General features: G+C 38.1%; 3 long non-coding RNA genes across 3 annotated transcripts in view; 1 reads left to right on the top strand and 2 right to left on the bottom strand.

The window, feature by feature from the left end:
• The window catches only part of LOC134173327 (uncharacterized), a 16,817-nt gene extending 11,676 nt beyond the window's left edge, over positions 1–5,141 (bottom strand). The window contains exon 1 of the long non-coding RNA XR_009968204.1: positions 4,827–5,141. This is a non-coding gene — a long non-coding RNA (uncharacterized LOC134173327). The remainder of the gene's footprint in view (positions 1–4,826) is intronic.
• Positions 5,142–30,091: 24,950 nt separating this feature from the next.
• LOC134173328 (uncharacterized) lies at positions 30,092–118,639 on the top strand. The gene is made up of 2 exons (XR_009968205.1): positions 30,092–30,127; positions 118,511–118,639. It is a non-coding gene; the product is annotated as an uncharacterized LOC134173328 (long non-coding RNA).
• On the bottom strand, positions 80,644–83,529 carry LOC134173326 (uncharacterized). The gene is made up of 2 exons (XR_009968203.1): positions 81,946–83,529; positions 80,644–80,816 (listed from the first exon to the last, which is right to left on the bottom strand). It is a non-coding gene; the product is annotated as an uncharacterized LOC134173326 (long non-coding RNA).
• Positions 118,640–144,179: the final 25,540 nt, after the last annotated feature.

Below are 144,179 nucleotides of genomic sequence, written 5' to 3'. Positions count from 1 at the left end.
CTTTCCTTCATGAGCTGGAGGGGAAGCTTGAGGCCCTGCACAGTTTGGGCGTGGAACAAGCATTCCTGCTTCCTCTCAGCTTCCCTGACATCTCGCAGCCTATTGACAGCATCCCACAGCTCAGCCAGCTGCTGCAGGAGGACCTCCACCAGGGAGCACGGAGTGCAGCCCTGCCCATTGCGCACCCTCCCCTCACCAGACCAGCGCAGGCACTCTCTACACCCTGAGTTCTGCACTGCACCCTCCCCTCTCGTCGGCTCTGCCTGGGTGCCTACGCTGGCCACCGCCGGGGCAGCCAGAGCAGAGCTCCCGGACCGGGCCCTGATCATACGCCGAGTGCTCACCATCCCGCTCGAACTGCCACGCAAACCGCTCTGTTCACCGCTCTCCTGGTCGCCCGCGCTCCCTGGGGCAGGTTTTTACCCAGTCAGGGCTGGTGCCGCTGCTCCTGGCTCCGCCCCGTGTGAGTCAGCTGCTCGCTGTCGTCAGCTGAGCTGCCGGCTCCTGGGCAGGTCCTGTCGAGGACTTGAGGCTCCCTCGGTGGCTCTTGTCGCTCTGAGTTGAGGCTCCTGGACGCTGATCCCCCCCTCCTCCGGTGTTGAAGGCGTCCTCTCTCGAGCTACTCACCTCAACAATTGAAAAATGTTCAATATCCATTTACATTCATGCTTACTTGTCACTAGAAATATTGGTAATGCACATAAAACCAAATACATTTCATTTTCAAGGCTAAATCTTCAAAACTGAAATGAGTGCAGTAGTTAAATAATTGATGCAAATGTTCATTAATGAGCTTATTTTAGCAGCAGATTTTAGCATATAATGCCTTCTACATACATAAAAAAAAACCCAAACATATTTAATCCTTTGATTTCCTGTAAGAATATTATTATTCTAAACACACTTTATATGAAATACATGCATTATATGTAAAGATATTTTGGATAGTGTGTCTACATATATGTATTTAATTTTTTATACATAAAATTACCTTCATCTACTTTTCACTTGGCACCATATGGCACATTTATGTGCAATACTAATCCCAGTCTGAAGACATATAACAACCCATTTGTCATCACTCTAATGTTTCATAGATGTTTGCAATATCTTGATTATATTTCATTGCTAAATATGATCTTCCTTTTATATATACTTTTAAGTTCCACATGACAGTACAGGTGTTCAGGCCTTGATCTAACACTCAGATCAGTAAATAAAAGCATTTGTTTACCTAAATGAAGCAAGTCCAGTCCTTCAGAGTGCAAACAATTCTTTCCCCAATAAAATCTGCATTTCAACACACAGCGAGTGGATTCTTTATTTCAGAAACCTTTTAAAAAATACTTCTGCTTGGCAATTAAAGCATTCATACACTTCCTTAAGAAATTACTTAATTTAAAAGGAGAAAAATCATTTTCTTAATCTTTGCTTTATATTTTTGTTTGTTAGTTTGGCACTATTTCTGCACTTAATTCCAACGTCAGTAAAAGGAAGGTTTTTGTCACAGAATAAATAATAGATTCCTTCTCTGTCAAACACACAGAGACACAAAAATAACCTGACAAGTTGTTTTCAAAAAGAAACAAGTAACCAAGTTACTCTTTTTTTTTTTTTTTTTCTACTTAGTGAGGAAAGGGAAGAGGAAAGAGAAGACAAACGGGTAAGTATTCTGCCTTATTTCAGAATTCAAAGTGTTTTCAGAGTAGTGATGATGACCAGGAGAGCATCAGCAAGTCAGATTGAATGGGTGGGTGGAAAATTGATAAGGTACAAGAATAAAGCAAATATGCAGGGGCTTTTACTTTCCTCAAATATTTTGCAGTACTCAGCACAAAATGATCTTAAGTAGTAATTCTGATGTAACAGCTGATCAATTTTATAGATACTAAGCATTTTGCCCTGTTGTGATCACTGACATACAGGGACCTTTTATTCCAGATGAGAACTCTGGTTTTGACCACAGAAAGGATTCATAAAAATCTCATGTTTAGGCAGACTCTTACATGTGATGGTCAATTAATCATTCAGACAAGGTAGAAAGTTACTAAGGGTTGGATTAAATATTGTCACAATGTGTGTACAAGGGAAAACAGATACAGAGCATTTGACTGATGATACTCGGCAAAGCTGTCACATATCATGAAACAGAGAGGTGATAATGGCAAAAATGATCATTAATTAAAACACAGAACTGAAAGATGCTTATCTAGGATGCCATTAGCTACAAAAGTGCCTGGGGTGAAGCTGAAGGATATACATACAAAGAGCTGTGTCTGGCTTCTACAGATCCTGTCACTGGTAAGGATTTTGCTTCTGAAAGATAAGGAACTGGCAGAAGAGATAACTCACTGGATGAGGCACTTCTCAATTTGCCTTCTGACTAGGACTACAGCAGAAAATAAATATGGAATGAATACAATGTGTTACAAATTCAGGGATACATCTAAGTGTTTCCCTATAAGAGATTTTTTTCTTTAAATACTCGGAGTAATAAGGGCTTTTACTTCTAAAAGTGAACATCTTACAGAGTATATTACACTCAGGTATTTACGTAATTTTATATATCGAGTTGAATGTTACAGGTCTAGGAAGAAAACAGCCCTCCACCAAAAAAAGGATGAGATCATCACCGATTTTCCCAAGAGGATTTTGAGTTTTATATATACATGAAAGAATTTTTGTGTGTGCATATGTATGTGTAGCTGAGTTACATTTTGAGTACAGCCTAACATTAAGAAACATATTGTTACACACCACATTGCTTTAAATGTAAAAGCACACACACCTGAAACAATCTTAAAATACTCATATTAATCTTGACATACATTCACAGCATTTATCAGTAAGTAAACAAAGCTTTTATACTGGGCAGAAAAGTGCATGACAGCGAAGAAATCACTTATTTAAAGAACTAATTGTTAAAAACCAAAGAAACACTCTATGTTCTTCTGTCCATTCAAAGATGCTTTAGATCTTTGTAACATTGAGCTGACTTTAAGCAGAATGCCAGGTGCTTGATGAATCCAAGTGTGACATGATTATTCAATTACATCTGTATCACTCATACATGTATCAAGTTGCTTCCAGGTCTGCAGAGCCATCCAATACAAAATTTTAACTTTTTTGCATATTTTTTTCATTAAAAAAAATGAGGTATTTGGTCTTCTCATCAGAGATCTAAACTTGTTTTATAATTTATTTACATATCTCAGAGGAAGGAAAAGGTGCACCATAATGATGATATAAGCACTTTCTTTTTTTTCTTGTGATGGCTGGTATAACCTATACACAGCATCTGTGAATAAATGTTAATTTCTAACTTACATAGCTGCACAGGTAGGAGAATAAGTGAAAAAAGAACTTGTTCTACCATGCAGTAGCACTCCTCTTACTCCTCTGCAAACTACCAATAGCTCAACAGCTACATTAATGAACTCCTCAAGACTGCCAGGAGGATTAAGCAGTAGAAAGAACGTTCACGCAGAAATGACATACTCCTGATTTCTTTAGGTTAGAATCTAACTGAATAATATAATTCAAAAACTTACCAAACAACAACAGAGATTGGCCATCATATTTGGAAACTGTTACTCATGCTTTTAAGAACAATTTAAAAAATAGAGGATTAACCCTTTAACAATTTATTTACCTTTTCATTTAAGATTTTTTTACAAACTATTTTTTGTAAAGCTATTTCTTGAGACTTAGTGGCAACTCTAATCTTGCCTTTCAAATGGAAGAACTATAAATGTATAGATACATGAAGGAGATAAAGACCAGCATTTAAAATTTAAAATCCAACAGCAACAACAAAATATTCCCAATCCTCACTCTAAAAAATTATATCCATGAACTATTTTTCTCAAAAAAAAAAAAATACAAAAAAATAAAAAGGACCAAAATGGAATATGTGACTGACTTTGCAAAAGTATTTTTTCTAAAATTGGAAAAATATAAATCCTAGCACAGCTATCACTAAAACAGATGTCAAAAGTGAGGCTGGATCATTGGTTTAGGTGAATGTACAAGCAATTATTTTGTACCTGCCCTCTTCACAAGGAATGCAAGGGGGAACAAAAAAAACCCCATAGCCTGAATCAAATAAAAATCAAAAAACCACAAAGTAATGTGCTAAGTCTCTGAAATGCTGTAGGAACACGAGCACTGAACTGAATTTCTCTAGCAATTCAAATGTCATGCAAAAGCAATGAATACATTTGTGGCGCTGCAGACAAGCTTTTTAATATAACTAATAAACAGGTACAATACAGAAGCACTAGTGTGACACTGCAAAAAACACCTAAAAAATTATATACAGATTTTTTGCCTCTCTCTCCACAAAGCTCATTTCTTTAAACTGCAAATAAGAATCAGTAATGTTTACCCCCCACAAATCTTGGGAGCTTTAGTGCCTGGATCTCCTTTTCCCAGAGTGGTACAGAGCTCTTGTTACACCATTACTCACTGATATGAAGTTGGCCTGTTGGAACAGAGTAGTATTTCTTATCTGTCCTCAATATTGTGTGTATGCATCTGCTGGTCTCTCCTATATATAGTTATTATGGGAATAAGAAATACTGATTTCTGTGCTATCAGTGGAGCTATTATCAATAGCCTACTGAAGAGTTGTGGAACACAAGCTAAAATCCAATTAATTTTTAAAGGAAATTATCAATAGGAATGCTACCAGCTATAGACAATATGTCTCAACATTCTCAGGAAAGTCTGTTTCCTACACCAAAGAGCAGACACACACATGCACACCTCCTAGCCAGAGCAAGGAAGACATATCCATTCCCTGCAGACAGCTGCTGGAGACTTACCAAAGGCACAGGAGAGATTCATTAAGGTAGCTTCTGCCAGAGAAATGCCATGAAATTAATAACTAGTTCATGTCAGCAGCAGTGAAGTAGCATCGGAATAAACACCTGAAGCATTGCCCTCTCTTTTTAAATCAAAACTTTTATAGTAAAAGTGTTCCCAGGCAAGCAGATGTTTCACTGAGGCATCCCAGTAACCAGGGTTCTTTTATGTTTGCTTCCTTATTTGAAAGTTGAAATATCAAGACATAAACTTAAACAAGCCAGCCCAGCTCATCTTCAGAACAGAAGTTCACTTTGGGTACAGACACATCTTCCTTTCAAGGAAAACTGATTATTTTGACCTGGAACTGACACTGTAATCAAAATAATTTAAGAATAAACATGTAAAGATTTTACCAATCTCGTATTCAATTCTGTACTAACAGCCAGTGATGTTAACAATAGGATTATTCAACTCTTAACAGCAAAAAGCAAAATGAAAGTTCAGCTGGTATCTTCCTCCAGATCTATACATGGCACAGTACTTCTTACACGGCTATGCCCTTGGGGTGAGGACTTTTTCTGTGGCTACACAAATTCCAGGACAGCTTGACCCTTGGCTCTGACCCAGATTCCCAGTCACTGCCAGAAACAAGTTGATCAAGGGACTGAGGGGTGTAACACTCCCTGACTACACCTCACTGGTGTGGGCTGATCCTCTGCACTGCAGGAGGAGAGCTCTGAGGGATGTGCCATGGAACCTTGACACCATGAGGACCATGGCAGCTGCTCTGCTACAGGGTGCATAGCCGGTGCTTCACACTCAGATTTACTTGCTTGCGAGGCACAAAGGACCCATCTTAGATTCAAGACGGAGAGAGCAAGATCCAAGCAGCATAACACAACAGACAACTAGAGAAATTTATCTTACCTATTATGCTGGAGCCAAGGGTTCAGCCACCCATCCCACCTGTCACAAACTTTCTACTGCTGCTAATACAAGAAGCAACTGCAACAGCTGTTGCTTCATAATCGTGACTACAGACATTACCAGCAAACCATTATATAGCTACAGGGATGATTAAAACTTGCCATCTTAGCTATAGGGTACATATCTGTCCCCCTCTGGTGCTTTCTGAAATTGAAATATATGATGTCTAGAAAGAAGTGATTCAGAAAAAACACACTCTTTGTGTGATCTTCTGTTTTAAGCTAATAGAGAAACAAAAATTGTGCAATCAATGCCTTTCCTATTTATTTGAGCATTATGGAACTATAATATATTACCAGCCTGCTCTAAACATAAGAAACTTTCTTAGATTCATGTTGGCAGTAAGTGGTCCTTAGAGGATTCAGGTGTTTCCCCTTTCAGACACTCCTTATACTTCTGCTTGTTCTGAACCTTATCAATTTCTTCCTCTTGAGGTAAAAAGCAGTCCAGCTCAGATAGTCTGCAGTTTCTGAGACTGAAGTGGAGGGAGAATGACAGTCTGTCTGTCTCAAAACCTATTTCTGAATTCATTCACAAGCCCTCATTAAAGATGTAAGTGAATTATGAAGGCAGAAAAATCATGAAATAGGAGTCTTTTTCCAAACTGGTCTTGCTATCCTACCACACTTCAAATATTGGATATCCATTGTGACACACTTTCTTCCGCATTTATGAATTTTAATTTCTGTTGCTCAAGGGTAACACTTCAGGAACAGTGAAAGTGGTCATTATATCACATACATATTAGAGACTACCTCTCTTTAAATGCCTCTTAGATGCCTGAATTAATAAGGTCCTTTTCCTGTACTGTGCTGCAATAGTGGCAAATACTTTTTGACTGCGTAAATCTAACATGCAAAAAGTGCTTTCCCAGCTGTCTTCTGAAGTCAGGTTCAGAGAACAGCATGCAGGCTTTTGATATTTCATGTCGGGATGTGCATTCTCCAGAGCTTTCTGTATTGCCGATGGAGAACATGTTCTTTGACAGCCATCAACTTCTAAGGGGGCAGAAAAACTCCTGCCTTCTCCCCAGGGCACCCCACCCCACAATAAATCATAAAGTACTACCATCACCCACAACAGAGTATTATATAATATGTTACTTTTGTCAAATGAGGTACAGATTTAGCCTGGCTACAACCAATTCACGCTGCTTTATATACCTGTGTAATCACTTGGAATGATGCTTCAGAATTCATAACTGCAATTACTACCAGTCTGACCCCCTGCACCTTTTTCTGCCCTCCACTTTGAAGGCAGAAAATACTTAAACACTGAGGATCGGACCTGATTTGTTATTGCCGGCTTCAAAAGATAGGCTGAAGGGTAATGATACTTATCTTTTGCTGAAAACACAAAGCTGGACATCTACCAACACAATGTGCATTACCTACCGACTTAAAGCAATCTAGGGTTTTTTCCTTTACTGCAGAGTAATAACTTTGCCACATGCTAAAGAAGCTAAAATCGAAAAGTTAAAAAAAAAAAAAATCAAACCAGAAAACTTTAAGAAGTTTTTAAGAGGAAAAATGTAACACTATTTCTCCAAAATGGCTTATTATACGATTATATAATATGTTATCTTTTTATAGCAACAAACCATAATGTGTTACTGTGTTACAGCACTGAATATTCTGACTACTGATAGTCTGAGCACTATGTCAACAGGTAAATCCAAACTTCTATACAAGATACTTAGAAAGATGTATGTCCATTTCATTATGCTGCAGCAATGTCTTTGTGGGAGGTCAAGAGCAAAACTGTCAGTCCTTGTCACATAGGTACTCGAAGGACTAATTTGCTTGGATAAAAGGCTGCTGTAAGTTTTCTGAACCACCCTTTTTAAATATAGCCTGGGTTTTGCAGCACTGCAATGTCTGCCACATAGAAATATGTTAAGTGTGCAGAAGCTGCCAGTAATTTTGCTTTCTAAGTGATCAGTCAATACTGGCTGATAAGGTCACATCAGCAACAAGCCCAGTCTTTCAATATTAGCCAATTTTATATTTTACCTTTTCCCAGGTGACTGGCTGTGATGCTAGGTGAAAGGGTGATGGAGAGCTCAAAACATGAGATAAATGAAAGATGCCTGCAAATTTAATTATCAAACAAAGATCCAAGGATAGCTATTATTTAGTGGAAAGACACAATCCCTGCAAAGATATCTGTGGGTTTTCCCATCTTGAGGATGTCTCTAGTGTCCCCCTTTGTTATCTTGACATAACAAGGGGCACACTGGCAAGGGAAGAGAAGATATAGTTTCTAAATTTTCCCCACATATGGGACAAAACTCTCCCTTGCCCCTCAGATGGTTTGCCAATCTGGTCTTTGCTTGAAGCTGCTGCTATGCTCCAGTCATCTCACTCACACACACACAAACCCAGACCTATGTCTCGACCATCAACAAGTTGAATGTGTTTAGCCAAATCAATTTCTTCAATTAGAAGAGCTCCAACATCTTTGCAGCTATGCCATGACTCAGTTTTGAAAGACAGGAGATGAGGGGTGGGGTGGGGGGGGTAGCTGTATGGGGAGAAGGATAAAAAAATAAACCTTTAGAAATGATTGCTAAGTAGTAGTCCTTTCAAGGCAGGTTAGAGTCCTGCATCAGTTAGCATTTTTACACTTACAACACAAAATTTGCTCAAACCTGCATTGTTAGGTCCCTCATATAAATAACTTGGTCATCTGTGGGACATGTATCAAGGTATATTGTTCTTGAAATGCAGATAATACTCTTTTAAGACGTGCTATTCTAAACTGATGCTTTTCAAGTATGGTTGAAAAGACAATACTAACATATTCTTGGTAAGTCTTACTTTAAGATTCCCAGATTTCTTAAGATCTCTAGAAATTTGAATTACATACCAAATATTTTTTTTACTGTGTCTATACAAGCCATTTTTAAGTACCTTTTATTAATATTTTAACAATATCTAATTGCAGCAGTGTTACTCTATGTGCTTTAGATTTTATTCTTTTTCATGTGACAGCAAGCAGCAACCAAAAAAAGTAAATTATGCTTGAATAACACACATACATTGCTATTACTTCTTGTGTTATTCAGATCTCCCAAAACCAGAACTTTTGGCAGCTTTATGGAAAGCCAGTTTTATAATATGTACCAAATATGAGAAATACAGAGATGTATTAAAATTTGACATTGACAGACACCTGGCTGGATTTAAAGGGAAAGTAAGTAGAGTAGCAGTAGAAACTATGTGAACTTAATAGCAGAAAAGTGAGAGTCATGGGATATCTGGGATCAGATCAGACTCTGTCAACCAGAAGATGATATTATACCTTTAAGGCCATCAGGGCTCCCAGTCTGGTAAGGAAACAGAAAATTTAAAACCAGCTCTGTCTAGCGTTAAGGGAGCTTGAAGAGATTTGAGCTGGCAGAAGGATTTGTAAAATTGCATCAGTTTAGATAAAGTTTGACCTGCTTTTCCTTGCTAGTTGAGAAGTAGGGTAATGCAGGAGAACATGCAAATTCTTTTTGGTTTGCATCTCTTTTACAATTACTCTTACGTTGGTTTTCAGCTTGCACATACTTAGTATAGATCAGCATGCCTATATCTGTGTTAACATCAGCCTTACTCATTGTAGCTATGGTTTTGGTTTTCCTTACTGAACCCCGAATAAAATCAAACAATGATCACTCTGAAGTTACCCTATACAAGAAAGTACGCCACTCAGAAATCCTCTTGCAGGTGCTAATATGAAACTGAGGAACAGAAGTTTTTATACTAATGAGGTCACCTCATTTACTTTAATATGGAGCTATTGTTACAGTAGGATAGTTGTATAACATCAATAATTTTAATTGCAGTGGTCCAAGATGCGAACAAAGCATTCACCTTCTTAGGGATTTACATTTCAGGGAGCAGGTAAGTTACACAAGATACAGAAAAAGGAAAGATGCTAGAATTAATAAAAGAGAATACCATTGGATTATAGTCTCCAAATAATTAATTCTACAACTTCAATATTAGAATTCATTATTATACATGACCCCCCAAAATTATCTGTATTTTTTGACCCTCACAGAGATTGAAAAATCCTTCTTTTTGGTCATATATTTGAGAGACTTCTGTAGGATTTTGAGATTTGCATAGATTCCACATAATTTCTCCATGCCAACTAGTTGTTTAAATTGCTACTCTGTTACTGAGGACTTTAAATAGCACTTTTTAGAGATTCGCTTGCAGACAGTTTGCACACGTTGACAGGTTTTTCTCAGATCATCTTGCTGTTACTTTAATGATTCCTTGCTATAAGTAGAGAACTATTTTCTTTAAGTGCTATTCATCTAATTTAATATCAGTAAGTAGCAACTAGCAAGCACAGTGATGACAGTAGATCTCTATTTCACACAGCCTCACCATTGTTCCTTGCTCCTCCTTAGTTTCTCTGCAGATAGCATAATTTGACAAAAAAGAAATGCTGAAAGAGTGTTTCTACTTCTTTCATCTGTCTAAGCAGTGAAGGAACTGCTGAAGAAGTGTCAGAACTTACCCTAGGAGGGTACTGGAGTTATTGGGAAACCTACAGAGTAAAATTGAAAGCAATCCAAATATAAGGGATAGCATTCACTAAGAATGAATTGATTCCCTAAGAATTAATTGAGCCAGGTTGGACAGGGCTTTGAGCAACCTAATCTAGTGGAAGGTGTCCCTGCCCCTGGCAGGGGGTTGAAACTAAATGATCTTTAAAGGTCCCTCCCAACCCAAACAATTCTGTGATTCTATGAATGACACAGCGATTAAAGATAATGTCGGGTATGGTCCTAAAACCAAATAAATACATTCTTGTATTGAAAACAGAGGTAAAGACATTGTTGATAATCAAAGGTAAGATGGCCAGGGGAAATACCAGATAGTGGAACTATGTGCTAAGAGAAGAGCAAAATTTGCAGTTCAAAGTTGATCAAAGAATGAACAGGGAATGTGCTTACAGGAACTTAAAGTAACATTAAAGGCAGAACAATTACATAACAGTAAAATTGTAGCTCTTTTAGCCCTCTAAATTCCTTACAGGAATTGTAAATTAAAAGAACAGTAACAGTGATTTGCACTGCACTGGAGAAAAGCTGCTCAAGTATTCCTCCAAGGCTGAGTCTCAGAGCCAATATTATTGGTTAATGCTAACAGTTTTGTGGGAGAAAAATGGAATAGGTTTGTAAAATGTGTTGATCAGAAGAAATTATCAAAATAAAGTTTAGATGAAACAGTGAATAATTCATGCAAATGATGGGAGCAGTAAAACTGTGATGATATTCAGTCAAAATGCAAGATAATTTATTCATCAGTACAAAACATTTCTAGTTTTAGATATTAATTATTTGAAAGTGACAAAGGAAGACAGACTTGGGTTTCTTTTTCAGACTGATTGACTGAGCTATTAATTCAGATTAGCCATGGAAGAAGCAAATAGAGTCTTATGAGGTGGCAGTTGATATATTTTCATTTTACAAAGTATCATTAATGTCACAGTACAAAAACCCTTGCAAATCAAAACAGTTTAAAAGTGACATTTACCCTGCCCATTGCACTGAGATAATGAAAATAAGTTCTCTGCTTTCTAAGATGCACAGTTGACTGCCACTTTCCAATGAGTAACAAACTCATTAAAACAAAAGATAAGGCAATATATTCCTATGCCTGAAGAAACTCCTTACATCAACCTGAGAACAGAATTGATGCCATTCTGATGAACCTGGACAAAGCTAACCCAATTTGGCTGCTATTATGTGCCTTGTGTTTAGATCTTGAAGACAGAATTCCTAATGAAGAACATCCACCTGCACAGCAATCCATCATCAGCTAACACATCTAATGGACTAGAGCAAATTGCTGATTCAACTGTTGACCTTCTATATCTCAAAAATGATCCTTTGCTGTGCTACTTTCCTACTGCTATCATTGCATAAAGCTCATGATGCATTTATGAATATTGCACAGAGGACTACAAGACTATAAATACAAGTTACCTAATTAGATATTTCTTTATTGTAAGTGTTCCATGTCTGTAAGCACACATTCGTCTTGAAGCCTGTTGCCATTTCAGTGGAAATGTTGCTATCTTCTTTCACCCAAGGCAGCTGGGACCTCTGCATTTTTATTGCACATTCCCTGGTCTCCAGGGCTATAAAATTTGTTACCTCAAAACTAAAAAAACCTAAGACCAGAAGGCAGATAGAATGTGACACCATGGCAAACCAAAACTGTGTTATAATAATCATCACAGTTAACATTTGGCATTTAAGTTAAAGCTTCTTAATAGCTCATATTACAGTACATGTTAATAGCTTTTTGTTTTGTTTTGTTTTCTATTTGCATCAGGACTGCTGAATGACAATTAAAAAGTACCTTTATGGAAAGGACACAACTTTATTGTGGCCTGGCAATACACTTACTCTTTCTACTTATAAAACGGGGGAGTGTGGGGGTGTGGGGTGTGCGGAAACAGTACTTTCTGATTTTGCATAAATGTTTTGAAGCCCTTCTTTCTGCTGTACCATGACAGGAACTTCTGCTGTTCAACATCTACTACGTCACCATGGGGAAGGAAACTACTAACTCAACATTATCACCTGTATTTCCATCACTTTCTATCCTCCCATATGTGCATTTCTCAGCATGTTCTGAGCACTCAATTCTTTTGCCAAATGCTACCAGCCTGCAACAAAACTGTGTCTCAGTTGCCATAACAAAACATGGGATCAAAACAGGAAAACTGGCCAAAGTTGCAGCCATAAGCTTGACTTTCTACAGGCTCTGCACATTTGTTTGGATGCTCTGTCAGAAATTAGCTGCGACAGGCTGGCATGATGACACCTGTGGTACTAGATACCATTTTTGAGAAATCAATAAACAAATCATTCTGTAACAGGAGCAAGAAGCATAAGCACAACTGGGAAAATTCTAACACCTCTTCACCTAATGCTGTGTAACAACAACACACTCTTTCCAAACATGTCTCCTCCTTACCTAATTGTAGCATTAATAGGATATCTGATGGCAACCCAGAATCAGACAAGAGGAAAGGAACTAAGGCAGTACAATTTTGAAAGTATTTCTACTGATTCCCTATCAGGGGTAAGATAGCTAAGGTCAGGTTCCTTTCTGACATAAATCAGTACACTTCAGTGGAGATACAGTTGGGAAGAACTCTTCCTGTTTTAAAATGTAATTAAAAACTGAAAAAAAAACATTCTGGAGAAATCCAGAGAATTTCAGTTTCTATCATCTTTACATTGTCTTCTAAGCATTTCTTGTTATTTACTTTTCTAAGAAATTAAGTTAAATGGCCAACCTTTAAAAAACAAAACCATCACTGTTCTAAATGTAACCTCACAACAAGGACACATGCATATAGAGCTGTATGTTTCTATATAATTTTTCTTTTTTTGACAATGCCTCTTAAAGTTTTGGAAAATACAGAATCATTTACTAGTTAAATCAGTATACTGATTATAAAAGTAGTTTATATACTATTCTGTCTGCACTTTCAAAGTAATCACACTCTTATTTTGCATTTTAGATATCTGAAACATCATGTGTGATATGCAGAGAATTTTCTAAAAATTCTGACCAAAGGGGAAGTAAGGGAGGGAGGAGAGAATGATATTTTTTACCTGATACTTTGGGATCAGCTTTCAACTTACTTAAGAAATTGAGCAGAAATAAAAGGAAACAGTCTCACAAAGCTTTTTTAAAATAAAAATAATAAAAAAAAACCCACAAAAAACCAAAAACCACCCAAAACCAAAGCACAAAATTTTAGTAACACCAACTGTAGGCAAAGAGCAAGCAAACTTTTGCTTGCTTGCTTCTTACTCAGAGATTAACAGTAAATACTCCAATATTAGAACTACCGCAAGTTAGGAGTAGAACTAAGCCTTTAAGCTTCAATTAAAAGTTAGGGCATGATCTTGATCTCCATCATGTCCAAGTAAGCAGATACTGTGATCAGCTTTGTGACTTGGAAGGGACTAAAATGGTGTGCAGGGAAAACACAAAGCCTTTTCTGCAATTATGTCATGCATCATTAGGAAAGAAATTCCCACTTTTAACATGAAAGAAGATGGCACGAGAAGAGCTCTTCCCAAATTATCAGTGGGCCTGTAACTCCACTGCCACAACAGTGTTTTTACTCCTTCCTTCTCTTTCTGGAACATCAAGTAGTACTTAATCTACATCTGCCCCTATTGGGCTGCTTAGCTACCCAGACAGCTGTCTGCAGCCCACAGAAAAGGGTGGCTTTGTTGTTTTGTTGGTTTTTTTTTTTTGTTTTGTTTTGTTTAAATGACCTGGCTTTAATCCTCTTCATCCTATTCCTACAAAAAACAAGGAAATGCCTGCAGCTGAAGTCAAGTCAAACCACTTTACCTGATGACAAGTGGGAAAAAAAGACATGCAGAATGGGGCTGCTTCTCCAGTGCACATTATTGAAATCAGCTACAGCATTTGAAGGGAAGGAAGTCTGCAAGCGAAAAAGATAGACACACATCACAGCTGTTTTTTCACAGTGCTCTAAGGGAGAGAGCTCCTTGATTTCTGGTCACAGGTCCCCTCTGACCTCCTCCTGGATACATTAATGATAAAGGTGATAATGAGGCAATGGATGCATCGTAACCCCTAACATATCCTCTAGATTTAATTCAGGCATTCTTGTCTCTTCCACTTTCTGCCAGTCTTGTTCAAGAGTTATGTTATCTTGGCTTATAACTTTGACCTCTGAAGGCTAGGGGCATGGAGTCAATCAATTCTTCATAATATAGAGCTACCTGAAAGACTCTATTTCATCATGTCATTGTATTAACTTTCTGAAATATTCTCTTTGAATATTGCGAATGTGTTTTAGCCTCAAAAATACTAGAAAAAATGAAGTGAATTCTCACACCCTCTTCCAGTTGCAGTTATGTTTTTCTGTTCCTTATTTTGCAGGGGTTTGGGAGGGTAAGCCAACAAAAAAATCTCATGACACTCAATACTAAAATAGCAGCATGCTCGTACATACAAATGAAAAAATTCTTTTTATTTTATTTTTTTTTTACATCCAAACTGACAAACTAATGTTGTCTTCTGTATTTATCCTCACAGTTAATGTTTTACTTGAAGCCACAGGCAACAGAAGAAAGAAGTGGAAACGGCTCCTAATAATTCATGTTTGCCTATCCCCCTTACAATCTCCTCATTCTGGGTGGCCCTTATTTCCACTGTATGTACAGCTATAGGTATGAATTAGATTGCATATGAAAGTAGGCAATTAAATAGCCAGCCAATTAGATAATCTCCATTACAGGAAAATACCGTTATTTAAAAAGCTTGTTAAGAATACCTCCACACACATACCCCTAGGATAAAACCTCCTGTGAAAGAATAAACAGATACTTAGCCACTAGGGCTGCCAACTTTCACAGGTACACAAATGTATTTCTCAGAGAAAATATGTAGAGACCATTGTGAGGCTTACTCTTAAAGTCACAGAATTCAAAACTGCCTGAAATCTTTCTCCTGGCTACTATGTCTGAATGTAAGAGAGAAAACACCAGGTAGATGTGTATCAGAAGAGAGGAAATCCCTCTCATTCCTTTCCAAAACAAAATACTTAAAACACTAGACAGCTCTTAATAGTCTGTGGAGAATTAAACTTACCTGGTGCAGTAGCAGCTTTCTCAGCTACCTCCTTATCCCCCTTCCTCCCAGTGCACACATCTGCCCTTCCATCTCCTACAGTTACTCTTTTTAAAGATGAAAATTTTCCTCCTAATTAGGAAAACTATGCAGAAGTATTCACTGACCCTATGAAGAGCCTGTTAAGCTTTTCTCAGGGTCAAGCCCAGTCTGCTGCCTGGAAGCATTTCTCATTATATTTGAACTGTTGCTAAATCCAGAAAGTGGAAACACCAAATGACATCATTAATTACTCTGTAAAATAAAAAGCATCTTGCTAATTTATGTAGAACGTGAATATTCTTGCAAATACTCCTGTAAATTTACATTCCCCTAGTAGCATAAACAACTTGACCCAGTTGTTCCAAGTTACCGATAAAATACAGTTGTGTGAAGCTGGGAGAAATCATGCATAAAGAAACCTTCACTACACCATAAACTTTCCAGAGGAAAGAAACGCTTCTGCCTTGTGATTCAAATACAGATTCTATGAACTAAATTTTGACACAAATAATCCTGGGATGAGAAGGTATTTAGAATCTCAACTGCACTTCATAAAGTAAATAGTTGACTGAACCACACCCGTAGGGATATTTTCACAACATTGCTTGGTAAAATCCACAATATCCTTATTTTTCAAACACAAAAGACCAAGATCCATAATGATGATGCTATAAAACTTAAAACACCAACCTAAAATCTTTCCCAGCTACCAGAACAACTACAGTTGGTAATTCCAGTATAGAAATTTCTTTCACTGTCCAGGGGAAGTTCTCACAACTATTTTCAAACATTGTAATTTAATGAATTTTAAGAAGACACATGATTTAACAAATGAAAACACCCCACCCCGCCCCAAGTTTATCATACTGCTGGCAAACTAATTCTTTGGCATGCTGGCTTGCCACCTAACATGTAAGCAATCAGCAGAACTGCTTGGTGGGACAGACATCATGATCTTTGCTCCATATACAAGGAGGAATCTTAAAAAAAGGAGTTAAGGCAAGGCATCATGTCTAGGATTCGGAACAAACATATACACTTATAACAGTTTTCACTGTCAAATAGTATCCTGATGGACATCATCTGCTTTTCAAACTGCATGTCTTGTGTCATCTGTCAACTCTGCAGTGATTTATTGAATACTCTAAGCCTTCTACCTATTTAGGCAACTCAACCCCAAATGACACCAAGCTCACAACCCACCAGCTAAAAGCTGCACCTCTAAGATGCATGCATTTGATCCCATAGCATAGAGGCATTAATTAGAATCTCATCTGCAATAAAAGATTATCATCATATATTTTCCAAAGGATGACAGCATCCCCAAAACCTGAATCTTCACTGCTAAAAAATATTAAGCCTGAAAACTTAAAAGCTCCATTCTCAGTTTTGTTTTTCAGGAAATTAAGTTTTGCTTCACAGTTTAATTGAAGACCTATAGTAAGTCTGCTTTGTAAATCTGGAAAGTTACAAGGAAGAACTGATGTCTTTGAAAACTGTATAGCTCATACCCTATGTAGCAATTCTATCCTATAAACCTGCATCACAATCTCTCATTACAGATAATCTTTTAGTTGCATGCATAGATGATATTGGCTTCCACAGTGCTTTACAAGCTTCACAGTGCTATATACACTACTTTACTTAAAAGAGTACATTAGTTAACACTTGATGAGAGAAGAGCCCCCCTGCAGAAGTCTGCTTAATACAAATATTCTGGTTTCTCCTCAAGCATATTTTCTTAATCAATCATGGCATATATAATCATTACACAGACATGTAAATATGGGCACATCAGCACCCCTATAAATGTTGAGGTATTGCAGCTAAGCTTGACAAAAGTCTAGTGGCAATCAGGAAGAATGACATTCTGCTGAATCTCATGACAACAGGCCACTGAAGAGAGAAGGAACATCCCTCAGTGGGGGGAGTGTTCATTTAGAAAAGCATGGGCTCTGAAGCAGAAGATATCTTTTGGGCTTGGCATCATCCCTCAGCAGAGTCAGAGCCACCCACTTTGCTGTGGTTCAGAGATGTGTGGCATGGCCAGGAGTGCTGCACATGCACTGGTGAGGGAAACCAAGGGGGTGGCACTGCAGGATGGTTGTCCTGTGGTCATGGGCAAACCTATAGCATTTTGGTTAAGAAATTAAGTTTACTGAAGTGAAAGCAGATCAAGAAGCCCAAACCCAAGATGTTATACCACTCTCATTCTAATAATGAAGTCCAGCATCAGGGGATGCTGGAGGTGGGCTGGGACTTACACTGTACAAACAGTGATTTGGTCAGGGCAAGACAATTTCTGTGCTTTACTGAGGCTTCACTGGAGCATCTGTCTGAGAGATCAAGAGTTCAGAAGAGCAATTCATCTCTGCCTAGTTGTCAGTGTGACTGCTTTCACCCACCTCACTCTAAACAGCTGGGCTTACCTTTCTCCTCGTAATGGGACTCTAGCTCTTCCAGCAGCCTCTGCTCACACTAGGGAGTGAGTCACTCCCACCCCCAGACATATTTTGTGCCTATTATTTGTACCCAGCTATCTCCCCAGTACAAAGATTCCCATGCCAAAATAAAGCAACCTGCATTGCAGTTTAAAATATCTGCATATTGCCAACCCTCAATTGTGTCTATATCAAACAGGAAAAAAAAACAACAAACCAACCCAAACACAAAAACAAAAAACAAAACGCAAACACACAACAACCCCCTCCCCAAGGCAAAAAAAAAAAAAAAAGAACCCACAAAAAAGGGGGTGAGGGATATTTCTTTCTGCCTTCCCACCTTATCAGAAGCAGAAATAAGTGATGTTATGCTATAAAGGCAAGAGCTTTTTCTGTGCCTAGTGACTGCTGTTTTCCCCTCGCAGCATATGGTCTTGTTTAGTTTCTTTCTCTCCTCCAAGTGAACTAAGAAACAAGAGGTAGGCCTCTGCCTTTTCACCAAGGGAAAAAGAGAAACATACTTCTAACAAAAAGGTAGACACTTATCTTGGTGCCAAGAAAAAGTGTTCATGCCCCATTAAACAGAAGGTAGAGTCCTGTCTTCTTGGTTCTTTTGTTTGTTGCCTCAGATTGTTAAACAGAGCAAGGGCACTCCTGCTTCCAAGCACCTGCATTTAATTGCAGCTTGTTGCATTCCCCACTGGGAGGCAGGAACAGCTGCAAGGGAACACTGTACTGATGCAAGAACAGAAAATATTCTTTTTCTTCTGAGCAGGAAATGTGCTCTCTTCTACAAAAATCATTAGGAAAAAGAGCTAGTACTGCTTGGTTTTCCTTTGCTTTCTTTCATCTATCTTTGCTCAAACAGGTTAATAAACTGATATTATAAAATAAAAAAAATTGCCAAGACTCTATAAAGAATCTATTTAAAACTCAGTTTTCAAGAAAAATAATGGCTTTGGCTGAGCAACCTGCATGTTTGTTAATTGAAAGATTTTCCACAAAGCTTTGACAGGTCATCGAGATTTAAATTTAAGTGAATATAATTCAATAAAATGAATGCATAAACTACGCTTAGGACTGCTTTCTGAAGAAAAATTAAAAAACAAGGATTTCTCCCCATCCTGCATGGTATTTAATTGCTTATTTATGGAAGGCTATGTAATGAAACTCTGGGAAACCACGTACATTTTTCCCTTCATGACAGCTACATTCAGTCCCTCTTCCTTTCCAGCATTTGTTCCATTTATTTGTTTCCCAAATAGAGTGTTTTAATGACTTGCTCTGCACACAGAGGTTGGGTTTTTTCTTTTCTTGTACTTCTGCTGTTTTTTCTTGGTCCCTCTTAGAAACTACCTAGTACAATGAAGAATGATAAAAACACCTTAATAATTATACCAAGCCCTAAACACACAGATTGGCCAGCACTTCCCTCTTCAAACTTAGGAGATCCCCATCAGCTGACAGAAGAGCAAATATTCATACAATAAGGAGTCCTGATTTGATAGCTCCTCCAGCTTAGGAGAAGGAAATCCAGAAACCATGTCTTCCGGCTTGATGAAAGTCAGCAGAAAGCAAGGCACAGAGCTGCAAGGCCCTACCCATGCTCATCTCACACTGAAAAGCCAAGAGGAGAGCTCCTCCTTGTACATTAATTTCTCAGGGCTTCTTTGCCAAACTAGGTCACCTTTACCAAAATCAAATGGAAACAATACCATACACACATTCATAGTCAAAAATTATTTGAAATGACTATTAATTACAACTGCAATTCTCCATTCTAACATCTGTGAATCTGTCAAAAGCCAGCTAGCTTTAAACCAGCCACCACTAAGTATCTGTTCAGTACATTAAGTACACACCAGAGAGCAGTGACAAGAAGCCCCGATATTAAAAGATAAACTAATTTAAAGAGGCACAAACAAAAACATGTTTAGTTTAGTCACATTCTGCATGACAGATCCCTCAGCATGGTCTTTGCATTTGTAGTATAGGAGGAATCTGGCAATTTTAGACTTTCAGCACAGAACTGAGCAACTTGTGTGCCCTCGTGGTGTGAACTCATTTACACTAATCTCATTGTGGGGAGAGGGGGGAAGTGATTTAGCCTTTGTGACCTTTCTAAGAATTAGAAGACATAATTATTTTGGATCAAATCCTGACCTAAGTTTCCTTCAGCAATTCACTGAAAGTAATTTTTAATAGTGAAATTGCAAGCTGAATTGCGTGGAACTCAGTCCCTTGATCACACAAGTAAACATTCACAAGTTTTCTTTGTTTTAAATTGAATTAAAAATTGTTCAAGTGTTCTATCTTATCATATTGAAAGTACAATAAATTTATCCCCCTGTCTGCTATTATAAGTACAGTTTCACACAGTTTTGCCTTTCACAAGGTGTTCACAAGCCATCATGCAGCGCTTTACTGTAATACTGTTGGTATACCACTGAGTATCCAAGAATACCTTGCGAGGGTGCAGTGAGGTATGTGCTCCTAGGGCACATCTACTTCAGGAACTGGAGGACAAGGCAGAGACATAGCATCTATGTCACACCAAGCTACCTTTGGACAAAAGCTTGCTAGCCATGAGATCACAGCATCATGCCTGATTTTACAAAGGTAGTTAAAACAACGACCATTTCCACTGCCTCTAGGATTACCTCTGCACAGCGCAGTCTTGTAAACGTGCCTACTTGAAAAACTACTGATGTGAAATTCAACTACATGGCATAAATATGCTGCGCCCATGTTTTTTTTTTCAGACTCCAGTGAGTTGACCCTGTGGTCCTGCTTCCCATCCTAAGACACTTTTCAATCTTGTACTTTATAATGAATCTTAAAAAAAAAAAAAAAAAAATCTTGTTTCTTTGCTGAAGCAAAACATAAAATTTCTTACATATGTGCTATATCCATAAGATTGCATGTGACCCAGGGATGTTCATATGGACTACAAAATCACAGAATCACAGAATCCTAAGGGTTGGAAGGGACCTCAGAAGATCATCTAGTCCAACCCTCCTGCAAGAGCAGGGTAACCTAGAGTACATCACACAGGAACTTGTCCAGGCAGGCCTTGAATATCTCCAACGTAGGAGACTCCACAACCCCCCTGGGCAACCTGTTCCAGTGATCTGTCACTCTCACAGTAAAGAAATTTTTCCTCATGTTCACATAGAACCTCCTATGCTCCAGTTTACACCCATTGCCCCTTGTCCTGTCACTGGACATCACTGAGAAAAACCTAGCTCCATCATCCTGACATTCACCCTTTACATATTTGTAAACATTGATGAGGTCACCCCTCAGTTTCCTCTTCCCCAAGCTAAAGAGACCCAGCTCCCTCAGACTCTCCTCATAAGAGAGATGTTCCACTCCCTTAATCATCTTTGTAGCTCTGCGCTGGACTCTTTCAAGCAATTCCCTGTCCTTCTTGAACTGTGGGGCCCAGAACTGGACACAATATTCCAGATGTGGCCTCACCAAGGCAGAGTAGAGGGGGAGCAGAACCTCTCTTGACCTACTAAACACACCCTTTCTAATGCACCCTAGGATGCCATTGGCCTTCTTGGCCACAAGGGCACATTGTTGGCTCATGGTCATCCTCCTATCCACCAGGACCCCCAGGTCCCTTTCCCCTTCACTACTGTCCAGCAGGTCAGCCCCCAGCCTGTACTGGTACATGGGGTTGTTCTTCCCCAGATGCAAGACTCTACACTTGCCCTTGTTGAATTTCATCAAGTTCCTCTCCGCCCAACTCTCCAGCCTGTCCAGGTCTCGCTGAATGGCAACACAGCCCTCTGGTGTGTCAGCTACTCCTCCCAGTTTAGTATCATCAGCAAACTTGCTGAGGGTACATTCAGTTCCCTCATCCAGGTCGTTGATGAAAATATTAAACAGCACTGATCCCAGCACCAACCCCTGTGGGACTCCGCTGGTTACAGACCTCCAGTTAGATTCTGCCCCATTGACCACAACTCTCTGCCTTCTTCCTTCCAACCAGTTCTTGATCCACCTCACTACCTGATCATCAAGCCCACACTTCCTTAGTTACATACACACTTCCATCCTATGAGGATGCTGTAGGAGACAGTATCAAATGCCTTACTGAAATCAAGAAAAAACACATCTACCGCTCTACCATCATCCATCCACCTAGTTACTTGCTCATAGAAGGCTATAAGGTTGGTCAAACATGACTTCCCCTTGGTAAAGCCATGTTGGCTGCTCTTAATGACCCCCTCATCCCTGATATGCCTAGAGATGGTGTCAAGAATAAGTTGTTCCATCACCTTTCCAGGGATGGAGGTAAGGCTGACTGGTCTATAATTACCCAGGTCCTCCTTCTTGCCCTTCTTATAGACCAGCGTGACATTTGCCATCCTCCAATCCTCAGGCACCTCACCTGTTTCCCACGACTTACCAAAGATGATGATACTACAAATGGGTATCACTAGATATCAAGTATTAGATAATAGGAAGGAAAATATACTGGCTATTCTGGATGCCAAGCTCTTAAGCACAGGTTGAGTACCTATCCATACTTCGTTTCTTCCTTTACACCCCAGAGAACTGAGCTCTTTGTATATCTAAAGTTGTTTATGTGTATCTAAACCAAGATTACTAGGAGTTCAGAAAAGGTCACAGAGACTAAATAGGTTGGGTCGAGCTTTTGAAATAAAGTAGATAGTGCTTATTTTCACCTCATTTAGCAAGCAAACAGTTCATAGCACTTCAACTTGACTTTCTGTAACATCATATTTTTTTAGTTGCAGCAGTGAACTGGATGGGTTAAGTAGGTCCCCTTGTTTTTCAATAAGCCCTTCAGACTGAGGGGAAAAGTCTTTTTAAGCCTTCAGCAGAGCAGTGCTTGCAGCAAGGCTGTACCTGAATTAGCTAACCATCTTTAACTCCCATTGGTGGGACCTTTGGGTATGGGAAGAATATAAGATTGTTCCTAGTATACTTTAGAGAAAAAGGTAACAAAATGAAGGACATAGCAAATAAAGCATTTAAATTTATCAATACAACTCAGGAATACATTTTTGTCTTATTTTTACCCACTGCATTTGTCATATAGTTGCATTTGTATTCTGAAAGATTATGTGAGAATATGTCTATGCAACATTGGGTTTGCATGGCAAGTTTGTGTGGGGAGAAGCATGGTTCTCTGAGAAGCTGCTAGAAGAACTTCAGCTCACAGGAAAAGTTTTTCCCAAATTCAAGTACGTTTCACTCATGGCAGTATTTGGCCAGTGATCTCTCCCTGTCCTCATCTCAACTCATGAGCCTTTGGTTATAGATATCTAGATATCTAAGATAATTATCAATAGCAATGCCTAGATCACCTATCCAGAAGATAACCATAATTCAAGCAGACTCCTGTGTGACATTCAGTAATAGTTTTATGTCCTAAAACCAAAGGTTAAAAAACATCTGCCTCATATTCTTGGGGCCCCAGGTTTACTAAACACAGAATGGTTCTAGTTATCAAGGGCAATGGTGTTGTAATTGCAGGAATTTTTCAGGACTTATAGGTTTCAGCCTTTTTGTTAGTAAGTGGATGCTGCTGGTACACCAAATTAAAGGAAAATAGTGGGGAAGAGTTTTCTTACAGTTACAGACCATCACAAGGAAAGCTACTAACTCTTGGGAGCATTTGGTCATTTTGGAAACACACTTCTGCTTCTAAAATGAGTTATACAGTATTTACTGGAGAAAAATTGTGCTACAGATGTTTTTATCCTAATTCAATACTTAAATACTTTAAAAAGCAAAAGCATTCTAAGCCATGGTTCTGCTAACTGAACTGTTTATTTTTTCTCTAAAACAATGCTCTCAGTTTTTTCAAACTCTTTTCATAGAAGAGAATGTTTCAGTGTGTCACATCATTTTCAATATTTAGAGAGATGAGCACGATAACTCAAATAAACCTTCACTGCTCATTTACAGATGTACATTACAATATTTTCCCCTTAGGATTTCCTTCCATTTTGCCTTTCCACATTCTAATATCTCGTTTGGGTTTGGCCTGAAGATACATTCAGCAAAGGATTTTTTTTCCGAGATTGCTACAACAGCAGCAAGCTAACTGAGCTGAGTCAGTTTGGAAATCCAGAAGTTGTTCTGATATCTCCCCATCTTAGGTACATTACTTTATATTCAGGCTCTGTTTTCCATTGTCTAGGCCTCCCTAGTTCCTGAATGAGTTCTTAATTGTGGTTGCCTTCCCTGGGCTTGGTTAACCTAAATACCTTCACTGTTCAACTCTTCATGCCTTGTGATCTATGGTAAATCCAATATTCTTTTCCTTGAACACTAACCCAACTCTGGTTTTCCTGTCATTCACACCTGAAGTTAATTATTACAAGGGTACCTATAGGTAGCATCTTCTGTTTGGTTGGCTTGTTTTAGAGTATTTCTCCTTCAGATTTTTGAAGGATGTCTTCCTGGTGCAATCATTTGAAATTCGTTATTTAGCTATGTAAGTTTCTTCCTATTTCTCATTTTGTTCAGCAATACACCTCCCGAGGCACTATTACTGCTTCCTTAAGTAGACTAAATGACATATCTAAGGAGTTTACTTTTCCTTAGGGCATTTTTTATGAGCTCCCTCATTTTATTAAATCTGTCTTTCTGAAGTTTATTGTCATTCTAACACTTTTGTATATGCAACATTCTCATGATATGGATTCTAATTATATTGTGATTATCATTGTTTTGTAGGTCTGCCAGCACTACAATTTAAACGAATATCTATGTATGTTCTACTTTCATGACTGAAAGAGGTATTCGCATCACCTAGCTCTAGACACCTAAATTCAGACACAATCTCCCTAGGTTCCCTGCATTGTCAATAAAGACAAACCACACATGTTCAGGAGGCAAATCAGGAAAAATACAACTTGCCAATATGCAAATTATACATCCCCTCTGAGGTAAAACGTTCTAGCTTCTGTTTGCCTTACATGGGTCACTACTTCCAGCTTTACGTGGAGTAAAAGAGAGATGATGCTCTGCTTCCTTTGAGTGTGTGTACATCCCACGGAGCCAAAAGGGAGACAGCCAGGTATTCCTCATTCAGCTGGAAGGGAACTAAAATGGCAATCTGTTTTAATAAGATAGTATTAAATAATAATGTTCTAATTTTTAATTAGACTGTCTCTTTAAAAAACATTTTGTCTGAATAACATCTTTATATCTTCATGAAGTCTTCATAATGACAAGATAAAACCTCATGCTGCCTGGGAGTCAAATTACCAAAGTGCTTCTGAAAGGGAACATTATTTTATTAAATGGGGCCTTTTCTCTCCACAATTATCAGAGATAGAAATACCAGGTGATTTGAAACTAAAATGTGTCAAGTAAGTTCAAATAATCTTAAAAATACATATACACACATTTACAGTCATCTTGTTTGTTCATTTTGGAAAGACTCCCTGAGGCTTAAATATTAAAGGGAATTAGCAATTGTGTCAGCTGTAGTTGTCTGAGCTAGATGTCCTATGATAAAACAGTGGTGCAGTTAATGTTCATACAGCTGTGGAACCATAGCTATCCATTACTACACAAAGACAGATGGGTAAGTTTTGACTCATAAAAACTATATGAAAGAAACTAATGGGATACTAATCTCCTGGTACCACATGGACAAAGAGAAAGAATGAATATGATATTTAAGGACTACAAAATTTGTTTCCTCTGCACATGCCTTGCAAAATGTGGTAAATAAGTCACCAGTTTCATCATTGTTTGAGTTTTGTGACCATCACCATGACAGAACGAAAAGAACCATGTCTTGGTACTCTGGGACAACTAAAGCATGTACTTGTCTGAGACACCAAACACCTGTCTGCAGATATAAGCTTCTGGGAAGTGGTATTTCATCAGCTACTCATTGATGACAATTATGTGATATTTACAATTCCAAAACAATGCAGACAGAACTCTCTCTGTATAAAACTTTAACAAGCAGCATGTTTTGTTGGAAGTGTCATAAAACTTTCATCAAAGTTCAAAATATTCCCAAGAAAACAGCTCTGTCTTTGACAAGAAGATCAGAAATTTGCAGTTTAGATCAAACACTGGGAAGAGGAAGAGAAATGTCGTCTGTTATAATTATTAGGATACAATAATTATACTTTTACAAGCTCAGAAAATTTTTAAAAAGCAGCTCAGTAAACATTGTAAAATCCAGTATTAAGATTAGCTTTTATACTTTGCCTTATAAGGAAGCTAAACAAAGAGTAGCTAAAAGCAAAACAATAATAGTAAGAAAGAAAATGTTAATTTTCTTTTGGGTATTGTTATTCAGTGAAGACCATAGTCCCTGGGGGTGGGGGGCAGAATATTTGTTTACTTCGCTGTGGAACAGTACTTTCTTCCAAGTAGGTAAAATTCCGTTACTTCTTTCCCATAAATGATACTATAGATAACCTTGTAGAAGCAGGAGGTCCTGAGTTCACTGGACTTTATAGCAGTTCTTAATTGTTAGCTTGTGAGCAGTTGGCTCTAAACTGAAGTATGCAGCTTCTCTATGCAATGGTTGCATGAATAATTGAATAAATGGCCCTTTGTGACCTTTAGGGCATTAAGAATTAAAATAAATCAAGGCCCAAATAAGAGCTAAGTATTTTCATACAAGAAAAGTCAGGATGTAATTAAAGAAAGAGTAAAAAAGCCAAACAACAGAACACAAGGAAAAAAAATAAATTACAGGTTTAGATACATAATATGGGAACAGACAATACAAAAGCCTATATTATTTAATCAATAAACATATGATTATACATGTTCCTTTCAGTTACTTCACACAGATTAATGATGAGCAGATTCTGAGATTCATGGTGAAATCACAACAGGGCTTTTGGTTTTGCTTCATTTTTCTGTGGGTAGCTGCAGCCGAGGCCATAAGCAGCCTTTGCTGCTCTCTGTCATATATACCTGGCCTTGTTTTCCACACTTCGTGTTGCCTTCCATAGCATATAACAGGGCTCTCGCTTGTTCCTGTCTGTTCCTGAGTCTACGGCTATCATCCCTGACATGCTGTTAAAGTTTTAGCCTGTTCTGCATCAGTTCTCAATTCCTGAATTTTTATATGGTTTGTATTAGCCTGACAATGGATTAAAATAGAAATGACCTTGACAGTTGCCCTCATTTCAGATACACCCCTGCTGCTTCTTTCTCTGGATAGATCAGCTTATCAGAAGTTGTAGTGTGGTGGGCGTCAGTCTCCTCTCCCAAGTAGCAAGCAATAGAACAAGAGGTAATGCCCTCAAGCTGTGCCAGGCCAGGTTTAGACTGGATATTAGGAAAAATTTCTTCACCAAGAGGGTGATCAGGTATTGGAACAGGCTTCCCAGTGAAGTGATGGAATCACCATCCCTGGAAGTGTTCAAAAATGTGTAGATGATGCCCTCAGTTACGTGGTTTAGCGGTGGACTTGGCAGTCCTGGGATAATTGTTGGACTTGATGATCTTAAAGGTCTTTTCCAGCCTACCTGATTCTGTGATTCTATATGCCATGGTTAGCCCAACCTCCTTAACAGCAGATCCCCAGCCCTTTCCTTGAGTATATCCTTCAACCTAAGCCAAGCAGTATTGACAGCACCTCCCTTCCATGTTAAAAGAAAATACAGACCTGCTATTAGGCTTAAATGAACAGCAGTACCTCTAGATTTGGCTCCATTCACCTTTAGTTTTTGGTCACTTTAAACTCCTAACTATCCAGGAATGATTCTTTGGGCAGTCCTTAGTTCTTTAATCTGAGAGACATGAAGGGAGCATTTCATTCTAGTAACACGGTGGTATACAGTACTGTTCATTTGCAAATGTGTCCCTGAAAACTCCTAAATCCCTTCTAAATTCTATTTTTAGGTACCCACCTGTTCAAACCAGGCTGCTTCTGAGCATGTCTGAAAATCAAGGATCTTTGCTGTCAGAAGTGAAAGCATCGATAAGGTTAGATAATTCCAAGAATTACGTGTAGCAGTTAGCAAGATAAATCTTTGAGACCTACCTTCCTAAATATGGGAATGAGGTGGAACTAGGACAGGCTTAAATTCAGTATAAGGGTGGTGAGACAGGTTGACCAGATAAGCTCTGGATGCCCCATTCCTGGCAGTGTTCAAGGCCAGGTATAGGGGAAGGTGTCCCTGCTTATGGAAGGGGGAATGGAACTAGATGGTCTTTAAGGTCCCTTCTAACCCAAACAATTCTATGATTCTATTACTCTATTAATTCATTTTATGCCTCCTCATATGTGCATTGACCAGTGTGTATGGTTTCAAACTCATTAGAGCTTTCTGCTACAAGACATACTGCTCGTCTCATTTATGTCCCAGATATCACAATTTGTACAAGGTGGTGTACTGTGCTGGCTCTGACCTCTGGACCTGAGTATTTTCTCAGTATTTGCTAAATAGGAACTAAAACAGCATCTAAATTTTGGTTTCAGATACCACTCCTGCCCTCCAGTTTGCCTTTATTAGCTGCATCTATCTATTCTAGCAATTCTGAAGAGCCATGCATCACATATTCAAAATTACTTTCCAGCCCAAATGTTTAGGTAGCAAAATAATAAAATGCTGGCTGAGCTGCAGAGTGACCAAAGCATCTCTTCGCTTCCTGCTCAGAATCGGGAAGGCGGAGTTAGAGGTAGGTACAACCACAAGCTCCCCAATTTCACCTCTTGCTCCCACCTTCAGAACGGGAACTGCAGGATGGATGCTTTAAGAGGGGGCAGGGTTTTTCATCTTCAAATCATTGCACTTCATCATTGTTCCAGCCCAAGTGCTGGGAACATTTTTCAGCCACTTGAATGAAAAACTGTCTGGTAAATAGATACAGATATTCCACAGTACACCTTTTGTTAGCCTGCCTCTTCATTCTTCCCTTGCACTTCTCTTCCTCTGTTGGGACTGCATTTTCAAAAGTTCATTCCTTCTCCCTTGTGCGTATGTCACAGGCCTGTTTATTCAGTATGTATTTATGCAGATAATTATGTTCAAAATTACGTAGATAGTTATGGTCTGGGTTAACGGAAACAGGCAAGTAGGGTAAATCATTTCATTATTATATACCTTCACTGCAGAAATTAAAGTAACTGAAGTTTTCTGAATATTGCTGAAGACTTGAAAAACACAAGCAGAACCCAGATAGCAACAGTGCAAGATTTTCAATAAAAATAGTAGGGGTCATTGACTTAAAGACTGCTGTCGAAAACTACTTGTTAAATTAAGAGAGAGAGAAGTGAAAATGGATTAATTTAATTATGCACTTGGGTATATAAAATAAGTCACTGAATGCTCATTACGAAGAAGTGAAGTTATGCCAGTTAAAAGTTTATCTCTCCTTCCAGAGATCTCCGTGCTTTCACACAACAAAGACATTGCCACAGATGTTGGAAATATAGCTGGCCTGTTAATGAAAATAAGGTATTCTTGAGTAAATTACTCAAAGATTAACAGAAAAATCTTGAATAAATTATTCACAGAACATTATTTAATAATCTAGAGAGCTGGTCAAATAATGGAAATATTTATTTCAGATAATTTAGTCAGAGAATAATGTCAAAACCCTTTGGCTAGTCCATTAGGAATGAATAATTTGACAAGTTATTTATTATAGCTCATTTCTGTATTAAAACAAAATCCATCAGGAAGGCAGCTAAGCAGAAAAATACATAATTGACAATAAAGTGTCGTCATCCTGATGATGAAAATCTTTTATCGTGCATACAAACGTGCATGTTTAAGGGTTATTTTGTATGGTGCTTACTTATTGTTGTGGTTTAAACCCAGCTGGTAACACAGAACCGCGAAGCCGCTTACTCACTCCCCCCTTACTTTCTCACCTCCCAGAGAGGATTAGGAGAATCAAAAGAATGTAACTCCCATGGGCTAAGATAAGAACAGTCCAGTAACTAAGGTATAACACAAACCACTACTGCTGCCACCAATAATAATAATGAAAAGGGAAACACCAAGGGAAGAGAATACACCCGCTCACCACAAGCCGACCAATACCCAGCCTGACCTGAGCAGCGATCTAGCCCTTCGGGGTAACTGCCCCCAGTTTACATCCTGGGCATGACGTGCTGTGGTATGGAATACATCCTTGGCTAGTTTGGGACAGGTGTCCTGTCTCTGCCTCCTCCCGGCTTCCCCTTCTCCCCAGCAGAGCATGAGACTCAGAAAGTCCTTGGTCAGAGTAAAAAATACTTAGCAACAACTGAAAACATGGGTGTTATTAGCACTGTTCCCAGGCTGAAAGTTAAAACCACAGCACTGCACCAGCTAGAAGGAGAAAAATGACTGGTGCTGCTGAACCCAGGACAGAAACATGTTAAATATGTTTTTGGGTTCATTTGCTCCTTTCTTCCATATTGCTGGGACCTCAGATAGCACAGTCTCCTTCCCTGGAGACATTCAAAACCCGCCTGGACACATTCCTGTGTAACATTATCTACGTGTTGCTGCTCCGGCAGGGGTATTGGACTAGATGATCTTTTGAGGTCCCTTCCAATCTCTAACATACTGTGATACTGTGATACTGTGATATCCTTGAATATCTCCTGCTTGGTTGCTTGTTGTGTATTATCTGCAAGTTTTAGGTTGAGGCCTTTCATTATGGTTCCTGTGTTTCTTATAATATGTTAAGAAGTGTTTGATAAGCCATAATGAACTTGTGGGCATAGTAAACACTCTCTTGCAGCCAGTTTAACTTGAAAAGAAAATTATATTTAGAAAATGAATACAGATATTTTCCTATTAAAATAATAGCACTCAAGATTTTCTAAAGATCTTTGGTTTATTTCCCACTTGTGACTAAACCACAATGTAGATTAAATCGTGTACGCTGCAGTCACAGCAGTGTGGATATTACTTTATTTGATGTCAAATAGCTAGAACTTTAAGCTTCCTGAAGAAAAAAATACACCTTTGTGTAAGAGATGCGCATAAAACAAACAGATTAATAACAGAAAAGGTGTTGTTGAAAACAGGAAAGGCCAAAGAGCTCTCTAAAAAGTGGGAAAAGTGTTAAGTGCTAGATGCTAGTTCTTGAACTAGGGGCAGAGAGAAACTCATAAAAAAAAACAATTCTAGCTTTACTGGAATGAGAATCTGAGTAAAATGTACTCTAAAAAACAACTTTATGATCAAGAGCACCTATGTGTGAAGTAATGAATGTGGTGAACATTAGAATTTTTGGCTTTGCACAGTTTGCCCTAGATCCTAGGATAACAATTTTGGTAGCAGTAGACTGCAGTACCACAATAGGACTATCACTGATCTTGCTGTGTAGCTTACTTTAGTAATTTGATTAATAGCTGAGCCTTGCAAACTCTCCTGTTCAACCTTTGAGAAAACACAAACTTCTAAAGTTTTGATGGAAGTTTGCCTTGTGGTTTTGTTTTTTTTTTTTTTGTAATCTACCTGCATCAGTGCCCACTTGCTTTTAAATCACATACTCAAAGAAAAGATTCAAAAGTCTCTTGTAATGTTTATGAACACTATTGAGTATTTCTTTGAGTCTCTTTAAGAATCTCTTCAAGAATCTCTTCTGTGCATATTTTTAGACCACGTCATAAGAACACTGTATTCTGTCTTGTCTATGCAATAGTGTCATGAGGAATTATTTCATCTTCATCTAAAAGATAAGTAGTAGTGGTGGATATTTTTATTTAAACATTTTCATTTGGGAGATGAATATTCTTTGAGACGATGTCTGTGACAACATATCAGTTTTGAGTGATAAACTTTTATGATGCAATATTGTGTTAAAATGAAAGCCACTGACTACTTTCCTTTTCTCACAAAAGTGAGAAATGGTCTTGGCATGAAGCTAGACTGGTGGAGACCCAAGTCCAATTATCCATATCTAAATACCTTCCTCAGGTTTCCCAACTCCCAGACAAATATATCAGCTTTTTGCTGTTCTGGAATAGTGGTGTTGCTTTGCTCCCTTTTGCTTTGTTTCCATTTTCTTCTAAAAATATGTTGGGTTGTTTTACTGATGCATTGAGAGGAATAGAGGGAAACAACAGTCACTGGTATGAAGATGGAAAGCATGCTTATTTGTACATCTGTAGTTAAGTGTGTAGAAGTGTAACAATACATACAGACACCTGTAGTAAATGGAAAAATACCTTCTTTTGTTTTCACACAGCTTTTAGGTCTTTATTGGAGAATGAAATAAAAAAAGAAAAATGGAGAAGTAGCAGTAACAATAACAAAAAGCTAAAACCTCAAATAGTTCCTCTTCTATAATCCTCGAAGAGCTTCAAACTGAATTTATTTGGTAGCCTTAGTTCACTTTTAAATTCTAAAACAGTAAAGACTTTACTAAAAGGCACTATGATTCATTTTGTGTTAATATATCTGGGTGGTGTGATTTGTTACAGCATGTCACAATATGAATTTTCCCTTCTGGTTTATTTAATATTGTAGGGTACACTAATGTCCCATCACTACAAGTCAGACACTGAGTTGATGGATCATGTCTAAAGAAAAGCAATGAAGCTGGCGAAGGGCCTAGTGCAGAAGTCTTAAAAGAAGTGGCTGAGGGAACTGGGTTTGTTTAGCCTGGAGAAAAGGAGGCTGAGGAGACACCTTGTCACTCTACAGTTATTTGAAAGGCGCTTGAGCAAGGGGGTGGTTGGTCTCTTCTCCCAAGTAACAAGGAATGGGACAAGAGGAAGTGGTCTCAAGCTGCACCAGGGGATGTTTAGATTGTATATTAGAAAATATTTATGCATTGAAAGGGTTTGCCAAGCATTGGAAGAGGCTGCCCAGGGAACTGGTTGAGTCACCATCCCTGGAGGTATTTAAAAGAGATGTATACGTGGTATATAGTTTAGTGGTGGATTTGGCAGTTCTGAGTTTATGGTTTGACTCTAATCTTAAAGGTATTTTCCATCCTAAACAATTCTATGATTCTGTATTAATTATGAAGATATGGATTAATGCTGAAACATGATTGAATTTTGCTTTTTAAAGATTGACTTGACTACTGTAGGCAATGAGTAGATACAGCTAACAGTATTTTTCATTCAATAGCAAAATGCTTTTAAAAAAGGATGAAATTATTGTATTCTGTAGCAGCATATAGGCACCATGAGTCTAAGCAGACACACCATGTCAGTTTTGATTTTGCTATTCTTCATTATTTTCCAGTATTAAAGTCAAGAGCTTATTGCTGATGAAAGTGAGCATCAAACAGTGAAATGTCAGGTTTCTAAACTGCTACCTTCTGATGAAGTTTCCTCTCTTTTTGTCTGTCTTGAAGAAAAGAGAGTAAGTGGGTAGAAGGCTGTTGTGCTGTCAGTTATAAGGAGGAGCCTGAGCCCCATGCAGGGTCTCTGCTAGTTTGCCACTATTAGGATGCTTTTGCTAGTCAGGTAAGGGAGGCAGGCTTGACATCAGGGAATCAGAGACTTTAATAAAATCAAAGATTAATAAAACTTTGTAAGATATTTGGATGTCTGGCTCTTTAGGGGCAAGATAAGTGGCCAGCACCTGGTAGACAACAAGTGAGAAGGTTTAGGATGATGAAGGTGATAGAAGTAAAGAATGCATCTGCCTGTTAAATTGCTGTCGGACCTCTGCAATATCTTGCTTCCTAATTACTAACAGATTTGTTATTTTCTCTACGCACAGGCTGCAGTAAAGAATCCCAATGTAAATTTGCGGGACCCTTGTTAATGTGTGTTAAGACGAGGAAGGCTGTACTTGGGTGAAGTACCTGTTTCCTAGGTGTTGAAAATCTGCCTTCTATTGTGAATATATTTGTGTCGCCTAGGAAGAAAAGTAAGGATTTTCCTCTACTGGAAAATCTTCTGAATAATCAGAACAATATACTTACAGTGTGTATATATATATATATATATATATCTCAAAGGTTGATGTTGAAATTCATTTACAGATGAATGATATTTTACACAGTTGACAATGTCAGGCTGATCAGTCTCACAGAAATGTCTGTCAGGAGTGATCAGTTACTGAAAAAAAATGTATTTGCTCTTACGTGATGGTGATTTCTGGAAATAAGTGTAAGATGTATATAGAGGTGTGAGCTTAGAACATAAACCCAAGACTTCCATGTTGGTTAAATGTAATGTTCGTGTAATGATTCAATATTACATTATTTTGTGGCTTGAGATGTGTCATCTATGCCTACAACAATGCTTAAAACTGCCCACCCCTGCCAAATTTCCCATCTGTGCAGTTGGCTGGATATTAAGGGTGAGGGGGGAACAGAAAGGTAATAATATCTCATTTTCCACATGAGCCAAAACAAAAGAGAAGAATAAGCACACATGCACACTCTTCTTACAGCTTTGTTTTCTTAGAAAACTTAGCTATAGGCCACAGTCTTGCTTGCCTGGTTAGCAAGTTCATTTTCATTTTTGTTATTTTGATTTGTATTCTCCTAAGTGTATGCACTTTCTGTACTCTAGCAACTGATGCTGAATCTTAGATAATCTGCTGCTGCTCTGCCTGGAGTGCAGTCCATTATAACCGAAGCTTGAATAATCAATGACTTTCATAAATTCTTGTGTGTGTATTGAAGTGGTAGATATTAATCAGAAAGTGATTTCTTATGAGTCAGATAACACTAGTTAGTATTCTGACGATCATTTCATGTTCCATGTATAACTTCATATCAAAAGAGCAAACAGCCATCTTAAGAGCAGAAGAGTTCTTGTTATAAAAAAAGCCCACACCAACAAACAAACAAAAACCAAACCAGAAAATAAGAGATTTAGGGCTTAGAAAGTTATTGTGAATTATTTCACAATATTTCATTATTATTTCATGAAAGCTAATAACATAATTATATGTAGCTAATAGATAACTTTTCATAACCTTTCAACAATTCCATTTATATTTAAATTGGAACATATATGCAAGTTTGATTAGGTTGGCTTCTCCTCTGTTAGTCAGTATCGGATCATAATTTCCTTCAAGATAATATCCTGTCCACATTTGAATTTCATCCAACCTCTTGTTTGCTTATAACCTTTATGGTTTTTTTCCATTCAAAAATTTTGTGTTTCAGTCTGACTATCTGCAAGACAGGCACATTTAACACTTCTGAAAATTCTTGATAGCGCTGGATTTATCACAGTGACAGACTGTCTTTTCAGTAAGCTATGAATGCAATCATTACATTATTCTTGAGAGTTATATTTTAAGTACGGATTTTCCCATGAGACTTATCACCATAATAGACAAAAATTACCTGTAAGAACTCTGTTATTATGAAAGTTATGGATAAGTCAAGTAAGTGCTGTTTCAAGACAATGAGATAATACGCATTAAAAAATTTCTTGTATCAAATGTTAATTGAGTGCCTTTGATAGCATATTTGAAATATACTACTGATGTGTGCTATAAGCATATTGAGAGTATGTGCGCATACAAACGTATGTGATATACTTTGCTAAACTAAGTACATTGCTGTGCATAATTTTTACCTTGAACTCACAATACACGGGAGTTGGTATTGATGTCAAGCTCTGGAGCTGCATTGGAAAGCTGAAATTATCAAAACAAATAGGAGAAGGGAGACAGAATAGCATATAACCATACGCAGGATGAAGTGTTCTTCAGAAAAGTATATCTGCCTTCCTCCAGCAGGGTATGGATTGGGTAGGAAATGACTAAGGGGGAATGAAATGGCCCATCCACAATGGGAGCAATCTTTCTTTGACTGCAAATAAGTAGATCCCTCTAAACATAGGAAAACGGTAAGCAGGCAGAGCTGGAAGAGGTTCTGATGTTAGAAACACTAATTTGTTGCTGTCATTAAAATTGCAGTAGATCTTTCCCACTGTGACAAAGGACTTCCAATACCTCAAGATGTTTGTGAGTATTAGATCTCTATAGAATTTGAAGCAATACCACTGCATAGAAATTCCAACTTCTGTACAGAGCTAAATCACATTATTAAGTTAGGAATAAAATGCAAGAATTTTTCTAGCATAGTTTAGTTTGAGTTGCTTAGGTGCTCGAGCTAACCCTAGATGAGCCCATGAAAACTCCTGGTGCACCTCTTGTGCCCACATGGCGGTGGTCAGCAGGTACAAAGTTGAGGAAGCCCCTCTCATTGAAGACTTTGTGATCCTTCTGTGTGTGAGCAGTGCAGCATTAATGCATTTTCTACACAGGCGTTTCCTGGATTCCTTAAGCATATGGATGAATCCTCTTTCTTTACAGTGAGGACTGGTGAGGGATAAGCATTAGTAGAGGAATCATCCTTATTCTGCCTCATTACTGAGTCTCACTTCTGAGCTGGAGAGAATCTTTGAGTCTCAAAAGGTACTCCATTAGCCTCTGAGCTGTGATTGCCGATGAGTGCCAATTAGTTCCAGGAGGCGTTTGTTGCTGTAATAGAAATTCCTTCTCTGATAGAAATGGTAATGACAGCAGGAGAGCACTGCCTGGGTTAGGCTTGCAGGGTCTTATGTGTATTATATTGGCTGAATGTTTAGTGATTTTGTAAATTCTGATAAGTCACATTACTTGGACTACATGGAGATCTTTTTCACCTGCAGTATGTCTGAGTCAGCATTCTACAATTCATATGTACTTCCTTATTAAAGTTGGTCACTAAATTTCTATTATCTTGCCTGTTAGTTCACTGCATCTATACTGAACAAACTTTGGTCTCTAGCTCGTCAAGATTTATGCAATTTATTGCTCTGATTCTACAGATGAGAATAATTCTTATTAAGTATATTTATTTGCTTTACATTGAATTTTACTTTGTTTTGTGTATAAATACCTATTTATGGTCTCTTGGTTTTCATTTCTGCTTTCTGCCATTCCAGTAGACCTTTTTTCTTCCTAACACATAACATTTTCCTTTAGAATTAATACAAATTAGCAATAATATGTCAGCACCTTGTCACTTTTTGTTCAACTTTACCATTTCCAGTTAGGAAAGATGTTTCTTGAATTTGTGCCCATTCCAACCATTGTTCTTATTAGTCCATTAGAAGAAATAGCTTATACCTTGGTGTACATTATTTATTTTTTGCCTGATGATCTAAAATCGCTGCCAGTTCAAAGCCTCCTCTGTTTTTCTTACTTTTCCTGGTAATGAGAATTTACTAGAGTGTGCTAAAGCCATGGGAATGCATGAATTGATATGAGGGAAACTTACACCTGTCCTACCAGTGTATTCGTACTCATATTACATATATGTAATATATGTATAATTATATATATAAATGTATATTTAATCTTATACATTATATTATATATAATATATAAACTTATATGTCTATAAGAGGAGGAAGCTACTTTTTTGTTCATAGACCTAGAACAGAAAGGTATGTCATATTGCCCAAGCAACTTTGCATGCCATTTCTCAGCCTGTAGCAGAAGCACTTGTGCAAGGAGCACTTCTGGAAGTATCTGCCCTGATTTTTCACAGAATGGGGCAGGTTTTTTTGTGCTTCTAGTACATTTTGTTGTTTGACAAAGCTGATCTCGTTGCAAATACCAGCCTTACAAAGCCAAAGTCTGTGATAATATAACATTAGTGTGTATCTCTGAAGAAGCCGGCCAATGTAAACAGAAAATTTAGCTAAGCCTCAAGGTTTGTGTGTGGGAGAGGTAAGTTGTTGTAGTAATACTGCTGACTAACCATGCTTCATCCTGTCAGCTTTCAGAAGGGCCTTCATATATACTTTTAGTTTGTCTAGACTGGGAAGTAAAATATCTATGCACATGTTTTAAGGAGCATGTTTTATCATCCAGTAGGTCTGGCTGGGAGCATCCAAAAGATATATAGTTGTTACCCATTCACCAAACCATTAGTTCCTTTTTGTTCCACAATGTGATCACGCCTGGTTGTGTACATAGAGTGTACATAGACTGTTTGGAGGCATGCTCAAGCATGGGTTTGGATTTACTGTCGCTGGCAGTTGACATTAAAGTCACTTTAATGACAAAGCTTATCATGGTGGCTATATCCTGCTCAATGAAGGATGAGAATTTGGAAACACCAGTGTTTTGGGAAAAGAAATTGAGACAGCCATGAGCTGCTCTAAGGTGTTATAAGAACAAAAGAGACTGATTAGATATGCAGAAATATGGCATTCCCATCCTACAAAATACTTAAAAATCTCCTGGACATAGACCTGTGCAATCTGACCCATGTCATGAGAGGGGATGGGATGGCCTCCTGGAGTCCTTTGAACTTAAATTAATCCATTAGTATAGAACTGGATGAAAATATCTTGATTTCAGTGTGCATGGTCTTCTAAATAAAGATGAAGAGGAAAAAAAATCAGTAATACATTGTTGAACTTCAGCTGCTGACTTTAATGTCATCCCTTTGGCCCTAAAATTTCTCTTAGTGAATTCTTAAGGTGCTATTCTGGTATCCCCCCGTTTCCCTTCCATTATATTTCCTGATTTTACCTTGTTATTATATTTATTAACTATTTAAGCAAAATATTCTTTATCTTATTCTATCTTCATAGCATGCGTCTTGTTTTCTTAAAATTCCACTAGTTTCACAAGATAATGCAATTTTTTATTTTAATTTTATTTGGCCCAGAGTCATGTAGTTCTTACAGTTACATATAGGTGAAAAGGACTGAAAGATGTAAAGTGGTGACAGTCAAGAGAAGGGAACCATGAACAAGCCAGTGTACTATTGATGAAATCAGTATAGGGAACTTACTTAGATTTAGAAGAAGAGATTTTAGGAAGCAGTATTTCACAGACATTACTTGTGCTTTCCTTGCATACAGGGAAGCTCTGCTAGGAGCCAGGATGTCCATCCAGGTTTGAGGCAAAGATTTTATGGTTTTCAGAGTTTCAGATTTGGAAACAAATAACATGTCTTAAAAGCAAGAGAGCTGCCTACCTTAAGGAACCAGATTTTGCTCAGGGGAAAGGCTAATAGCTTTGTAAATTGGAAATTGCCTAAAACAGTTTGCTTAGACTAGATAAATGCAAACATCTACAGAAATGGTGAAAAACAAAGAAAAACAAAATACAAATTCTGAGCGCATAAAGGCTTTTCCTTAGCTTTTAGAAAAAATGGTTTAGAAGCTGTAAATGGATTTAATATTTTTTTATACATATATATATTCAGTGGGGTTAAAAGAGGCTCATTTCCTCTTAAAAACAAGAGAGTAGTGAAGGAAGGCCAGTCTCAGGTGTACACTTCATCAAATACTTGCTTCTTTTGATTAGCATTCCATCTATGTATATGGCTACAACAGATTCCATTTTCCTTCAATTCCGGGTGCTTGCTTAACCTATAGTTTGGGCAAAAGTTTTTTCTTCCTCTTTAGTGGTGCTTTGAAATTCTACAATTGTGTTTCCTGGATAATTGTATTTAGTCCCAAAACAAAAGCTCCAAAACAAAAGATCAACCTTTACTGGGCTGGTTTCAAAACCAAAGCAAACTGCACTATGCAAGCTTCCACTGTAACAGTCTTATTGATCTAATTTTTACAGGGAAACATAGATACCGAACAGAATTTCTGAGCATTAGTATACATTAGAGCAGTCCGTTTCTTCTGTAAAGGAGAAAAATAAGATAGTCTAGACAAGCACAAGTGTGATATATGTTACGCTAGCAAAGAGCTTTCCCCTTGGAGAATTCAGTGAAATTTTCTGTGGGTTTATGAGGTGATAAAGTTAAATTATACTTACTTGATCTTATTAAAGAAGGAAAACAAGCTGCTCAGACTGCCATAAGCTATTATGTGTGATCTTGCATCTCCATGAAATCGTTGGAGCATTAGGGATTTGGGAGTCCCGGACAATGGGTTTATCTACTCTCATGCCTCTCAGGCATGGCATTGAGGTCTGAACTTTTGAGCCTGGGCTGGAAGACTTGTGATAGCTATGAAGTCTCCGTGCAGCCTAGCTGATAAACTGGCAGCTCTTGGACTAGGATTTCTCAATATTGGATCTGTTTCTTTGGAATCTGTTTTCAGATGACTCATCCCAGGGTTTTTTTACCCTAGTGATTTCTAAGGTGATTTCTGGCGACTTCCACACCACCTCTCACTCCCTTGAGTTATATTAATACAGAGTATAGAGATACTTTTCTGTAATGCTTTTACTGGGGTCTGTTCTTTTAGAAGAAATTTGTTAGAGCCCTCAAGCTGTAAAAGGTTAAAAACCACTGAACCTAATTTCCCACATCTTCCATGGGCATTCCATGACAGCCCACATCCTAAATTTTAACACAACTGCTTATATATAGCTGTTACCAATTCCAATGGTACAAATGGATTTTTTAATTTTTTTTTTTTTAATTCTAAATATGTGTATTTATAAATGCAGGATGTTAGATTTTTTTAAAAAGTCCTCAGTAGGAATAAAACAAAAAAAACCTCATCATTGCAATCTGAAAGGACAGAAAAAAGAAAAAGGGGCAGTGTCCTCTTTTCAACTTATGTGTGGCCATTAAATATTGAAACCTGTCTACACTAATAAACAGTTTAGGAATTAATTTAATTTTCTCCCTCAGAGTTTTGCTAAAATTCCTCCTGACAGAGAGATGCTTTTATGTATTAATTTCTGGAAACACTTTGCTCTCCAACACCCAGAGAAGATTTCCCTGATCAGAAGATAGACCTAAATGCATACACGTTTTTCATCACTAGTACATTTCATCACTAATAAATTAATTAGTGCTATTCTCCAGAGGGGAAACATTTTCCAAGTTTTAATATGGATTTCTTTGAAATCCCACAACTCAATAAACAGCACAATGTCACTAGCGTAACACAAGGGCAAGGAGAGTGATGTGGGGATTTGTTTTTTTTTGGTTTTTAATCTGTTTTAAATAGTATGTAGAACAAACTCAAAGAGCCTGCTGTCTCATCAGTCATAGGAAAATGCTTACCATGGTCAGTGATACATAGGATTGAAATTACTTAAAATAATAAAGTTGAGGGCCCATTTTCTTGCTTTTTTTTATTTCCTAAAAGAATGAAGTTGATGGAAAGCAAGCCAATTTCACAGGTTAAAGCAGATTTTTTTTTTTCCCCAGATTTATTCTATTAATCAAGATCTGTTGTAGTGACAATCTGGATTAATCTGTACATTAATTATTAGTTATTGTTATAAAATGGAGTTTAATATAGAATTACAGCAGATTTAGCTGATTTTACATAGAAGTGCTAAAAAAGAGGCTGAATAGTATAAAACATGATGAGGATCAACTTCAAGGAATGTATGTTCGTCTGCTGGAGTTTAGAGTGTGCATGTATCTGGTCTAGTGAACTAAAATCTTGTATCAAGCATTTGGAAGAGAGATGAAGTGTTGAATTTGGTTTCTTCTTGTGACTCACTGGTATAGTTTAGCTGAGCACTGTCTTACCGTTAAACGGGCCTAGCTAAAGAGTGTTTACTTCTGCTGACTTTAAAAGATAACAACGAATTGTAACAGATGGCTTAGCTGCTACAGGCAAGTGAAAATGCAAATTGTTTGAAATTATATTAAGTTATGGTTAGTGGTTACTCATCAGCTGAAGTATTTTATGTTGGTACAAAAGTAGCTATTTTATTTCCCTTAGGAGACAAATTTTCCCAAACAATCCTTGTAAAATAAAGTTCCTTGTAGTGAAATAATTCCAACATTAAAATAAATAACAAGGCCCCCTTCCAAAGCAAAACTAATTAGTATTTCAATTTATTTACTAGACTAGGCAGCTAATACAGATTCTGTAAAGTATTCACTGAGTGCATTTTCAGGACCAGATAATGCATTTCCAAATTATGGAGACTGACAAAATCAACAAAGCTGCTTTATTAGTCGTGGTTTGGCCCTGTGGTATCATTAAAACCACCATTTGTGTATGACTTGATTCTGTTAATGTACGATGCTGATCTAATTTTTAGTTGTTGTAATTTATCTATAACTCTCGGATGGTATCTGTCTCTTGCATGGCATCTAAGTCTCTTGCATGATTTATTGAAAATTCAAATCTGCCACTTGCACTAGAAAAGAATGTGCTGCTTTATATTTTATTTTTTTTTTCCTGCTTCATTGTGTTTTAGTCAAAAGAAAATAGAGTAATTTTAATTTTCACTGCTAAGGCTTGCTTTCCCACTGCAAGACACAGTGACTTCAACAAGTTATTCATATTTTCAGTCAGAAGTGTAAGGCCCCATGAGGGCAGTATATGAGGAAAAGACAGTAATGAATTCTCTGATGGAGAGCTGGAGCTTTATAGCCAAACTCTGGTTTGCAGTGGATTCTTCATAGAGCCGTTATGTGCTACTGACAGAGGGTCTGCAATGGCAAAGCTGACATTAAGCAGGATGGCACGAACAGAGCTTTGTGGCTGTGAACTAAAATGTAGTCTATGCAATATGGTCAGAGGCATGTGTCACTGACAGAGTAAGAATTTCGGTGATTTCTTAAATGGCATTAAAATTAATGCTATACTTCCATCACTTTGCTTCTGGTACCCTGCCACATGGTTTTCCATATTTTACAGTGCACACATCATTTGAGTTCTGAAGAAAATTCACTTTGTCAAAAAGTCAGCTGTATTCAAATTATTCATAAGGGAAATTGCATCTTAGGCAATTAAAATGTGTGCTCGGTAAAAAAAAATGTTGCTTCCTGAAAGGAAAAAGTGGATGTTTCATCTATGATAAACCTTATTACAAATTCTTTTCTGTTACAAAGCACCTAATATTAAAAAGAAACTTGTACTAGTTAGAGAGGAACCATACAAGGGCATGGTGGAAGAAATTATTTTAGTTTACACTGGTGCTTTTCTTTTTCCATTCATGATATAGACTCGACCGTGTCTAGCCCCTCTTCCCCCAAAGCGTTCTGTTACTCATATAAGGGATCATACATTAGTTTTATTTTCACTGGATTTTGTATGCTAGAAGTGATCTGTTCCGTACATATTAATGTCCCTTTGAGCATGGCCCGCAGTGGGTGATGGGACAGCAAGACTGATGTGATCAGGTTTTGAGAATTTAATAGTAAGGGAAATGAGCTAGGCCATATTTAATATTACTCTGAGAGAATAAGGTAGTACACTATGTATCTTTTGCCCCCTTAGAATATAAATTACCCCACTTGTGCCATTAAAAATATTGGATTCTGCTAGATGCATGGCTAGTCACTGATCTGCAATTTATGAACCTTACAGCAAAATTGTATTATTTGGCTTGTCTTTTCCTTATAAATGAATAACCCCTGTAAGCATTCTCTTCAAGCTTTTTTACTGAAGCTTCCAAATCTGCATTGAAAAAGTATATGAACTAAAATTATCACCCACACACCATGATCATCTGCTGTTTTTCCTATTTATGGAAGAAAAAGCTATTCTCGTTCGTTTCCCGTGTTCTGAGCTTGAGGTGGCTAAAAGCTGACTTCATTCCTGTTGATTCTGTGCCAGTCAACACTACAGATTTAAAGATTTCCTTAATTTCTGGGTCCTAGGTGTTTCTCAGTTGTGTGAAAGTTTCTGCAGAAAAGTGATAATCATGTTCATTTTTTGCATAGAAGCTAGTAGAGGCTGGCCTGTGGCATCTCTTAATGGCTGCATGAAGGGACTGAGATGAGAAGATAAGGAAGCAGGTCCTTGTTTTAGAGGGTAGTACCCAGGCCGTGGGGACACAGCAGTGCCTGTGGGCCATGGGGATAAAGTTTCAGTTCCTCCATACTTGAAACGTTCAACATGGCCAGAGGGAGAGGAGAGCTCTGGCATTTTGCCATGTACTGCGCTCCCTTGAAGACGGAGAAAAACCTACTTCAACTTTTACTTGCAGAAATCACTGGGTAAAAGGAGATAATTTTTTTTTTTGGTCTATTTGCAGCCTAGCTGCTGGTTTGGTTTTCACCTTTTTTAACCTGTTCAATCCGTCTCTGCAGCTGAATCAAATAGAATACTTTAAGGCTGTATCGTACCATCGATTTCCGAGCAGAGTCCTATTGGATTCTATGGGGAATTCTGTTTTAAAAATCAATGGTGTAATATGATTCAAAGTAATAAAAAGAGAGCAAAGGGACATAGAATTTAGTTCATCTGTGACCCATGATATTAAAAAATCCATTACTTAGTTGCAGCCCACAAAGCGTGTACCGGGTAGTGCTGTGCATGCTTCGTTCACAGCAGAATGCCCTTATTTTAACACAGCTTATTTATTTTAACAGGATAACTGCACCTGAGGAGCCCATGACCTACCTCATAGATACAGTTTAGCCATATTATGAACTAACTCTATAAATTATAGCTGCTTTTCACTGACATGCAGTACTTAAATTTTAGCATCTTAATAACAAGTTACAGATTATTGAATATTTGTATTTTTTCATACAGCTGTATCAGAAGAATATAGCCATAATCATAAATCTTAATTCTATTTAGGGATAATGTGTTTCTGTGATTACAAGCATTACTCTAATCTTCTCTAGTGTTGATTTGAGGTACAAAATCAAATTGAAAACCAAAGAAACAAGGTCAGATATTGTGCATTTAAAAAAGTGTTTGTGGGAGTCTAATGTTGTAAGCATGGCTTTATTAATGTTATAATTTCTTTGTAGAGTTTTATTGTTCAGAATGACATAGATGTATCTCTCAGAATATTCTGTCACTAGCTCCCTCCTTCTTTATCTTTCACAAAATGTAAGGCCTCCATTTTTGGTTTCTGATCTTCCAAATTAATAATCCCAACCTCTCTCTAGTAGGCAAATTCCACTCTTTGCTTTTGATTCTTAACATTTTTCCATTTCTGTATCAACTTCTGAGCCTACTTGCCTATATTTTGAAGAATCATAAGCAGAAATCTAAATTTCGAAGCTGGAGCTCCGTAAATTTTTGGCACAGATTAGGGAACTGAGGAAAGACAAATTGGTGTCCATGATCAGGAGAAAAGGAGGGCAGTTTATTATATGTGAGTTAAATAGTTATAAACAAGAATATATATGGGGTGTTTTAATAGCTTCTTTGAGTAATTCTTGCTTTTGTTCAAAGCACATGTTATTCTGTGCCATCAAAATATGCACATATATCATGTAAGTTAGCATTTTAAATAAATACCATACGCAGCCAGTGACTGCTTATCAAAATGTTTGTAACCTACTTTGTACATAGAGCCAGCCTCCTAACAAAGCAGGAGTTAATTAGGCTTGTGGGGGTGATACAAAAAATAATGAAAAACCTTCAAAGCAGTGACCCTATTTTATTATCCAAATGGGACAATAAATCAGATAAAATTGTGCAAAGCACAGTAAATATGAGAGAAAAGGAAGGAGAAGCAAAATCAACAGCTCAAATTCTAGCCACCTTTTTTTGGACACAATTTTGCTTCCTAAATTTTCTGTTTAAAAGCATTTTGAATGTAAATGTATGACAGCTCTTGAGTCTTAACTTGTTGGCTCATTCTTCCAATTGCACTGCATGTCACAGGGGTCTGTTTAAGAGAAATTTCCTTGGTTTTGGGTCCTGTCGCTGTGGCTGTTCTTTCTCCTACTGCGTCTTCCTTCCCCCACCCCCACGCCCAAGCACAAACACACTCATTCCAGATAAGCCCTTTTCCTGGCATTTGTTGTAGGCTGTTTTGACCCCAGAATGTGAAGTACCCTGAGGAGCCAAAGAGTGGTAGGACAATGCTGTAAGTAACCTGTCTTCGCAACTCTGGGGCATATATTGGCATATTCCCTGAATGTCTTCAGAAAGAGTATTTGAAAGCACAACTTCATTTCTTTGTTTCACATTTCATAATCTAACCGGAAGAAGCACAGTTCAGTGATCTTATCTTTTGTGTGATTAATAAACAATACAGAAATTTCAAAACATGTTTTGGGGTCTGAGGGTCACAAGCATAGGAAAGGAGATACTAGTAAGAAAAGCAGTCGATATTTTAAGGGTTGCATAAAAACGATTCTAGTTATTAGAAAGCACTTCTGGGAGTGCAAGGAAGAGAGCTCCAAGAAATGGTTGCAAACAGTATGAAAGCTAATAAAATGTGAGACTATAGCTACTGATCTTTAACCTTAGTAACTTAAACTGTGAGATCTTATATAGCATTTTGTACAGTTGCATGTTCAGATGAACAAGAGTGCTGAGCAGATATCTTCATGTCATTGCTTTTTCTTCTGTAAACAGTGCCTTGTTTAAATGTATCTGTAATCTGTAGCTCAGTGCAGGGGTCCAGCTGTGCTTGCTGCTGCCTGAAGATAAACAAATATCAAATAAAAAGCTATAATCTCAGGAAAGTAAACCATATAAAAGAAAATAAATTATACCATAGAGAAGGGGATGTGGCTGAGTGAAGGCAGCTAGACCTGTCAGCAGGGGCACACTGGTGACAGTTAGAGAAGAGAGCCTAGGAATGGGTCTAATCTGGTAATCCTGGTGAGTTTTTTGTCATTTTCCGAACTCTCGGTGACAAGTACTGATGCACTTCAGCACCAAGCTCTGGAAGGCCAGGTCACTGCTTTTGCACATGATTGATGTGTATCATGGAGGAGGTGGACACCAAGTGCCACTGCAGCCATGAAATACTGTGGTATTTATATTTTTGAAAGTCTGAGTCAAGCACTGTTTTTTTAAGCATACTTGAGTAGAACTTTAAAGAAGACAAGAAAGTCAGCTTTAGATTGTGGGATGAAAAATAAATAGATAAAAACAAGGAAAGAAAATTGGTTAAGTTTATTTTATTTGCAATGGCTTTCTTTGTAAAGCTGGAGAATGATCAAAGGCAGATGATGCATGCGTATGTTTTAACCTCTTCTACTCCATCTCTGCTATTGGGTTTTTTTTTTGCAACTTAAAAATGGAAAGTTGAAATGGTCCATCTTGAAAACAGGAATGAAACATTTTGCATTTTCCAAAATCAAACCAACCAAAACACATACAAAGAAATCAGGTTGTTGAATTTCTCTCAATTAAAAATAAGCAATGAAAAAAAATATATTTTCACAATATAAGATGTTTCTTAAAAGGCATGATAGTAGATCAGATTTCAGCATTTATTCATCCATTGATACCAGGCCCCATTTATATCTATCCACAACATACTTCTGTGCACATTTTTATGAACTATTTGGGATTAAATTTCTAGTACTCTCCAAGTTCTTTAATTTTTTTGTCATAAAATTCACGTTTACCACAACATGCAATTATAGGGCAACATAGCACACTCAGTGAGAGTTCTGCAGCCTGTTATTATCTGTGTGCCTTTAAAAATGCCCTCAGAATGTAGTATCTGTTTAATACCAGCTGATATTAAATATCACGAAGCTAGAAGGACCCTGACAATTGGGAGATTTTTTCCGACTCCTACTGAAGCAAGTAGTAGCTTGTATCTTCACTTAAGTGGATGGAAATGGCACTAAATAAAAAGAATATGCCAGACTTCTTGATAGAGTTGTGTTTAGTGATGCCAGAATCATGTAACTTTAAATTTCTGTTCTTTTTTTTCTTTTGACCATTTTATTTTACCTACTTGTTTTTTCCATAGGTGCTGCAAAGATGTAGGAGTGACTGGAACTGCAGTATATCACCTTCCAGATGGTCTCTGAACAAAGGTATGACAGAAGAAATTGATTTTCACTTTTCATCAATATTTCTAAATTGTAACGCATATTTTGCAGTAAAAGAAGATACATCACCCTGGATTTTTTGTCAGCATTCCCGAAACAAAGTGAATTAAAAGCTACTAGCATGGAAGTTTCAGCTTAGTAATTTACAGCCTAAAAATGGATTTCTTTCTTGGAGTGGTAAGTCAGTTAGTGAACCATGTATTGTACAGAGATGATGGGCAGTTCACTCACTGGAGCAGGGCTTTTTGGTGTTTCTCCTCAAAGTTTGAGACATAGAATGAATTTTGACTGAGACTTTCTGGAGCTTTCCAAATGTACAGTTACCTATGTGCTCTGGTAAACCATTATGAACTCAGCATCCCCTTCATAAGCTCTTTTTATTATTCCTGGTAGAATATGAAGTATTGGTTGGGGTGTTTTTTTTTTTACATTTTATCTCCCAAATTCACTATATAGAAAAGTTAACCATTACTTTTTCATGTATTCTCATTCATCATTTTTGCCTGACTAGCAGCAGGTCTTACCAGCTGATCTATAAAGCTGCTCTGATCCCTCACACCACCTCCACTTACAGGATTAGCTCAGACAGGAGGAAGGAGCTTTTGGATGTCCTGGGAGACCATGTTTTCCAGTGAGTGCTGTCACCGGTTTACATCTTTTCTGGATGAATTTGCTTGTCTATATTTGTCAAACTTTTTGCTTTGCTGTTTACATTCAGAAAAATATTACTGTATATCAGATTCCTTTTCCTGGAATTAGAAGTGAAAATTAGCTTCTGGTAGAGAAAAGAATTAGTAACTCATACCAGCTTAACAAGACAGCTGAACAAGACACATTTTCAATTCTATTTATCTATAAAAGTAATTTCTTGATGAACTTGTGAAGGTTTTACTTAAAGGTATATCAGAAGAGCTGTGTTAAAGCTTCTAGCAGACTGTAAATTAAATGCTGTTGTACTGGAAAGACAAAGCTGAATCATTATGCTCATCATGCACCTTTTGGCTAAGGAGCATTACAACATATGTATATATATCATACAAGTGTAAGTATCAATACAAATAAGTGGGACCGGAGGGAATCTGGCAGAATGTATAAGCTTTTCCTAAAAATGTGTTTCTAATGGTTCTTAAGGAGCAATAATGGCAGAGAAATTGTCACCTTGCCCCAGTATTTTTAGATTTTTCAAAAATCTACATTTATTCAGATCTTCATTGTTGCAAATTAAAATTGTTTCCAGCTAGTGTTCAATACAGATCTTTAGTCCAGTTATCTAAGTACCACTTGCTTGATACTCACATGTATAATGTAAATAATTGACAGTTATATCTAACATTGCATACACATTCATTTACTTTTTATTGAAGCTCCACAGAACACAAATATGCATTCTGAATGCCCAAATGTTCTCCAGATTGACCCAAGAACATATTGAACAACTGTAGACCAATACATCTGAGTACCTTTTATTTGCATTGTAACACAATAAAACCAAATTTAAGTTCAGCAAGAGTAATACTACTTTTACAAGTTGTGTCACTTCCTGTCTTACTTCTTTCTTAAGTCTTCATGTTGTTTCCAAGAGTGCTTGCTCTTGAGGTACATATATTTTACTTTCATATACTAAGTTAAACATGCCTAAGCTGTGAAGCTTAGCTTAGAGGACTGAAGTTTTCCATACTGGAAACTAATTCTGGGAGATCTTAAAATAATTTTTCAAGTTACTTGTTCATGTATTTTAAGGAACAGTGCCCATATAGTCTCTTTTTGGTTTTGTTAGAATTTGTTCCTGCACTAAGTGAATGCCTATTAATAAATTGCTGTAATAAATTCACTCATTATGTGACCTAGGTGTTGTGCAACCATGGTCTGAAATAAGTGGGTCATACTGAGATTACAAAGAGTCTGGCTGGCCTGAAAACCAAACTTAGATTCCAAAAGGAGAAGCTGAAAGACTTTGTTCAAGGACATAATGCCTGGAACTCTGGTCCTTGCTTGTCTCTAGTTTCACCATGTGGAGGCTGCAAAGCCTGTATATGGGCTAGCAGTGACCCAGTGCCTGAGTCAGGACACAAGGACTGTGCTCATTCATTTATTTTGAAATTAGATTTAGGTAATTGTTATGGGTGCCAGCAATAAAAAAACATCACAAAACATTCCCTCATCTCCAAATAGATAGGTAAGGCCCTAGTTAACAATTGATCATGGGAAAATATAGATCTCACAGCCAAATCAAATTAGCAATAAATCTTTGTTTTTCTTACTTTTTTAAAGCAAAACATTAAGGAAAAAAAAAACAAAAACACAACCCACCCATGGCATTTTAGTCATTTAGCAGCGCTAAATTAAATTAATCTCTGTGGTCTAGGCTGTATCTCTAAGAACAACATCTCTGAGGAGGATGAAAATGAATGGAAAAAAGAAGGGGAGAGAGGAAGAAAGCAGAGGTAGGTGATAGTTATTTTGTGCACAAACCCAGGGGACTGGAGGTGGTCTGCACTGAGATGTGAACAAAATGCTCAGAGGAAGCCTTGAACGGGGCAATACCTAGCTCTCATTATTGCTTCTACTCAAAAAGAGAGTTTACATATCTCTTGTGGACTGTATAAATGCAATCAAGGTTGCCTTTACCTGAATTAGTTGGGTACAGACACCTTCAAGTCTGCAATACATCTGGCCACCCCACCCAGCAACATCTCTTCCTTTTCCCTCTCACCCATTTCCTTCCTGCAGTAAATTTATTTTGGAAGGATTTAAATTTTACAGTAAATACAAAGTATTGATTTTCTAAATTCCCTAGGGAAATTTAGAGATTTCCTAGAGATTTCCTAGAGAACAGAAACTGCCTTTCATCCAACTTTTCTTGAAGACCAGGGAGTAAATTCACGCATGTTCTATTAACCTCAATAACATTCTGAGTCTTTACATCAGCTAAGCCACAGCTTCCAGCATACTTGATCCCAATAGTCACTCCAGTGCTTGTTGAGTACTTCAGGATAACTTGCCAATTGAACAGTAATTGCAGAGTAGGTTTTTCCTTCTCTTTTCCCACCTGCTTCTTTTGTCATTCAGCATTGTCTTCTTTTTCCTTTTGCCACTGGTGCATTGCTAAACTAGTAGCCTGCGACAGCTGAATTAACTTCTGAGACAAAGAAGATGGAAAGAACATTTGTGTGTGCCTATTTATACTGAACATATAGTAGTATGACATAGTATATATACACGTGGGAAACTTCTGGGGTAAACTATTGATACAGTCTACAAATATTTCCAGATCATACATGCTTCTATATGAAGTCTGATCAGAGTATTATTATGCTTTTCGTTGTGGGGTTTGTGAAAAAGCTTACAAACTGTTTTGCTTAAAAAAATATAGAAAATCATTTGATTTCCTGATCCATGGACTTTACAAAATATGTTCATTTCGTATGGACCAAACCTGTGAAAACAAATGTGTGATTTTTCTTTGCTGAAGTATGCTAAACTGCAGGTATATAAAATTCTAATAAGTCAATCCATATGATGGTATGCTAAAATGGAAATAGTAGTGAGTTCTTTATTTAATAAAATGTGGTTGCCATTAACAAGGGAAATTCAATTTAATTATTAGTTGTATACAACTGTATTAGCTTTAATCAGAATAATATTATTTGGTACAATTGTGGGTACCACAAGACTGTGGTACCTACAATTAGGTATGTGAAAGTTGTTTTCTCCTGCAAAAATAATTTGTCTTAATTTCAAATGTGTGGACCAATAATGTGCAGCCTACTAGATAGAATGTTTTTCTTTTTTATATTCCAGGTGCTTTATTCACTTCCTTGTTTGCTGAAAATCATGTTGTTTGCAGAACAATAGGTAAGTTCTTCAGTGTCTAATTTAATACCTGTCAATACTTAAAGTTACAAATAGGGGAAAACATTCTCATAAACTGATTTGCACTTTAAAGATCAAAATGCAGCTATTTTTTTTGAGAATATACTGTATCAAGCTCTAATTTTGTAAACATTTCTCTGTTTGTTCCAAGTAGTGAGATTTTAAAATTACCAACTTTTTGAGCTTAAATAGAAAGTAAATATACCTGAGTTAAAAGTAATCATAGGGAGGGCCAAACAACAAAATTACAATACAGGCATAAAATGAGCGATGACTATAAAACCAGTGTTATCGCTAACAGAAAAAGATATTTTCTTTCTTTCATCTGCTCTTTATTTGTAATTTGTGTGTGTACATACAGACATGTCTTAAACCTGCTGCACTCAGTTTAATATTCATTTTTTCCCCTTAGTGCATGCAAACATCAAAACAGCATTATGCTCTTGTCCTTTTTAAATTCTAAAAACAAGTACCCCAAAGTGATGTTTTTCTTTTTGTTGTTGTTGTTTTGCTTCAATATTTCATTCATACAAAGTGTTAAGTAGGTTGGTAGGTATAACGAACATCCTTAACTTCAGGTATCCATTTTCTTCTCTGTGACAATATTCCCTTTATATTTCAGGTTTAGTAGCCGTATTATAAATGAATCACCAACCTCTTGTCTGCGGCCAAGAGAAATTCCACAAGAGAGTGCAATACTCTTTAACAGATTTTAGCTGTGTTGGATTTCTAAATCATGAGGCAAAAGCCTCATGTTGCCATCTTGTCAGAAAAACTGTACACTGCATAATTATAAAATAACAAATCTGCTTCCTCTTTCTTCCCTCCTTTTAAACGTAACTTTGAAGTATTACAAAGAAAAAATGCAGACAGAAAAAGAAAATAATTTATTTCAAAATGTAGAGTGAAATGTCCAACCATTTACTTTGCTGAAGTTTTACTGGCTTTCTGTGGAACAGCTGCATATGGAAAACTAAAGTTGCTAACCTTTTTTTTTTTTTTAAATGTATCAAAAACACCTTCTGGAATAAAAATATTGTGTGACCCATGATGTATGAATAATGTTTCTTAATTATTTTCTTAAGACCTCTAAATATTGTTTATGCCTACACTATTTAGAGGAATAAATTTAGATTTTTATTTATTTATTTATTTTATCAGGGTACATGAAAAAACCTAAGCATGCCAACTTCCTCCTGTAGCATTCATTTTTCAATACCTGTAGCCTATCCCATATTTCAGGTAATTTGGTGATGCTGGAAAATCAATTCTGTTTTATAAATACCAATGCTGTGTTCACTATCTTTGCTTTAAGGGCTTACATTTGAACACAACATAATTCAGATTAATAATGCATATTTAATAAATACTAACATAAGTACCAAGGAAGCACTTTGGTTTCCAAATGAATCTCAGCATAAGGTTGTAATATCTAATCAATAATTAATTATAAACTAGTTGCCCCAATAGACTCTTGCTACTTGCACATGTTAAAAGAAGACTGGTAAACAGATTGGAAAAATAGGAAATATAATGAATTATCTCTTTTTGTACTTTCTTTTCATTCTGGCACAAGATTAAGATTTATCTAGTGTTCAAGAGCCCTTCCTGCAGTTACATGCATAAAATTAAAAAGGATGATAAATCCTAAGTATGGGGACAAGTATAGCAACACAATGCAGTGTCAATGTGACCATGAGCCATTCATGTCGTCAGGGACCTGGTACACTTTCAGTGGTCTTAGTTGTGAATTGCAGATCCAGAACTAAGTCCATCACTGGGAAAGCATCTAGCTTTGACTTTAATCAATAATGAGGAAGAGGAGGCAGAGAAAACATCTGCATTAATATGCTAAGAAACTGCCAGAAATTGAAACACCTAAAATATTTCAGTGATAAAGAGGACACTATACAATGGACTAAACAAATATTTATGTCATTAAGGCTGCAAATTTGTTCCAGCTCAAGTCTCTGAAATCACACCTCCTCCAGGCTTTGCTCTTCCTGCTCATCATATCATGCTGCTATTCGCTTACCAGCTTTATTGTGCTTTTTATCACTCACTCAATTTTTGGGGGGAAAACACTGCTTTCTCTTACCTCCTGAGCTGTATGTTCATTAACTGTGATAGAAACAGAAGCATATAGAGGCAGATTATGGTTTAGGTGACCTTAGCTCTGTGGAGAGTCTGTTGTGCACAAAACATGTCTGTAATGATTCTGTATTTCTGTTATCCACGCAGGTTGTTTTTTTTTTTAATGACAGAATTTATTGCCTTACAAAAATCTTGCAAAACAAAAAATGACCAGAATTTTGTCTCTGTTTCTGCTTTCTTTTCAATAGTCTGTACCTAATAATATTATCTGGCCAGATTCCCTGATGGAAAAAAATACGTTAATTACTTTTAGACTATAAGAGCATTGCTTATATACGTAAGAGAATGCCTATGGCCCAAGAGCCATGCTATAAACCAGTTTTGCAAACACAGGGGCAAAAAGATTCCTTAAAGAGTGTCAAATCTCAATTGATCGGACAAACCCATTGATGTTTAGATCCCACCTGAAGCACCCTGCAGACCTTCTTTTTCTGAGATAAAAATAGGTGTAGATCTATGTTATTATCTGCATAGAAAGAGCAATTGCAAGCAGTTGCTTCCTCTTGGCAAGGATGGATAACTTTCATAGTGGTTGACCGGTCCTGACTGTAAAGATTTCTTCTTTGCATGCCATCAAGTTGAGGTTACTGCTCATGCATTTAATTTCTGGCAAATAATCGACCACACTGATTGATGGAAAAGGAGACCCTGTTTCCCAAAGACCTATCCTCATTTCCAGCATAGAATCATAGAATCATAGAATCATTAGAGTTGGAAAGGACCTTAAGATCATCTAGTTCCAACCCCACTGCTGTGGGCAGGGACACCTTATGCTAAATCATATCACCCAAGGCCTTGTCCAACCTGGTCTTGAACACTGCCAGGGATGGAGCATACACAACCTCCCTGGGCAACCCATTCCAGTGCCTCACCACCCTAACAGGAAAGAATTTCCTTCTTATATCCAACCTAAACTTCCTCTGTTTAAGTTTTAACCCGTTACCCCTTGTCCTATCACTACAGTCTCTAATGAAGAGTCCCTCTCCAGCATCTCTATAGGCCCCCTTCAGATACTGGAAGGCTGCTATGAGGTCTCCACGCAGCCTTCTCTTCTCCAGCCTGAACAGCCCCAGCTTTCTCAGCCTATCTTCATATGGGAGGTGCTCCAGTCCCCTGATCATCCTCGTGGTCCTCCTCTGGACTTGTTCCAAGAGTTCCATGTTGAGGACACCAGAACTGCACACAATACTCCAGGTGAGGTCTCACGAGAGCAGAGTAGAGGGACAGGATCACCTCCTTTGACCTGCTGGTCACGCTCCTTTTGATGCAGCCCAGGATACAGTTGGCTTTCTGGGCTGCAAGCGCACACTGCCGGCCCATGTTCATTTTCTCCTTGACCAAGACCCCCAAGTCCTTCTCTGCAGGGCTGCTCTGAATCTCTTCCCTGCCCAACCTGTAGCTGTGCCTGGGATTGCTCTGACCCAGGTGTAGGACCTTGCACTTGGCATGGTTAAACTTCATAAGGTTGGCATCAGCCCACCTCACAGGTGTGTCAAGGTTCCTCTGGATGGCATTCCTTCCCTCCAGGGTATCAACCAAACCACACAGCTTGGTGTCATCAGCAAACTTCCTGAGGGCGCACTCAATCCCACTGTCCATGTCAGTGACAAAGATCTTAAACAAGACTGGTCCCAACACCGATCCCTGAGGGACACCACTCGTTACTGGTCTCCAGCTGGACACTGAGCCATTGACCACAACTCTTTGTGTGCGGCCATCCAGCCAGTTCTTTATCCACTGAGTGGTCCATCCATCAAATTGATGTCGCTCCAATTTAGAGACAAGGATGTCGTGTGGAAGCTGGAAAGCCAGTTTCTCTGAGCAGCAGCCCTTTGTGACCCTTTGTGTGACACTGAGAAGTTCGACACTGCCCTCTTTTGCCTAAGCCTGGACAAGATGCTGCACTGAAGACTTTGAGGTTTAAGTGTTAGATATTTGCATACATAACTATACTTCCATACAAGTCAAAGTGTGGTTTGGTTTTGTTTTTTTTTGGTTTGTTTTTTTTTTCAGTTCAGTCTTTATATTTAAAGTCCAGTTTTAATATAGTTATCTCTCATTGACTCTTCCACTAGCAGCAATCTTCCACTGAGGAGCACTCGAAAAATTACTTGTGACCTTTAAGAACCCTAAAGACTATCAAAGAAGACTTCTTCTGCTAGTGGAAACTCACATGCCTGCTAGTATGGTTGAGTGGAATCAGATCAACTATCAGTATGAGTAACTGCCTTGAATTTTAACCAACTAGTCCAATAATAATGCACAATAGTATCTCCAATATCCCTCTTTAATGGCATTGTGTCCTAGGAATCCCTAGTAATGATTTCAGCTTACTTTGAGCATTAGTCTGTGGTGGATTCCACCCTGTAGGAAACTTCTATTCTTTTGCTGGGCTTGCCTGAAGTCTACCTTTCAGAAATACAGACCATGCTTACCTCCTTTGATTTTCTGATTGCATTGTTTGGCACTTCTTACATCAGTGTGTAGGCAGCTTAGATCAAAGAACTGAGATGTGAAAAGTAGGTTGCAGGTTTCTGGTCAAGATCTCTATTAAAGCTAACATTTGTGAATTTCATATCAGCTTGTTTTCAAGGTTCTAGTTTGCCAAATATGAATAGACCTGGTTCATAGCATTCATGGAGATGGTCCTGACTTTCCAAAGTTTTGGAGAGAGTGAGACTGGATCTCCTGTTCTGGTTTGTGTTCTCCTTTGCTGTATTATTGAGAAGCATGTACATTAAAAAAAAAACAAACTGACCTGCATAGGTGTATTCAGGAAGATTATAATAAACATCTCAAAATTTATCTCTGACAGCTCTATCTTTGATGCAGTATGTCATAATATTGCCTTGTTTTTATGTCTGTTACAAGGTTATGCTTGTATATGCTTGAAACGATGGACTTAGTCTTGCTTTAGTAACGAGGCGGTAACCACCAGATGTACTCTGGTATACGGATATCTCCTTTTTCATTTATCAGTTTTGTTTTAGTAACTTTCTACTCATATACTAACAGCAGAATTGTCAAAGAATTTACTAAGCCATTGCATTAAGTATGCAGCAAAATGATTGATGTGTGATTTAACAGTTTATTATTCTTCATTAAAAATGTAATAGAACATTAGCAGAGTTTTGTTCTCAGAGGTGTTATATGCAGGGAAAAGAGGCTAGAACAGAAAATAAAGCCATATAGGTTTGTATATTTTTAAAGTTGCATGACAAATCGTATTTGCTCATCCCAAAGCCTAATTATGCAGCATAATAGAGTTAATGAGAAATCAACCCTACTGCTCACAGAACTTAAATTTTGGCAAATCTCAGCTCATCATCATTTTGGAGATGCATCAGTCTGATGTTTGGCTTCTTTCTCTGCAGGTTCTATGTATGTCAACTCTGCGCAGCTATCTAATTAGTCTCTCCAAAATAGTGAGAAAGTACATCCTCCTTATCAGTAGTGTTTCTGGCTATGTGTGTGCAATAGCTTCACTCCAAAACTTTTCTGTTGTTTCCTTGACTGCTTTCTATTTCCATTTTCATGAAAGAGGATGCAGGAAACTTATGAGAAAATAATTTATATTTTTTCTTTTCTACTTATAAATTGTATATAAATAATTAATGAGCAGGTTGCAGGCATGGGGTGATAGAAGAACAGTAACAGACAGTAACAATCCAGAATCAGGCAACTCATTAGCCCTTTGCCCTCTATAGATAAAATAATGAGTCTCCAATTTGTCAAACATAATATTCCTTTATTATCTTTTGTTAAATTATTTCTAAAGTAGGATAAGATTCCTTTGACTTGAAACAGAGTCAGTGTATTTCTCTAATGAAAGAATTGTTAGAATAAGGTATCCATTCTATTTTTCATTTAGAACACTACATGAACTATTTTTAACAGCTTGATAGTTCAGTAAGATTCTAATAGTTTTTGTGGTGTCTGAACGGAATTGTTTTTCTGTTAGATGCGTTGCAAATCCACAAATAGTCCCTGTTTACCTAAGAAGTCTAAACCAGCTTATTTTTGTCATATTTTGGTGCACTGTAGGAGCAAAACCTTTGATTCTGACTAAAAGTGCAAATTTTCAAGGATGTTTTTCTCTCATAAGATTTTCCTTAACAGGTATTTCCTTGAGAACCTGTTGAAATAAAACACCCCTTGGAAACATGGAATAATGAAACTTTCAAGCTTTGGCTGTAGCAATAAGAGAGGGAAGAAAAGAAAACCTCCTCTATTTTGAAGCATTTGTACCAGATACTTTCTTCAGGAAGGCAGGCATATTCTGACTCCCGATATTTCTCTCTTTCCCAGTAGACTGATTTCAGTCTCCTATGAGAGACTATAAACCAGTTTTGCAAAGGTCCGCAAAGAAAAGATTGTATGGCCCTGGGCTTCATATTGTGCAATTGACAATGATCGTATTTGGTGTGAGGGCAGGAAGGAAAAAGGTTTCTGGCAGGTAGGATGGGGTTGAGGTACATGTTTAAGGGGTCCTTTTGCATATTTAGCACAAGCCATTTGTCTTTAATTTTCATTTTCAGGAATACTCACCTCCTCAATGTATCAAAACAATCACTGTAGCTGAGAATCAAAAGTAAATGTAACTCTTCAAGGTTAAATAAGGAGTTAGTCTTGTCATAGTCATGATTTTCTTGTAAACATATATGAAAATTCATAGTGGTATAATGAGATGAAAATAACTCCGGTAGAAAATGCAAGCCTTGACCCATCAGTTTAGTAAGCATGTTTTACTTTCACACAGGTTAAAAATAAACAAAAAACCCACTTGTGCTGAAAATCTTTCCATGCTGTGCTAGGGCCTTTGCTAGGACTTTTAGAGGCAAAAAGCAAAAACATGGATGAGAATCACTACAGTGAATGTTTTGCTTATTGTTACTGGCCTTTCTTTTCCTTTATTGATCATCATATTTCACTCATTTGAATTTTAAATATATATACATATATATATATATATACACACACCCACACATGTATTTTTCATTGCCTTTTTTTTTTTTTTTTGGCATCTAGATGCAAAGGAGATGAATCTATAGTTTTGCTAATATGAAAATATAAGATGTTCAGGAAGTTCTGTTGAGCTTGCAACAATCTTTTGAAAATTAACTCATTTGTATGAGCTGAATCAAGCACCAAAATGTCAGGTGTTTTCCTTTTCCTGGCATCATTGCTAATCTATAGTTTTGGTAACTGAAGAGAAGTGATGTATAATGAAAATGTCTACTGTGCTGTGTGTCATTAGCTATTCCTTATTACAGGCAGCCATCTATTCATCCTTTCTGGATGTACTCATGAATAAGATGCATAACAAACTAATGTTCTGGTTTTTCCTCATTAAGAATCTGATATCTTGTTCAGCAACACTGAAGAGGAAATGATTTGTGTTCAGTTCTCAGTGTGCATTTTATAACCCATAGAAAAATTAAAAATAAACAACAATATGTACAGTGATTTTATATACTTTCTTCATATAATAGAAGCATTTCCAAATAGTATGTCAGACAGAGCTGCTGAATGTATGCTAGAAAATACCCTAGCAGCAATGTGAAGGTTTCTTTTGTGATTCATAGTATCTTTGATGAACCACTGTGTATCAGGTAGATATATTCTGCGCTTAATTCTTTGGTGTGACACAATTATTCAGGTTCCTTTCAAATCTGTCTCCTATAAATGTTAATTTTTAGTAGGCTTTCCAGTTCAACAGACTTATAATGTATAGACATAAATATATTTTTCAGTACATTCAGTGGAAGTCAGGAATCATCAGTGACTAAGGAGGAAGCTGAAGATTTAGATTACTTCCTATCTGATCAGGAATCCCATTTACAGTAGTTTAACTGCAGTTCATTTCTGGTGCTTTTCCTTCTCTGTGAGGAATATAAACTCTTTTGAATGAAGGAATTTTTTAGCTGTAGGAGAATTTGATTGGTTGGGTTTTTTACAGCACCTAACTCCAAGGAACTGACACAGGTACTCTGGGATACAACTAACAAATATTAAGTACCTATAAACATAAGCTTTACATGATTGAGGTTTGCATGGCAACCAACTGAAATTACATTACTTCATGTGACATAGCTTAGAGGTGGACCTGGCAGTCCTAGGGTAAAGGTTGGACTTCATGATCTTAAAGTCTTTTCCAACCTGTGTTGATTATATGATTCTATGATTCATATAAGTGTCCAGATCATAACAGGACCTGCTATCCTCACTTTTAGTTGCAGATGTACTGTTATGTGGAGAATTAAAATTCATTTGCTCACCTGAGAACTATTTCCTATTTGAAAAAAGTAGGGAAAAATGTTAAAAGGAAATGGAAATGATGTGCTCTGTTTCTTTAAGACTTTCTGATTGACAGCATCTGATGTGTGGTGTAGAAATGTGGTTAGTGTTAATAGTGCTTCACATGCTCACTCTGCAGCACTTGCAGGGCCAAGTTCTCATTCACTCTAATTTACTGATTCAGATCAGTAAAATCTGAAGAAAGCTTCTAGTTCATCCTTAATGTCTTTTGCTTCCAGCCTGAATGTGTTAGCAAACCGATGTGAGAGCAAAACTCTCCAGATAAATACAATATTTATATTTTTGCTGATAGTCCATCATCTGATTCTAGTTCATATATACCCTGTAATGCATAGCTGACAAACTATACATTATTGTGAATAATCACAGTGCAGATACATCAGTCTAGAATTACTCCTAACAATCTCCTCGGACTTGGGAGAGTGTTTCTCTGTTAAAAAAAGTATGAAAAGATCTGTTATCTCTTTTTACACATAAAGCCCTAAGTGATGTGTTTTTTTAAAAATAACTCTGTCAATCAGTGTTATTTGTCCAGATGGAATTATGTTTTCCTTTCCACACTATCTGTGCCTGTATCACTATTGGAGAAGTCAAACCCAGCAATATTGTGTGTAGATGACTAACACAAGGACATGGTTTTTTAATAACTAGTTGAGAAGGATCAAAGAATGCACAGTAAGTTACATGGAATTGGTATTGATCAACAAGGTTTTCTTGAGGCACAACAGGACTTTCAGCTGTACCGCATATACCAGGCATCTGATTCACTTTGTGTGTATGTGTTGGGGTGGGAGGAAGGAATGCAGAAGAAATAGCAAATGGATAAATCGAGTTGTGGTAAGTCAAACCTACAGTACATTTTTTCAGTTACTTTGGGCAATGCTTTGAAGCACAAATGCTAGGCAAGGATGGCTTGGCAGTTTTGAAGCACATCACGTAAGACAGTTAAGATACAACTGTGTTTTAATTTGGCTGCAAATGTGTCTAAACTTTACCACTGAATATTCTTCTTGATATATTTTATATATATTATATATCTTAAAAATCATAGAATCATAGAATAGTTAGGGTTGGAAAGGACCTTAAGATCCTGCCATGGGCAGGGACACCTGACATTAAACCAGGTCACCCAAGGCTCTGTCCAACCTGGCCTTGAGCACTGCTGGGGATGGAGCATTCATAACTTCCTTGGGCAACACATTCCAGTGCCTCACCACCCTCACAGTAAAGAATTTTCTCCTTATATCCAAAAATATAAAAATATAAAAATACTGCTACATGTATTATATTACTGTACATCTACAGAATCATAGAATTGTTAGGGTTGGAAAGGACCTTAGGATCATCTAGAGGAAAGCTGCCCTCGATATTGTTTTCTAAGGTTTTAATATGATCCTTGGCCCAGCTTATCAATGTATGGCAATGAGATGTGGGAGCATAAAGAAAAGGAAACAATCTCCTGTGATGTTAGAGAGCAGGAGACAAAACTCAGTGGTTCTTTCTAATAATTTGCTTGAAGATTTGATTTATTCTGAGACTAATTTCTTTGAGTGAGACCGACAATCCATTCACTTAGCACCCTTTGACTGACTATAGCTAGATTATTAGCATTTACATCTAGAATTTTGGCCAGACTCTGCTCTAATCCCAGGATATGTTGGAGAGTCATATTCTATTCATGTTTTCCTTCATCTAATTTAACTGTGTTTTTCTGTAGTTGGTTCACCGAAACTTGACTTTCTTCCTTGTGTCATGTTTACTATGTTTCAGTCACATCTAGCACGTTTTCTTGCTCTGTGCATTTCTTTAATCATTAACTGTATCAAGATCTTAATTATAGTTTCTACAATTAGCATGTCTTTTCCCTCCCTGAAGGTATCTAGGTGTATCTCTCTGTGACAATTCCAAATCATTTAATCATTAAAAGGAACACAGGCATTTATATACAATATTATTGCAATGTAAATCATGTAGAATGTTAATAGTGTAGATAAGGTTTCTTACAAAAAACCCTCATGTGCCCCAAGGGCCTCTTTACAAGGGCATGTAGTGATTGGACACAGAGGTATGGTTTTAAACTGAAAAAGATCAGATTTGGATTAGACATGAGGAAGAAATTCTTCAAGATGAGGGTGAGGCACTGGCACAGGTTACCCAGAGAAGCTGTGGCTGCCCCATCCCTGGCAGTGTTCAAGTCCAGGTTGGATGGGGTTTGGAGAACCTGGTGTAGTGGAAGGTGTCCCTGCCCATTGCAGAGGGGTTGGGACTTGTTGATCTTTAAGGTCCATTCCAACTCTAATCATTCTGTGATATATGTCTAACAAACTGCTCTGAGTTTCATAATGGGCTGGATAGCTTAAACTACTATAAACAGTGCATTTTACAGTTAGCAGGAGGAGTAAGCAAGGAGCACACCATCCTTATTTTTAACACATTTACTTGTAATAGAAATAAAAACTCAGGCTTCTCAGCATGTTGAAGACTTAATTTTAATAACTGATGTTTACTTAATGGTTGTAACTGCAGCTTCCTGAGAGATTGGCAGTTTATAACATGCTAGCATTCTGGCTGTTATCATTCAAATAAGAAGGAAGATTAAGAAATTAACGCTGAGAAAACTACTTAGCCACATGGTAGCACATAGGGTATAAACTTCACTGTAAAAGAGTGGAACAGTACTTAGACTATAAACATTTTCCCCAGAATGAAACACATTTTCAGATATAGCTGGTTTTTATATTGCACTTATAAGGCCTTCACAGTAAAATCTTTTTAGCTTACTAATACTCACTTACTAATATTTGTACCTATTTGTAATGTATGTCTATAGTACATTTTTTGTAGCAAATTTGAGCAGAATTAATTGATTTTTAGCTATTAGCCTCATTTTGTCAAAGCCAAAATTGACATGATTCTATTCAGATCTTCACAGAAATTACAGTACCAAATGGTATTATCAAATGTAATGTTCTGCAGAAGAACTACATTATGTTTATTATAGTTATTTAGAGGGATGAAGGAATGATATGAAGATCTTATTCAGGAAGGCATTTAGCAGATTGCAGCCTTTTGTGCCCAGCTTTGTGCTCAAGTTTTTTTGCTATTAACATGTACATTTTGCTTTTTCTCTATCCATCTCCAAGTGCTTTCAAAGGGAAACCAAGTTTCTGTTACTTTATCTATTAGATAGGCAAACAAAGGCACAAAGCAATAAAAAATATAAAAATGATTCATTTAATCTTACACTCCAGGTCAGCTGCAAAATCAGGAGCAGAACTAGGGACACATGGCTGCCAATCAGTATTTTCATCAAACACTCTTCTATGCCATGTGTAGCAACATTTAAAATAGAAGTGAGGGGTTTTGTTTTTTTTGTTTTCATAGATATAGTTATGGGCATGTGAGTCTTGGTACACGATGGAATATGCCTGAGACAAGGCTGTGCCATATATAAACCCAAGTGAGCACTGAGGACTCAGTAGCATCAATCTAGAGGTATTAATTTAGATATCTCTGAGAGATGGTGGTATTTGAAGCTTTTGGCAAAAGAAGGCTGTGTGCCAGCCACAAAAAAAAAAAAAAGAGGTCACATCTATCTTAGATGATGGCAGAGCATTGCTTTTCAAGGCACTTGACGTGTTTCACTCTTCCTGCTTCTGCAGATATGGGTATTGATGGCCTGAGTATTGCTGGGAATTCATTCCCAGTGGGGCATCAAAGGGTCTTTAAATCCCTACAATAGTTCATTGTAATTTCAGCAGGATCATCATAAATAATGTTAAATTCAACTCAAAGTGTCCAAAATACGTACATGCCATAAAAAAATATCCATGGTTTGAATCGGGGAGGCAGACCCACATTAATAGTTGATGGTGACCCCTCCATGGAGAACACAGGCAGAGCTACCCAAGAATGAGCACCAGGCAGAGCAGAAGGATAGCTCCCTCTGACCCCACCAAGCGCAGGCATTTCCCTGCCAGCAGTCCTTAGCTGAGATTTCCCTTGTGGAGGTAGGCACTTGAACCATTCCTCATTTTATTCTGAAATGCATCCAGTGGAGGCACCTTCTACCTCTGCTTTGTTAAATTAAGCTCTCTCAAAGGGAAGAGGAAGGATAGGTACATGGATGAACATAGCCCAGTAATAGTCAGGGACTGAGTAACATCTACATTTCTGTTCCCTCCCTCATTGATGCATCTCTACTTTTTTTTTCTTCCTTTTTTTCACTCAAGTTGCTATATGTTATAGCCTCCAGGTGGTGGTGAATTAAATAAAAAAAAAAAAGAAATCACATTGTTAATTATAAATTGTCCACACTTCTAATAGTATGAGTATGTGGATGCAGTGAAAGTAATTTGCATTAACACTTATAAGCCAACTTTGTTGTTGGTTTCTCATAACAACATAAATAATGAACAATAATGAACAAAATTTGTTTTGGTTTAGACATTTCACTGAAGCTATAACCATGAAATGAAAATATAGTTTTATACAGTCTCATTAGTTTGCTTTCTTTCAAAAAAAATAAAATATAAGCAATAGGCTTTTCTGTTCCAAAGTGATCGTTATTTTTCAGTATTTCATTTTCTGCAGTTGTCTCAAAGTGCTCCTGATAATATAGTTAAGCTGGGTATTTTCATTCTAGTGGTGTGTTATTTGTTAAGTTACCCTTAAATATGACTGGGTACATTTTCAGAGCTCCAGCTCAGCACAATTTTTCTTGACTTAACACTTTCTAATTTAAAGTCTTCCTTCTAGTAATGAATTCTAACCTTTGGCTTCTGATGTAATTTTCTACAAAACCAATATTTGGTATTTGCAAATAAGTCTTTATTTTTATCTTCACAGTTAATGATTTCTTTTTCCAGCTCTAGTGTATGCTAATTTGAATTAATAGTAAACATAGGTGTTTTCTTCATTTCTGCTGTATCATAAAATGCGGGGACTAGTCTTTCTATCTCTGAACTTCCAGTCTAATCTTCTTCATATGGATTCTGAACACAATGAAAGGGAGATAATAGAAATCTCCTTTTAATCTGTAAATATTGGCCCATGCCCTGCAATGAAATGTATATGTCCCATGTGAGTCTGACTGTTAAAGGAGATTAACTACCTGTTCAGCTGGGACTAATTACAAGCTGTAGCAGTGACAGAGAGAAAGATCAGGAGGCCAGATGGCTCAGAGCAATGAACAAGATTTTCTTCCCACAACAGATTTCAAAGGACTTCCCCAAAAATACCATGGGATGTGAGAAAGAAAATCTTTGTGAGAGAGACTGCATATGAAGTAGACAACATTTCTGCTGGGTTGGTTCTGTTTTTCTCAGGTAGGAATGATTATGTTCGTGCACTCCTATCAACCAGCTTTGGAAGGGGACGGGGTGGAAGAATGCCTCAAAGTCGCAGAGGCTTCTGATCTCTCTCCTCACCAAATGTTTTGCTGTTGGGGAGGAGGAAACTAACAGGAGATCTCCATCTGGGCCATTGGTAATTGGTGTTGTGCTAAGGATCTGCATATTGTTTTTTATTCTGAATGTGAAAGAATGTTGATTAGCAAAGGTTGAGCTCAGGTGAACCTCTCTGTTTATTAGCATGTGGAAACTATCATTGATATCCAAAGCAAAACTGATATGCTCATTAAAATTAGACTGACAGTTCATTAGCTGGTTTCATCTTTGTATTTAGCTGGTTCTTTCTTTTACTTATTCCTTCTCTGCCTCATTTTGTCTTATGCAGATTTATTGTTAGTAATTTTGCTGGTGTACTGGTTATTCTTGAGTAAGTACAAGAAGTGTAGCTTCATAGGGAGTTCACAAAATCAGTGTTGTTGCAAATGGCTGACTATGCTTAAGATAAGTTTCTCTGAAAGACTGGATTACATATGCTGTCAAAATAGATCTGTGGTCTGATCACATTTGCATTTCATATTTCTAAGTGCTACTTGCAAGCGAAAACAAATGTTTCTGTCTGAAAAAATCTGACCTTTAATTGAAAAATAAAGTTGCTATACTGAGCTATAGTAAACTACTTCCCAGCTCCCTTCCATTTTTATGATACTACAGAGTGTGAATTGATAAGACTGACTGAAAACAATTTCAAGAATTTGCTGACAGCTTCTACTCATCAAGCAAGCTGTCTGTTGTTTGTAATATCTGTTCTTCAGAGCAATGCCCTGCAGTTTTAAAAATGTAAGTAGTTTTGGTTTGTTTATTTGTTTCTTCTTTTTTCTTTTCTTTTTTTTTTAATGTGGGTCTTACTTTACAAGGAATGTAACAAAGGGATTTCAGAATTGCAGGGATAGTCATAGAACTGTTTACTTAAAAAGCTGAAAATAAATCTGGAATGCTTTGAAATAGGTTTGTTTTTTGTTTCAGATCGCTCGAACTGCACAGACCTTCATGCAGCATTTAAGCAACCTTTTAGGTTTGAGGGGCTTATGCTTTTAGTTTTGCATAGTCATTAAGGTTAGCTCTAGTGGCAGAAATGGAAAGATGCATATGTTTATCTGTACAGTCATTTAGCCAATGATCGATAAATGTCTGACGATAAATCAATATGGATGTAATCTCCAATCTGTGGGCTTAGAAGAACAATCTCCTGAGCGTTCTTACCACAAAATCTATATGCTCTTCTGTCTTCATTCTAGCTGATTTATGCTTGATGCTGTTTGCTTTCAAGGACCTACATTTCTCCAAGTGCTGGCTGGTACGTAAGCAACAATCCATCAGCATGCTACCTAATATCAAGGAGGCTTATATTTAATTACACATAACAGGCCCAGTGGGACTGAGAACAAAGCAACCAATCACTAAGATTTGAAATACTAAAATATAAAAAGAGAGGGAAGCTGTAAAACACAAAGGATCTTTATGAAAGTAATAGGTATCCTGATGTAATGCTTGAAACATATGGAATATGAAAATGAGTTACATGATAGGCTGTATTTTCAGTCTGATTTTAATTTTTTTTCATATAAAAAATACTCTTGGTTACTCTTGGTAAAGAGAGGATGCACTCAAGTAAGCAACCAAATATGCCTGTGATTAGTCTACCTAGATTTGGTGTTGACTAATTATGTGTACCTAGAGATTACATATGTGTTAGTTCTTTTTCTAAATAAAATGTGCATTTCTATTTTACTGTTAGACAAAAATAATGTAGCTAATCTTCCTTCATATATAAGACATTTTAACATTCCTTCTGTATGCTAAAAGCAATGTAATTCCCTGATAAACAAGGTAGCATAATGTATTTCCTAAATATCATTTCTTAAAGTTCCTCATGTTTGCTTAAGTTTGAGCTAGATCTTTTGTATGGGCTTGCTAAAACTGGCCCTACTGATACCACCAATGTCTTTATTTAAACTAGCACATGAGAAAACCGGGATGAGCTGACCTTTACAGCAAGTCATGTGCAGTAAGTAACTTGTGTGTTGCTGCAAACATAGTTGTGATATAATAAATTCAAATATTCTGAATAGACTGCTGTTGTTAGGAAAGTAATTTAACAAACACAGAACTAAACAATATAACTTCTATCTGAAATTTCATTTTATCTGAGTGTCATATTAATCCATTAATTATTCTAAGCTGATTAAAATATTTTTAAGAGGCCTATTCTATGAAATAAATTCCTGACTAAAGCAAAGTTAAGTCAGAATAGGTATGAATACAGTGATTGAAGTAAGCATGTGCAACTGTCATAGCTGAAGTTTTTGAAATGAAGTAGGGAAATCTTCATTAGTTAGGTGGAGATAAAAGAGCCAACAGATGGAAGAGGTAAGGACTAAAATGAAAGAAAAAGCAGACAGAATGCAGTCAATATGAAGAAAAGGGAAAATGCTATTGAAGACATGTAAGGCACATGATGCAGTAATGTCATGGTTTAAGCCCAGCCGGTAACTTAGAATAATGCAGCTGCTTGCTCACTAACCCCCCCCCCCCCCCCGAGGGATGGGGAGGAGAATCAAAAGACTGTAACTTCTATGGGTTGAGGTAAGAACAGCCCAGTAACTAAGGTATAACACAAAACCACTACTGCTACCACTAATAAAAATAATGATAAGGGAAACAACAAGGGAAGAGAATACAACTGCTCACCACCCACTGACCAATACCCAGCCTGACCCGAGCAGCAATCTAGCCCTTCCAGGTAACTGCCCCCAGTTGTTTATATACTGGGCATGACGTGCTGTGGTAGGGAATACCTCTTTGGTCAGTTTGGGTCAGGTGTCCTGTCTCTGCTTCCTCCCGGCTTCCCCTTCTCCCTGGCAGTGCATGAGACTGAGAAAGTCCTTGATTGGAGTAAACATTACTGAGCAACAACTAAAAACACCGGTGTTATCAGCGCTGTTCCCAGGCCAAAAGTCAAAACCATAGCACTGCACCAGCTACTAAGAAGGAGAAAAATGACTGCTACTGCTGAACCCAGGACAAGTAACAATTATTGCAGCTAAAACATGCATATCAGTACTTGTATAAATGAAGATAGTTGCTAATCACCATCAGCCGTTGGTCTTTTGTTGAAAAAATCTAAAATACTGGCCTTTTGCACCTGGAAAGGCAAGCTCAGGTTGAAGCTTTTGGATGATACGTTATCTGTAAAAATTAATCTGCATGCCTTTGTAAAGGTATCATTGCTAATGTATCTGTAAAACATCTGGGAAAGCACTAATCTCCAGGGAAAGACAGTTATGTGAATTTAATTTTCGGGTAACTGGATTTGTACCTCTTAAGAATTTTGTTTTGTTTTATCTTATTATTTACAAAGTTAGCCCACGGTTTGGAGTTGTCTGAGGAGTTTCAGGCTGTGTTTCATGCGTATGAGTCAAAAAAAGCATACAGGCACATGCTGCTCCTCTTCGCCCTCTGTAGTAGCCAAGAAATCCATCACACTTTTACTGATATGCCATTCATTTTTCATATGTCCTAGAAACACTGTAGATTTTCCTGCTTTTATAGCAATTGCAGATTTGTGTTTTCTGCTTTAACTCAATATTCTTAAAAATAAACAAGCAAAAGATCTCACAATGAACAATATTTTGAAGAGGCAATATCTGTAAAGGTACAATAATAAACATTTTAATCATTTTGTTTTTTTTGAATTTCAAAGATGGAATTATTTCAACTTCTATATTAGCAGTCATACAAACAAAAATAGTTAACTAGATATAATATTACAGAAAGCAATAAAAACTCCATTTGGTGTACAGGCAATTAGATCTTGGATAAATTCTAAATGTTGTATTTTAATAATGTGTGCATATACACAGGTCCATTTATTTCTGGCTAAAAAAATAGTCATGAGTCATGCTGCCCCAAACATACATTACCAGAATGTGCTGTTCTGGCTGGAGTGCCAAATAAATGCCCATTTTCTCAGCCCCAGGGAATCTCAAGGGTTTAGACGCCTAAGCCATGGATACAGAGAAGAAATTGGGAACAAAAGAGACTAGTTGACTAGCAGCAGAAAAAATGATTTATGAATAACTATTTAAAATTGTCAATGTGTTCAGCCAGTGTGTAGATAATATTCATAGAATCTGACAAGACATGGCTTGTCAATATGAAAAATAATGTGACAAATAGCAAGCAGAAGAGATGCAAAGTGTCACCTTACAATTACGAATACAGATGTGATGAATGGAATTGGTAGAACTCTCATCCAATTCTCATTATGTAGATAATTAAAAAATAAAATGTTCATACAATCGCTTTACTTAAACTCATATGCACTCTGAGAATATTCTACTTTGCAGCTAGTGTTGTAACAAGGATTCTTGCTTTTGGTTCTGATAATTAAGATAAAATTCCTTCTGATATCCTGTTAGTTCTATGTTATATTTTGTCCTTTTGAGGATGATGAGATGTAGTCGCAGAGTAAATGAAGGTACCATGTTACTTAATAAAATACTAAATGTTCAGTTAATCACATGTTGTGGTTTAAACCCAGACAGATAGCCCATTCACTCACTCCCCCCCTTCTTGCTCTCCCCCTACTCCCAGAGCGATAGGAAGGAGAATCAAAAAGAATGCAACTCCCACGGGCTGAGATAAGAACAGTTTAGTAACTAAGGTATAACACAAATCACTACTGCTACCACCAGTAATAATAATGATAAAGGAAATAACAAGGGAAGAGAATACAACACCTCACCACCAGCAGACTGATAACTCGCCCCCCCAGCCCAACCAAGCACCGACCAATACCTCCTCCAACCCTGCAGTCCTAGCCCTTCCGGCTAACTCCCAGTTACATCCTGGGCATAACGTGCTGTGGTATGGAATACCTCTTTGGTTAGCTTGGGTCAGGTGTCCTGTCTCTGCTTCTTCCCGGCTTCCCCTCCTCGCTGGCAGAGCATGAGGCTCAGAAAGTCCTTGGCCAGACCAAAACATCATTGTTATCAGCTCTGTTCCCAGGCCAAAAGTCAAAACACAGCACTGCACCAGCTACTAAGAAGAAGAAAAATGACTGCTACTGCTGAACCCAGGACATCACATTATATAAACCTAGTCGGACAATGTTTTATTACATATACTCTTAGAGCAGGTTTGGTTTTTTTTCAATGTACTAAACTGCTTTCATAGTGAGACATAAAAATCTAGTCTACCTAGAGGACTTTTGAAAGACTTGCATGAATCCCCTTTAGCTTATTGTATGTAGTAAAACAGTATTTGATGCCAGATCAATGAAATGTATTACCTATATATTTATGATTTTTGCACTGCAGTCCTAAAGGTAGGAGAAGTTGACCTAACAGCAAATGAAGTTCTCATTATAATACTGTATTTTATGTTAATTTATTTGTTTGCATTACTTTGGAAATCTTCAAATTTTGCATGTGCATGGCCCACTCCAGAATTCTAGTGATAACGAACTTTGTTCAAGTTTCAAGAATTACATTCAGACTATGTGTGAGAACATCTCCAATTTCTAATTTGCTGTTGTAAAAGAGTTATTAGCTCAATCAGGCTGTTATAAACAAGTAAATGAAGAGATTTCGGAAACTTGACTGTAGAAAAAGCATAGGTGTAAACATGTGTAGTGTCAGCTGTTTCAGAGGTAACTGCTCCTTTCTGTGCTTTTGTCCCCTAATACCTAGAAAGTATCTTACCTTTTGAGAGCAAGTAAGAAAATACTCTTGGGTGTCTATAGAGGAAACAGATGTGATGTCAACCTATGTTTAGCAGATGAGAACAACTCAATCTGTCACAGTCTGAGGCCTGTCATCACTGAAACACCAAAGCCTGGTCAAGTAGAAAATGAATTAACCTGAGGCAGGTCCAGTGAATGAAGGAAATACTGAATCTTAATTCAAACTTGGTGGTACTAACCACTGTTCTTCCAGTACTAACCAGCACTCTCCACGTACAGTTTACTCACTGCTTTCCAAAGTTTTCTAAATTTCCTCAAGCGCTGGCCCCTTTTATCTAGCTACTATGTTCACTTGTTACCAGAGACTGTGAAATAATGATGACTGACACTCAGTTAAATCCTTAGGAAGCTCTTACGAGGAAAGAAACAAACCTGAGGACTTGAGTCATTTTAGACCCATGGAAGATTTCTTCCACTGCAGGAAATTATCTGGGCCATCATACTTTCATCCCTAACCTTTGGAGTAGCCCCTTTCAGCTGAGGAGCAAAGGAGCATGAGGAGGCAGAAATCAAAGGAAATAGAGCCAGAATGTGCAGGCGCACAGGAAGGCTAGTCAGGGTTGCTGGGCAGGCTCATCACCAGGTCTCTGTGGAGCTGAGGAAATAGACCTTCCTGAACAGATGTGGTTTCTAAGATGCACACGGACAGGCAGGAAAGAGATGCTGTTCTTGTACATTTAAGGAGAGCCTGTGGTTTATGATCTTTATCTGCAATGTAGTTATGGATCCAAATGTAGCAGGTACACCCTTCCTTCTCAGCTCTTTTGCTAGACAGTTGACTGGATGGTAGTAGAGAAGGAGAAAAAGGAGATAGGATTCCCTGAGGTATCTCAGTTTCCAGTATTTGTGACTGGAGGAGTGTGTATGGTGCGTTTGTATTCTCCTTCACCTAACCCACATGTAGTGTAGTGGTGTTTCTATTCTCACAGTGGAAACCCTGCTCCTCCCATCTGAAAATACTCTGCTGTTGCAAGACCTAAGGCACCATCTAGAAGGACTGCTAAAGCTGAGCTGCTCTTCAATTGAAAAGAGGTATAGTGAAGTTAAGACTGGTGCAAATAAACAAGGTAAAGAAAGTATACTGCTTCATCTTGTGCCTATTCTGTCAAAGACTTCAACCAGAGTCTGTCAAATTGGCTCTTTCTTATTGACACTTTTTAGTCTATAGCTTAGACTAAAAGCAAGTTTAACTGTTTTAAAATGAATAAGTTCGAACATTACAGGAAGCATGCAGTGCATGCAACTAACCAAGCCTCAATATTACAGTCTGTTTAAATCCAATGAACCTCAAAAAGCATAAGAAAACATTTCCATTTTTATTGTTTTTATTTTGGGGAAACAGGTGGGAGGTTAAATATTCTATTTCTTTAGTACTTAGGGGGACAAATACTTTCACTTTTAATTCAATAAGGCAGTAAAGTGGTATGTGAAAGAATTATTCTCTCCGTTCTATTGTATTGTATATAGGACAGCTATTAGAGGATGTAGGGAAGCAATTAGGACAGCTAAGGCCTCCTTGGAACTTAATCTGTCAGGTCAAGGACAATAGAAAGGGCTTCTTCAAATACATAGCGAATAAAACTAATACAAGAAGCAGTATAGGCCCACTGCTGAATGAGGTGGATGCCCTGGAGACAGAGGATATAAAGAAGGCAGAGGTGTTGAATGCCTTCTTTGCCTCTGTCTTTACTTCCGCAGACTCTCCCCGGGGGACCCAGATTCCTATAGCCCCGGAAGGAGTCAGGATAAAGGAGGAGTTTGCTTTGGTAGATGAGGATTGGGTTAGGGATCAGTTAAGTAATCTGGACATCTATAAATCGATGGGTCTGGATGGAATACACCCGCGGGTGCTGAGGGAGCTGGCGGAGGTCATTGCTGAGTCACTCTCCATCATCTTTGGTAAGTCGTGGGAAACAGGTGAGGTGCCTGAGGATTGGAGGATGGCAAATGTCACACCAGTCTATAAGAAGAGAAAGAAGGACCCGGGTAATTATAGACCGGTCAGCCTTACCTCCATCCCTGGAAAGGTGATGGAACAACTTATTCTTGACACCATCTCTAGGCATATCAGGGATGAGGGGGTCATTAAGAGTAGCCAACATGGCTTTACCAAGGGGAAGTCATGTTTGACCAACCTTATAGCCTTCTATGAGCAAGTAACTAGGTGGATGGATGATGGCAGAGCGGTAGATGTGTTTTTTCTTGATTTCAGTAAGGCATTTGATACTGTCTCCTACAGCATCCTCATAGATAAGCTAAGGAAGTGTGGGCTTGATGATCAGGTAGTGAGGTGGATCAAGAACTGGTTGGAAGGAAGAAGGCAGAGAGTTGTGGTCAATGGAATTTTATGGATATAGCATATATGTAAGAAATTTTATGTTTTGCTTCAGCAAAGAAACAGATTATGCCCATCTGTTTGTAGTGGAATAACCAAAACTGTGGCAATGCTGGAGCGTGCCACAGCTCCCATTTGAAACATATGCCTAATTTCCCTTTCAGATGGAGCCAGAAAACAAAGGTTAAGGAATGATATATGCTCCAGATCTGTTCAATTACAAAGTCAGAGTACGATTGGAAGATGGAACCAGACTCTTGAAGGTAGTAAAGAATTGTCCAATAACATAATATTAGTCTCTGTGGACCATTTAGGTCTCTGCCTGTGTAAATTATTTTATGGGGATTACTGGTAAGGTCAGTGGACATCTTGGCTTTTTATAAAAGATAATGGCTTTTCATAGCTTTTTGAGCCAACACTGTGCCCTTGTGCCCTTGTGGCTAAGAAGGCCAATGGCATCCTGGGGTGTCTTAGAATGGGGGTGGTTAGTAGGTCGAGAGAGGTCCTCCTTCCCCTCTACTCTGCCCTGGTGAGACCCCATCTGGAATATTGTGTCCAGTTCTGGGCCCCTCAGTTCAAGAAGGACAGGGAGCTGCTGGAGAGAGTCCAGCGAAGGGCAACAAAGATGATTAAGGGAGTGGAGCATCTCCCTTATGAGGAAAGACTGAGGGAGCTGGGTCTCTATAGTTTGGAGAAGAGGAGACTGAGGGGTGACCTTATAAGTGTCTATAAATATATAAAGGGGGAGTGTCACGAGGATGGAGCCAGGCTCTACTCAGTGGCAAACAATGATAGGACAAGGGGTAATGGGTACAAACTGGAACACAAGAGGTTCCACTTAAACTTGAGAAGAAACTTCTTCTCAGTGAGGTTGACGGAACACTGGAACAGGCTGCCCAGGGAGGTTGTGGAGTCTCCTTCCCTGGAGACATTCAAAACCCGCCTGGACACATTCCTGTGTAACATTATCTAGGTGTTCCTGCTCCGGCAGGGGGATTGGACTAGATTTGATCTTTTGAGGTCCCTTCCAATCTCTAGCATACTGTGATACTGTGATACAAAACCCACACCTCTGGCTGAGAAACTCATGGACTACTGAATGGTGGAAATTAATGCCATCACAGTGTTGTTTGGTTCTGCACGCGGTGGGGGAGGGGGAGGCTCTTCCCTGGCAATTCCCACCTTTCTGCTGTTGGGAAGGAGACCACTGAACTGGAAGTTCATTTAGAGAGGCCCAGGAGAGTTGTTCATATATCATGAGTTAACAGTAAAAATGATGTGATAATACCATGATACCCAGGATTAAAAATTTTCAGATGCACTTTTTTGCTTTTGGTATTCTGAATGTCCCTATGGAATTGTCTGCTGAAGTCTTACAAGAATTGTAGTCAAAAAATATCTGTGCAGTTATTTCTGTGATTGCTGACTGAAAAAAAAAAAAAAAATTAGAATCCTTATAGGAAAGATACAGCTTCTTTTCTTCTTCTTTGTAATGGTACTACAAGCAAAGGCCTTTGTTTCAGAAAATAGAATGGTTCACAGTTTCTAAGTTTCTGGTATCCTCCTTATTAACCTAAACTTAAACTTCATGGGAACATCAGTCTCAACCACATTATTTATGTTAATCCTTCTTCCTGATTTTAAAATTATGATTATCTAATGAGGACACAAGAGTACACCAGAAGCTGCATACGCTGCAGTTCTCATTTTGAAATCTGACCACTAGAGATTCCAGCAGTCTTTGCCCTGTTCATCAAAAAGATTTTTGAGAGAGTTCAAATAAAATACCTTGCTGGAAATCACAGTCCATTGTCAGAAGAAAAAGAGTAATCAATGAGTTATGGTCTGTGAATTGCTCACTTATCTCTAAGATTCATATATTTTGTAATAATATGGTCTACACTTTGCTAAAATAAACCTGTGGTTCTTTGAGTTCTTTCTGGTATCTTGTATATGTGCATATAAAGCCCTTATGTCTCAGAGATTATGATGATAAGCAGAATACAATCTGGCTCCACATGTGCAAGGAGTAAATATCTTTCCTCTCATGGAAAAATTTTGTCATTTTATGCTTTACCATGTCATAACAATTTAAAAACAGTACAAATGCCCTCAGTATGAAAGTACTGTCTGTATTCTAAGAAGAATATTATTTTACTGCTTTTTAAATTATTTTTATATCCTCAATCATTTATATTCTTCAGCAAATTTTCATCTAGTCAAATTTGGACTTAAGTGTCAGTTTGTATCTGCAACACATACTGTGGATCTTATTGGCTGCATAACACAGTGAGTTTCAATGAGTGAAGGCAATAAATCAGAAAACTTACATTTTTGCAAACTCTATTCTTGTCCTTATGTATTCTTCTGATTAGAGTTGAGCAATTTCTGTCTATTTCTGTAAATCCTGTTTTCTAAAAAATCACTTAACTGACAATGCATTTGATGGGAAAGACACATTCCCTTAGCTGTGAAAGGAAATTAAAATTTGTCTCATAGAGTAGTGGTGAGGCAGAGAGAAAGGTTTGAGTTTCTTGCTCTGCAAATCTGGGAAAAGTCACAGGGGAAAAACACAGCGCTGGGGGTAAAAACTTTGGATATACCATGATCAGGAAGGCCTGATACTTCAGAGAAAGAACCTGTTTCTGCTACTTCTCTGAAAACAGAATGTGGTTTGAAGCTGTACTGCTGTGGCATCAGGCACACATAATGTGGAAGGCAGAGATAAAACTTCTTGTATCTAAAAGGGTACATTATATATTATTTGGCTTAATTGCAGTGAAAGTAAATGAGATTTCTATTTTGAGTTATTATCTTGCATTAGACTATTAGTATCTGAGAGTGATTTATAGATCTAAATGAGTTAACCATCAGGCTAAGAAAGATCATTACTAAACTGTGTTTGTAGGCACGTTTTTGTGAGCCAAGGAAACTATGGCTTGCTCCTTGGTGAATGCTCCAGTTAAAAACTAAAACAAAATCATGGAATCTGAAACCTGATGTTACTGGAAAGACCAGTAGCCCTTGAAGACGGACTTAGGAGAATGGGAATTTTAGAGGCTTGCTTGACAGCAGTTGTCACTGTATCACTCCCAACTGGAATGTAATTGAGTGATTTGTCTCCACTGAAATTGTTTCTGAAAAACCATAAAGCACCTGAGTTCATTATAGCCCACTGAAAAAGGAATTTGTCATGTGAGGTTTACTGGTGGGTGGTTTTTTTTCTGTTTTGGATGGTTTTACATCTTTTGAGGTCTAGGGGACAGTATAGGTGGCATACATGCGGTCTCTGTGGGACTCTTGCAGGACTTCAAGGTTACACTTCTTTTCATTGAAGGTAAGCCCTTTTGGGTGTGAAGTTACTGTTGGTTTACAGCCCTGCCTTGCTCTGTATCTGAGATAGGGAACAGTTAGAGACCTTGTGAATGTTTCTCAGTTACCCATCTCCCTCACAACTCCAGCATAAGAAATGGTCACAGAGGCAGGTGATACCGACTTAATCTCTACAGAAGACTGAATGGCATTATTGAATCTGATACCTGAGAACTGCTTAATGACTCATATGGAGTTCCAGAAATGGGAGGTCTTTTAATTCTTTATAATGATGCTCTCTTTGCTTAACTGGATATTGAAAATACCCAATGTATGCTTTTGTTGGGAGCTCTAACTTCTTCTGCCTTTGTGTAACAATAACTACAACCCTGGAGCCTTGCCTTAATCTGAGAAGGTTTTGAAGCATGCCAGAATTAAAGAGAAAACAACTTGTCCCCAGAATTTGGGATACTGTCTTTAATGGGAATTTGATTAGATGTTTATTAAAATAAATATGTTGCATTAGATGTTTATTAAATTAATATGTTGCAGGCGTACCTGGAGGCTCTACTCCCAACTTGGATAAAAGGCAGTCACTGTCAGTAGAGTGTGTAAGATTTGAAACATAGGTATTCAGTAAATCTTAATCCTTGAGCTGGAAGGAATATATTTAAAAGGGAGAGGGTTATTCTGTCTCTGAAACTGTTTAAGCACCAGACAGCAATTCAGCTTTCCTTTTCATGCAATTTCCTGAGTCCATAAACTCCTGTAATTCACAAAATAAAATGTCAGGAGTCCCTTTTAAGTTTTTTTCCATGAATTTCAGATGCTGACTGCTCTTTGAAAATTATTAAAACCAGTTGTGTTAAGTGTAATTTGTCATTGAGGGAGGGATTGCTTGCAATTCCCTAGTGATGCTGGTGATCATATTACCTCATATCTGCAGCATACCAGTCCTGAAATGGTCATGAAATCAGAAAGTCTTGCATCCTTTTCTGTAAGCCTAGCAATTAGATACAGCTTTCCTATTCTGAGATCTTGGCAAAGTATTTCTGAAAGGCAAACTCCAATGCTTTTTAGTCATTCATAATTACTATGCTATGACTCTACAGGATTCTAGTGTATTTCTTAAAATAATAAACAAGATGGAAATCTTTCTCAGAATGCTGCTAGATTTGGGACCATTAGACACATAAAATTGCCATTTTAGGCTTTGTCCTAATATACTGACCAATTTGATGGCCTTCCATAATGACGCTACAGTACTGATGGATAGGGGTAGAGCAGCTGCCGTCATCTACCTGGACTTGTGCAAAGCATTTGACACTGTCCCGCATGACATCCTTGTCTTTAAATTGGGGAGACATCAATTTGATGGATGGACCACTCAGTGGATAAAGAACTGGCTGGATGGCCACACGCAAAGAGTTGTGGTCAATGGCTCAATGTCCAGCTGGAGACCAGTAACGAGTGGCATCCCTCAGGGATTGGTGTTGAGACAGGTCTTGTTTAACATCGTTGTCGGTAACATGGACTGTGGGACTGAGTGCACCCTCAGTGACTTTGCCAATGACACCAAGCTGTGTGGTTCGGTTGACATGCTGGAGGGAAGGATGCCATCCAGAAGAACTCTGACACACCTGTGAGGTGGGCTGATGCCAACCTTATGAAGTTTAATCATACCAACTGCAAGGTCCTGCACTTGAGTCAGGGCAATCACAAGCACAGCTACAGGCTGGGCAGAGAAGAGATTCAGAGCAGCCCTGCGGAGAAGGACTTGGGGGTGTTGGTTGAGGAAAAGCTTAACATGAGGTGGCTTCAGTGTGCACTCGCAGCCCAGAAAGCCAACCATATTCTGGGCTGCATCAAAATGAGCACGGTGAGCAGGTCAAAGGAGGTGATCCTGCCCCTCTACTCTGCTCTCGTGAGACCTCACCTGGAGTGTCGTGTGCAGTTCTGGTGTCCTCAACATGGAACTGTTGGAACAAGTCCAGAGGAGGGCCACGAGGATGATCAGGGGACTGGAGCACCTCTCATATGAAGACAGGCTGAGAAAGTTGGGGCTGTTCAGGCTGGAGAAGAGAAGGCTGCGTGGAGACCTCATAGCAGCCTTCCAGTATCTGAAGGGGGCTATAGGGATGCTGGAGAGGAACTCTTCATTAGGGACAGTAGTGATAGGACAAGGGGTAACGGGTTAAAACTTAAACAGGGGAAGTTTAGATTGGATATAAGGAATTCTTTCCTGTAAGGGTGGTGAGGCACTGGAATGTGTTGCCCAAAGAAGCTGTGAATGCTCCATCCCTGGCAAGGTTCAAGGCCAGGTTGGATGAAGCCTCGGGTGACATTGTTTAGTGTGAGGTGTCCCTGCCCATGGCGGGGTGTTTGGAACTTGATGATCTTAAGGTCCTTTCCAACACTAACTATTCCATGATTCTATGATTCTACTTCACGTTTTCCCTATTAAAAGAATAGATACACTCAGCACAGTTGTGTATAAATGCTATTTTATTCAAGATATACAAGCATTTATATTACAGTGATGCTTTCCCATCTTCTGATAAAGACTAACTAAGCTCTACTTCTTTTCTTCCAGGATGTTTTGTCACCAAGACTTTGAAAAAGTAGGAGCTGTACAACTCCTAGTACAGGAACCCTGCGGTCTTGAGAGGCTAGGGGCCTAATTTTTGGGCTGGCCAGTGTCCTGGATAATTCAACAGTATTCTGGAAGATCTAATTATATATGCAAACATACTTTGTTGTCTCCTAATGAATACAGGTCTTTCTGGGGTAGGTACAGCAGGACTGTAATAACAGACAATATTGTTAGAGGTGGATAACAGAGTAACCGCTTTTTAGTCTAATGCCATCAGTTAGATCACAAACAGAAGTTTTCAGATTTATTTGAAAACCCGGTAAATATGAGAACAAATATAGATGCAACTGCTGAGTTTATTTAAAGTTATGTGAAGTCATGTTAAAAATCCATCAGTTATACCATTTTAATTTACCTCCAACTGTGGAAAGTGAGAAGCTTTGCTACATTCTAAAAGTTAAAAATCCAGACCTCACAGCCTTTGACAGAATATGCCTGTTTCTTGTGTATTCACAATATGCAAAGGGATCTTGCATTTTTATATGCAGGAAGCACTTTGAGGACAGTCTCCTGGGATATAGAATATTACAGTAAATTTCAGTTTTACTTTGATATTTCATTTCATGACAGCCACAACAAATAAGGTAGCTCTCCTTTTCGAAGAGGAGAGCCAATTACCAGGAACAGATGTGGTTTTTTGTAGTGCTTCTTCCAGGCATGATTTTGAATAGCACTGTCATTAGCCTTTCAGAAACTTTCTCCTGTTTTTGTGAATCACCTCTGGCATTGTGTTCTATAATCTTATTGTAGCTCAGCATGCCTTTGGCCAAAACTTATGCTGGAGCCTCTTGTTCACCTTGATTACAGTTGCTATTATTATTTTTAATGTGTAATCACTGCTGGAGAAACTTAGTTTCTTTATTGTTCCCTCCTATGGTTAAACCTTTCTGATGAAATCCAGACTTCCATCTGTCATGGGCTAGTGTAGCTTCATAAAAGTCAATGTTGATTTATATTAGAGAGGTGAACCTCGATCACAAAATTATTGGAAGTTCATATTGATTCATTTTTTAATGTTTTAGTAAGGTCCATTTAGGTTTTTTGTTGTTGATGTTTTATGCATCAGAAATAATGCAAAGAATTAATTTGTCAGTCACCTCCCTCATCCCTTCGTAGGTTAAGTACCACCATGGTGTTCCATGTATATATATGCGTTTTAGCTGTAGATGAATATGGTAGATTCTTGACTAATAAGAATTGTGCAATTGGTTTTTCTTCCTGATTAGAGACATATTTCTGTATCCCATTTTACCCTTCTGAAACTGGAGACACTGTAATCACCACAGCCAGTGCAAGAGAGTGATTTTATAAATTTGGGTTGTTTTGGGGTTTTATTTTTTTATAAATGCACCAGGTCTACAAATACAGTGTGCCACAAATGCAAAAGTAGTGTTTATTGTTAAGATTTAAAAAAAAAAGTAACCTTCTCTGTTTCTGCAAGATTCAGAGTCTACTTCATGTTGATATCCAGGTATGGGCATTGCTAAATTTGTAACTTCTGTCAGGAGAGTAGTTTTACTCATGTGAATCGAACAATTCTCCTATGAGACAGTTTAGCAACTCTTTAGTCAAAATACATGCAGTTGAAGTACTATTCATAGAGTACTTTGCTAAAGAACTGTTTTCATTTGACTGCTCTGTTACATGAACATGAGAAAAACAGAATGTTGTGTGAGAAGGTGTTCAAAATTACACTTATGAAGGCCTCTAAATCTGGCAAGACATGAATGATTTCCCTAGAAATAAGAGTATCATTTAAGCAATTTGATTAAAGGTTAATCAGGACAGTTTATATTTTGTGATTAAGAAGGACTTCATATTTGGTTAGAAATCTTCACATTTAAGTGTGTTTGGCTGTTACTAAAAAAAAAACAAAAAACAAACCTGTTATTTTCTGCTCCCTCCCTTCTCATTTTCACTTCCAAGTTTTACACGTTCTGAAAATGAAACACTGTTCAAGCTTTCCTATTTTGACAGGATGTTTTTAATGCTTTGCCTGATATTATTGACTGTCTTTTTAATAATCTATAAACATTTATTTGTTAAAATCTGATTTTCCACGGTTTTGTAATATTACAAAAATTACAGTTGCACCATAGAGCACTTGATACATTTGATCTACTCAAAGTATCTAACCAACTCTTCTACAATTCAGTAATGTGTAAGTGTACTATACCAATATTTTGAAGGGCTTAGCTGATGAAATAAGAAATATAACAATATTATTGTGACAGCAAAAATAGGACTTTTTCAATATGACATTAACTATATTAATATTTTACTTGCTAAAGCATGTTGCAGCAGGAATTTGCCTTCTAAAAATTATATCAGAACAGGGGGGTTTGTATGTGTGTATGAGTGAATTTTTGTAATTAACTGGCACTTCATTAAAACTAAATTTTATTAATATCTAGACATACCTAATGCTAACCAGAAATTCAGCAATTATCACTAGAAATATTAGTCACGTTTTGAAGATAGAAAAATAATAATAGAAATATAATTTCTCCTGTTGATTAAAATTTAATGAAGCATCTAATATAGCCTCTTGCACTTTATTTTACATTTTAGCAAATGGCTTTAAGAAGTCTAATCAAAGTTCATGTGCCTGCGGTCATGGCTGCATCCTTCTTTTCTAGTCAGGGGAGCACTACAGCATCAAATACTTACCCGTGATCCCTGTTTCTGTTTGGGGCTCCTACAATATCATTAGGAGCATTCAACCTAGAATGAAAGTAAGATTTGAAAAACAGATTTACATCTTGTAAACGACATTTTTTTCCCTAAGTGACTTAACCTTCAGGAAGCCCAGTAATTCATAGATGTCACTTCTGAGTTGGCTTTATTCCAAAGGGGAAAGGAAAATATGACTACTGCAGCACCGTCTATCAATCAGATCTGAATCCCTGTAATATGTTGCAGATTAGATCACAAGTTCTTTCTCTAGCCAATTAATTTGTGTGCAAGCCTAGATGTAATTCAACTTTAGAAAGGTTTTAAAAATGGAAGTCATTAGCAGTGATACAGAATATTTTTTTTAATAATTAGGTCCTGTGTGGAAAACCTCCTCTCATTCTAATTAATTGTTTTCATTTGTTGTGAAGTATTTTAGTGACTTTTAAAGCAATGAAATCTACAAAACTTAGTACAGCTACTTACGGCCAGGCAGATGAAGAATTTGAAGTACAGTGCATGAGCGAATTATCTTAGAAGCACATGTGCATACACAAATATACACACAATACTGATTGGCTTTGAAATTTTATATTCTTTAAATTCAGAATTCTGAAGTTCAGTGAGAGAATATAAGTAAGTGAAATCTCTCTTGACCAAAATGTGTTGTGTTCGTTCTCCAGAGATCCTATGGCTTCCAGCAGTTTCATGCCCCAGCTGCCTGGATTTTAATTAGCACAAACACAGTATATCTGGCATATGCATTTGAAAAGACCAAAGTAGACATGAGCAAATAAGAGACACAATGGCTTATGGATCTTGGATATTTCAGGAGGTGGTTGAAGAGAAGGAAGCACTTCACTTGTGATCTAGTCCTTTCTTTTTTTTTTTTCCCCAAAAGCTCACTGCCTGAGCCATACTTTAAAATACTTCATTGACATTAGACCTGAGTAGGAATATTGTGCTGCTTTTTTTATGCAGCTGAGATATGTGGCTGTAATTAGACTAGTGATGCAGTAATGGTTGGCAGCTGTCTGCATAGGCTCTGCAAGGTCTTTTTGTGCTGCTTATCTCTCTCACACCTTAAATATTTCCATTACTTTGCTTAGAAAAGTAGAAAACAAGAGGAGTAAACTTCACTGCACACAAAGTTGGTAATTTTATATCCTCCGTCTGTTCTGCCTTGGTGCTATTTCCATGGCTGAGTAAGAGAATGGAGCATCTTAAATTTAAGAATATGAACTGTAAAATTACATATGAGAAATAAATACTGAGGAGGAAGAGGAACTACTTAAGTGATAATATTGGCTTAAAGGTTTCTGTTACCTATCTATGATGGAAATGAGAGGAAAAAATGATTTATATATCACCCACTGATTCATAATTTGATCACAAAGATTTTTATGTTAATTTGCTGCCTTTGAAAATCATTGTTCATTTCCAGGACTGTAGAGCCCTTGTGTCTGCCAACATGTCAGCTTGCACAGGCTCAGCAAACTGACCTAAATTTGAAGGCAGAAATGTTTGCCCCGGAAAATTAGGTATTAACAGTAGTCATGTTTCTATTTGGGTTTGTGACATGTTTTGCAGTTTAGGGCATGAGACTGCTGTGGTTTAAGCCCAGCCAGTAACTCAGAACCACGAAGCCAATGTTATCCCAATGTTAGAAAGTTCCACCACTCATTGCTGTCAGTGTAGTTTTTAACAGCCCATCGTACCATTCGATTTTCTCAGAGGCTGGTGCATGTTAGGGGATGTGATATACCCACTGCCATGCTCTTTGGCCCAAGGTTGTTCAAGAAATGAGTCCCATTGTCTGACTCAGTTCTCTCTGGGGTGCCGTGTTGCCACGAAATCTGTTTCTCAAGGCCCAGGATAGTGTTCCGGGCAGTGGCATGGAGCACAGCATGTTTCCAGCCAGCCGGTGGTTGCTTCCACCATGGTAATTACATGGCACTTGCCTTGGCAGGTTGGTGGCAGTGTGATATAGTCAATCTGCCAGGCCTCCCCATATTTGTACTTCAGCCATCGTCCTTCATATCAGAGGCTTTAACCATTTAGCTTGCTTAATTGCAGCACGTTTCACAGTTGTAAATAACCTGGGCAATAGTGTCCATTGTTAAGTCCACCTCTCGATCAAGGGCCCATCTGTATGTTGCATCTCTGCCCTGATGGCCTGAAGTGTCATGGGCCCACTGAGCCAAAAATAACTCACTCTTATGTTGCCAATCTAAGTCATCTGAACCACTTGAATCTTAGCCACTTTACCCACTTGTTGGTTGTTCTGGTGTTCCTCAGTGGCCCGACTCTTGGGTACATGGGCATCTACATGACGTACCTTCACCACCAGGTTCTGCACCCGGGCAGTGATATCTTTCCACAGTGCAGCAGCCCAGATGGGTTTACCTCTGCGTTGCCAGTTGCTTTGCTTCCATTGCTGCAACCACCCCCACAGGGCATTTGCCACCATCCATGAGCCAGTATAGAGATAAAGTACTGGCCACTTTTCTCGTTCAGCAATGTCCAGGGCCAGCTGGATGGCTTTCACCTCGGCAAACTGACTCGATTCACCCTCTCCTTCAGCAGTTTCTGCAACTTGTCGTCCAGGACTCCATACAGCTGCCTTCCATCTCCGATGCTTTCCCACAATACGGCAAGAGCCATCAGTAAACAAGGCATACTGCTTTTCACTTTCTGACAGTTTATTATATGGTGGGGCCTCTTCAGCACGCACCACCTCCTCCTCTGGCGATATTCCGAAATCTTTGCCCTCTGGCCAGTCCATGATGACTTGTAGAACGCCTGGAAGACGGGGATTTCCTATTCGAGCTCATTGTATCTGTACTGATGATCCCAAAGCACTTACCACATAGGTTCACACTTTTTTCGTTTTTCTTTTTTAAGGTACATAGGTCAGGGTTAATAAGCAGAACACCCAGCACTGCTGGGCTGGGCAGGTTACTTAGTTCGGATGGGGCTCAGCGGTACAAAGAGGCTGCTGCCACAGCCCCGACTTTCCCTGCACGGTCGCTCCTCGCACGGGCTGTTCTATTACCAGCAGCCCGTACGGGACGTAACCCCTTAACCCTCACAGGCGCTGCCCCACCCGCAGCAGTGGTGCCCCGCCCCGCAGCGTGCAGCGTTCCGATTGGCTCTGTCGCCCCTGTGGAGCGGCAGCGGGTACGTGACTAGCTCTGCCGCGGGCAGTGGCTGTCGGCCCCGCAGGATGGCGCCTCAAGGGGTAGAAGCTGGGGACAGCTGTCCCGAAGCAGCAACAAAGCGAATTTCAATTGCCCAAGGGTTTTGTTATCTCATTCTGGAGTTCTTATTGTCCAGCAAACGGCTCACCAAAGTAGAGTTCAGATTCAGTTTCAGCTCGTGCTTTTCCTTTCGAAAGATTTTGATTAATTTTCTTCCTCCAGTAAATTGATTAACTTTGATACAGAAGAGCAAAAGCAAATACAATCTTTCCGTACACATTTGCCACTAGGTTTAAAGGTATCTGTGCTCAAGCAGCTGAAGAGGAACAAGAAATAATTCTCTTTATGCTATTTCACCAAGACATTGTGTAATAGCAGTTTTCTCCAGGAGCGAATTAGCTGATAAAGGGACAAGGCCATAGTTCACATGGGGAGTGTGCATAATGGAGCTGCCACCTCAAGGTACACTGAAAAAGCACTTAGGAATCAGGTTTTTATGAGTGCTTTTCTTGTGTAATGTGAATCAGCACTGTTTCCTGTACAGTAGTGTCATATGAAGCTAAAGTTCAACTCTGAAGATCAGAGAATTGTGGATTCAGTGTTTTCTTCATCAAAAGATCTTTCTCATGGGCTGTAATTTTCTCCTAGGGATATGTAATGCCAGCCTAATGTCTGCAGGAAGGGGCACTGTGCCTCCAGTATTTTGTCAACTCACCTGGCCAGAAAACCTAAGACAATAAGGACTTCTCCCTGGCTAAATATCCTGTGCATTGTCTTCCTGACACACTGTATCTTAGAGATGCTTATACCGTAAAGATCATAACTTCTTGTTATTGAAAAGCTGGTGGAATAGATTGAGAAACTCTGTGCACGAAAAACCAAAATCCAGTGCAAAAGTTAATGATCTGAATCCTTACCATTTCAAAAAGGCACCTGGCAGAAGTATCCTCTTCACTCATTATTCTGTGTTTTCAAAAGTGAATCCCTAGCAATCCTAATTAGAGGTGAAATGGAAATGAGAGGTTTTGTGAATAAATTGCACAGAAAATTAAATTTCATTATATGCAGATGTAGTATGCATTGCTGCTGGCAATTTAATGCTGTTAAGGTAAGATTTCCTCTCAGGGACAGTCCCATACTCCCACTATACTCACTGTCTTTGATATCCATCTTTACACCATTCATCCTATTTTAGCCTCCTACACAGTTCCTTCTTCCAGTCATGGTTACCTTTTTTATCTGAGAGAGAGGGAGAGGGGGTGCATTTCTCAGCATACCTTTATGCTTCATTAGCAATAACATGCTAAAATCTATCAGCCTTCAGTTAGTCAGTTCAGCATGTGTTTAGCTAGCCTGGCACCTGAAGATATCTCTTCCTCCTCCCTTGATATTGTTAATTATGCCTTCTCTTTTTCATCAGTTCATTAATATACCTTACCATGAATTGTTTTCATTCATTTTTATAGGGAGGCTGTGAACGTATCTGTAACACTCTGGCAATTATAGAAATGAAAGTAATTAAAACAAATAATTTTGTTACATGTTAATTTGTAACACATAACTCATCCTTTTCTCATCAGAATGGAATTCACAATTTATGGGCAGGAAAGCTTGCGGAATATTTACTTTGCAAAATGTGTCTTGAAGATTGAAAAAGTCAAGCTGACCCTTCTAATATCTAAACACATGTTGAATGTAAATGTTTGGGAAAGAATCAAGCTACTCACCCACTCCACTGTTTATAGAAGGAAAGTTTGTTGTTTTTTTCCTATGTTCTCAATGATCTTGAACTGAAAAGAACAATGGATTCTGTTCCTGAAGTAGGATTGTGCATTCATTTAGATCATCTAACACTTTCTTTATTTCTGTTATCAGCTGTCCCATCCACTATGTACAAATGTTCAAACATTAAAGCATCATACCATTTCAGGTGTTTGTGCATTAAGCTCAATCAGGTTTAAAAGATCTAAGTCCATATATGATAGTAAATTATTAATACTGACACCCCAAATTACCTTATTATGAATTACAAAATGTATGAAGAAACGTTTTCAATGTAAATTTACATCACTAAGTCTTATGCTAGTGATTCTTAAAGGATCACTGACATAAGTGATCCTTTAAGGGAGGATTAATTCCTTGAAGGAAGGATTGATTATTTCACAGTTAAGCCACTCTCAGTTTTCTTGTTTCTTCTCTCAAATTTCCTGAACTTCAAAAGACTAAAATAAATTAACAAAATAAAACAAATAAAATACATCCCAATGCCTTGAGTTGCTTAAGAAGTCATCTCACAGTATATTGTACGTGTGACTGGAGAATGGCATTGACTTTTGGCCTGAAAATTATTGATACGTTTTCTTTTTTTTTTTTAAGAAGTAAGTCCTAAGGCTGTTCCTGTAAGAATATAATTAATGACATTAATGATCTCCCCACTCCACTAATTTCCCTTTCAATAGAAGCTACTGCCGTCTCTAATTTTTTTTAGCCATAATAAAGTTCTTGCTATAACCACCTGTTTCTCCAGGTGAACTAATAATTTAGCATAGTCACCAAATTAGAAACTTTGCTAAGGTCAGAATAAATGGCACTGCAGCATTTTATTTAGTAAACCAGCCACCATTAAAGATGTACTTTCATAAACTGGTGGACAATTTTATCTCACCTTTTTTTAACATAAAAAACTATAAAGCCGGCCATTCTTTTGAGGTCAAGCTTAAAAACCCACAGCTGGCTGGACCATGCTTTCTTCTTTCTGTAAATAGATAAATTCATTACTTTTATTAAAAATTCTTGTTAGAAAATCTACAGGTTTATGTTGTAGTTCTCTGGACCTTTGAACATGGTTTAGAAACAAAAAGACCTTGATGCTGTGCAAGTGCTGCTCAGCCATAACTGAAATAACCCTTATTACCACAACTATGTTTTGGTCACAAACCTAAAAGATAAGACCACACAGCTACAGTGAAGGAAAAAAACTCCATCCCAGCCATACTTGGGACAGACCAATTTTCTTCTCTCACAGTTCATTCCAAACTAAATCAACACAGCTTTTTGAATTATTCTTATGCAGCAAGCATTTTTATAGTCTGTCTACATTATCAAAACCCTTCACGGTGATAATTTGCTATGGCAAAACCCACAAATTGTTACATGGACATCAGACTACTGTAAGATTAATGGCATGTCAGTCTCACTCACATAATCTAGCAAACAGAATCCACCTTAGGTTTCTACAGAAGATAAAAATAAAATCTCTTATTAAGAAAATAAAACTTAAGAAATAGAATTGCATGCAAAGTAACATTTCTAACATTCATTTCAAAAGTTAATGCCCCAAAGCAGAGCCCAGACTCAAGGAGTATTAAAGTTTAACAAAATATGGATTTTTTGAGGAGTAGCTAATTACCCCAGTTGCAACTGGTGGGAACTGTGGATAACAAGGACTCTGAAAATTGAATCATTTGGGGGGATTCTGCTCCTTCCCTTTGTCCTAACATCTGACTGAATATTCTAATGACATCCCTTGCAATAATATAGAATGCTTTCATAAATTTGCATGTACTATGCATATACGCACACAGATTATAATCCTAAATTTGGGAGAACACTGAAAAGCTTTCAAAAGAGTATTTAGTATTGTTGACACTTATGAAGAGTTTGGGCATTACTTCATCCGTTTCAGAAGGATCTCTCTTGTAACCGTAGCACACTGGGAGTTCAAAGACACCTTCATTATTTACCAGTTAACAGCATAGTTTCAAGAGGCTCTGGTGGAGATTATTACATCTGACATTTGTACAATTCTTTTAGAAGTTCCCATTAACATACTTTTGCTAAGTAAGTGACCTGCAGTACTATGGGTAGGATACACTGAGACTGTGCTGGAGGTGACTGCCTTAAAAATGATCCATTTTGGGGTACATCCTTGGTTAGACTGAAGGCTTTTGCAGAAAAAAATTCTGGGTTTCCAGTCCAAGGAATATCTAGTCTTAGAAGCAAAGGGGGGAAAACAGGAATGGAAGAGCATCATGTGAACCCATCTGCTGCTGTGATTCCAAGTCAGAGCATGGCAATTTCATTCTTGATTTCTCTCTCCTCCTGAAAATGTGATGTTGCACTCCTTGAAAAAATAAAACAATACATGGACTCCATAATAAGGATGAAGTCTAACAGCTTTAAATGGATATTAAAAAATCTATGTAGGCATCAGTGTGAAAAAAAAAAATAGATTCTTTGATATGTCATCTTTCTATTTTAACAATTAAAATGGCTTTTGAAGCTCTTAGGCATATAATTTAAACCCATAAGGTATAAAATTGTGCCATACCTTGCAGATAGTCCCATATTTAGCACAAACGAGGTCGTAAGGATCAACAGCCTTAGGAAAAAAAAATGGTGATTTCAATTTTCAAATACATAAACTTAATTCTCTTCATTTAGGAGCTTGCCAAAACTAAGACATACAATTGTCCTTCAGCTGCATAATCAGAGATTCCTTGGTATTAACATCTTTGTGCAAAAATAGAAGCTGAGAGATAAAGTAACTATTTTTTTATGTGAAAAAAAAATTAACAGGAACATCTGTCCTGAAAGAGCTCTAATATGGTGTCTGAAGGATTCCCCACCAGAAATATTTTGCTATTGAAAAAAGTGGCATTCTAGCCTTATTCATAATTATTCTGATACCTCTGCACTCAAATGACATCTGCTCATATGTCTTAAAATACATGAGAACTCAGAATGTATGATGTTAACATTTTCATTTCAGCATTACAATTTAGAGGAAGTTAACAGAGTGGGCCATGATGATTTAAAAAACACAACAAAACAACATAAAAATATTAGACTTACAAAGTTGCATCAGGAATTACACTGCATATATATTGTGAAATTGTAAATTGTCCTGGGTTCAGCAGTAGCAATCATTTCTTCCTTCTTAGTAGCTTGTGCAGTGCTGTGGTTTTGACTTTCAGCCTGGGAACAACACTGATAACACCAATGTTTTTAGTTGCTGCTCAGAAGTGTTTACTCTGACCAAGGACTTTGTGAGTCTCATGCTCTGCTGGGGAGGAGGGGAAGCCGGGAGGAGGCAGAGACAGGACACCTGACCCAAACTAGCCAAAGAGGTATTCCATACCACAGCACGTCATGGCCAGGATGTAAACTGGGGGCAGTTACCCAGAAGGGCTAGATCACTGCTTGGGTTGGGCTGGGTATCGGTCGGCTTGTGGTGAGCGGTTGTAGTCTCTTCCCTTGTTATTTCCCTTAGCATTATTATTATTATTGGTGGTAGCAGGAGTGATTTGTGTTATACCTTAGTTACTGGACTGTTCTTATCTTAGCCTGTGGGAGTTACATTCTTTTGATTCTCCTCCCCATCCCTCGGGGGAGGGGGGTTGGTGGGGGGCAGGGGAACGACACGACACAAAAGAGGGGGAGTGATTGAGTGGCTATGTGGTTCTGAGTTACTGGCTGGGCTTAAACTACGACATAAATGCAATTATTCCAGTTGTACACAGTAATCTTTGGGAATACTTACTCGTAAAACTTTTGGGGTCTAAAGTTTCCTAAAAAGGTATAATATCAAATCGTTGAATGCATTTTGACAGCATATTTTAGTAGCAATTACCAAGTATCATTGCTAGCTAACATCATTCTATCATTTCCTTTCGATAGAGTTTTGTGTTGTAAACCACACAAAAAAAAAAAAAAAGTATCTTTGTGTCCTTGCTACATACAGAATGAGAGTTTCAATAGAAAAGGAGAAAAAAATATGAAACTATACTTTGTTTATACGTATATTGTTGGTTCACATGCACACACACACATGTAGATGCAAATCAACTTCGATTCACAACTATTGTACTATACAGCGTTGTATTTTACAGGTGGTAGCAGCAATGTACTAAATACGATTTAGCTAACAGGTGCTCTGTAGGCTGTGGACAATTACATCATAAAAATGTATTACAGTGCTCACTCTTGGGAGTAGAGTCTTTTGCTGTACTAGTGAAATGTTTTATATGAAGTGGAATTTCTAGTGGACTTCAACAGTGCTGCTGGTTTGAATGCATGGTGATATATCAGGGGTAGCACCACAGAAGAAAACCTCATAGAAAGGAGGTAATTTATGTAGTAAAAATGCTTACACTTTCCACTGCATACATTTAGAACAATAATTCAATTGGAAAAGTTTTTCCAGTTTGCATTTGCAGTAAGCCTTTCTAACGGTTAACATTGTGGATTGTTGTTTTTGTTTTGTTTTTTTTTTTTTTATTGTGTAGTTTCATTATCCACTTGTACTTCTGAAAAAAATGAGAAAATGGAGGAACACACAGAGCTGTCAGATTTAAATGGCTCTTAGAGAAGTACTTCAACTCAAAAATGATCAAGAGCAAATTGTTGATAAAACCTTTGCTTTCACCACGTTCACTAACAAGTACTATTAGTAAATGAGTCATGTAGAACCACTTAAACTTAATCCTGGAAAGGAGGGGAAGAATTTCCTTGCAAGTTCATCTTTGATTAAGAGCTGTCTTTTTAGCCAAGAACCACAGAGGTTGTTTTTTTTCTTTTGCTTGTTTTTAAACCAACTGCTATGAACGTGTAACATGATATTTTCATGAGATCGGCAGCATTAGTTCCTTTCCTAAGTTTTATTCTCTTCAGCAAGAATTTTAAATACCTAACTTTTTTTATATTCTCCACTTCTAAAAATACACAAAATTTCTTTGAAGTGATTCATTTTAGCAGGAATAATTGCATTTTCCTTGCTTTTCAATTGTGTCATGCTTTGTGTGTTGGTGCATTAAATCTTAAGATTGATCTTAAAAGTTAGGTCTTGTGTCAAAAAGCAACTCAAAACCATCTTCTCAGTACATCTCAATGGAATTATCTCCTTTGTTGAAATGTTACTATAGCTAAGGTCTAGTGTGCTCTGTCCCCCTCTAATCCTCTGCTTATTGCACATACTTTGTGTCAGTTTTTTCCTTACTTAGATCTATCTCATCCTTTGTGTTCTATTCATTCATAATTATTATTACATCTAATGCTTAGCTGATTATTATAATACAAAAGTAGTATAATATATGATTTTTAGAAACAAAACCTAAAGGTCAGGAATTCAAGATGAGCTGTAAAAGAAAACCAGTGGTGGTAGCCCTCCATCTAGTCTCTAACACTGCAACACCAACAACAAACCAGAAATCCTCAAACTTCCAAGTGTGACATACCTCTCCATAGAAGACTTGTCAGTTGAAATATTAATATTCTTTTTGTCCATCACAGAACATCTATTTGGCATTTGATATCCGCTATCAGCTTAAATAGTTTGACAAAATTAAAACGGGTAATGGCAGGTAGAAACAATGCAGGACACCAGCCTAAGATGGCAGAGTCTCCTTGTCCCAGCACTCCTTTTCATGCATTATCACTCCTAGTAGAGCTTAACCAGAACTGTTAGAAGCCATCATTTAAGCATATTTTCAATTATGTGCAGAGAATTCTTATCTGTTTTAATAAAACCTGTTTTGTTTTCTTTTATTTTTTCTCATGCCTGTGTATTTCTAGTAAGTTTCACCTGTCTTGAGGCTGTCCTTTCAGCTATCCTCACTAGCTACATGGCTTGAATGTAGCAGGAGAAATCCAGCCATCAACTGAAATTATCATTTAGAGCTTGCTTTCATTCGGGAGTCACTCAAGCACCTAGCAGCTACAGTTACAATGAGCTGGAGCTTCCTGCTTCAGCTGATGTTTTGGCAAGTGCTTTCTCTGAAATGGCATAATCATAGTATTTCAGACAAGGTTTGAATCCGCAAAGGGTTATCTTGATTTATAAACCATTTACTCCCATGTAATAGTTTGCAGTGTTCCAACTATTTCTTGATTAGTTAATGAGAATCATGTTCAAGAAGAATTACTTTAGTGTTCTTCAGGTGTCTTGTTTTGCAGAATTTATTTGCTTAGTTTTATTGCCTGGATAAGAATCTCAGCATACCACTTTATAGAAAAATCCCAAGTTTAAAATCTGTGTCTGCAGGGTAGGTGGCAACACAGATGTTGCTACTTCAGTACAGAATTAATTTGATTTTATAATCTATTTTCTATTTCTATTTTCTAAAGATAGCTCTTGTGGCACTAAAAACCTGGATTAATATCACGGAAGTATTTGATTAGCAGCAACTGAAAACCTGTCCAGTCATTTGGAAAGGAGTGAATCAATGGTCACAGGAACATTATAAGCACAAAGGTGTTATAAGCTGGAGGAAAACAACACAGCATTCCACAATGTTACAGTATTTTGTGTACTTTTGTATCTTCCTAATAGTTTTTTTTAATTTGCCATTGCTCTCTTCATTCCCTTTATTAGCAAATTTCAATTCCTTATCACTATTTAATGCTTACTGTAATAAAAAAAGTAATTTTGAGAAGAGAATAAATATAGAAAACATCGAAGTTGCAGAAATCTGAAAAAAAAAAAAAGCTGTTATATAGTTTTAATTACATTTTCTCTCTGATGCTTTTTCTATGACATCCTGAATCTTCTTGTGAGAGCTGGATATATTTTTCTGATGAAGTACTGGCTTGTTGAGTATTAAATAAGCTTTTCTTTTCAATTTACTATGTTTCCTGTTAAGAATCTTTGCACAAATTAAGAAAGGTCATTGCAGTGAATGAGGACAGTCCTTTGCAGTCCCTGGGAGTTTCTTAAAAGACAACATTATTCAGCTGGAAATCTTCCTGCCTCCCAGAAATCAACCACTACCGACAGTAGCATATGCTAGCTGAAAAATTTCTAATGAAAGATTTTCCTTTAAAATGCTTACTTACAGATATATATATATAAAAAAAAAAGTGTCCAAGGAATATGGTGTTCATCAATAATAGACAGGATAGAGGGGAAGTTTTCTGACTCCTCTCCCATTTTTCCTGACAGTCTGAAGGATGGCTGGTTGGAGGACCACTTTTGAAGAAAGCATGCAATCATTCTGTTGATTATTTACAGCTACAGCAATTTCACTACATTCTACAGAAAACTTTGTTATCTTTGACATTTGGTCATTATTCTCCAAACTCAGTCTTTCCTATAATTTCTGTATTTACCCACTTTTATTCAGTATCTGCTTTCTCTAGTGGAAACAGTTTTCAGATGTTTTGTTATGAAAACCTAACTAGTAGTTTATTTATTATATATATATTTATATATATATATGTATATATTGTTTAAATCATAAATCATACCTGCATTTCAGTCTATTTCTATGTTCAGGTTTCCTTATGTTATTTTAAGCCAAACTGTGTTACATGACAGTAGGTCTAACACTACTGATAGTGAAAATTAATGGAAAAATATAAAACTTTCACCAGTTGAAAAAATGTAAGCCATTTACTAGTTGGTAATAAATTCATCTGAAGTACATATATCCTTTAAAAAAATCAACTTCAAATTTGAAGGTCTGACTGTTCTCATGAGAGTCATACATCTCAGAAAACCCTAGGGAAGTTCAAAATAAAAACTGGAATTTCTTGACTGATTGATAGCATGTACACATGACTGAACGAAAAATGACTGCTCTTAGTCTATGCAGGAGGATACCACATATTTGCCACATCCATGCATTCTACCTGACTCCATTAAGGGCTACTAGATCCTTTCTGATAGTTCAGAAAGACAAAGGGAATCTGCATTCTTTCTGCAGTAGACCCTTCTGCTTGAGCTGAAGCTCAACACCAGATGGCACCTGAAGGTCACACAGTGGTCTACAGACTAAAAATATAAAATTCAATTTTAGTTTGAAGAAATAATGACTACACAAAAAAGTCATTGAGTCAGCTACATACAAACTAACTGCAGAGATCTTATCAAAATCAAACTATGTGTAACGTTAATGTTAAATCTGGGAGGAGAGAAAAAAAACACAAACAAAAAAAAAAGAAAGAAATTCCAAAATTTTCTAAAAAAAAAGTCCATGGATGATAGCCATTTAAGGGTACTTTCATATCTTGTTACAATTGCTCTCTTGAGGCTGTCATCAGGAATAGCGGTGACTGAGAATGAATAGAAAACATCGCTGGATTTTGCCTGATATATTTTGCAGTGCACCATGAAACACATGTATTTGGGAGAAAGCTTCTTAAAAGACACTTCTCAAGAATAAAATCTTAAGTTTGAAAAGGAATAAATACATAGTGGTAGATCAGACCAGTAACAGCTGCCATTCTACAGATGACTTCCAGTCCCGCTACATAAACATCAGAAGACAGGTTATGCAGAATGTCTTGAAAGCTTTAAATATCATTTCTACTAGGTTAATACTTAATGTGTCTTCCAGAGAAAAGGACATCACCATCTCTGATGGCTAAAATCTAATACCCAGGTCAGGTTTCACGGCAGTGAAGAAGTAGCAGCCTCTTAAGTACACATGACTACCACCATAAAAGTTAAATACAAGTTAAAATCAATATCGAGAATTACACTTGGAAGCAAATGAAGCACTGGAAGCAAATTAAGTTTATAGAGTTCTAACTTAACGTTCACCATGCAATAAGCTCTGCAGAAAGTATACTAGGGCCCAGCCTGGAGGTGACAAAGATGTAGCTGGTGTTAGTGAAGTCTATATTCAAGACAAATGGTGAAGACCCTCTGAAGACTCAAAGATAAAAGGCTGGGCACTTGACTGCTACTCCTGCTGTTCAGATAGCTACAGAGATTCCCCCCTTAAAGGGAGATGGAAAGAGATAAAAGTTGCCTCCATCCTTTTATACAACAACCACAATCTTTCAAAACCAGGTCAGTAAAATCAATATGGCAGAAAAATATTCACACAGTATTCATAAAAATGTTTCTCACAAAACTCTGGGGAACATTTCTTTGCTGCTCCAGGTGCTTGCCTTCTAACGAGCTTGGCCTCATGATCTACAACTTTGGGACAGTGTTTGCCTCAGGGTCAAGCCTTCCCTCTCTTTCCAGACCTATTCCACAGAGGGGAAACAAAATACAGAAAGAGAAAATTACTTTTTGTTCATTTTCTTTACCAAGATTAGAAACAGACTATCTTGCCCAGAGAAATCACTTTATGGGTAAGCTGGAAAAAGCCCGTACAAAACATACTGATATTGTTTGAACTCATGGTCCCATATGTGGCTACTTAGATTTTTTTTTTTTTACTAGAAAGGTAGCACATATTAAATCAAACTCCCCCCCCCAAAATTAAAAATTATTAAAAAAAGACAAACCAAACAAAAAAAAACCTACAGAAGATAGCTAGTAACTAAAACTAAGTTATAACAAGTCTGAGAAATTCAATGTTCACCAGTTTTCTAGGAAAACATAATTAACATGTCATCAACAGGTTACATATGTCAGAGTGAGCAATTCCATCCAACATTAGCATTTTAGCTTTCTTTGAGTGCAGGGGGAATAAAGATGGGGTGGTTTTGATCTTTCTTTTGATCTTTATAAATTTCTACTGTCTGTCTTCATCATGTTTTCTTTGTAAAGAGGAACTAATGAAAAGGAACAGAAACCCTATTCTGAATTGTATTTGATTCCCCATTTATTTCTATTGGGATGAAATTTCTGTCATATTCAAGTACCAGGCTTTGAAGGGTTGTTTCAATTGAACACGTCTTACTTTTTTGTGTTTGGTGTGTCCCATCATGTGTGCGTTCCTCTCCCCAGATACATATAATGAAAATATAGGAATAGAACACAATAATCTAAAGACTGATTTTTAGTCATTTTCACATGTAATAGAGTTAACATCATTTACTGCCAAGGGAAAAAAACACAAAATCTTACCAAAGTCTGTGTTTGGTTCCACAGCTGTTACAAGCACACACAAGGTGTTAACATCTCAGTGTATACGCATGTGGAATTTCAGTCATTTAAAAAAACACCATCCGCATGATTAAGTCGTGGCATTAAAAGCTACAAAAGTCCTACTGTTTCAATTTGTTATTAATATACTAAGGATTTGAGGCACTATGAAAAGCAATACACGAAGTCAAACAGCCTGCGTAATGGCAAAGAGGAAGCTAACAAATAAATTACTTGGGCAGGCAAAGAACAAATTCAGAGAGAGAGGTGGTAACATATTGTCAGAAGACAGCTTCAGGCAAAATAGGTGAAAATCACAAAGAAAAGACATGAAGCACAGAAAGGGAAACAAAATTGCAGAGGAGTAGCAAAAGCAAAGGCCTAATAGTTATTCTGACTAGGACAAGTTGACAGCATGCCAAAAGAATTAGGATCTAATCAGTCTGTGGGGGTGAAGACTAGAAGAAGAAGGGTCAGATAAATGGAGTATAAGAAAAAAAAAAAAACAACAAAACCACCACCCCACCACCCCCCCCCGAAAAAAAAACCCTCAAAGGAACAAACTGATTTTGAAGGGAATACTACATTCCAACCAAAAGTCTCTTGACACAGAAGGGGTGAGACTGACAATTTCTATGGATACATGACAGCTGGATTGTAATGGTTGCCTCCATTTTTGAGACAACCTCTTGAAGATACAGGACAGTGCTTGTCCATTCACAGTAAGCAGACTAAGCGATCCACGGATAGGAACATAATCAGACACAGGTAACTCAGCAGGAAAATGCAAATCATTTTGTAAAATAATTATCACCTTAGTGACAGGAGGTTGAAAAGATGTATGTATCAGTATTTGTAAGAATGATGGGGGTTTGCTTCCCTGTATATCTATACAGTTTTTCAGGTTTTAGTACTAAATGCTCATAAAAGCATCAAATGAAAATTCATTGTCATTAGTAACTTTCAATAGTTGTTTACTTTCAGCCCTTAATCCATGGCCTTCTTCAAAATTACTTGTTTTTTCTTCTCGGAAAACCAGTATTAATATTTCAGAGTAGCCTAAGAGTAGTTGCAAAAGCAATTACTTTGAGATTTGTGCAACTCTGAACAGGAATGCTGTCGTTAATGGTCACGTCATGACCCACAACTGGGAATATAGTTGTCAGTAATGACACAAAATAAGCCCAGAGTCATTTAAGACACTGAGATAGGATATCATAGGAACAGCCTGTACGCAGACTCTGAAGATCACGCTACATTCATTTGGCTGCTTAACTGTAAATCTAATATTACAACTGTCTTAACTTTAATATGCATTCTTCGTGACTGCAAGACATACATGCCCAGATGTTTTACTAAAATGTAATACCACCTCCAAACTTTGCTTTCATCATGTCTGTTTTGACAAAATGAAATTATCAAAGCGTTAAGACATGTTCAGTATTTTCTATGGTACATATATTTTATAGCATCTCAGATATTACTCTCTGGCAAAATTAATTAAAACCTGAAAAAAATTTTTAAAAATTAAAAGCATTTTAACTTTAAAAAAAAAAAGCAAAACCCACAACATTTTAAATATCATGCTGCTATGACCACACAACCCTTCAGTGCAGCATTACTATGGCTATAAAGTGGCCATAAGCTTCATACTGAATTTGTGAGCCCTCAGGTCTGAGGCTTGGCAGATCTGCTCTGTCTGAACCTCTACTGAACTGCAGTTTTTCTTTACTTGGTTGAGCTACAACAGCAATTTCTCTGATCGACTGGGTGTCTATGCAAGCTTATTTTACTTTTGTTTAACTTCGTGTGGTACAGCCATGGGTTTATGCAGACATAGCAGTAACAAGCAGTTACCCGCATATTACTGGATACTTAGGGCTCTAACACAATGAGGCAGTGCAAAGAAACACTGGGAAAACTTCAGTAGCCTGGGTATGTGAAACTGAGGAGTGCAGTCATGGGAGGATAGGGATGGGGTGCAGACACAGAGACCTCGTGCCCATAAGAAATTCATCTGTGATGAAGAAATGCAGACCTGAGCTGGACAAAATTAGCACATTTGCAAACATATTAAAATAACCTTGAGCAGACCTTGTAGGGAGGAAAAAGGAACCATCAACATGGACAATCTGGTATTCCTTCTTGTGAGGGACACAGTTGCTGCCAGCTTGTTACGATACCCCACTGACACCACCAGTGTGAAACCTCTTGGTTTAGGGCCCCGAGGATCTGGAAATGGGGAGCATGGCACCAGGAAAAGGCTTAGAAACCAAGAAATATGCATGCAAAAATCCTAACTGCATTCTTGTTCCATCTTTTGCTGGACTAACAATAATTAGATTCTAGTGATTTCAGTTATACTAATAATATATAATTTGCCTTACTGCAAACAACATTTTGAATGTAACATTGTGTAAGTGATGCAAATTTACAGTTACCTTTCTTTAAATTAAAATTTATTTATTTCATTGTAGTGCCTTTAAAAAGCTGCATGAACTGCTAAACTTTTAAAGGACCCTTTGACTTTCAACTGGTGCTGTAAGTACTGGAAGGGAGCCTGTGGGCAGACTGTTGAGAAAGGTTACGTTCACCAGACTTGTGATGTAGCTACCTTATTTGGGAGATGGAATGACACATTTAGTTGAAAAACTTTCATAGATCTATCCTTTCTGCTACCTTTGACGAAGGTGAGAAGGTCCCTAAAATGACTCTTCAAGGAACACTTGAAAGTATAAGCAAATGCAAGCATGTCTTTTTATTCTGAAGGTGTTGCTGAAGAGTTATTCTAAACTGTGTGTGTAATTTATGTCTGAAAGCAGATGGTGGTTTGAACTAGAAGAACTGCTGGGGAGCCAACAGTCAGGAAAAAATTCCTCATTTTTCTCAGAAAGGAATCTTAGCGGAAATAAGCCAAACCATATTCTTATGGATGTTGCATGCACGTTTTAATTTCAAGCTCCGAGAGTGTCTTGGTACACATTATGCTGCTAAATCCCTTTGCAGCATATATTAATCTGTAGTGTTTTCTGTATATCAGTTATGCTTTCCCTGGCCTCTTCATAATAATTGTATTTACTCTGCAGATCAATTTAGGATCCAGCACACTGAAAAAAAAGAATATCTATCTTTGAAGACCTGTTTCCTGGAATTGCATCCCTCTGTTTATGGATTTGTTTTTTCTTTTCCTATAGTAACATTATCCAAAATCCTGAACAGGATGTTTAAAAATCAGGAGCATGTTAGTTTGAAAATCATTGATCTCTGTGATTATTAGAGTCAGAAAGCAATTTCTTCTTTCAACAATAATTTCTCAAAGCAGGTTAGCCTGGAAGAGTACACAATCGCAACCACAGTACTAGAAAGTAATTCCAGTCCTGCTTTCGTTTCAGTGACACTTTGCAATTTAGTAGATTAGCAATGGAAATACAAGTTTCAGATACTTATGAAAGAAAAAAAAATTACATTTAACCAGCATTGCTTTACGTGGAACCAATAATATGTTAAGAATATATGCACCCTTTTCATGACTATCTCAAGGCTTTGACTCCATCAAGTCTATATTATTTTTCATGTTTACTTTTTTATTGATAACTGTACTACTGCTAAACCATAGATGTCTATCAACAGGTGCATGGAAACAGATATAAGTAAAGCAGATATAATGCATTTGCCAGTGATAGCATTACTTCACATATCAAATATTGTTCTTGCACAAATGCTGAATGGATCACCAATTTAAATTTGCCAGCCTACTTTTAAGGCTGACCTTTGATTACTTGTGGAAATCTGTGGATTTGCATGGGAAATTTCCAGGGTCAGGAAACCCACCTGCATCCATGGATTAATACATATTCCGAAAAATATAAAAAAATAAGCCCTTACTATGAAGCTTTTCTATTCTTCATCTTTCCCTCTTTTTCACCAAATATGCAAGCACTGGGATTTTATCACTTCTTCATACATATCATGCTGTGATCAAAAGCAATTAAATGTACTGCTGGTGTTTATACAAAAGGATATCTGAGGCTACTTTGATATCCTAGACAACATCTTCCTGCAGTTCCTCTTCCCATTTGTATATCATTTAGATGCAGCAAACAGCAATTTAAATGGAAAGAGAAAAAAAAACTAAAACCCTACACATATGGAGACACTATCTTACTGATTGTAGATGACAGTCCAGTAGATGTCCACACCTTTGCTGAGCTTTTGCCCCCTCTGCAGTTAAAAGGAGAGCTGTAGTCACTTTGCCAAGGTTATTCATCTGACCTACTTCAGCTACCTTCCTTGGGATAAGATGAATCCTGTTACCTCAGGAACTTAAAAATAAATTGAAACAAGAACATAATTTTATATTATGTTCAAAAATAGGAAAAAACAAGCATACAAGTTTTTTGCTACTAGAGTAAAAACGCATTCTTGTAATAACCTTCTACTATAAATTATTGGAAAATAATATTTTTGAAACAATATCATATTTTTGTTAGAATACTTATTTTTTACCCATTTATGTATCCTTAAAAAAATATTTGCTTCATACTATACATTTCTGATCCGTTTTCTTCATTAGTCCTACCCGATGTGTAACTGTGTGGCTATTATAATTCTTTTTAGTGGTTTTAAAAACAAAACTTTATTTTAAAAATACAATGCTGGTGCATCTTACATGCTTCCATGCTACCGCAGGAATTGTAGGTCAGCATTTTCCTGTGCTGAGCATCAGTTCTGCTCAACAGAAAGCAGAGCCTATTCAAGACAGTGTTGCAACACTTTGGTTCTTTGTTACTTCAAGATTACTGTAATGCACTGTAAAATAAACCCTCCATGACAAACAATGAGGAAAGATAGAGAAAAAACACTGTATAACTGCACATTGAACAGGCAGTTCCTTGTACCTGGCCAATGCTTTTAGGCAGTGTGACTTTCTGCTATTATTTTCCTTTACTTTTTGGGTGGTGGGGGCACAAGCCAAATTCAACTTGTTCAAGTTCAACAGTTCAACTGTATATTTGAACTGTAGTTTTACAGAAATGCACATGTATTCTAATGTGTTTACGAACTAAGTACACTGCAAGAAGACAGCCTGTGGTTCTCTAAGCACATTCTTTAATTTCTCCTTTAATTCTCATTTTATTCTGTCCTTGTCACATAATGATCCCTAAGAGGGTATTCACCTGATTGTGGATGCTCACCATGAGGTATGATTAGCAGCTCCAAGGATTCTAAAATGTCACAAAATATAATAATATTGGGGGGAGAAGGCTTTTCAACTTGCAACCCTAAAATGAGCTGTTTTGCCATTAAAGTACAAATTCCTCACCCATAAAATGGGGAGAACCTTCCTTACAGGATAGCTATGAGACAAAAATGAGTGATGTCTTTGGGGCATTCTGATCCAGCCTGTGAACAGGAGGAACGGAAAGGAAAATAATGGTAGTGATGAGCACCAGTTGTGGGCAAGCACACTGAAGTCCTCCCAGATAATGCCCATAAAACACGTCTACAGCTGCTTGAACAACTACCCAGGGCCTGAATGATAAAGGCGAGCTAGGATAATAAGCTTGTCCTAAGCCTTAAGGCAGCAGTACCCTATGAGGGCTGCTGATATAAGCAGAACAGGAGGATAGAAATAAAACATGAGGACAAACCAGTGGACAGCTCTGTGTTCCATTTCCTATACTGGATGAAGTTTTCTGTAGTCTGTTCAGTATTCTGAATGAATCAAAAGCCCAGAGGAAAACAGTGTGTTGCATTCACAACTCCACAATTAAGGTACATCAGGGGTTGATTTTTCATGTACTTTGAATAGGAGATTTTAGTTTGACTTTGTGTTGCAATGCTTTTAGAATATTATTCATGCAAAATTGTCTGCACTCAAAAACCTGTTCAGTCTTTTATTAAAAAGTTACAGTAAAACACCCTCTTTCACAGACACCCCGTTTTTGTGAGTAAAGAACTTGTGTGCCCTTGTGAGGTTGGGAGCTATGCTGGTGGTGGCCTATACCTCCGGTAGGGTCTCCCATGCCAGACAGGTCTCAGCTGAAGGATCAAAGTGTGTTCATGGGCAGGATGGGCTCACTAGCCTTCTGGCAACCATCCTAGGAGAAGGAAAACTCTAACTTCAAACCTGGGCAGATGGAGCTCGTTTAGCTCTGTAAGGCCATCCATCTAAGAGAAGGATACTCTAACCAAACCTATGACCTGAGGACTTTGCTGTCACCGTCCAAGCTTGCTAGGCCCTGGCAGATAAACCTCAAGGGTAAAGGGTGGAGCCAGTTCCACGCACGCTGTGCCTCACCTAAAAAATCCACTGCGCAGGCCTGAAGGGTTTACCCACACTTGCAAAGCCCTGTAGCGACAGGTGAGGGACGAAATGGCAGGTGATAAGGTGCACTGGAAGCCGCAGACCCAACCCTGTATGCAGGCGGTTCAGGACATTGGTCGCTCCATAGCATCATTGTCTCCTTTGAGAACTCATGCAGAATTAGTCTTGAGGAGAAAAGACAAGGTAGAAAAAATCGCGCCCCGCCTATGCCACCCAAGGAGACCTTTCACTGTGCTTTTTGCAACCAGATTTGCCTATCCCACATTGGCCTTTTTAGTCATCAGTGTGCTTGTAGTAAGCGTGCATAAAGCCCTTCCCAAATCTTCATTCATGAAGTCAAGCCATGATGATGATGATGGTGATGATGATGATGACAGTAAAACACTGTAGTTCAATTCCACATATATTTTACAAATAGATTACAAAGGAAATAGAAACATGTTTTTCTAGAGCTGAATTTCTATTTACCTTTTAATTATGGATGAGTTTTTGATTGATTTAAGTCATCCACAAGCAACATACTGTCAAGTACTGGCCATCCATGGAGAGCATCAGTACATGCATATTCCTCAAGGTATGTTCCAAAAAAAAAAAAAAAAACCCAAACAAAAAGAGAAATTGAAGGCTGCTTCTTTAATATGGCTACTTGCAAAACTGCCAGACTGTGTAAGTGAATGCAGGAAGATGTTACAGTTGGTTTCCTGTGACAGAGCACTGATGTTTTCACCCTGTATGGTGGATCATCCTGGGATCACACTCCTGAGGATATGCTAGGTTAGGATGAAATATGCAGACCTATTGCAGAAAAAGAATCTGCTTTGACTAATGAGCAGAATAGCAAAAAGAAAACAAGATCTGACAGTTCCTTGATACTAAATGGTGTGACCTAAGCCCATAGCTGTCAAGGTTTTTGCACTGCCAGAAGGGAGATTTGGGGGTTTTGGAGCCGGAGAAACAACTATAATGATTCAGACTTAACCTCAGCAGTGCCCTGGACCATTATTTAATGATGACTCACCTTGGAGTATGCTAGTTAAATATTTTGATAAATGGAGGAAATAAAAGTTACTGGTCCCAACAGTTCCACTGTACATAAATAAAAGAAATAGTTGATAAAACAGTATGAAAAGGCAGGCAGGTAGCATATAATTATTCCCCAGGTGACAGGAAATAAAATGGGCAGCGTAAATCTACTAAAAGGTGTAATTATCTCCAGGTACCAGGCCCACATGAGACATTATCTAACATCTGCAAAAGCCATAGCATCGTTTATTTTCACCTGATGCATCCATAGCAAATATTGCAGCAAATTAGTAAAAGCAATAGGCGGTTGTTGCACAAGAATAAAATGTAAAGTTAAAAACAGAAGTAATGTCTGAGATTTGTGTAAGGGCACTGAGTAAGAGCTGATGTGACATGTTAGACTCACTGGGCAAGGAGCTCAATTAAATATGTATGGTATTCTTCAGGAAATGTACTACATCTTCCATGTGCTCAAAGGTACAGTGAAAATATTTTGCTGCGTTGCTGACATCCAACAAGTTACCCAGGGCCTTTGCACAGCTGCCTTGCTGCCCTCTGTAGCACTGCAGTGATGATCATCACGACATCCTGCACAAAACCCAGTCATGTCCATTGGGTCTGGCACCTCTCCATCTGCTCAGCATGATGAGGTACCCTACAGACACCTTGCATGTGAAATCAGGCATGCTGCAATATTAATAAGATGAGGTGCATAACTGTAAAGAAGATGCCAGTCAAGGCAGCCAAAAACCAAATTATTTTTTGTGCTTTTTTTTGTGTGAATGTGGAAATGGAGATATGATATTAAGTGACAACTATCAAAGCCTGCAGATGAGATAGGGCATGTATCTCCTATCAGGGAATATTTGTGTTCAGCTAGTTGTGCCTATGAAATTTGAAGCACTTACATGATCTGTAGAAAAAGGCACTTTCAGGAATAGATGTTAATCAATAGCCTAAATACTTCAAATACTGAGAAAACAACCTTGGTGAGTTAAGAAAAAAAAAAAAATTAATCTTTCTCCCATTAAAATTTTAATGAATAGAGAATTTTATTCCAAGTGATAGGAATTTCAAAACTGGGTTCAGACAGCCACGTTTTAATTTTTAGACTCTTGCAGTGCAATCAACTTCAATGTCTTAACCTAGCTTTTTTTCAGTGTTCTTAAACTGTACTTGTATGATTTAGAATGAAGTCTTGTAAAATAAGCTTGCAAAGCTTTTGATATTGCAAGGAGTTCTTGCTTGGCACAATATTGATAGGAGTTTTTATTTACGGTTACTGTACCATGTATTTTATAAACAGGATGAATGTGTTTAGGCCTCTACAAGGAGTAATCATGTAAACTGCGGTCTCAGTGAAAAGGTGGATATTAGCCTACAAAAGGAACGTTATTTTCAGATTTCCAAACTTCAGTACTTAAATATTACCATCTTTTAAACATGAAGGTTCCAAAGCATTAGTTCCTACTCAATTGCACTTAGGACCATCAGCTTACAGATCCAGTGTATATGTATTTATGAATACTGTTAATGGAGAAGTGGGCAAATAATAAGTCCACTACTGGTACTATAAAAAATACACACAGTGTGTTTATGTGATGCCAATTAATGGCATGTTTTTGAGGAATTCCAGCTTGACAACTCATTGACAAGTCCTGCAAACTTAAGTCTCAAGAATATATGAGACATGACAGAGGCAGCACAAGTTATCCCACCCTTCCTTCCCAATACTCTTCAACCCTGACTTACCATATTCTGTGGAAAAAAAAAAAATTGCTATGCCTACTCCACAGTTGTTATCTGTGAGTGACCACCAGCAGGCCTGCTGGCTACTGCCAGTTTTGACAGTGGATTATGTCGTGAAATGACATTTGGGGTTTGTCCTTGCTCAATAGCAAACACTGTTAAGGAAGTAGTTTGTAAGACAAGTTCCTCGTATATGAAGGTGGCAGAGTTTTACGGGCAAACAGCTTTAATCTGTCCTTTTCTTTTAGGTTACGTTTGCTTACCAGGGGGAAAAAGTGGGGGAGGAAAAAGTTTGCCTGCCTGAAAAGAAGGAGCTTGCCTACAGAGTAGAAAAAGATTTGATTGCCTGAAAGGAAAAGTGCCTATAAGAAAGAAAAAAAAAAAATATAGCCTGAGTGAGGAGCTTACACACTTGCTTCAAAAAGCCTGCCTGCTTCAGAAAAAAAAAAGCACTTACCTGCTAGAATTCAGCTTGCCAACTTTTCTGCCGGGTGCTGGAAAGCAAAATGCTGAAACAAGGTCTACACTCATTACTTCTGCTGCTATCACACATTCAAAACAAGGCCATCAATTAATTTCTGCACAATAGCCTCTTTAGTTTTAAAATCTACCATGCTTTACATACTGCTTTCAAGGCAATCCTGGCAAGTGAAGGTGCTATGGGAAGTGCTAATCTTTTCATCTTTTTTGTATGGGTTTAAGAAGGGAACAGATCCTAGAAGTTATTCATCACTTACAAGGCATAACATGAAATTTTCTTGTGCTTTTGAAGTGATTCCCCTGAATATAATTGACTAAACTGATTAAAGCAACTGTTGAGTTGAAAGTCTTCCAATCAAGGTCTGAAAAATGCCTTCCTGTGAAATGTTTAATATTTCTTTTTGTATGATCCCCTTATTAGGGTGTTCAACTCTGTATCTGGGAAAATTATGATTTTTCAGGAAACTGGATTACATCTCCTCACCCTCTCTGCAGCTGACACTGTTTGCTTGAGGATTTGTTTTTAGAACTGGACATTTTATTTTATACATTTTATTTTCTAGAAAACAGGGTTTTAGGCAGTGTATTAGACTAGTTTTTACCTGGCTTTATTTTCAGTGCCCAACCATACAAAATTTTTATGCAAAATGAAAAATCTTTAAAATTTAATAGCTATCAAGAAGCCAACTGTAAAATTACATTTTCAATAAGGAAAACATAAAATATTTTCAAATACTGTATTTCCCCCACTAAAGCTTGTATTTTTCTCAAATGTGGAATTTCACATGGTCACAGAATGGTTGAGGTTGAAAGGAACTTCCTGGACTCATCTTGTCCAGCCCTCTTGCTCAAGCAGGTGACCCACAGCAGGCCACCCAGGACCATCTCCAGACAATGTTTGAGTATATCCAGCGTCTCCAGATGGAGACTCCACAGCTTCTCCAGGCAACCTGTGCCACTGTTCAGTCACCTGTCATCACTCAGAACACATCCCTACATAGGTACACATATCTATTTTATAGGTATTTTATACCTATAGATATCTCTTATCTATGCATTCATGAGAAAATACATGCTTTCTGTGTCTGTGTGCTTCCACATATGGCATATAATTCTTTTCTGCCACAAAGGACACTGAACACTGAACCTAAGAGTGTGCCTATAGCATAGCTTCTGTCCTTATTAATCTTCAACAAATGCTTCCTGGGTAAAGAAAAAGCAAACCAATGAATGTTTATTTTATGCTTACATATTTGGTATACTAGTGCAGTGGATTTGCAGTCAGATTTGGCTCTCTGGGTGCAGTTGGTAGGGTGGGTACATCCTAGATCCTCATCCTGCACTTACCATTTAAGTCGTAATAAACATCAACACACAAGCTTATTTTCGACTCCAAGAGTCAAAATCAGAATGCTTTTTTCAACAAACATACATTAATGTTCAAAAGTTAATATTCCCTCTAATTTTAAAATAAATAATAAATTTGCGATAGTAATACACTGGTCATGGATGCTGTCTGATTAATATGCTTGCTTCAGCTTTACAGGGAACAAATGGATCTCCTTTTCCTAAGGCCTCTCAGATCCTAACCATATGACTCCTCAGAGCCCTGCTGCGGAAGGGCTCCACTGGAAACCAGATTGCACAAGAGGTGGCAATGTGAGTTTTAGAATCAATTTTAAAGCCTTCAAAAAGTATACACCTGTGGAATACTTGCTACTTTATTATATTTATCTATATCCTTTTAGACACTATGTTATCTATTCATAGTTCAGCAGGTATGCCATGCTCATCAGTTTCCAAATTATTGCTGGCTTCCTGGCACACCTCTTAGTTATTTTTATCTGATATTTCAAATAAATTACAAAATGCCTTGAATTGCATGATTAGTCCATTATGTATTCTATTTATTACAATTATATGAACTTTTGATTAACCTCCATCAGTTTCATGAATAAATTACCTGGATCGAGGAAACTGCCAGTTAATGTTACAATGTTCCAGTGGGGAGTTTCCGAGAGATTAATCTGCCTTTTTTAGAGGCAGCTTTTTTCATCCCAGCTTCCTTTAAAAGGAATACATACTGCTGCTGCTGCTCAGTTGTGATGAAGAACGTGTGAATGTATTTGCAACCCGCTCAAACTGAGTGGGTGCAAAATTTACTCACAGAACCACATCTTTGGAAGATGATTTGTGCCCTTTCAAATATTGATGGCACAGCCACTCTAACATGATGAGGATAAATTGTGCTAATCATAGTGAGCCTCCCAAGCTGCACTGTATCACAATCCAGAGATTTCTTTCCCGTGTCTTCTGTGAGTGGTGTTGAACAATTTCTGTTAAGAAATCTCAAAACACTTTTCTTCCAGTTTCATTTAGGCAGATGGAGTGGCACCAGCACTTTTATAAAGTGATCAAGAAAACAAGAGCAAATGGTGGGCATCTAACTTTTGGGTACAGAGGAAGTATTTTCTGGAGTTAATAGAGAATGGGAAGACCAAGACAGCAACTTGCCTAGCAAATTCATCACACTCAATACCTGCTGTGTGTTGTAGGCTCAAAAGAGATAAGATATGAAGAGCTTTCATCTCGTCTTAATAACAAGTAATAAACTTCCATAGATAACCTGTTGATAAAAGACTTGGTGGCACAAAGATTAGACAGAGAAAGGAAGTAAGGATGCTGGACAAGGGTGCTGGTGGCCCTTCAATTAACTGTACACAAGAAGACCTCTGAATATAGAATAAAATGATGAAATCAAAGTATTAATTGTAATGACATAGGATCTTTCTGCAAGAGATGAGAAGTGCAGAGATGTCCACAGCAGCATCTCATCACTGCCTGGTGCTGCTGGTGTTCAAAAGCATCATAGTGAAGAAACAGCTCAAAACAAGAAAGCGTGATCAACATGAGGTGCTCAGGAAGACAGAAAGAGGTTTGGGAGACCCTGAGGGAGCACCAGTGAGACAGAAAGGGTCCTGGATAAGCCATCAGCACCCACTGGGTGGGGACCACCGGCATAGCTGCAGTGGTGTGCTGCTGTTCAAAATGAATGTTGATATAGCAAATACAGGATATTTTGTCCTTATATTAGCTAATCCTTAGACTGATCTTAGAAGACAGAATTTAAGTATTTCTTAAATAACCAAATAAACCAGGTCCTGTGAGGTCAGAATAGTCTGTGGGTTCAGTTCAATTTTGAAGGAAAGCTACTGGGAATGATCATTTAATGAGCCTGGGCTATAAATATTATTGTTAGCATACTGATTATATCTTTTTCTATGCTGCTTTCTCATATGAGATAGACAGAGATGGTGCCAACTGCTCTCAGTAGCTGGCAAAAACAGCGAACTGGATGAAAACCAGCTGGTTGCAGCTCAGACTAGAAAGACAGACGACATTCAGGAGAAGTATTTTAGGAACAAAATCTTGCACCAAACTATTCCTGAAGCATTTTTACATTAGACTCAAATTTCTGTGCGACTCACAGATCTATTTGGGATCAGCTTTCCAAAGATAAAGGTAACTGCAGATCATACAAGTTGTCTTGTGGATGACTATACTCAGAATAATTGTATTTCCTTTTCTGCAATCTGTGGTCACAAAAGTCTCAGGATGCTGACAATAGAGAAAAAAGTGCTACAGCCAAGTGCCACAATGACATCACACTTCTCAGGGAATACCAGGGTGCAAGATGACTGAAGACAAGCGACAGCCAGGAGACTCAAATGATAATAAAAAGAGCAGGGACCAAAACTGGAAACATTATTCTAATGACCTAATGATCTAAGTATCAGTTCAGGTGCTAGAAAGCAAACAGGAGTGATGAAAGGAACATTTTTTGGTGTTACAATCTTTTTAAAGTAAATCCTGGAGGACAGATGGTAGGATTGTAAAAGATGTGTTTTCCATGAGCTAAGTCAGGAGCATTAGAAGTGTAAAGAGGCAGGGATTTGAGTAAGAGAGCTGTTTATTATAAAAACTAACAATGCATGCAGTTGAAGTTCACTGGTATTTCTTAGAGCAACCTTGGCAAATAATGTAAGAAATACATAGGGCACTATGAGCCTTTTGTTGTAATTTCCTTCTCTTTCCCAGACACAATAAAATAATATACAGGATTTCTCTCGCTTTCCTCAGTGCAGTGACATTTCACAAAAGGTAAAGCAATGCTGCGCCTACTGACTTCCCTTGTCTATTTACAAGAGGAAATGTCATCAAGCATTAAAAATGTCACTACCTGCTGGGATGACGTCACAGAAATGCTCCTTCCCCTTCAGATGCTGATGTTTGGAGCAATAAACCATAATCTGCTTAAAGAGATCATGGTTTGATAGGCAAATGGCACTCTGCTTAATACCTACAAAATGAATTGCAGAGCAAATACATTTGCCAGGACTGAAGACATTTTCCAAGGAGTGCAGACAAATGTTCACTAACATTGTCTGCCTCTTCAGCCAATTATTGCTGCAATGCAGACAAAGAGGTGCTGTGTCTGCTACTTAAGCCATCTTGTTACAGTCCTTTAAAAGTGCCATGTTCACAGAGAATCATATTTATAATCTTTATACTAAGTACATTTCACCTTAACTGCATCACATCATGAGATTATATAAACAAGACTTTTGTATTTGTGCCAGAGATTTTCTCAAGCTGTACAACTGAGGGTTGCTTATAAACTTCACAGGGTAGAGCTAGTGGGTTTAGGAGCTGCAGTTTTGGTTTATTTATTATTTGAGCAAAATAGACATCATTCACAAAATCTGAAATTCCTTTCTGTCATTAAATGTCTTCCAGATTCATATCCTGCTGTTTATTTCTTGCCTCTACACAGACTTTTTCCTGACATTGCTAAAAAAACATAAATCTTAAAACTAAATAGTTCTCAGAAAAAGAAATAAAAAATTGCTATGTATCACCTACTTACTATCTTCATTATCAAATATTCCAGTAAACATATACGGTAACAAAAGGTCCTTAAATAAGAAATAACATAATTTTTCTTCTCAATTTCAGTTTGTTTTATCCAAAAGAGACATACATACACTGGTTCTTGTAGCCTAAGGACTTGCATGCATAGTGATAAAATGCCAAGTGAATCCTAAACTGAATCTATACTAAGATGCAAAAAAAAAAAAAAACAGTTATGGTGTTTTAGTTGTTATTTGTTTGGTTTTTGGTTTGGGTCTTTTGGTTTTGGTTTGGTTTTGTTATTTTTTTTTGCTTTGTTTTGTTTCGTTTCTTAAACAAGTTGCCAGTTCTTGATTAAATAATAGTTAAAGCTTAAATGAATAAATACATCACAAAGGGGTTTTCCTAATTATTCTAACCTGCTATAACTTGTGTAACCACCATTATTATGGTAGTAAGCCTCCATGCCTTTTGCATATGGAGGACCTATGGTACAAAACCATATGACAGATACCAGTTAGAGATTTTTAACCCCCCTGTGTAAAATAAAGCTGATTTTCTCAGTCCTATCACCAAAACTGCAGTTTGGGGTACATCTATGAAATTTTTCTGGTGAAAACACTGGTAGCCATTAGCTTGCAAAAGAAAAAAGGTGACAGTAAATTAAATTAATTCTTGCTGAGGTTTAACCTCAGCATCTGAACACTTAACCCAAAGTCATTCACTAAGTTAGTGGCAGATCTTACTGCAGACTTTCCTCCATCTTCTCTGCTTTCAATATCAGAGACAGTTCCTTAACTTCCTCAGATTTCCATAGAGATTTCCAGACAAGCAAGATTCACTAGAGTTTAGATGAGTTGAGAGCCAGTGCACAAAGTTTCTCAAGATTGCCTATCACAGGATTACAAATTTATTTTTAGTAGCTGTCCAACTTCTAATGTGAGTCATAAACCTCAATTCAAACTAAGTTTACAAAGTTATTAGATAAAGCTCAGAATCTCAGAATTCTAAATGACTCCATTAGCATCAATGAGTAGGATGCATTTAGGGGAGATACAGCTATACACAATTTAAAATTCATCTGAATATTCAAAAGTTAAATGAAAGAGCTGTTCCCTGGAGATTAACTGGAGAACCATATTCCTATTACTTGCTTCAGCTATATCTTTAGCAATGATTTTTTTTTTTTTTTTAACATTTCTACCTCTCATGCTATTTATAGTGAACACTTACTAGTGTCCCAGTTCAAATTAATATGAGAATGCAACAGCCCTGGTCCCAGTAATACTCCCCTCTATGAGCCAAAACAGCATTCTATTTGTGATATTAACATAAGACTGCATCTACATAGTGCACAAAGGAGAGGTTCCCTCACAGAGACAATGGAAAACTGAGAAAAAAAAGAAGGAACCAAAGTAGACACAAAACAAATATTCTCAAAACATTTTTATGATAGGGTTCAATAATAACTTATATAAGATATATATTATATTTTATATATTATATAGATAAAATATAAAGATATTATACACTATATAATATCTTTCCAATTACTTCCATGCAACCAAAGTACTTTGTATTACAGCAGATAATGTATATAGGAGCTATCTTCTTGCAAAAAAATAATTAAAAAAGGATAAATATAAAAAAATATCTATATTAAGGTCAACTTCTGAAACTTCTGAAAGTTTACTAATAATTCACCGTAAAATAAGTCACTTTTGGCATTAGTAATTAATGAAAGTATTAAACCTGTATCTGTCTTAAGGTACCTGGGAAAAATTTGCTCTGGTTGTTGCAACCTGGGTGAAAAACTATTTTTCTCCCAAAAGATCCAAGCACACATCCCTTTGTCCCACCATGTCCATAAAGAATGGTTTGGGTTAGAAAGGACCTTAATGATTTCCAAGCCCCTGCCATGGGCAGGGACACCTTCCACTAGACCACATTGCTTCAAGCCCTGTCCACCCTGCCCTGGAACACTGCCAGGGATGGGGCAGCCACAGCTTCTCTGGGCAGCCTGTCCCAGTGGCTCACCACCCTCACAGTGCAAACATTTACCGTGTCCTCCCGTCCAAGCAGTTAGCAAGCCACATACACAGGGTATATTGGAAGGTCGTCTGTCATGAAATACAGCCCTAATCAGGAAGAATTGAGAATACAGAATTAAAAATTTATGGTATTAAACAAATACTTATATTTCTGCTACCTTATTTTATCCTGGATAATTGCTTTTACATTTGCTTGTAATTTGGTGTTACTGAATGAACATTTGATAAAAAGATATTGAGTTTTCCATTGCAACTCTCAAAAGAAATGAGCTGGGTGGAAACAACCAAGCCATAACTGATTCTCAATCACTCTCTGGTAGGGCATAACAATGCAAGGGCTAGCCAAGAGTAGGAATGATGTTCTGGAAGTACTGCCTCATAAATAGCACTTATTTAGAATACACAGCTTGGCAAATAGATGGTTTAAATCTCCTGGATCAATACCATCCTTGGGTGAACAGGTCTCTCATGCAATTAGCCTGACTTTGTGTTTGGCAGAGCTTCCTGGTTTCCTAGGCAGGGTGCTCTGGTTTGGTTCGTCCTGAAAGAAAAACCCCAAGCAGGATGTTCACGTTTCAGTCACCTGAGTATTGACTTTAAAGAGCTCTTTCTGACAGGCTCTTTTCCCTTCCTTTTCTCCCCTGTTGCTACTTTATCACACTGACTAGGCTGTACATGAAGTGCCTGAGGGATGGAAGCAAAGTTACAAAACAAGCACATCCAGCCTCCACATCCAGTCCCACCCTGCCTCCTAGAGCATGGCACCACTCAGGGAAGGGTTTAAAAGCACTGAAAGAGTAACTTCATTTTATCTCCACGCTCGTGTTTTTCCTTTTCAGAACCAGGGAATAACAACACGCATTTACCTGGGTTAGCCAGCCCTGTGATACAAAGTTCTGCAAATATGAGCCAAGCACGAACTCATAAATTTTCAGGATCACCCAAAGGGAAGAATCTATGAAATAAATTAATCTCCCAGGCACAGATAAAAAAAAAATGCTGATCTTTAGCACCTCCCACTTAATAATATTAAAGCTCATTACAAATGGTAATAAGCCATGCTTCAGCATGGTTAGGAATATTAATGATATTCTTGTGGTCTTAAAATGGTACAAATGAACAGTGAAGCCAGCAGTCTGATTTTCCTAACATGTCTGTTCATTCATTCATACAGTTTGTGGGTATAATTACCACTGTGTGTTCCTGTTGGCCTGTTATATGCATAAGTAGCTATTTGCATCTGCAAATATCTCATTTACATGTACGGTCACTGTTACAGCTATGTGCATAAATTAGGTATGCAACTGCACACATTGTAATGTTCCTATATTTATAATAAAAAAATGGCTGTGAGCTAAGCCATACATCCTGCTATGTCAACTTTGTGGCAGAACTGGGAATACAACACAAATTGTCAGACTCCCCAGCCTGCAATTTAACCACAGAACCTCACACACTAGAAGAAGAATGGGAAACATAAGCAAGATGAAAGAAACAGCCCAGTAAATAGAATGGTGATCCACCTCAGACTCCTTTTTTTACTTCATTAAACTGTCACAGTTAAGGGACAAGCCCTGTTGTTCCAGAGAATAGATCATCCTAAATACTGATGTCTTGTGAAATAATCCTGTGGTTCTAGAGGAGTAGCAGAGATTTAGCGCAGACCTTTGCTAAGTTTGAACAACATATCCCTTTTTTTATTCAGGTTTCTAGTTTGCAATTAAACAGAGGATTAAAAATTATTGGAAACCTTCCAAACACTTCCCCTTCCCAGACACTGAGGTTTGTACTTGAGTCTTCTAGGAACATACAGTAAACCACATGCAATATTTGTGTTAAAAAAAACCCAACTGCTTTAGTTTCTTGAGATAACTAAAGTGACAATTCCTTTAGAGCCATAATGGAAAGCACATAGCTATAGGGTAAAAGGAAGTAGCAAAGTGAGAAAAAAAAGCAGAAGCTTGTTTGAGAAAACTAGTCTGTGTTTACTGAGAAGGACTACTAGCCTCTGAACTTGTATTACATGTAATTCAAAACATCAGAACACAATCAAAAATGATAGAGGCTGAAGAAAAAGAAGAAAACACAGCAGTTCTCTCTGGGGCATCAGGAGGCACATGTGAGAGCATATGGGCAACAGAATCCACACGTCTTTGGAAAGGGCCTGGATCAGGAGCTATAAAAATCCCAGACTGAGCTCTCAGTTCAGAAAAAGATTTTCTCCCTGTGTGACTCCTGGGAAGTCACAGCAGAACTGAAACAGTGCCTTGACTTTGAGAGCAGGACTTGATGGCTGGAGCCAAGTCCAAACTTGCAACATGAAACCTTTCTCCTTAATAAATATCCTTCACTATATAGCTTCCTAAACTGAGTAGTCATCATATAAAGTTCATTACTGTTCTCCTATTTACCAGGAATGTGACAAGTTACTTCAATCTAAAGCAGGTAATCACATATGTCATAGTTTCAATAACTTAACATGTAATTAGATTCAGCTTTCTTGAAACAAAGTCCCTCAAAGGTCTTTAAGTGGTAGATGTTTAAGTACTGAGTTCTATGCAAAAGACAGCAGCTGTAACATCTGAAAACACCACTCATCCCAATACCATTTATTCCAGTTTAGGAGGAGTTAGAACAAGTGGACGGTGTTGTGGTTTAAGCCCACCCACGCAGCCCGTTCTCTCACTCCCCCCTTTGTCCCCCCCACTCCCGGAGGGACGGGGAGGAGAATTGAAAGATTATAACTCCCACGGGCTAAGATAAGAACAGTCCAGTAACTAAGGTATAACACAAATCACTCCTGCTGCCACCAATAATAATAATGATATGGGAAATAACAAGAGAAGAGAATACAACTGCCCACCACCCACCGACCGATACCCAGCCCGACCCTAGCAGTGATCTAGCCCTTCTGGGTAACTGCCCCCAGTTCTACATCCTGGGCATGACATGCTGTGGTATGGAATACCTCTTTGGCTAGTTTGGGTCAGGTGTCCTGTCTCTGCTTCCTCCTGGCTTCCCCTCCTCCCTGGCAGAGCATGAGACTCACAAAGTCCTTGGTCAGAGTAAACATGACTTAGCAACACTAAAAACATTGGTGTTACCAGCATTGTTCCCGGGCTGAAAGTCAAAACCACAGCACTGCACCAGCTACTAAGAAGGAGAAAAATGACTGCTATTGCTGAACCCAGGACAGTATCCACCACTTATTCCATACTATTCACGTTATGCTCAGATCCCACATTTTCAATATACTTATCTCATATATATATATATATATGTACATCTACAGAGAGAGAGAGAGAGAGATCATTCCTTAGTTCATGGACCAATCCCTATAAAGCTGCTGAGTCCATCCGGTCCATGATGTCAGGCTCCAACTCTTGTAACAGTCTTTCAGAGCAGGAGAGAGAGTGTGATGTAGTCAGTCTAGCAGGCCTCCCCGTACCTGTACTTCAGCCATCGTCCTCCATACCAGAGAGGCTTTAACCGCTTGGCTTGCTTAATTGCAGCATGTTTCACACTTGTGAATCACCTGGGCAATAGTGTCCATTGCTAAGTCCACCACTCAATCATGAGTCCATCTGTATGTTGCCCTGATGGCCTGAAGTGCCATGGGCCCACCAGGCCAAAAATAATTCACCCTCCCCTTCAACACTTTCTGCAACTTGTTGCTGGGGACTCCATACAGCTGCATTCCATCTCCGACACTTCCAAAGCACTGGAGGGGCCCAGTGGACTAGATACTTGCCCATACTGTCCCACACACCCTGCCACTCATGACTGTCCAGCCTCGGGGAAAATCTCCTGGTCCTCCTATATCGTCATCTAACCCCAGACAAGACCCAAACCCGACTCTGCTTAACTTTTGAGATCAGACAAAATGGTGGTGGGTAAAACACAGTCTCTGTGTGTGCCACCATGCTGATCCCCATCACAATCAGCAGGCAGGTCCCAAGGATACCCAAAGGCCATTCAAAACCTTCAGAACTCTCAGTTGATGCTGCTGTACTTGTCACTGGGGCTGGTGTAGCTGCTGTGACTGGAGCTGGAGTAGCTGCACTGTCTACTGGGATCAGAGTTTGAGTAGCTGCTGTACTTGTCACTGGGGTTGGTGTAGCTGCTGTACTTGTCACTAAGGCATGTGGGAATGTCTCCCTCACAGGCTGACCACCTGAGGAGGGGAAAAAAGATGTGTAATTGCTAAGCAATTCTATTATATATTTCCCAAAGTGTAGAGGTGGTGACCAGACTGGGAACGCAAGCCAGATCAGTTTTATGATCAATGAGTCTATTGTATTACAAGTCATTACCATAAAGTACAATGAAACAAGAACCTTAGCCCAAGGTCCCCAGCCAATAGACACTAACACAGCAAATACCGGCTGTAAGTATGGTACAACACGCTGAAACTGTGAGATCAAGAGCAACAACTTTGAGAGCCAATAAGTCAGCATTGTGATGAGTGACTATTAATCCAAAAAAATGAACGCTTATCATAAATGCAATTAGAAACACTGCAGTCAGACCTGTCATTATCTCAACCCTTCGGGCCCCACGTTGGGTGCCAAAAAGAACTGTCGTGGTTTAAGCCCAGACACACAGCTCGCTCTCTCATTTCAGCCCCTTCCTCCTCCCTGCTCCTGGAGGGATGGGGAGGAGAATTGAAAGAATATAATTCCCATGGGTTGAGATAAGAGCAGTCCAGTAACTAAGGTGTAACACAAACCACTGCTGCTACCACCAATAATAATAATAATGCTAAGGAAATAACAAGGGAAGAGAATACAGCCACTCACCACCTGCCAACCAATACCCAGCCTGACCCGAGCAGTGATCTAGCCCTTCCGGGTAACTGCCTCCAGTTTACATCCTGGCCATGACGTGCTGTGGTATGGAATACCTCTTTGGTCAGTTTGGGTCAGGTGCCCTGTCTCTGCCTCCTCCCGGCTTCCCCTCCTCCCTGGCAGAGCATGAGACTCACAAAGTCCTTGGTCAGACCAAACACTACTGAGCAGCAACTAAAAACATCGATGTTATCAGCGCTGTTCCCAGACTGAAAGTCAAAACCACAGCACTGCACCAGCTACTAAGAAGGAGAAAAATGACTGCTGCTGCTGAACCCAGGACAGACGGTCAACTGAGCTGAAAATAACATTCTCTTCCCTTGAGGGCAATATTCCTGGTGCAAAAGGAGAACAGCAAAAGGAACATAACTACAGGTAACACTGAGTTATTCGGAGAGAAAGGGGAGTTCTTAAATTCTGCTTCTTCCTTCCCAGTGTTTTCCCAGTTTGATACAAAACCATTTTAAGGTTTTGTATCGAACTGTGTCATTGGAAGAAGAAAGGAAATAATCCAGAGTGTGGGGACCAAAACCCAAAACTTATTTCACCTCTCTGGAACTGGAAGAAAATGGCATATTAGTGGTCTAAGGCTTTTGCCTTTTAGTGCAGCATCAGTTTGTTATTGAGTTAAAAACCACAGCAGCCTTTGCTGAGCCAGGCAGGTTACAGAGTACACCTGTGAAGAGCACTGCTATCACAAGTGGTTATGATTACCCACCAGAAATGGATCATTTTTAATAGCTGGAACAGAAAGTAGGTATGTCAGCACCTGTACATCTCAAAAGTGTATATGTTTCACGTCTTCCTGGCCCCCATGGCAATCTTGCCTGCTTTTTGCCTTTGCTGTCATTTACTATGAACTGGTAGGATCCAGCAGCCTTATTCTACTTGAAAGAAATTCCAGCTGCCAAAATGCTAATCCAACTTGAATTTTGATTGTGTTGTTGCCAACAAGAACCTGCTTATTCCGCTCTTTCAGATATTATCTCTCTATGAAGCACCCTTTCTGACAGCACTTAGGGACACTAACATTGGCCTTTGCCTAACATTCCCTAGATGACCTGTATCAAACTAATCAGATGCCCTTTTGTCTGAACACATGAGCAAGTAGGTGACCCCATTTGAAAATATTCATTAAATGGTTTCATCATTTTTTTTAATGTTACATTAAAGTCATTAACATATCAAGTCAATTTATGATCTCAATTACAGAGGAGTAAATCTGAGGCAATTACACAGAATATGATCAAAATCTTGTGTGAAATAATTAGAACATTTCAGTTGCTTTTGGTGAAACTTCACTACTGGTATAATATATATTAATAAAGGCCACTAAAATGGATGATGTCAGAAAATTCACTGAAATCAAGTCTCAGGTTGCACAGGAAAGATATCAAGTGAAGCAGATGAATGAAACACTAAGGTCCTGGCAATCAGTTTTAGAGATACTTATGATCTTCACCCATCTGGTGGGAACAAGACTAATTCACCTGATAAACTGAGCATCAGTGACCTTCATTATAAATTCACTAAAACCTCACTGAATAAATGATGACTATTAACCTCAAATTATGTAGACATATAATTACCCAGACTGGATTCTCTGCATACCTGTTACAGGGGCACAACCTGTCTCCCCCAGCTCCCCCAACCACCCCATACACACATTAGCAAGTGTTTACCTAAATGCAGTTACAGACACAAATATGTTAAACAAAATTTTCACTGTTGAAAAAATCAAGATGCTATGAGATAGGAAATATCAGAATTAAAATTGCACATAAACATATTCTCCTCTCTACTAAAACATGCATATGGATTCAGGATCAGGCTTTACTTGCATTCTCCTAATGACACCCTCTCCTTCAGGACAAACAATTTGAGAAGCTTTTCCATTTTCTTGCTATTTAGTATTGGTTTTGATACCATGCATTACCACAGATATGAGGATAATAAATTTAAGTCCTGATTTCTATCATATTTAACTGCTTCCTTAACATTTAACATGTGTGCTTCTTCCAACAACTTTTATTAATGCTATGAGGGAACTGGAATTTCTATTCTATAGGAAGTTTATATGTCTGGGGGAAAAAAAAACATAAAAATCGTTTTCTGAAAAGATGGTCATTCTCAACACAGGCAATTTGTGGGAGAAAGGAAAGATAGAAACAGAGAATGCAACCCTGCAACCGTGTCTGGATAATGCCTCAGTTTCAGAGGAAGCAGGTGACGCATCCTACTCTCACACAAATACTTCAAAGTCTTCCACAGTGGGACCATTTATTTATCTGGCTTCTGAAAGAGCTTGAGGAGGCAGCCATCAGCTCTGGAAGCTTTCTTACCTACCCCAGGGTAATCTGAAGGGATTTGTTTGTTTGTTTGTTCTTAAATAAGCTGAAGTGCAGGCAGGGGGGACCCAGCAGTGGCTCATTTTGGTGGCAGCCTGCCTGGCAGGAAACTGAGCCACAGGCTCCACGCTGGATGTGGCATCAGGATGCTCAGACCACCGCTGTGGTTGCATCTGGGATGATATCTATCTGGGCTGGCAGAAGACCAAGCAGGCCTCACTTCCTACATCAGCTTTCACATCAACACAGTCCCATCAGGTACCTGTGGATGCTGACTAGGGTGGCTTCATTAAACCAAATGGATTCTGCCTAACAACTCAGGCACCAGCTTTAATCACTGCAATCGCTTTAAAAACAAGGAGCCACTGGGCAAAGAGATTAAGCTAAAAAATACTAATTCATAACAGATAGATACCCAAAATAAGTGAACTAGAATCCTTTCTTGCAGTGTGTGTTATCATTTTATAACAATGGTGTGGGCAAATCTCTCCTGGACACCAGCTGCAGCAGGAAACACTCAGCACACAGGTATCAGGTGTTCAAGGCAGGGAAAAAAAAAACATTGTGTATGTGTCTGGCTTAGCATTTCCAGGGAATCTGTCACAGATGAAAGGATGGAATCTAATTTCCCCAGCTGTTCTTGACAACACAGTAACAACAAAATAATTCAACTTTTTCAGGCAAAACAAAGGACAGAAATATAGTGAATTGTTAACAGAAATGACTGCTGTTCACTGCTGAGGTAGAAGTCCTTTTCGGGTCAACCCTTTCTTTCCCTACATCCTTAGCTGGCTCCCCACACCAAAACAAAAAGCTTATTCATAAAAAATAGATCTACAATACCTTTGAAGCTGTCCTTTTTCAGCCCTTAAAATGTTCAAACAACATGCATTTAAGAAATGTCTGGTCAGCCACCTGGATGTTTGAAATACCATTTTTTTATGTCTTACAATCATCATCATTTTTTTTCAAGAGTAACCTCGTACTTCAACTACCCACAAACTGCATTTTTACAAAGCATCTCTGCATTTCCTAACTTGCTGATTTGACTGAGTCATCTCAGTAATTTTACACATGCTGGTTTTCAGCCAAAATGATGAAAATGTGGGTAACTTACAACTTAAAAGAAGACCAACTATGAAAACCATCACCAGTAATGATCAGTACTGGTCTCCATTGGCGTTGGTCCAAACTACTATTAAGCCAACCGGCACCAGTGTTTTTTACTGTATTAATGGTTAAGTACAAGTATTCTCCCAGTACAAATAAGAACAAAATATAACTGGAATTTCAGTAAATATGGACTTCAGGACACTATTAGGCTTAAAGGACAGGATGTGACATTTCACTTGTGTAGAAGAATCTTTAGTTCTTTGATCAGTAGTGCCAATTCATCAATGTGGCTTTGTGTCATGCAGATATTGCCGATTCTGATAAACTTTAAGTACAAGGAATAAAAAAAGAATTATGCAGAATGCTCATAGTATTGCATCAATCAATGCCACAGCTTTCTGCTCACAGGCACAGAAGACAGAAAAAGCCCTTACTTTCATTTTGGCTTTACAATGCACTTTTTTTGCATTTTTATGTAAATCACTACCCAAAACCAATTTGTCATCTTTCTGAAACAAACCTATCATGAACCTACAAGAGAAATGCATATTCAATTGTGAGGGAAACAAATTACTAAAGGCTGTAAAAAGCTCTCTGCTTAGGGAACTATCTGCCCTTCAAAGCTAATACACATTAGCAAATGTTAGAGTTCTGGGAGAGAAAGAAAGCAAGGATAGTGCTGAACTTGGTTTTTGCCAGAAGTAGTGGGTGGCCATGTAATTTTGTTGGTGTTCCCTATTGTTGAATAATCCTGCAGTAACACATTTTTCTCACCTATGACAGTAAAAGCCTAACCCCAAGGTAAGGATTTTTAGATTTTAAAAACTCATGTCTTTGGAGCATAAGGCAGAATTGCTTTGTAACAAATTGGTTCTTTTCCTTTTGAATCAGGAGGAAAAAAAATGGTGATGGGAGGGAACACCAACATCCTCAATCAGAAAGCAAGCTTACTACAAAAGTCAAATCTGATTCATCAAGCATATAGTTACCCTTTCCTTCCTTCAGATAAGAGGGACTCTTCATCAGGGACTGTAGTGATAGGACAAGGGGTAACAGGTTCAAACTTAAACAGGAGAAGTTCAGGTTAGATATAAGGAAGAAATTCTTTACTGTGAGGGTGGTGAGGCACTGGAACAGGTTGTCCAGAGAACTGGTAAATGCTCCATCCCTGGCAGTTTTCAAGGCCAGGTTGAACAGGGTCTTTGGTCTAGTGTGGGGTGTCCCTGCCCATGGCAGGAGGGCTGGAACTAGATGATCTTAAGGTCCTTTCCAACCCAAACCATTCTATGATTCTATGGTTCTATATTTACCTATCTACATGAGGCTGCTGAACATAGCTGCTTCTTGATTTTTAATACTGAAATTTAGACTATGTTAAATTACGCTTGGAAATTAAACAACCTGGTTCTCTTGGAAGATGGCTTGAGGCAGAAGGAGAGACAGACTACAGAATGAGACTTTAGATAGAAGTCTTTTATACTAAAGGTATCATAAAGTGCTTTCAGAAAGACATTGCTACATTCACCACAGAAATCCACAGAACCATTCAGAGACGGCAACATGAGGTCTGCAACTGCTCACAACTTAGTTCAAAGTGCCAAAATGTTTTTAGAGGTTGCTAAAACCTAGGGATGGTTCAGTATAAACATAATGATTTTTAATTGCATGGACATATCAGCTAGAGTGCTTGTGTATGCAACTCAGAATTGAACTATCAGCTTAAAATTATTTCCTTGGAGGACTGTTTGTTTATGGTTTCTTATTCTTATGCTCACTACAGTACGCGACTGTTTGGAAGAAACCACCTTCTCTCCAAGCCTCCAATCCAACAGTTTTTCCTCAAGAAGTCATTAATGTCAGATCATTTAGAAGATTTTTGCAGGGAGAAAGTGTACATTCAGAGTGGAATGAGAAATGTCAAACTTCCAACCCCTGTTCCATTGCCTGTGGCCTTCAACCTAAACAATGTGATTGAGGTTTATCAACACAACACATAGGCTATGTAAGAACAGATTCCTGGGTTTTGTGTTAGTGTTTCTTGTTTTCATGTTATTTGAATCCTGGAAACATTCCACAAAAAAAACCAACAAAAAAACCAACAAAAAAAAAACAAAAACAAAAAAACCAAAAAAAGTGGAGCTAACCATTTTTTTGGGGGGTTTCTTTTGTTTCTTTTTTTTTTTTTTAAAAAGAATTAAATGAGAGCAATACTAATTTCACACATATCTAAATGTGCAGTACTAAATTCACACATATCTATTGTTTGCAATTAACACCCATAAAAGATTATTGTAATGCTAGTTATGCTACTTTATGCACATTAAGTGAAATGCCCCATAATCCCAGGAACAATAATTTTAACAGTTTTGCTTAAATAGGTGACAAACACATAAACAACTAAATGTATCTGAAAAGACCAAGCATTCCAAAAATCTGTTCTGACAATATCAAAGATGGATAGTGCCCACATTCTTAAATATAGAATTATTAGATAAGTGTTACTTGCTGAGGGCTTTAGACTCCTCAGCATTAATTTACACAAACATGTAGGGATAATCCCCCATCTCTCAGGAGCAAACCACGGAGGCAATCATGACACTTGTTCCATTGATTTCCTGCTTCATTTTGGAGAGAGGGAGGAAAAACTAAAACACTCTAGCAGTAAATAGCTTTCTTTGGAAAAAGTTGAGATGGGTGAAAATCCAGATCTACAAAGCACTTGGGTAACTTTTATGTCTAAAACAACACATTTGGGTACCTTCATAGAAACCTTGTTAATTTAACGTATGTCTCTATCTACCGGGAAGTTAATGAAGACCATAGAATTCAATATGCAGCAATGACTTCAACACCTAAAGAGGTAATATTGTCCCCAAAACACTTCTGTAGAGAGGAGGAGGTATTTTCCATCTTTTGTGTCAGTGAAGAGGGAAAAACCACCTGTTGCAAATCATCCTCACTCAGTATCCTGTTTCTCCAAATCCAGGAAGATATCATTCCTTCTGAAAAGGCTGGGATGAAGCCAGCCTTTATCCATCCTAAGGAAGCTGTACCACTGTGCAAGTGCAGAACACTTTTGTAGGGCTAGAGATTGAGCGTGGAAGATACTTCAGCCTCCAGATTCAGAGCACTTTCTTAAAAACTAGGAATGAAAGCTTGATTTTCCTCAGGTAGACATAGTCCAGGGTTCTCTTGTTTCTGAATTAATTTTCTAAGAATCACCACCTCCAAAGGGCATGAAATTGGTGTCATTTCCTCAGAAAAGGCACTTGAAGTTGTGCAAAAGATTCTCATTCTCTCAACATCTAAGAAACCTCATTTTCCTTTTTAATTCCAGACCACACAAATTGACCAACTTAAAGTGTCAATTTTTGTTCTGTGTAGCAAGCTAAGATCTGCAGCTTGTGAACCTATGTGTACAAGTACATGCAAACATACATGTGCATTACTACTATAATATAAAATGAACTGCAAAGTACCAAAAGACATAGGACTATATACCAACTTTACACTTCAAATGTAAATAAACAACCAAATAATATACTGCAGTTTTGTAAAAATCAATTTTGTCCTTTTCTAGTAGAATTCATACAAATCACACTGATATCTAGAAACATTCAAAATATATAACAAATCTATTACCTTTGCTTTCTAAACTATTTCTACCTTGCACTGGATTTTTCAATTTCTTTATACATATATATGTGCAATTTTATAGGTATGATTTTGTTCCCTTTCATCAACTGTATCGTGTAGCCCTGTTTAATCTTTTTCCCACTGAAAGGGTTAAACTTGTTGCTCTTACTTAAGATCACAGTGCACAGTGTTTACGAGAGCTTCTTTCTACTATGAAACTAAGGCTGAGAAAATTACTTTTACTCAATGCTTCTGCTTTAAAAAGGATAATGATTTCATCTGGTTAGAGCTGTCTGTACCTACTTAGTTTATTGCAGGGAAGAAATTGCCTGTTCACTCATGATAAGATAATTTGTCGCCTTGGAAATTAAATTATCCATCCCAGTTTACCTTGAGGAGGAATACTATATAATGCGTATTTGTTCCATTACACCTTTAAATCAGAAATACGCTTTACTCTACAAATATGTTCCATGTAATCAGACATTAAGACAAGTTAAAATAGTCCCTGACTGCAACTTAATTAGGCTCCAAAGTTGTCAATTGTGAAAGATTTGAATCCAGTGGAACTAAAAGGATATTAAATAAATAATTTCTTTTAAAGAATAAAACTAAGCCTGAAATACATTTTGAAGTTCTCTTTTACTTGGGCTTTTTTAATGCTGTCAGGGAAATTCACCGCAGAAAGCCATGTCAAGTACAAGTCCTCACTCTCCAAACCAGAATAGCATCTCCAGGTGTCATTACAAGATGGAACAATAGACAGGATCAAACCTTATTTTCCACCTAATATTTTAAATTATTTGAAGAATTAAGATAGGTATGTAGCTATTTTTTTTTCCTGTTTCTGACAGATTGTACATAAATATGGTCTGTTTTTCAGAGTTTTTGGTTGTTTGTAAAATTATCATTTCTTGACAATTTTTAAATGCCAAGCTGAGGGAAATTTTAAAATTTAAAACACGTTTTCACAAAACGACAGTAATTAAGAACAACCACGGTTCTAGGCCAAGGAGAACACATCACAAACCATGGGTAGGGCACGGCAGGGCACATCTCTCAAGGCACTGTTTGACACTGAAGCCAGCTTCTGAATCCTCCATGGAGATCATCATTGAGCCACATAATTCAAGCCATTCATTAACTTCTTAGATAAAGTTTTTTAAAAAAAAATAAAAGCTAAGATTTTTATTTTTTTTTTCCATAGCATACTTTATCAAGCCTTTAAGTGGTGATGATAAAGGATTATGAAACAAGGTTTTGTGTTGGTGGCTCTTACATGGACTCTGAGCATGACCTTGAATGAATCGGTTAATCTCCTTGTTCCTCTTTCTCCACTTGTGAAACAAGGAAGGTAATCTCCCCTACAGTGGGGAAATGTTTGAGGAATCAATGAGATGTTTGTTGGAAAATTTAGATGTGAAATATGTGAAATCATCCATTTTATTTAAAGTGCATTTTTTTTTAAGTGACTTCTAGGGATAGGAGCTACCAACATTTTTTGCTCCTCCCAAATACTGGTTTGACAAAAACGAGCCTTTTAAGGGAAACAGAGGGTTTGATAAAGATTTAATGAGGAATATTGCTCAAATTCCTGAGGAGATTTTCTGCATCCATGAGTAAAACTGGAAGGTGCAAGTGGGTTTTACAACTGATGTGGACACTTGTCCCAAATCCCAGCTAATAAGAAGTATGTAACAGTTTAACATGTTTAACAGTTTAACATATTTAACATGGCACTAACTATTATGACCTTCCCTCACCTTTACTGTAATCTCGCTATCTCAGTCTCACTCACAAATCAAGAACTGCTATATGAAGTATACTTTACAAGGGTATTTTTTGTTTAGTCTTACCGTCCTAGTGTATGCTACATAAGAAAGAGTTGGAAAACACAAAGTTCAGTGGTGGAAAATGAGAAAAATAGGTGAATGGAAGGCTGGAAAAGGGATTTTATGTAGCACAGAAAAAAAATTCTCCATCATTTCTAGGTCTGCTTATTAGTAAATTAATTATATTATTTATTAAGTAGAGAAGCACTTACTGGGGGAAAATTCTGCATGTGAATAAAACATGCTTAGATATTAGTAACTAAATGGGCAAAGCATCACCATTAAGCTTCAAATGAGTACTTAAGCAAGCAGGATCCAAGCAACAAAATTACAAGAAATCTGAGTGATTGCACCATTTAATGAAGTCATTTACCTCTGAATGGTGTAGTGCGCACTCGCAGTAAGCAAGGAGAACACATTATGTGATCTAAAAGCAGGAACAAAATCAGTAAAATCATCTTCTGATGTAGAGGCTGTTAGCTCGATTTATTTACTACTTACCATCTATTGCGTATTCTTGAGCAATAGTATTTTCTCCAGGAGTGGAACAGAAACCAGTTTTCACTGGTTCAGTAGGAAAGGTGAATAACACAGTCTAACAAAAGAAAGCTACAACAGATTTCTGGTTTTGTTTTTTGTGGTTGGGTTTTTTTGTTTGTTTTGTTATTTGGTTATTTGGTTGGTTTTAGGGGTTTTGTTTGATTTTGTTTTCTGTTTTTGATGTACATTACCGCAGTTGGTTTTGGGGCATCTTCTTAAATAATTTGGTCTCTATAGATAGTATTAATGAACCTTTTGTTCAGCTTCATTTTTCATTTTTCAACTGGGAAATGCTCTTTCTCTTGTCTTCTCTGCTAATCCCTGACAATTATCGGCATATCTGTTGCAAAACCACAACCCATGGACTTAAAATTCTTATAACAAACAAACAGAAAAAAAAACTAGTAAAAAAATTAGACTTAATGTAGGGCTTATTTATTTTTTTTATTATTTCCCAAGAAAAATGCACAGACATAATACAGCTGAATTTCAATCTCAAGTAGTGGCTGTAGCTGTCTGTACTGCTCAGATACAATAGTTTGAAGATCATTATTTTTTGTTCTGAAGCCAGCCTGCTGTTCTCACCAAACGAAAAGCAGGTCAGAACCAAGCTATTTAATTAGCTGGGAAGGCAGGTGATGCTTAAGCACGCTGCTAATCATTTTCTAACTATTTATAATTTTCCATCAGGGGTAGGTTGACAATAGAATTTCCAAACAACATGCATAAAATGATAATTCATGGCAAAGTGGTGTAGAAGTAGTATTACAGTTAATTTTAGTAAAAGGAAATGCTAGAAAATAATAGGCTATAAAAATATTGAAAATAAAAATTCATCTTTTTTTATGTCTGAACAGTACTCAAATCTGCATCTGAATTAACTGAACAGTAACAAAGTAAAACAATAGTTGATTGTTATTTAAAGAAAAAAAAAAACACTAATGAGATCTCAAATTATTGAAGCACACAAAGCAGCTCACCAGCCTGTTCAATTTCTATTTTCCTAGGTGGTGCAGAGCTTGAACCAGTGGTTTGTCTTAGATTCCATGAAAACTCCACATGCATACATAACACATGCTACTAAGTTTTACATGATTACTAACAGAATAAAATTTGTGTTGTTCACATTACTTTTAACTTCCAATAACAACATCAGATATAAATGGCTCTCTTTCCTGTATTTTTTTTTTCTTGCAATGGCCGTCCCTTTATTAAACACAAGCTGTTATATTCAGCAATGTAATTTTTAATTTAACTTTACTGGTTTTGAGTTCCAAGTGTTTCTAACCTTAAGAACATTCAGTGTCCTCTTTGGAGCAAAGTAGGGTAAAAATGTAACATCATTGGGGGAGTTTTAGGAGGAAATACAGTAACATAGGGCTTGACTCTTCAGAAATCAGGGTTTTTTTTGATGCAGTAACTTCACAGACTTCAACAATTTGGCTCTTAGAATAACAAAGCTTTTGATTTCAGATATACCAACCACTACCAAATACACCCAAAAACTTCAGAGCAGCTACCTCTTGTGAAAGTAAGCAGCAGCGATTGCCAGGTTTCAGGTAACACATAAAGAAAACCAGTCTCTGTGGTGGTGAAGGGAGCTCTCTCATGATATATATTCCAGTAAGGAGGGCTGTGTTTTAATTAAGACAAAAAATTAGTATTAGCGATGCATTTTGTGGTGTGGTAAAACAAAGTCTTTTTTCCCTGTTGTTAGTGAAAATCAGCTAGATAGCTATATTGTTAATGAAATTTTCACCACTTATTTGCCAGATTAACATTCTTCCTAATAGGTGGCTCAGTACCTAGTGCTATTAAAGCAAGTATGCAGAACCTTAATTTAAAGGACTAATTAGTCCCAAATAAGTGACTATTACATTCTAGGAATAGGGACTCAGTCCATAATGGCTTTGTCTATAAGGTTCGAGAAGGGATGTATCTGCTTGCTTGTGGAAACAAGATCAAAGCTGGATTTGTTTAGTTAGCGAGCTGTTTTCTTCCACTGTGATCATAAGACCACTGAAATAAAGCAGGGAATTTGAAAAATGAGATTTTGACTGAAAAACGAGTCCTCTGGCACAGAACCTTCATGAAGATTAAGGGATAAATCAGGCATCACTTCTAATCTTGTAGGTAAATAAAGTAATCAGAAGGATACTAAAGGAATGTCTAGGTTATCAAATTTAGTAGTTTTGTTATTCTGATTATTTATTTAATCCATTGAACTACACTGTTATTTTGATTTCTTCATGAAATCCCTTCTTTAGAGAAGATACATTGTTCTACAAATTCCTGCACAAGATTATATTCTGCAACAGGAGATATTAAATAGCTGTGAGGAACACAGGAATTCCAGTCTGAAGTGATTCAAACATTGCAAATTCACTCATACATACATACAGCTATAGAAATATAACTTCACTAAGATAACTTTCATAGGAAGCTAAAGTATAAATGTTACTGTATTTTTATAAACATATTACATGTAACTTTTGCCTTCAAATCTCTTCATTGTTGGCAAAGTTATCCCAAGTCATAAAAATAGAGTCCATAGATTTAGTTAGAGAAAACCTAAAATAAAATCTATGTTGTTAATGTGGGGGGTATTAGGTGGTATGTGGTGGTGTGTTGTTGGTTTTAAATGATGAGTTTGAATGGCACATATTTTTGTTGGTATCTCTGCTGGAAGTCTGGGACCTTTGAAGCTGCAAAGACATTTCTGGTGGAAAACCAGAATTATCACACAGGCTTCTTCCTTTCAGGACATTGTGGCAAGCATCAAAGCATCACTACAGAAGGAGATAATAAGGAACAGTGCACCTGTTAATTTAGGCTACGTTCTAGCATGTTCCTTTACAATTCTGCCAATTGACCTTACAGTTTTCTCATGTATTTGATAGCCATCCCAATCATTCTGGGGGTACACAGTCTTATTACATCCCTATTTGTGTCTGCTTCAACAACATTAGAAATATGGTTAAGTTCTAGGCTATATATAAGTACAGAAAATCCCATCTTGTGTTGGCCCTAGGCCTTCAAAGTAATATTTTTGAGCATTCCAGAGAAGTATTTCGGGCAGCAGAGCAGCTATTTCCAACTTACCCCCTTGAAATTAAAAATTAAAACTGTTCTTAGGAAATATTAGAGGTCCTTCTGATCACCTGCCTCCGACAGTAGCCTCTGATGCTTCAGAGTAAAATTCCAGAACCCTCACAATGCACAGGTAAAAGGTATGCTGCCCATAAGAAAAACAACATTTCTAGCTAGTATCATTGCTTTTGCCCTGAAGCAAGAAAATGTATATCATTTCTAGATCCCTGATTATTTTTAAAACCCTAGTAAGCCTGGCTAATGTTACAATATATACAAACATCCATTTCCTTTTTTAATCCGACTGAGCTCTTGACTCCAATAATATATTGTGGCAATGACTTTTGTCAGCTTATTGTTGGCTGAAAAAATAATTCCTTCTGTTGACTTTAGATTTGCTGTCTTCCAATTTCTTTGAATACTGCCTTCCTCCAGTATTATGTCAAGAGCTAAGCAGAAAGCCTGCACTAGCTTCGCTATAAATTCATTTTCATGCACCATCTTTTTTACACAGTTATATTTCATGTCCCATCTTGTTCATCTCTATCCTGAAGTAAACTGCTCCTGTCTTTTCAATCTTACTTCATAGGGTAGTTTTTCCACTTCTCTAAGCATTCTTATTGCTAATCTTTGAACCCCTTCTTTTTTCCCTATAGTCCTTTTTGATATAAAATAAACAGATCTGAAAGCTGTGTTCCAGAGGCAGCTTACTTTACAAATAATGCTATAATACCATCAATATCAATTTATTAAAAAATCCTAACCCTAGATTTCTTATCTTTGTTAACCTTCACTGCTGACTGATGAGGAGGGTTTGCAGTTGTTTGCATTTCTGATCTATGGTACATTTGAGCCCAGACGTAGTGTAACAGCATTTGTGGAATATAATTCCTAACACATGCTGAACTTACTGAAGATGGTGGATGCATTATTTTTCCCTTCATACTTTATAGCCTGAGAGCAACTGCACGCCCTGAACATGGAACAAGTGTTTTCCATTCCTCTTGGAAGTCTGCAATGCCTCAGGCACTTTTCAAGCAACATCCTTTCATTTCACATAGAGAGAGCCAACTGATCTCCTGGAATAAAAGCAGGTCCCCAGAGAGCACCCAAGCCCCTCTTTTGACAACAGGCAGTAAAATTTACTGGTATTGACCACTTCCATGTGACAACTCATAAGTGTTGCCATTGTCTTTTTGTATGGTAGCAATTCAGACTGAATGCTGCAAATGCAATGGAAATTGTGCCTGGAGCAGGACCTCTCACCAGAGAGCTGTCATTAGATCTGTAGGAGATCTTCCACTCATTGCTGTGTTCATGAGCTCAGTTTATTCTTCATAAACCAATTATGTTATGCTGTTTTCCAGATTATGGAAGTCAGTTTTATGTTAAGGTACTCTGCCCTAACAGCAGAAAGAGGCTTCTGTGCCTTTTCTGGGAACAATTTGTTACTGAGGACAAACATCTTATCTGTGGGATTGAGTAAAATGTATATTCCTGACCACTAGATTAAAAATACTCAAGTCCACGTGTTGGTGGGAAAATGCTTTAAAACAGACTTAAACATTTAATCAAAGGGGTTTACAAAGCAAAGCATGCACTAGTAGAGTGCAAACTCTACATTGTTTAGTGTAATTCTTCATACTGAATTACAGATTTCTTCGGAGCAATCCTGTGCAGAGCTTGGTGCCTGCCTACTGCATGTTAGGGCCATACACAGGGGTGGGGGGTACAGGTGACTAAAGAAAATTGCTTCATGGAAGCAGATTATTCATCCTCTGAATTTCTACCTCTGATGTATGAAGGAAAAAGACAACCCTGTGTAGGATGACTTGTTAGAGCTGAAGCAGGAGTAAAAAGAGTCTGTGACCGAGTAGGAATTACTATGATGAGTAATACCTTTATCATTAGAGAGGGGAAAATGTTATTGTAAAATTGAAACTATTGTATTGTTAGGTGGGTGAAAGTGTCTGTATTTCTCTTTTATACAAGAAGGTGAGACAAAGAGAGGCAACAACTCTTTTCCTCCAACATTCTTTGGAAACTTTTTCACATGCAGAGATAAAAGGGTATGTCTAAATCATCTTTGAAGTCTTTCTTGTTTCTCTCCCATTTAAAGTCTCAAAGGTCCAAGTCCCTCCAAGGACAGCCTTACTAGTCTTCTAGAGAGAGGAGTAGGGCAGGAGAGCCACATTTGACACAGGTTGATCCCCTGAATCATCCAGGTAACACAGCAGGTGTTCTGAGATTGCTACTCTCCTTTTATCCAGGTGACGGGCAGCACAATCCAGGCATGGAAGTGGAAGTTTGGTAGTTCATAAATCATGTCATTTGCCTATGACAGCTTTGTCTATATGCAGCCATTAAGGAGATGAATACTATCCTCACGTTATCCTAAATATAACATAACTAACTTGAAAACAACATCATTGCAGGGGTTTTTGAATGAAAATCAGAGATCTAAATTATTATCTACATGTCAGCTTTGCATTAGAAAGTTAACGTTGCCCAAGTGCTTCACACTGGGTTCGGCCAATAGCTATAGCAATGTAAGAGCTTTTCTGTAGCATTCAAGTATTTCAAACCATTTAAAAATAAGCTGAACAAATTAATCTCCACTTCTGTTTCATCTATGGCCAACAGTATGATTCTTTGCAAAGAAGAGTTTTTGCTTTCTAGTAAAAATTGTATAGGGCTGTTGGCTTGCAGGGATTTCGGGGTGTTTGGTAAGATTGCCAATGACACAGGGATCCTATTTTATTACACTTCAGACTGTGGAAAATCTCTGACTTTATGACTGGAAAAAAGCTTAAATTGGGCTGTACTTTATGTCTGTAACTGCTTTCTACTTTTCCTTTTTTCCTTCCAGAAATGGAAAGCCTGTAATATTTGTTATTTTTTTCCCTGATAGACAATTTTTACATAAAAACCCTAGAGAAAACAAAATTCTTCATTGCCTTTTCCTACTGGAAATTACTGAGTAATTTTTACCTAGTATGTCTGGGCTCTTGCTGAATATCTGTGTCCCTCTGGCTTGCTTGTCAGAGGTTTGATACAGCTGCCATGCCCCAGAATGGAAGTCCCACCTATCACAGTGAATAAACTTCTTTCATAAGCAATTTTTGGACACTCCTCACATGAAGTCACAAAAGAGCATCAAGCTCTGCCTTCCAAGTCAAGCAGTCACTCATTGAAGTCATTTGTCAACACAGGGCTTCTGGCAGAAACTTTGCCCTCTCTTTCCTGGTTATTTCACATCAGTTGAGCATTTTCCCCACTTGTTTTTCACTTTTTCTTATTCCTGAGGAGGTAGCTTATTCTCACCCATTCTTTCCACTATAAAGCACTTAAAAAGAGAGAGACTGTTGTTAAGATGTTGATAAATCTGTAAAAGCTGCAGTGTGGTGCTTAATAGCAGTAGAAATTAAGTGCTATCTGATGCTCAAACCAAAGTACTGTCAAGGTAAATTATAGGAAACCTTATGAAAAAGAGGCACTTTGGGTACTTTTGCATACTTTTGTATTTTGTGAATCTGATATTTTACATCTTTTTTTTAACAAATCCAGAAAAAACTTCTGGTGAACAAACATTCATTTAGAAACATAAAAATACATATTCCAAGTATCAAATATACCTATGTATCAACTTCACATCCATTCTACTGCACATTATCTAGGACTACTGGTTGGTGGTGGGCTTTTTTTCCCCGCTATGCTTTTTCTTCACATTTATACACAGCATCTGGCTATATTTTGTAGTATTAGAAAATATGAGATCTATTTATCAATGCCTTGCACCATCTGTAGTCATTTTATTTGTGCAAACTGAATGCAGAACACAGATCTTCGTTAGAGTGTTCAACATCAGGGCTCATAAATCAGATTTTGTATAATTGCAGTTGTTTCTAAAATATTAGCATATGTACATATATAAAGAAGGCAACACAGGTACAAGTGAATCTTTGTAGGTTTGTAAGCACAGAGGCATTTATAAATGGTAACAAAAGCCTGAGCTTCCAGAACATACCACCAGATATAGTTCAATATGTGGAATTTTATATCCTTCCCATAAAATCAAATCAAAATCAAACCCCCCATAAAAGCTCCACACAAAGAAATTGAAATGGACGAACATACACCTTTGGAAATTATTTTGCAAAAACTCCATCTCTTAAAAAAGTTTTTCTCCGGACCCAAATGGTATGTTCAAATTCAATGGAATACCTTGCCCTGTTCTTGCATTCTTGGTTTTCAATATTCTTACTAAAGCAAGTGTGAGAGTGCACAAGCAAGAATGCAATCTGAATTATATTCTTTATACAGGTTCGGTTGAATCAGATTGGTAGCTCTTAAGATAAACTTCAAAATATTTGGATTATTGCTGAAGATGTATCTCTCCTGCAGGAAGAGAGAAGAGGGGAATAATTTATCTGAGTGATAGGCAAGAGACAAGAACAGTTACTTTAGTGATTAGTAGCCACTTCCTGTCTAGGGTGGAAAAATAATCCTCTGCTATGGATTGCCAGCCTCAGGCAAGTCATGGTCCACAGTACACCTTCTGATTTAAACAGATTTCTCTAGCATAATGTGACAGCATCATAAAATGACAGAGAGATGACCAAGTTTCTAATATGCTGGGGCACTATCCTAAGGCCTGAAAATTTCAAGCCTACCCACTAAAGATACAAACCATGTCACAGGGGACATGGCAATGGAGAGGGTGATGAAAACAATGAGCCAGAACTTGAATGTGCTTTATTTCTATGTCTGTCATGGGGCTGCACAGAGACCATATCATCAGTTTCCTGGCCTTTAAAATTAATAAAATGAAATTGCCTTTCTTGGAGATCTGTTCCAAGAATAGTAAAAGATCTAGGTAATAAAATTATTACCCGCAACATAAGGATCATAGCCATAAAAATCAATATACATACATTCATCTACATGTGGCGCTGAGCAGTCAGGTGCCCAAGCATAAACATCTTCTGTCATTTTAAAGGTACTGAAATAATACCTTCTACGGTATTGAGCTTCAGCTCTAAAGATATCCAGAAGTCATATGGCACGGGGAATCTAAACAGGTACTAGATGGCAATGTTTAAGTGCCCCCATCTCACCTTTTGCGGCCACAATAACATTTCATTCAAGTTTATTTTAACAAGAAGTCCCTGCTAACACTTTATTTTTCTAACAGGTCAAGTCCTTCTTAACTGGGACAATTAGAACTGCAATGCATTAGGACTATTACGTTTTCCGTTCATGTCTGTAACTTTCACTGTATTAGTGGCATCAGTCTCCTGGCACACAGTGTAGCCAGAACAGACCTCCAAAGAAGCAATGTGTCAGAAGTAGGTATTAGCTAGTGACAAGACATCAGGCTCCCTTCAATGGCAATCACATAAGTTTTGTTTATATGCTCCTCTGCCTTCATAATGAATTATTAGTACAGGAAATGCAATCTGGTCAGAAAGAAACCCCTGGGAGAGATGCCACTGGTACAGTACTTGTCATTGCAGGTATGAACACATTATTATCAATACTGAGTTCTTTCAGTGTTGTCTAACACGTTTCTAATCTGGAGGTGGGGATGGAGGGAAGAGTGGGGAGAACAATAGTCCAGTCTGTCCTAAAGTACTTGGAGAGACAGACAAATATCCAAATAGTCCAAAGTGGTACAAGAGTGTGTGTATATATCTAGAGATATTTAAGGGTGATAACAGATTTTATAGTATGATCATCTAGAAATCTAGTCAAGGAAATTAGAATTTCAGTTTCTTTGCAATGGAGTAATTATTCACGGGTAGTGAAACACTCCATTTTACTATAACATTGACTTCATAGCTTGCATAAATACCATCAGAAAAAGAATAGGGAAAGACCCTACTGTCTGCACCTTATTATTTTTTCCCAAAGATGGTTAAGAGGAGGCTTTTTGGAGTTTATTTTGCTTGACTATATTAAAGTATCACAGATCACAGTATCACAGTATGCTAGAGATTGGAAGGGACCTCAAAAGATCATCTAGTCCAATCCCCCTGCCGGAGCAGGAACACCTAGATAATGTTACACAGGAATGTGTCCAGGCAGGCTTTGAATGTCTCCAGGGAAGGAGACTCCACAACCTCCCTGGGCAGCCTGTTCCAGTGTTCCGTCACCCTCACTGAGAAGAAGTTCCTTCTCAAGTTTAAGTGGAACCTCTTGAGTTCCAGTTTGTACCCATTACCCCTTGTCCTATCATTGTTTGCCACTGAGTAGAGCCTGGCTCCATCCTCGTCACACTCCCCCTTTATATATTTATAGACACTAATAAGGTCACCCCTCAGTCTCCTCTTCTCCAAACTATAGAGACCCAGCTCCCTCAGTCTTTCCTCATAAGGGAGATGCTCCACTCCCTTAATCATCTTGGTTGCCCTGCACTGGACTCTCTCCAGCAGCTCCCTGTCCTTCTTGAACTGAGGGGCCCAGAACTGGACACAACATTCCAGATGGGGTCTCACCAGGGCAGAGTAGAGGGGAAGGAGGACCTCTCTCGACCTACTAACCACCCCCCTTCTAATACACCCCAGGATGCCATTGGCCTTCTTAGCCACAAGGGCACACTGTTGGCTCATGGTCATCCTGTCGTCCACTAGGACCCCCAGGTCCCTCTCCCCTACACTGCTCTCTAGCAGGTCGTTCCCCAACCTATACTGGAACCTGGGGTTGTTCCTGCCCAGATGCAGGACTCTACACTTCCCCTTGTTATATTTCATCCAGTTATTCCCTGCCCAACTCTCCAGCCTGTCCAGGTCTCGCTGGCTGGCAGCACAGCCTTCTGGCGTGTCAGCCACTCCTCCCAGCTTAGTGTCATCAGCAAACTTGCTGATAGTACACTCAATTCCCTCGTCTAAATCGTTGATGAATATATTAAATAATACCGGTCCCAGTCCTGACCCTTGAGGCACTCCACTAGTTACAGGCCTCCAACTAGACTCCGCCCCATAGACTACAACTCTCTGGCTTCTCTCCTTCAGCCAGTTCGCAGTCCACCTCACTACCTGATCATCCAGTCCACACTTCCTCAATTTAGCTGTGAGGATGCTGTGGGAGACTGTGTCAAATGCTTTGCTGAAGTCAAGGTAGACCACATCCACCGCTCTGCCATCATCCATCCACCGTGTTATTTCCTCATAAAAGGCTAAGAGATTGGTCAAACATGATTTCCCCTTGGTGAAGCCATGTTGACTGCCCCTCATAACCCTCTTATCCTTGATATGCCTTAAGATGGCACCAAGGATAAGGTGTTCCATCACTTTCCCAGGGATGGAGGTGAGGCTGACCGGTCTATAGTTACCCGGGTCCTCCTTCTTGCCCTTTTTGAAGACTGGAGTGACATTTGCTTTCCTCCAGTCCTCAGGCACCTCTCCTGTTTCCCAAGACTTGGTAAAGATGATGGAGAGTGGTCTAGCAATGACTTCCGCCAGTTCCCTCAGCACCCGCGGGTGCATCCCATCTGGACCCATGGATTTATGGATGTCCAGATTGCTCAACTGATCTCTAACCCATTCCTCATCGACTAAGGCAAACCGTTCCGTCGACCTGACTTCATCTAAGGTCTCCGGGGTACAGGGCTCTTCAGGACTGCCTGCAGCAGAGTAGACAGAGACAAAGAAGGCATTCAGTAACTCTGCCATCACTGCATCTTCTGTCACCAGGGCCCCCATCCCGTTCATCAGTGGGCCTACATTGCCTCTGGTGTTAGTTTTGTCTGCCATGTACTTGAAAAAGCTCTTTTTGCTGTCCTTGACCCTTCTTGCCAGGTTTAATTCTAAGGAGGCCTTAGTCCTCCTAGCTGCCTTCCTACATCCCCTAGCAGCAGCCTTATATTCCTCCCAAGTGGCCAGCCCCTCCTTCCATGACCTGTAAACCCTCCTCTTCCAATTGAGCATACCCAGCAATTCCCTATTTAGCCACGCAGGTCTCTTGGCCCTCTTCCTTGACTTCCTACGTGTCGGGATGCTCCGATCTTGAGCTCGGAAAAAGCAGTCCTTGAATATCAACCAACTATCTTGGGCCCCTTTACCTTCAAGCAGCCTTGCCCATGGGATTTCCCCTAGCAATTGCTTGAAAAGGCCAAAGTTTGCCCTGCTAAAGTCCAGGGTTGCGATTCTACTTGGTATTCTACTAGTCCTACCACACAAGATCCTGAACTCCACCATCTCGTGGTCGCTGCAACCAAGGCAGCCCTCAACCCTTACTGCTTCAACCAGATCCTCCTTGTTAGTGAGGATGAGATCCAGCAGCGCTCCTCTCCTGGTCGGCTCATCCACCATTTGCAGGAGGAAGTTATCATCCACACACTGGAGGAACCTCCTGGACTGTGGCTGGGTTGCTGAGTGGTCCTTCCAGCAAACATCAGGGAAGTTAAAATCCCCCATGACGACCACGGCCTGTGACTGTGAGGCCTCTCTCAGCTGCCTGTAGAAGGCCTCGTCAACTTCCTCACCCTGATCCGGTGGTCTGTAACAGACACCTACAACAGTATCGCCCCTGACAGCCTGCCCCTTAATTCTCACCCACAGACTCTCAACTCGCTCGTCATCTGTCCCTGGACAGAACTCGGTGCATTGTAGTTGCTCCCATACATAAAGAGCAACCCCACCACGCCTCCTGGCTGGCCTGTCTTTCCTGAAAAGGACATAGCCCTCCATGACTATATTCCAGTCATGTGAGCTGTCCCACCACGTCTCTGTAATTGCCACCAGATCATAGTCTCCTGACTTAACACAGGTTTCCAACTCCTCCTGTTTATTTCCCATGCTGCGCGCATTGGTGTACAGACATTTCAGGGAGCGAGCTGAGCACACCGATTTCACCCTAGGATTATAGGAGGCCTCCCAGTCTTCATCAATTCTGGAGCGCTGCCCCACTGGGGCAAGCCCAGCTACAACCCCATCCCCCTTCGAATCTAGTTTAAAGCTCTCCAAATGAGCCCTGCTAATTCGTGCCCCAGCATCCTTTTGCCTCTGTGAGACAAACCTTTCTCACTTGACATTGTCCAGACTGGTGCCCTATAAAACCAGCCATTATCAAAGAATCCAAAGCCCTGCCTGTAGCACCAGTCTCGTAGCCAATTGTTCATGAACTGAATCTTCCCATTCCTTCCCACATCATCAGTGGAAGATGGAAGGAGTGCGGAGAAGATCACTTGAGCCCCAGACTCTTTCACCATCCGCCCCAAGGCCCTGTAGTCTTTCTTCATCCCCCTCAGACTGCGGGAAGCAGCTTCCTCCCCACCTGTCTGGAAGACCAGCAGTGGGTAGTAGTCTGTCGGGTGCACCAGTCTGGGGAGCGCCCTGGTGATATCCCTGATCCGGGCTCCAGGCAGACTACATACTTCCCTATGATGAGGGTCAACTCTGCATATCGGGCCCTCTGTTCCTCTCAGAAGGGAATCCCCTACTACAATGACCCTTCTTTCTTTCTTAACAGAGGCAGTCTTGAGGTGCAAAGTCGACCCCCTTTTCCTATGTGGCCTTGTGGGCTGGCCTTGCACCACATTCTCACTTACCTCTCCTTCAAGATCCAGGACCTCAAACCTATTACGGACGGACACCTGGGGAAGCAGGGCAGGAAGGGGGGAGGGTTTCCCACGACGTCGAACCGGAACTCGCTTCCAGCCCTCGTCGTCTTTTTGGTCCCCTACCTCTGCGCAACAGCTACAGGGCATGTTTAAACATACAGGTATGTTTAAATATTCAGAAGAAAATATTGTATTTCTCCAGTCTTGCCTTTCCAGGGATATTTACCACCAATGGCATTTTTGTACATATACCCAAGAGCTGTAGAAATCAAGTATTGTTTTTGTGAGTCAGAGCAGTAAGACGGTAAAATCCCATCTGGCAAGCAAGCAGAAGTTAAATTTTGTGTTTCTGTTATCATTAAATGTTATTCAAGATTCTCATTACACTTGTTGTGCTAGTGCAAGGTTAATTAGAGTTAATAAATGCTGAACTGATCCAAATGGAAGAAGGGGCAAAGACAGAGAAACATGCTAATTATTATCCATCCAAAATAAAGAAATCTGACACGGGGCATGCTGTGCAGATGGACTGATCTTGAGCTGAAGATGGAAATAATGTGTCAGAAAAACTTAAACTTCCTTTAGGTTTTGACTTTAAGAGGCACATGCATGGCTCAATAGCCCATTTGAAGGCAAATATCAGCCAGAACAGTTTCAGTACAGGACACAGGAGATTTTAATCCATTACTGACATGCTTGACAACTTTTAGCTAGTAAATTCATTTTTATGCTTGTCTGTGGAACAGAATTATTTTTATCTACAATGTACGACCTCCTGAAATCTCTGAAACTTCCTTGAGAACTAGGTGCTAAATCACCACAAGAAAATTGGTAAAAAAGAAAAAAAATGCTAAGACCAACCAGCACTATCTTGTGATACCATTATCAACTGGAATTACAGGTCTGAGGTTTTTTTCTTGCTGTTTTGGTGGTTGGGGGTGTGTGTTTGGTTGGTTTGTTTTGGGTGAGGTTTTTTACTTTTATTTTACAGTGTTTGTTATCCTTTTAGAAACAAGTATTAGTTGTATTGGGCACCTAGAATGTTCAAAATATACCTCAAGATGTTCTAGTGTTGAACTGATTCAAGCTTAATGTTTCAGAAGAAAAAGTGCTTTTTCTAAACATCCTTATGTAATCCTCCCTTTCCCTCTGTGTTGCCATTTTATGCCATTTTATGACTCTCTTGAAAAGTGAACTGAAAAATTGAGAAATTTCTTTTTATTTAAATACTCCTTAATCCTTCTCTATTCCAGGGTAAGTAGAACAAAGAGACATTATGTTATTTCATAATAATCACTGAAATTTGCTGTTTCCTACTGGTCTCGCAAAAAGTCTTTCTTGCTCTGTCAATACATTAAACTATTACTCACCTGATATTTTGGTTTCAAGACAAGGTTGTAGATGAATATTCCATTAAAATGGCCCTGAAAATACAAAGAAAAAACTTCCAAATGCCTGAGATCTTAACTGCTGTGTGTATCTGTGGATGAACGAACATACATTTGAAATAAAAACAAACAAAAAAACACAAAAAAAGGTCCAGAAATTCTTAGAACCTTGAACTAAACCTATAAGAGCTACTGAGAGCACACAGATTTGTTATCCCCTCTCTGAATAACACCATTAGCCTAGGTTGGTAGCCATATGTGTTATCACTTAGCTGTGGAACAACCCTACATGCTCTGTTCTCTGCAAGTTTCTAATTTAAAGTTATGACCCGTCAATAATATTCATCTGTCAAACGTCATGTTTTTCCTTTTTTTAGACAAAATGTACTTGATGATATCTGATGATATCTGCCTTGCCACATAACAGTCAGTGAATGACAAATATACATTTATGCTTTAAGTAATGGTTTGAGATTGTCAGGAAGACATGCAGTTCTGACAGCTTGTGCCTCTGTGACCCTCTTCAGGGAACATATTTCAACTTGCATAAGTAACTTGAAGTAGCATTTATTTTATTTATTAGTGTTTGTGAGCTTGTGTTTTATGATAAACAACATAAAGAAATAAGAAAGGCTGTCATTGTGAAATGCAATTTATGTTATAATTTCTGTGATATTCACAGTACTCTAAATCACATGCACAAAGACGTGGAATTGCATGAAGTGTCACTTGTTTTTCTCTTTTAAGTAATTGGAAATCCAAACAGAGGAACATTTCAAAAATCATAGCAGCCTGTAACATAGTCTCCAGTCTTAATCAGCTGCTAAACCTCCCACACAAGCGTGAGATACCTCAGATTACAAGTCACATGGCATTTTACCATTGCATAAAAGATCACTTGGTAATAATTTCTGCCTATTAGTCATAGCAAAAGAACACTTTTTAGTATGAACCCTCTCTGTGAAGGCACCACATACTTCCCCTTTCTGTCACATCAAACTTTAGTAACTTAAGTCTTCTGAGTCAAGGCTATTTCCAGTCAGTGCTTTCCTTGCCATACCCTTCCCACACACGATTATCTTACATTTACAGATGAGATCTCATTAACTTTCCTCATCCCCATGATGCCAACCTCTCATATCCACTTTTTAAATTTTCTCACATAAATATTAATGCTGACTTCTGTGTCACTCGCATGGAACAGAAATTCCCCATAAGCATCCTCAAAAATATTCCTTAACTCATCTCCTTCCTTGAGAGAGATGCCATTAACTTTACTGCTCCTTTGCTGACCAACAATAGCTTATTCTTGTTTCTTTCTTTCCACTAGTTATTATCTTTTGTCTTACAGCAGGACCACCGATTCTCCAGGATGGAAATTATCTTTCTGTTCTGTGTTTTGTCCAGCAGATAGGTAGCTATTAGATCCTAGGATCATGAATAAGAAATTATTTCTTAAAGTCTGCTGAATGAGACACAAATGTGCAAGATATCAGATTGGAGAGTTACTTGCATAGAGTTAAAATGTTTCTGAATCATGCCTGGAATCATAATGTCACTATTTCTGTTCTTTTATTCTCTAACTGTGAAAAATGCAAGCTTGTTTCAGATTATACTTACCCTTTTATATAGTAAAAAATTATTTTCCTTTGCAGTAAACAACATGCTTTCAAGTTTTAGTTTTCTCTTTTCTTCCCCATATTTTGAAATCAACTTTCATCTAAGCATTTCCTGTTTTCCACATCATGCAGAGAAGTTATCAGATGCATGGAGTTTAATTAAATATCAGGCAGGAGCCAAAACCTTGCTCAGAATTTTGGTAACAAGCTATGAAGCAATTTACTTCAGGTAATTGGGAGATATTTGGCTCCAGACTTCTGTCTAAAAGCCACATGGCTGACATGAAATGAGCTAATCAGTGACTCGAGCAGAATGGCTCATGTCCCAGTAACACCAGCCCCTTTCTCTGCTGCCTCCATATAAAGAATAGATGTGAGCAGGAACTAAGCACATTTAAAACTCTTTCCAGCTGCATAGAAAAAAAGAGGCTATCTAATTGCTGGAGGTCCTCATGGCCATAGCTCAGATCAAGGTCTCCTTCCAAAATTCTAAGTCCACATCTTCTGTGGAAGTTAGAGAACAGTTAAGATTGTCTCATTTCAAAGAGGAGAGAGCAGTAACCACTACACCCAGTGTGCTAACATTATTTTAAGGAGCAGACATGGATAAAATAACCTTGGATTATCCTACATAATAGTGTAGACCACAGCAGTGGTGATTCAGTTTTGTTGACCTGCAAGAAGTTACAACAG

Source organism: Pezoporus occidentalis, unplaced genomic scaffold, assembly GCF_034315485.1.
Source record: "Pezoporus occidentalis ecotype Australia unplaced genomic scaffold, CSIRO_AGI_Poc_V1 ctg51, whole genome shotgun sequence".
In the NCBI taxonomy this organism is placed as follows: domain Eukaryota; kingdom Metazoa; phylum Chordata; class Aves; order Psittaciformes; family Psittacidae; genus Pezoporus; species Pezoporus occidentalis.
Note: the sequence above shows the minus strand (reverse complement) of the source record. Positions and strands in the feature narration are given on the sequence as shown.